We start from the raw sequence: 142,034 nt of genomic DNA on the forward strand, positions 1-142,034 counted from the left end.
GAAAGCTCAGAAAGTTTAATTTCAATACCTATAAACTCATATAAGTGTGAAAATATATTTGTTTATTTTAATTAACAGATATTATAAGTTGGAGAGACCTTAAAAGTTTGGGTCTTTGCAGAAAATGAAGACTCCAAACTCACTTGTAACTATTATCCTGCTCACATCAGGCTATACTGTGATCAGTATAAGACCTGTAGGCTCTTATGGAACTGTGGTGGAGCATGAGACCGCTGTTTGACTGGGCACTGGTTTTAAAATGAAAGCTACAAAGCAGGTTGAAATGAAAGTCAGGGTACTGACTTTGAACAATCTGCAAAAGACATGCAGGTTTTAACAAGGAGAGTCTGTGCTTATGTAAACGTTGAGCTGCTAGTATTTTTTGATTAAGTTATTGTTGCATTTAGTTCTTTACGTTATCTTAGAAATCTAAAGTGATTAACTTTATTGCAAGCTTTCATCCTGATACTTCAGTAACTCAGGTCTCGCCTGAGCTAAACTGTCAATTCAAGACTAACATCTCACCACTCAGGGAAGCTTCTGGACGTTACTCATTGATTAGCACTTGACCAAGGTTTCTCTATTTCCCTACCTGATTACCTTTTTTTTTTTCTTTTTTTTTCTTTTTTTTAATTTTAATTGGCTTGGTGGGGAGAACATGTCCACACATAAAGGCTCCACTCAACCCTGGCCTTTTTTGCACCACCATGTTGCTGTTCATCAAACCATCTATCCATCCATTTTTTTTCTAATGGCCGCCTAACCCAGGTACCTTAGGTAAGAGGCAGGGTACACCCTGAAGAGCTCTCCAGGTTGTCACAGGGCTGAACACAGAGAGACCTACAATCATTCATACTTAATTTTACACATATGGTCAATTTAAAATCACAAATTAACCCCACTAACTGCATTGATAAACACAAACTCCACACAGAAAAGCCCAGGAAGATGGTGAAGTTGAACCCAGGTCCGTCTTACTGTAAGGCAGTTACACAACCCACCAGACTGCCCTCTACTCCAATAAGTATTTTTAATTTCCTCTTAAATAAAACAACTCCTTTAAGCCTATGTGTTTGTAGCAATGAAAACATTTTCTTCTAAAAAGATAAGAAGATATAAATTAATAATGTCTGTGATATATTACAACTTATCTAATAGCATCCTACTAAAACACATCCTCATTATGGGATTGCTGTTATGGATGATAGATTATGGGTTTGTGCTTTTTATGAGCACCTAATGTCAAATTTAAAAAAGAAAAGAAAAAAGAAAGAAAGACTTCGGGTCTTCATGACTTTAATGTCGTACAGTACCACATCAATTAACATAAACTGGAACAGCCAGAGGTGTCGAGTCAGCTGTGTGGAGATGTTTTTCTCTTTTGCTGTATTTTGAGGTGTTGATAAAACTTTCCTTCAGTCATAGCTGGTGAGGATCTTGTGACTGGCACAGTTATTTTCTTGTGTTTGGCACATGACTTTAAGTTGTAGTCTGCCCCATCTGTGATGTCTGTAGCTACTGCTGTTGATGCAGTGACTCTCTAGCATCTTTGTATTATTATGCTTTATCTTCACCTCTGCAAGTAATCAATACAGTGCTGTTCGAAAAGATGCATGTGGCAAAACCTGCATTAAATCATTTTAAGGCACTTTGAGGTTAGCATTTTCCTTTTGTATTTGGTGTGTAAGTGTAAGTGGTTTATCAAAGAAATTATACTGATGAGAACAGTGGAAAGATACCAAAGTGTTAAAGCCAATATAAGCACATAAAAATGTTAAAATGCTCCATATATCTCTTGCATTTTAACCTTAAGTGATTCCATTCAATTTTGTTTCACACTTCCAAGGCATTAATGAACAACATTTCCCACCAGGATGGCTCTTTGATTTCATGTTTTTAAAGTCCTGCAACTAATTTTATTGGGCTTCAACCCTCCTGAAAGTTGAGCCCAACTTCCAGCTCTCCGGGAAGTTTCTTGAAATGCATTAAAAACTAATTGAGTTGCTAAAGGTATTATTATTACTATGGAGTTCCAATTAAATTTGCTTGTGATGAATATAACCCAAACAAACTCATCATATGCATATATGCAAATTGTCTGTTCTTGCCTGTGCATATTTTTCTGCATGAATGAGGAATCCGGTTTATTGAATTAATGCCCTACAATGTTATGATATTCTGCAAGCCCACATTTCCTTTACCACAGCTCACTTTACAGTCACACCGACTACATGAAAGTAAAATCATGAACTCTGAGTAGGAAATGTAGAGATAAAGGAAATGTGCTGTGGAAGAAGCAAAGCACAGATCCACAATCAAAAAGTTAACGATTGACTTTTGACAGATACAAATTGTTTCGGCTACATTTAATCCTGATAGCATAGTCAGAAATGTGCATAGATCAATCCTCAATATTCTTTTAAACAAACAGCAGACATGCACATATATAGCACACCCACAAGAGATGGATTCCCTTTTTGTCTTTTCTCACAATCCCTCTAATCCTTCCTGAGGCTCTCACTCACCCCCATCAGTATGATTCACCACCAGTTCCTCCTTACGCACACACACAATCAGAGTTAAATGTGTCACGTAAGAGAAGACGCATAATAACACCAAACTCAGACAATTTGTCTTGAAACCCTTGATGCTGTTTTTGATCTGTGGCAGGAATGCAGAGTGAGTCTGGGTCAACATTACAGAGGAGGTGTGGTGGAGAGCGACTCTGCGCAGCATGATCATGTTTTTATAATTCAGGCAGAACCATGAAAGATGTCATTTTCAAAATGAACCCGTGGAGCTGGATAGCTAGGGAAAAAAATCATCTGGAGCCAAACAAATGAATAGCAGCATAGATATACCTGATGATTATGCACTAAGTCGTGTTACTGAATGTTATTTCTCTTTTAGCTCAGTTGATGTCTAATAAGACCTGGGGAAGTAGCTGTTCAGTGCTTAAATTCTGTTTAGAAGCACAGATATTGCATATTGGATTTTTGGGAGCTTTTAATTTGAAAGCAGGTGCCTGCTACAACTGCTGAAAACCAAGTTGAGAAAGTTAGCCAGACAGCAAAACAATAAACCTAGTAAACGCACGATCTGATATCGTCGTGTTGGTGTTGTTCCCAGATCATCATACTAAATGTTGTTCCAGGATCAACATTGCAAGTGACCAATCAGAATGTTGTGACGTCATACTTTTGCGACTTCGGGAAAAACCGCCGTAAAACAAAAAACTGTACTTAAGCTGCGAGAAACCGCCTCTGGACCCTGACCCTAATCCTAACCCTAACCCTTTAATAAACGCTAAGCAGAATTGATATTCTCCTTGCAACATTGGAATTTCATAAATGCACGAATGGCTTGGCGCGCAAAAGAATAACGTCACAACAATGTGATTGGTCACTTGCAATGTTGAACCTGGAACAACATTTTCATGATGATCTGGGAACAACACCAACACGACGATCTCAGATCAGGCCTAGTGCACTGCTAAAAGCCAGGAGAAGGTCACATTCATCTTTCATAAAACTGTCAATCTGCATGATCAACTATGTCCATTTAACATCATGTGATACATAACATACTAAATGAACCTTAAAGTATGAGTGTTTGGCCATCTGCCCTTCCCAAGGTCAGTAGCATCATTTTCAATCACAGAGAGGTTTTAAGTACGTCCTATCCAAGATTTGTGTTCTTCACAGGAATATTCTGTATTTCTAATGATTTAATATTATTTCTTTTTACTATATGGTGAAGTACTTTACGTGTCTTAAGACATTAAAATAGAACTGAAGTATTGTAAGACCTTTTACTTAGTATGTATTAACTGTAACATCAATATCTCCTGGACTGGAGAGCATGAGTTTTAACGTACAGTTTAAAGTGTAGGAAGCTCTTGGGGTAATGCTGTTTCCTTCTCTAAAAATATTACTAACTCGATAGTGTGTGCTATTTATTTTAATTGGTGTGTGGTGTGCTGCTGAGCTGCAAGGAGCTCATTGTATCCAACAGCCAGTGGCAGAATTCTTGAGATGAATGTTGTTAGAGCCTGACGGCTCGTATGTAAAAGGAAATATGACCAAAGAACTGAAACATCTGTCGTCCAATCTATTGATCAGGTACTCCTACAGAGTGTTTGTGGTGAAGATGTTATGACCTTGCAAGCTAAATAATGTGAACTGAGTGGATATATTTACAAATGGCAAACGGCCATTAAAAATGGTAGACATTTGGAGCTGTGCTAAACCACTGAACTTTAGAAAACGTCAGGAATAAAGCAATAAAGTTATGCTTTGCGTAATGCATTATAATTTCAAACCTGAAATGGAAGAATAAAGACAAAAAGAGTAAGAAAAAAATTAACAAGAAAAATAAAGTGAACACAATTCTTACTGTATGCAGAACAGCACTGTGCTTTGAAGACAACCTTAATCTGCTTTTCACCATTGGTTTTTGGCTTGCCTTTCTCTTTAGTAACAAAATGTAAAAAGCCTTTTGTGAATGTGCTCACAAAAAGACAAATCCACTGTATCTACAGCTAAACAGACTGGACTTACTGAACGCTAATCCTGATGTTGGTATGTTTAATCGGAGCATCTTAAAGCAACACCTGCTCATCACTGACTGTGACTGAGGGGAAAAAAAGGTTCATTATTATCTCAGTGTTATTATAGTGTCGGCATCAGTGGTTTATGGATTTCTTGTTCATTAAACGAGTAGTCTTTGCAGACTTAAATGAACTTTCTTGATTGTGATGGGAATTAAAGTTATGATAACTATGGAAAGGGTCACAGTGTGTTAGTGAAAGGACTTCTGAGGATGAAAGTTATCAGGAGGGACATATCCCTTACTGACATTTATTTAGCTGTGACCTGTAATTATTAATCTATAGTTACTGCCTCTTGTTTCTGCTTATTTATTTGTTTGTTTTGTTATTTGTCTTTCATTAAGGCAATTAGAAACTTGGACATTAAAGACCTATTGGGTATCTGTACCTGATGTTCAATGTAAGCATTCATGTTTCCTTGTGAATGACACTGAGGGAAAAAGAAAAAAAACATCAGTGTAATGCAGATGAATGAAAGGTTACATGAAGGTCAGGGTGCTGAAAATAACAGAAACCAGAGAGAAAGCAGTAGAGTTGAGGAACAAAGTTCTGTGGATTCAACCAAAATTTTAAACCTCTATCTAAATGACAGAAAGAAGAAAGAGTAAGAAAAAAGGAACAACTCATGACCCAAAGCAACACCTCATCTGTCAAATATGGTGGTGCTTCTGTTACTGAGTGTGTATGGTTTGCTGGTGGAACCAGTACGCTGACATTTATTGATGATTTCAGTGCCGGTGGAAGAAACACAAATGCAGTGGTGCAGGAGGCTTCTGTGTGCTCAGACTGAGCCAAATGTGACAAAACTCAGTACATGATATCATCAGTAATGATTGCAAATACAAGCCCAGTGTAACCAAAGAGGTTTGTTAGGACAAGCAATGTCATCAAGTGATCTAGTCAGAAAACTAGATTAAATTTATAACAATCAGTAGATAACCATCATTTTACAATCTACTTTTACTGAACCGCTAACCCTGTAGAGCCACAACGGTCGAGGGATGAATATTTGTGGTGTGGACTGTAGTACCAGATGAGTTACCAAGTGCCAAGTAACACGGAAAAAAACTTTCATTCTTAGCTCGCTTTCACTGTCACCAGAGTTTCACCGTGACCTTTGAGTTAATATCATTTCCTGCTGTTCCTCCATCTAGACTCAGCCCAGAACCCGCAATCACTTTTCACTGAGCTCTTGACCATGCTGAGATTAAACTGAACCGCAGCTGGCCTTTAAAGCAACATAGTGGTCAGCGAAGTGGGTAATTATTGTATCATCCTTCCTCAGAGTTCTAAAACTATCATAGCGCTCCATAAGCCAAATCACTGCTGAATGAAATCAGATCATGCACGTGATAAACAGAGGTGAGTAAATGAAAGTAGCACTGGATTTTTATTCCTTTGAGAGTTGTATTTAACTCTTTATTAGCTAAAGTTAAAATTTTGCTATGTGTGTTGCCCTCATTTGTTAGTGTAGTCTCGTTAAGACTCAAGCTTTGCTCTTTAAGCTCATGGATAATGATATGGAGGAAACTTCTCAGTCAAAAGGTAGGCCTGCTCAAAAACATCCCCTATTTTATCCTCTTTTTTTTACTCTAATGTTGAACACAACAAAATGGAAATTACAAAATTACTTCTATGTTGTATTCAATAAAAATTCAAACTATGAAATCATATCAGGAAAGTATTTACTGAGGTCATAAAGCAAAGGATTCTATATAAATTGACCTCTATTTGAACCAGAGGAGTCAACCTCTCCAGGCCATTAGAAAGAATGCAGGTTTAAGGCAGTTCTGTATTGGGTTCATTTTTCAGACCCAGAAGCTATGTCCATCTTTTTTTCATACTGCCTATGGTTGAATGTATTTCATGTGTTTGTTGAAAACTGCTGTTCACTAAGTTTCTGCAGCTTTAAAAGTAGTGACAATCCTCTGTAGCCTTGTCACCTCTTTCAAAGTCTTTTGCATATGAATAATTTTACTTACTGGTCCAAAGTGAATGGAGATCTTATGAAAACAAAATTCAAAACTGTTTTTCAAATTTTCATTAAAAAAAAGTGATCCATTTACTGTCAGGATAACAAACTGAATCTAACTCAGTTTTTTATCCTTAGCAAACCCTAAGGATAAAAATGCTAAGTTTTTTTATCCTTAGCTTATTTTCTTTTATGGAAATGAAAGGGAATAGTTACTTTATTCAAGAGCTTTCAGAGCATTTATCTTGGATGATTTCTCACTCAGTCTTTTAATTTGAGTGGATTTTAATATTTGCTAATATTGTGGTTCACAGTATGTTTAGTGGATCTGTCCCATCTATCAGAAGAGCTACACAGCAGATCTTGTTTTATCTTCTGGCATTTCTGTTAACTTTGAAACTGTTGATATCGGTGTCTCTGGCTACTTAATGATTGCATGTGAGTCTATGCTTCCCTTGCTCACTTTATTATTCCAGCTGCTGTTACTCTCAAGTTTCTCCAGTGCCTTCAACAATCTAGCATAGATTCCACTTACACAAACACCTAGTATCTCATGACTCTCTTTAACATGTCTTGCTCCATTATAATCAACAACATAGCTCCACCTAAACAGCTGAATGAATCTATCTGTGCACTGTGTTGATTCTGACTCTTGTATTGTTAATGGTTACGCTCTACACTGATTTCTCTTACCTTAAAAAGACAGAACCTTTATTGTCCAAATAGGAAATCGCTCATCATCCTCAGCTTCTATTAACTGTGGCGACCCTCAAGGATCCATTTTAGATCCTTTTTTAATTTTCATTTTATATGCCGGTTATGCTCCAACCATGTACACCGGCTTCCTCTTCCTCCCACAGTCCAAAGACATGCAGTTAGTGAGGTTAGGTTAATTGGTGATTCTAAAATGCCTGTAGTTGTGAACGTGAGTGTAAATGTCAGCCTGTTTCTCTGTTAGTCTCGTGTCAGGTTGACGACCTGTTCACGGTGTACCCTGCCTCTCGCCCTATGTAGCTTCCATCAAGTTTCTCTGTTGCTAGAAAAATAGATGTGGTACTTTATGTCCTCCAATTGGGGGAATGTTCCTAGAAGGTACATAATATAACAGCAGTATAATAAATTGGACATGAATGTCAAGCTAGAAATACAGAATACAAATGAGTGAATTACTGAAAATATACATTGACTGTTTAGAAAGACTCATTTATCATAAGTATCTGCTGTCCCCCAAAGAGAAAAATAAATAATCTGACAACAGTTGGACACAGAACAAGCTGGCCCTCAAATCCCTGGATGATGCTGAAAGTACTGAATGCCCTGTACAAAATGTGCTTTTGTCAAAATGTTATATCTTTTCTTGAACACATACATTTGTGAGGAACAGTGTTTATTGACTGAGCGCTAATGAAGTGACAGGCTTCCTGAAAATAAATAAAGACAGACCAGCCTGGTTGTTCTCAACACTGTACAAACAGGTGGCTTACACAGCTGTGCAAAAATAACACTCCTGAATATGTACGTGAGCAGGGAGAACGCAGAGGTGAATTTTCACACTTAAATATATGTAATTGTGAGAGGTGAAAGATCACAATCACTACTGTGAAGGATGGTATTATTAAAGTAAAGGGCACTTAGATTCATTCGTTGGCATTAATCATTATGTCTGAATATAACCACTTAACCACATAATTGTGCAAAATAAGTAGTGATCTAAAGCCTCGGGGTGGGGATGTTGAGGGGCATTAAACTATGTCCTTGTTCTAATGAGGACAAATCCCTGAAGATGAAGTTATTTCACAGTGTGAGCCTATGGCACAAGAAAAAGCATCAACACAAAGACTACCTTGTTTGTTTTATGACATAGATTTAATATAGCCCAGTGGGTCTGCAGCTAATTTATTAAATGACAAAAATAATCATCACAAAAAATGCGGAATGACTAACAGCACCCTAATTTGGTTCCAAAATAAAGCTCTACTATAATGTAATAAATACAAAACACCAATTTGAAATTAGTACTTTAATTCCAAAAAACACTTGTTAAAATCTAAATCCCAAATTCAGAACTCATCACACTGTTCCTCCAGTTTCATTTTTTCACAGTTCATCCTAGGATGAAGATGTAGGGTTACTTGGATGCACACTTGGATGACACGTCACACGTTTCTATGCTGCCCTCTGCAGGACAGACACTTTAAGGCAACATGACTTTCTGTTAACAGAGCAGGCACAGCACTTCAGATGCATCATTTCACTGAACCAAAGTCACAGAACAGTAACTGGGATAAGACAAAAAACATTGGTAACCGGAACCACAAGCTCTGTAACTTTACTTTTAGAACATGCTTTGACATACAGCATGTGTTTCTAAGCAGCAGGTCAATCATAATGATTTTAACGGTCGTCTTATAAAACAGAGAAGCATCCTGAGACAAACTCTGACATCTAATTAGACCAAACACTAAGATTAAAGAAATACTACAGCAGTTCTTCACAGGCATCTTTATATATTTAAAAAGAATTTTAAGATATCAGGTGGTTATTGAAAAATTTACTACAGAAGCTGTGAGAAGCCAGTCAGACAGATAACAAGTGGTCTTTTTCGAGGCAAAAATTTATTTTTCGTCACTCCTGTGTTAATGCAACTCATTCTCATTCAAGGCTTCAAATGCAGTCATTTTAGATGATACACACAAAGTGTCCGTTGGCATTGATGCACTGACACACTGGATTATGGCATTAGTTAGTGGCTGTCGTTCCCAGTTTGTCACATAAGGATGACCATAAACTACTCCTTTCACATCTGAATGTACTTGGTAAGTTTTTTTTCTTGAATGTAGAGTGTTAATGTTGTGAAGGGGCATCTTGTAAAAAGTGTGATCTTTCCTAAGCAAGTAGTTTTTGATGGTTGGATGTAACCAGTGGGTGATAGCGTTTAGAAAAAATAAAAAGCTTAGAAATGTATTTTCTTTTGAAACGTGATAAAGGAAGTGGAAGCCACCAAGCTCTGAAATGTGGCACGAACTGCAGTCTCCTGGGTGACAAACTCATGACTTCTTTCACATCCCCTCTAACCTCCGAAAGCGTATTTTGTCGGCCTTTAAAAGAGGACCCATTATGTCTCAGCACCTAATATTGCCTCAGCCAGTGCATCAAGGGACAGACGCCAAAAGGACACTTCATGGCTATCTCTGCAGCACTGGCAGTATCTCACATAAATGCTTTATCTGTCACCTGTGAATGAGAATGAATTGATTTATGACGTAAGAACAGGCAGGACAAAGAAAAAAAAAATTCTATATTTAATATTATTCATATGGGAGAACAGATGAAAGAAAACAGACTGTTTAAGAGGGTAAAACTCTTTTTTTTCTTCTTCTTAAATCTGCCCAAAATTCACAATGTGTTTGTACAGTACAATTTTTGGTCAAGAGGTTGTCCCTGTGTTTTGAATGGAATATAAACTCTTATGTGAGAATGAGTGCAAAGGACAGTAACACTGATGACTATATGAGATAAGAAAAGGTGGTGATTTAGACACATTTTACTTCAAGTTAAACCCAACACACCCCTAACACGCTACGATACATTTCTATCCAAAAGAAATTCATAAAAGTAATGTTAAAAATGTGCCAACACACAATGTAAGTGCCTCATGTTTATACTAAATGCTGAAATTAACATTAGGGCATTTAGTTTTATTTATGATATGGAATAGAGATACCTCTAGTGGCCAAAATTAGTACTGCAAAAACACTTTTTCCCTGTAAAATAACAAATTTAGAAAGATTACTCTGGCGAAAGAAATTCCAATTAGTCAAATACAGGAGAGTTAAGACTGTAGATAATGTGCAGAAACCCTCACTTTGCCACCAGGGCTTCTACACAAAAGAGCCTCTTCATTAGGATTTTGACAGCCTCCTCCTCTGCTTCACAGTTTCTCCAATAATTTCCTTCTCACTTATAAAATGTAGCATTAGCAAGACTGGTCCTCATCTCCTCTAGATCTGAGAGTGAAATGCTAACAGAGGAAAGAAGTAAAATACAAAACATCTGATAAACTACAATGTAACTTTAACCTGCGGAAAGTTGATTTCCAGTTCTAAAATATGAATTAATCAACAAGGAAGATAACAAAAAAAATCAGTACCAAGACTACAGCCCACATGGTAAACGTTGGTTGGAATGGTTCTCCAAAAGTTGAATCTGTTCATCTGGACGCAGCGTTTTGTGGGAGAAACGTTTCGTCACTCATCCAAGTGACTTCTTCAGTCTCAGCTGACTGCAGGTTTCCCCTTCAGCCCATTGTTCCTTCAGTGGGCTGGTTTCAGTCATTATGCAAATGTACTGTTTATAAGATTGGGGAAACCTGCAGTCAGCTGGGACTGAAGAAGTCACTCCCACAAAACGCTACGTCCAGATGAACAGATTCAACTTTTGGAGATTTACTTTCCTGGATGATTGAGGATGCATCAAGACGTTGGAATGGTTATTATGGAATTATGTAACAGCTTGTTTAGTCATGCTTCAGTAATGGCTTTGGTATTTACTGTTACTGTCTATCAGAGTTACACTGAGGACAAGGTCATGCTGGGTTTGTTTATAAGCTTCATAAGTAGATTTTACAACTCTATAAATCCTAATCATGGTCTTGGTATAATATAAAAATCAAAGGTTAGAAAAGGACATATTTAAGCAACAATTGTTAATTAAATTATTACAATCACGTACCAATCTGTAGCTAAAATTATTATGGATATCTATCTATAATTTTATTATCCGTCATTCTAATAACCCATTACAGACCCTTTAGATTAAGTCATTTCTAACTAATATCATACCATTAGTATTTATGGTAATCAGAAGAGGATTAGCTCCTTACTAGAAGTTGGTGCTCCAAATATAAAAACAATTCGACTTCTAGTTGTAATGTAGAGGTAGAGCTAAAGGAGAGGGAAAGCATACACCAGCCATATCAAACTGTGCATGTCTTCCTTCCTTCCTTCCCTTCTTTCCTTTGATGAACAGCAGAGTGACTGTGGGTGTATTGATAGGCAGTGAGGGTGGCTGAAGAGTGGCTGGTCGGAGGGCAATCAGGAGATGATACGAATGCCAAAGTATTTCTTCAGCTGCTCAAGGAAGATGAAGGTGAGCACTGTGTGGGGAATCAAGCGGATTCCTGCAGGAACAAGTCCCTGTGAACAAAAGTTACCAAGAGATTACTATTTGCAAGTTTCCTCAAACAAATCTTCAATTCAATTAGAGCTGCTACATGAGATTAGGCAATAAACTAAACAATACTTTTAATATTTTATTTCTTATTTTTTTTATATGGGTATTTCTTTTGTCTTATTTTCATTTTGTGGAGGTAACAGGTACAGGTGTGAGGCTGTAGATGATAAATAGCTTCTTGGTGATCTCAGTCATTTGCAGCAATCTTTATTCATCTTTGCTGCCCTGTTGAATAAACTAATAAATAAAATGTTGCAGTTTGTGTTTATGCACAATGCCAAGGTCAGCAACAGTTATCTCCAGCAACAACAATAATAAGGAGTACTGTAAAAGATTATCTACCCCCTCATCCACCAGATCGTAGCAACATAATCAATACAGGCCTGAAAGTCTGTCATGTCTGTATTTCCTCTGGCAGCAACATTTGTTTACCTCAGTTGATGTAGGCAACAAAGCTATATTTGAAGTGGGTTTGTATTCAAGGCAGGCCTAAACAGAACGTCCCTCTGATGGTTTAAATAAGTAGTCATGTTCATGTTTTAAGTCTTTTGACTGGGTATATGACTGTAAACTGAATATCTCTGTATGATAACAAAATGTAAAGCTGAATATGTAACCTGAATCCACAAACTTGAAGTGGTTAATAAAATGTACCTGATTAGCTATTTTAAAGCCTATCTGCAATTTTAATGTTTACAGCAAATGATGAGTAAACATAATACTTACGCTTCTTAAAATTTTAAAATAATCCACAGGCGTCCTCTTTGTTATTAACAGTGCTCCAGCTTTTAACTGACTATTGCTTTATTTTCTGTGAGGAAGTAAGAGTATGTGTAGGTGTACAAGTGCTGAGTTTGAGGTAAAAAGTAGCCACATTTGTTGCTCTTCCCGCACCTGATTTTTAGTTTTGAAAGCATTGTGCTTAAAGTGTTTGTACAACAGTGTTTGACATTAAATAACTAAACTGAACCTTGTGGGCACATGCTAATATTTGTTCATTCAAATCACACATAAAGCAAACACTTCTGTTTCACTATTACACTAGGCGAAAGGTAATCTTCATTGTACTTGGAAGTTAATATCAGAGCTTGAACTTTAGAGATATTTATCGGTTTTTGATCAGATATTTCTGTGGTTGATAAAGTTTATTTCAGGTCATACAACCCCCCCTAAAATGTTTGTTTTAAAAGTGAGTAAAACAACTGAAATCATACATTTAGGTTTTAAATCTATTTTGTTTTGTGTGTCTTTTACCTTGTAAAATGCCAGTGGACCCAGTTTGGCCGTTTCTCGTAAGCAGTGTATCACCCCCTGTAGACAAAGAAGTATTAGTTAAAACTGAAGACCAACAAATGCAGAGGACTGAGGGATGAAAGTGTGAGAAATTAAAGTTATAAGGAATGATAAACTTACTGTATACTCTCCTTTTGAATTCATCAGCCTCGTCTTCAGTACATCTAGAGGCTGACACAGGAATGTAGCACAGCCTCCCTGCAAATGATGTAGATGCAGTTCATATGAGCGAAGATCAACTTGGTGCAAAAAGTCTGTGTAGTCAGTCATCCAGGGCATGGTAGTCTTGAGAGCTTGAAAAGAAAGCCACTGAACTTCTTTAACTTTGTGAAGGCATTTTGCATCTCAAGATAAAGGCCCGTTCAGTTCTAAAAACTGACAAAACCTAAAGAAGTCCACTTGCTTATTAAAGCTCTCAAGACTTTATACCAACTGAATCCGACCACCACTGCACCAAAATAAAACCAGATACTTACAGCAATGAAGCTGGAAAGAAAGTGTGTGAATATGTTATCTCCCATCATGCCTGTTCCTAACACCAGCTGCTTGGCTTGGTCATAACATGCCAACTACAGAAAAAGAAAATAAGAGGAAAAATATGAGTGTTAATGGTAAAAAGAAATAATGTTCTACAACTTTAAAATTAAATAGTTTGCTGCAATTTGGATCATTTAAAAAACTTCTTGCCCAAAAGATGGTCACATCCTAGAATTTAATCAGAACATTTTGAGTTTGGCTCCCCCTAGTGGTAGTACAGAAAAAAAAGATGTCAACAGGTGGGGGTGTTGAGTAAAACTATTAAGACAGCTGGCTGTAACAGTTACACAGCAATCAGTCATGCTTGGAGAAGTGATGTAACAAGCACAGCATGTTGTCAAAATATTCTTGCTTTCTTCATACACTCTAGAGCAGCGGTACCCAACCTTTTTTGTGCCACGGACCGGTTTATGTCTGACAATATTTTCATGGACCGGCCTTTAAGGTGTCGCGGATAAATACAACAAAATAAAACCAGTACCGGTACCAAAAAAAAGTAGATTTATTCATAACACACGGAAAAAGACCCAGGGAAACAGAGTTAACGATAAAAACGATTAAAAAAAAAAAAATAACGCTAAAACCCGATTTAAAAACCCTGAAAACCATCAATTTTTCCACCCGAGCCTCAACTCTTGCGGCCTGGTACCAAACGACTCACGGACCGGTACCCAGTTGAATGCACTAAAAATACATTTAAAATGCATTTTACATAATACACTCTTCAGATCATGAATTGACTAAATGATTTTAAAATACAAATGATGCCCTCTGTCAGAAAATATGCATATCACATCAATAACCCAACAATTTTAAAATAAAAAATGCAAATTGCCCATCATTGACCCAAGAACTATTAATGTCTCTAACATTCTCAGACATTATGATAATTGTTTAAAATTGGTATTGTTAAAAAAAAAAAAAAAAAATACACAGATAATGTTTCCTGTTAAGAAATTGTAGCCTGCGAGCAGATTTGGACTATCATAACTTGCCTGTCCCACAGTAACCATTGCTCCTCTGCTGGAGGCCATGGAGGCTCCTGAAAAGAGTTTCCTTATGCCCTCTGCATGACAGGATAGAAATCACAAGTCAGACATGATACCTGTGAGAGCTAAACATGAAGCTATAGTATATTCTATTTGGTTTTTACCTTCTCTGAAGACTCTAAAGAGCCCATCAATGGCATGTTTGTAGCTGGAAGAAAAGAAAAAAAAATAAAGCATTAAATTAATAAAAAACATTTAAGCCAAAATGTTTAGACTAGGAATTACAACACTCACTTTCTCCTCAGTTCTGGTGGTAGTTTCATGTCATTCTGCATCCTAGGGGAAAGCACATTTCATATGTTCCGATTTCAGTATTTAGTGATTGCAGTAATTTGGATACTGTAACCATACGTTACCTGACATTCACCATGTCTGCAGGGGTCCCAACAAACCCACCAGTGAAACCTGTTGGCACAGAAACCTTGTTGGAATGCATGTTTGTGAGAGCCTGAGTTACAGAAAAAAAAAGGCACAAAGAAGCAAAACATGTGTTTGTGTTCCAACCTCCAAAGGCTCCCAGCAGGACCTTCTGGTAAAAAGGCATGGGGCCCTGGTTCGTGCTGCCCAGCATGTCCCTCACTGTTTCATAGATGGCAAATCTGGTGAGGGAATATGACATCTGACAAGAGAAAGAAAAAGACAAGAACAGAAAGAATTCTTTATTTAATTATTGAAAATTTTGCATTCTGCCCCCCCTTTTCTTTAAAAAATAAAAATAAAAACAAATACTGTTCTAGAGAGCAAAGCAGTTTTGACAGCAGACTGTAGATTGGTGAACTTTCATACATTCTTCATTCATTATGTCCCAAGTAAAATATTTCAAGCCTTTTTAAAAAAAAAAAAAAAAAAATTCCAGGATTCATAAGCCTTATACTTGGTGCATGAAGATAAAAAAAACAAAAAAAAAAAAAAACACAGTAGCTCAAGTCACCAAAACATTTGCCAAGATCCATCAAAAGAGGATTTACAACACAAAAATTTTCAATACACTCATACACTTGGCTGGGCCTCCTTTACCATAACTGCCAATGCCCCACAGATGTGACACAGCACTCAGGTCAGGCGAGTTAGCCTGCCAGTCAATCAGTCACATGGTCGGACTACTGTTTAAGAGTTTTGACACTATAGACAGGTGCTAAGACCTGTGGGAAAATGATATTGGCCTCTCCATAAAGCTTGGCAGCAGAAGGAAGCATGAAGTCCTCTAAAATCTTCTGCTAAATGGTTGCTAATAAAACCACGAGCAACGATAGCTGATGACATAGCACCCCAAACCATCACAGACTGCAGAAACTACACACTAGACTTCAAACGCTTTAGATTCTGTCCCTCTTCACTTTCCTCCAGACTGTACGACCCTGACATAAAACAAGGAAATAAAATGAAAATCACTTTCATCTGTAAAGAGGACTTTGGACCATTAAACAGCAGTCCAGCTCTGTTTTCTTCAGCCCAAGTACGATGTTTCTGACACCGTCTCTGGTTCAGGATGAGCTGTAGCTCCATTCCTGAAGATATTTGTGCGTGGGGGCACTTGAAGCATTGACACCAGCCTCAGTCCACTCCTTCTGAAGCTTTTCCAAGTTCCTGAAATTACTTTTCCTGGCAATCCTCTCACAGTTGTGATTATTCAGGCTGAGTGTTGACCTTCTGATACCACACTTTCCCCTCCTAGTCAACTTTCTATTGACCTTGTATTGATCTATGCATCGACACAGCATTCTGCAGCCAGGCTTTGTCACCTTTGTCAACTGGACAACAATCAAGCCAGCAGGTTTCCCATGATTGTGGCCGAATGCGATAGAGTCCACAGTACTATTACTGTTTAAATTTACACAAAGTCTAAATAAAATACTCTAATAATTTGAGATCATTTGGATTTCTGATTTTTATGAGCCTGTAGCCATAAGAATTAAAGTTAAAACAAAAATATTGGAAATATTTGACTTTATTGGTAATGAAACAATATTATAGCTTTCTTTTTTAAATTAAATTACATAAAACCTTTTCAAAATAATCTTGAAATTGATGAATTCGTTTAAACGTTTGGATGTATTTGGTATGGCTTAGGTGCGTGTGCCTTTAATTACAGGGTGGTTGAGGGGAGAGTTTAGTTCATTTAAGGTCTAACAGGATCAAACTTGAACCCTTTATTGACAACTGTTCATTCTCACCGTGGTCACACCTCTGCAACATTTATAGACTTGCAATTCACCAGTGACTTATTTGATCATATTCTGCTGCCATAAACCAGTTATTTTATTCATCAACCAAAGGTAACTTCACATAATATTCAGCACTACAGTGTTTAAAGAGTAACATTTTAATCTCAGTGCTATGCATTTGCTACAGGAACTAAACATTCTGTACTGATTTAGATGCTTAAAGTAAATGTCTCACTCTGTTTTAGTAAGAGAAACAACCAATGAACAAAACAACACACACAAACTCAAGAAATCCTACAGTATGCACACAGGCACCCATACCTGTCTACACAGTGAAGCAGACAGACCACTGTATAGAGCCAGGACTCCGTCGTTCTTCACCACATGAACGGCCATTCCTATCATCCTCTTCTTCACCTCCTGCTGCGTCTGTAAGTGTACCTGGAAAGACAGTCATGTATATAACACAGTAAATATACAGTAAATAATGAAGGAACTGATATAATGTGTGATCCTATTGTGGCTGACACAGCAACCTCACAAACTTTTAGTTGTATGGAACAACTTGTACCGCAAGAGGGGACTCTTAAATGCCCTGAATTTTACTCTCTGGTATTAGTGAAGCTCTAAAACACTCACCAAGCTCTGATGAGACAGTCAAAGGAGGAGGAGTCATGATAATATGTGCAATTTAGGCAATCATACAGAAGTTTTCCAAATGTGTTACCAAGATGTACTTGTGTTTTATTTTTCTTATCAGAGAAGGTCAGCGGTCCACAATGTGGCTTTAATCCTACGTTATTACAAAGATTACAGCCTGAAGGTCACTGAGCCATCAAATCAAAATGTTGTCACTGTCTAATTATTACTCTGCAGTAAAAGAGCTGCACAACTAGTCATGATTCTTTGAGTTGGTTTTTTTGTGGGGGAAATTTAAGGGGAAATGTAATATTTATTTCCTAGTTTTACTTTGGAGCTCTCAGGATCTCCTTTGTCACAGGTCACTGTGTTTCAAAGTATCAGCAGTGACATGGAGAACTACTGACAGTCTGTACTGAATTATGTTGGGTTGGGCTTAGAACTCTGCAACAGCAAGACAGCCAAGTTCTTCCATCCCAAACTCATTCATCCATGTCTTTATGGACTTTGCTTTGTGCAGTCAAGTCTTGCTGTTCTAAACTCTTCCCACAAATTTGGGAGCATGAAATAGTCAGAATGGCTTGGTATAGTGAAGCATTAACAATTTCTTTCACTGGAACTAAGGGGCCGAGCCCCACTCCTGAAAAACAACACCACACAATAATCCCCCTTCCACCAAACTTTACACTTGACACAATGCAGTCAGACAAGTACTGTTCTTCTGGATTGAGTGATTAGTCTCTCCAGACAACATATCTCCACTGCTCTAGAGTCCAGTGGCAGCATGCTTTGCATCACTGCATCTAACACTTCGCATTGTGCTAAGTGATGAAAGGCTTGGATGCTGCTCGGCCATGGAAACCCATTCCACAAAGATCTCTACGCACTGTTCTTGAGCTAATCTGAGGGCCACATGAAGTTTGGAGGTCTGTAGCTATTGACTCTACAGAAAGTTAGGGACCTCTGTACACTATGCGCCTCAGTATCCACTGACCCCGCTCTGTGATTTTACATGATCTACCACTTTTTGGCCAAGTTGGTGTCACTCCCAGTAGCTTCCACTTTCTTACAATACCACTAAAAGTTGAATGTGAAATATTAAGCAGTGAGGAAATTTCATAACTGGACTTGTTCCACAGGTGGCATCTTATCACGGTACCACCCTGGAACTCACTGAGCTCCTGAGAGCGACCCATTCTTTCACAAATGTTTGTAGAAGCAGTGTGCATGACTGGGTGCTTGATTTTATACACCTGTGGCCATGGAAGTGATTGGAACACCTGAATTTAATGATTTGGATAAGTAAGTAAAAACTTTGGTAATAATTAGTATTGGGTGTTAACTGAACAATCACCACCCCAGCTTAAGCTGAGTTAAACTGGGCAACATTTTGGCATTTTACATGTTTCTGGAATCTTGTTTCAGTTACTTTAAGCATGGCTGCACTTGAGGAACATTTCCATTCTGTTCCTTGTTTATGCCAACACTGCTGTACGTGCTTTGTCCTCAGTGGTTACTATACTTAAGCTATCAGTGAACCAACACGAATTCACAAGCCAAGAAACACTTGTGCACACTCACTGTGTTGAAATATTACACCAGGATGAGGTGATAAGAGTCTGGCTAAATTATTGTCTTTCTAGGTGAGGTCAGAAAAATCTAGTTTAGCAACTCTCCAGTACAGGTTCAGAAAACAAAAAACACTTTATCTGATGGTGTAATAGATCTCCTGATTAACACAAAAAAGGTATGCTGATAGGGCATGACTAGGCAGTTTTCTTATTTGATGTGGGTTTGGTGATACTTACGCCCTAGCTTGAACAAAAATACAGGTCATTCCTAAATACAGATGTTAACATTTTATGGAAATGTGGTATTTTGGTATGTGTAGGCTTTGTAAGTAGCAAAGTCACAAACTGCCTTAATGTTGGGTTACAAACTACAGAATAAACCCTCAGTTCTTTTGTGTATTATATGCTGTCATTATAAGTTTATCCTTTCTTTTCTTTATCCAATGACAGCTCCCTACAAAACCAATAAAGTTGTTATTATGGTGTTTAACTCGTGGGTGACTGAACGTTATTACAGAGGAGTAAAAATGACATACTTAGGCTGCAGTGGAACACTGCTCAATGCTCAGACTGAATATTTTAAATCTGTTTTCATGCTAAAAGATAGCAAGACAAGCAGTGACAAGCAAAAATGGAATGCCATTCACTTCAACCGTATATCAAAAGTAAACAGATTCAAGAACGTCTGAAATTCACTTTTGTTAAGTAAACAAACAATTCTTTCGCATGGGATCCAATTCACTCTGACACAAAGAATGACAATGAGCAAAACAGCATTACCATTAGCTTTCAAAACAAACCCTTTCATTTTCACAACATGGAAATGAGCTTTCTTTACTTGCTCTCAGTTTATGGAAATAACCACAGTACTGTACACAACAGAATAAAAACTTGCACAGTCACTCTACTGTCTCACAATGAAATCACTTTCTAGTTTGCTAATCTTAGGCAAGAATAGCTTGTCAGTAATACATCTCAAAAACACCTTAAACTACTCTTTAAATTCAAGGGTTTTTTTGTTAGTAACCTGGAGGACAAATATTTTCCACTTTTTTATCATTTCCTGAAACCTAGTCCTCAAGGCCACATTTGTTTTGGTTTGGCACTATATAAATAATTTTGAACTGAACCAAACTGAATAGAAGCATCAATAATTTATGTTTTAAATGATACTTTTAGAGGTCAAAGGTTCATCACTGTCATGAACGTGGCCTTGATTTTTCTCTGCCATTAACTTATTTTTTAACCTTTCCTATAATTTTTGTGCCAACTCTGAAAATGAAGCTACACTTCAAAAACATCCCAAACCAGTTCACAAGCTAAGACACACATAAAGCACTTCAGGACATTTTCTGCAGTGGGGTAATTTCGAGCCTTAACTACATAATTACACACCACAGGATTTCCTGAGGACCAGTTGGCCTTATTAGGGTCACATGCTTCTGTTTTCTGTGCAATCAAATTGGAGTAACATAAAAAAAAAAAAAAAAAAAGTATTTGAGTAATCTGAGATGTAGAAATGTACTTCTCTATGCAGCAGTGTGACGAAATCAACATGAATGAACACGAATGGGCCTACAAACACTCTCAGATGTGTACTCTCAAGCAAGCAGAGTAAGTGACAAAAATATTTTTATTTCTCAGTGTGATTAATCTATTGATATCCATCTATACATTCTCTACCATGGAGCGAGAGGCAGGATATATTGCCAGCCTGTCACAGCACCACTTTCTATAATTTTACTCAAATAATAAACACGTTGCTAACTAGACCTGTATATCCTAGACTGGGAGTGCCCAACTCTTAATTCATAAGTCACATATGTGTCTTGAGTGGGCCAGATCAATAACGCCACTCTTCTAAAATTTGTCATATAACGGAAGGTATAACTTATCAATTTACACAACAGACAATGAGCAGCATGAGATAAGAACAATTTCAAAAATATATTTCAGTTTTCCACATTTAATGAGCCTACTGTCATTGCAGATCACAGGCACAGAACTGCACATGTAGTTTTACTAACTAAACATCTTTAGCACATCTTTATGATTTAAACAACTTGTCTAAATATAGAAATACTTTTTTATCCCATTTTACTACTGTAATTAAGGCCAACATCACTACCAAAAGATTAGTAATGCATTTAAGTGAAACATTGGGGTAATCGATGCCTTCACTGCAGGTTTCACACTTTGAAGACAAACAATCTGAAGGCCCAGTTCGGGCTCCCGGACCGGATGTTTAACACACCTGTCCTGGACCATGATACCTCAAAGGCATTCTTAAAAAAAAAGCTGAAGGAGTGCAGCTTTAGAAAGCACAGACTGATATCTGGAAACCACTCGATTATAAGTTATCCACGAATAACTGTAATCTGTCGTGTTCCCCAATACTGCCTCTGGGAACAGCTGTACCCATGTGTCAAGGCCTGCACGCCCGGCGGAAGGTTACTGTGGCACTTACGCCACTCACCTTAATGAGATCCAGAGGATGAGTGCAGCAGGCGGCTCCACATGATGCCAGCCCACCGAAATACCACCGCGACATTCGTTTTTCAGTCATGGCACTGAGCTCTGCTTGTCCCGAGCAGATACAGCGGTTACTTCCTTCCTGTCAGTCCGACTCCACACGCTGTCCGGCTGCTATGGTGGCTTCGTGGCCTGCTGGGAACAGCTGCTGTAGCTCTGGTGGTCTAGAGGACACGGTTAACCTCGTTAATCTTCAAACACTCCGATAAGTGCCTGCGCTAAGGACCGGGGACTTTGGGCTCCAGCAGCATCGCGCACACTCGCGCCACATCATTTCTGTGTTTTGGTTACAAGCTGAAGCGCAATTGGAAGCAGCAGTAATTAAGAGAAGAGGAGCACAGCCAATTGTCAGCGAGGACGGCGGATCTGCCTACTCTTCCCAGGGGCTGAGATCCAAAGGTCGACAGCGGTATGAAAATGCTACAGCCCCGGCACAGCAAAAACTCACATAGCTCACTTTCACGTCTATTAAGTGTCACGCGTTTTTAAAGCGACAGGCGTCCTCTGCGCAGCTGCAAACAAAACGAAGTGTCGCACTGTCCCTTTAAGAGACATTCTCACTCGAGCGGTAACGAGCCATGAAAAAAATGAGGAGTTTGGTAATGTAGTGGTACTGTGTATACGTCAGACAGCGTTTCTTCACGCGAGAGGACTGCAGGTGATTAAAAAGTGTAATTTCATCACGCAGGAGGGGCTAGCATGTCCAAGAATATGCTCCAAACAATATGAATTATCTGCGTGTTTCTTTCTTTTTAAGGCAATGAAATATTAATATTTAGAGAAAGAAAAAGTTTAAAGGACTTGGAAAAAAATAAATAAATATCAGCTTGGCGTAGTGTGGGTAATAGCAGGCCTTAACATAAATATTTTATGGGTATCCTTTGACAAATAAATATTACCTTTGGTTTTGCTAATTAACTAAAACCTAGTGATTAATTAAGTAAGGTTAACTGGTGATTCTAATCCGCTATATTTTTAATGACTAATTTTAAAGATTTTCTTCCATCTAGCGTGTTGTTGTCAGATCCACTGCTGAGAACACTCATAATGAATTCCCTGTCCAGAGGCCACCCTAGCTTTGCAGCTTGATGTTTAACTTTTTGTGCTGAAGCTCCTGAGCTGGCTCTGAGTTAGCAGAGAACTTGTTTTCTTTTCAGACTAAAAGAATAAGCATAAGAGGAGTCGAAGTTGAATTTATAGAGAAAAACTGCCTCTCCAAAAATATTACTACAAATTAGCTAGTGATGGTTTTAAAACTGCCTTTAACATATCTTAACTCCTTGTTCCCATGCTGTCCCAAGCTCTCCTATGGTTGCAGTAAGGCTGATAGTTTCTTACATGAGTTGTTTGCTTAGAGGGAGGATTATTAGAGGCACTGTAACTCATTTATGATACATAAATTTTTACAGTGTACATCAACACAAACAATAAAGTGCAATCAAACAAATTAGTGTAATTTGAGCCGAACTGAACTGAATTGCATTTTAAACATTTTTCTTTTGTATTTTTTCTTCTTCATTTATTCTTTAAGTTGTATCATATTGCAGCTGAGGGTGCCTGGAAATAATTATGCTGTGAATTATGTTGTGTCAATACAAAAGAGATGAGGGTGACTGAAAATAAACTCACTGTTTGTTCCTTTCCAAGAAGGAAGAACTCCTTGCACAGAGCGTAGGTTTTTACTTGCCAATATATTGCCCAGTTGCTCAAAACAGGCCTACCTTTCTTTCTTTTCTTTTCTTTTTTAACTGTAGTTTTACTGTAGGTTCCCCGTTTTGAGCAGAAGGGCAATATGTTGTTGTGAAGGGTTAAGAGGGCAGCATAAAGGAAGAACTACACACATCTTCTCATGTGCTATGTGCTTATTTTCTTTCTGATATAAAACTAATGTGATTTAAATTTTTATTTCCCAAACATAACTCATATCTTAAAAACTCAAAATTATAGTAGCTCAGTTCCATATATGGACATGCACTGGTGTGTTTAAAACTTGCAGACATTATACTTTACAACACAATTCCAAAAGTGATACTAAAAGAGCAGTGTATGTCCAAATGTATTGTTTTTATTAGGTCATATTTTAAATGTAAAACTATAACATTTGTCTGCTCTGTCATAAAACTGGTAATCAGCATGTAACCCCTATAGACATGGTTACTAGAATTTTTTGTTTTTTGCCTTGTATTATTATTTCCGACACCCCTTGAACACACTTTGATTTTCCGTAGTTCAGTGAATGCAACAAAAGCACGCCGTTGCATTAAACTAGAAAAAACGGAGCAAGACACCGAGAGCAATCAACAAGCTACACAGTGAGTCTTTTGATATAAAATAAGTGTTAAAAAGTACCTTTAACAGTATCTAACTTAAAGTTATGTACTTTTCAGAGCCGGTTATGTGTTTTGCTCTCGACCAAACCAGGTGGAGCGTGTGTTTGTTTCATGGGAACTCTGGTGAGTTACTAAAGATGATAAGTTAGCAGGAAAACCTATGCTGATTTTACATGTGGTAAATACTGCAACAGTGTGAATTCTGTAGTGTCTAAAAAGCTAAAACCAGTCGGAGTACTTATGTGAAATTGAGTGTTGTACTTTATTTTATTGTCTATTTGATTAAGCACTTTCACAAATGCACAACACTAATGCAAGATGCACTTTTCTTTTAGCTATAAATGTTATTCAGTGCTTTTTCTGCACTTTGTCATTCCAGTTATGGGTTGATTCATGTAAATAAGTTATTTAAAACTAGTTACATGACAAACATTTCATGATGTGATTACATATGCCTTAAAAAGGGGTATATAAATATATTTAATTGTAATGCTGTAAAGCAATACAAATTGAATTCATAGAAACAGAACAATGTTAAAACAACAGTGTACTTGATTTTGAAAACTTTATCAGATCTCATTTTATTTAGAAAAACTGTTAAGAACTATTTTGTTTATTGCTCTGTACTGTATGTGCAGACTGGTTTTTTGTGATCCTGGATCTGATCGCGAAGTGGTTCTGGATATGGATGGCGAGCCAGACCCTGTGAAAACTCTTTGCCGAATCCAAAAGCAGTGTGGCCAGCTGTTCTGGATGCAGGAGTAGATCTACAGATGTGAATTACTTCAAATCGCAGGATTTCAGATAAGCACGAGCAAAAACTACTTACTCCATACGGATCGTTTCTCTGAAAAACTATTGAACTCACAATATCCTGCTCATCAGGAGTCAGGTCTAAAGAGACTGCTCATTTTATTTTATTTTATTTTGGTTGTTATTTTCAAAAGAGCGCACTTCTCTGTTGATCTTCTGTTAATTTTCTATGTTGTTTACATTGGGTTATTGCACCATTGTAACATTGTAATAAATCTGCCAGCTGTTCAACACTGTTCTCTCAAATTTATTTTACTCCTCTCGAATCTAGTCTATAAGCCTAACCTTACTATACTAAGCAGGTGTTACAAGCACATGGCATGAGATCATGAAGTAAATTCAGCAAATAGAATGAGAACTCAATAATGACACCCAAACCGGTCCCAAAACCAATAGTTAAAGGTTCTTGTTGGAAGAGTGTATTGTTTCTGTACAGTTTACTGCCCCCTTGTGTTTTTTGTGTGTTGTTACTACTCAAAGTGCTTTAAGATCCAGCTGGGGTTGACTTACTGTTTATTTACAGCTTGGAAATGTTTTATTAGATTAATAAGTGTACAAAGTGTGTTAAAATCTTGAGAATAAGGAGCACTGGAAATAGTTATATTCAATACATGTTTACTCAGTTTCATTAGACATCAAATATGAACAGGATAACCAGTTGTTGTGATGGCAAACACATTTATTGTTGTGCATAGGTCATTACAATCCAAAGAAAACAATTAAAAACAATAGGAATAAAAAATTATTAGTAAAGTATATTGTATCGTATATAGTGTATTATATTCATTGCATTCACTGAAAACACTGCAGTATTAAAACACAATCAGAAAAAAACAAAAGTAAAAGTTGATTTATTTTATCTTACTAAACTAGAACTAACTATGTTCTTTATTGGAAAGAACATTTAGATCAATAATGATTACTAGTGGAAAAAGTCCCGAGTGTTATCAGGGTATAAAATGTATGTCTGATAATAGCAGAAAATGAAATTTAATAATTTTTTGTGTGTGTGTTAAAAGTAAATGGCATTGCTCCAACTGCCCACACATAATTTCAGTGCAAACACCAGCACACACAGGCTGCAATATGTACACTGGCCTTCTGTACACAGACAGCCCACACACACACGCACAAACACAAGCAGAGGCAGAGTGGAATCTGACAAATGTAAGTCACATGCATTAGTAAACATCTGCAATCCACCCACAACTCATTTCACTTTCTACTCTTTCAAAAAGTCCATTCATCCATTTCCTTAGTCTCTTGTCCAAATTAGGATGAATTAGTCCTTTAAAACCTGAACCATGAAATAACTGCCAGAAATCTTTAATTTTTTAAATGGTGTGTTTGTTGAACCTTTAGACAAAATATATATATATAAACAATATATAAATTTTAATGTGCATATATGAGTTTTAATTTGTATCACATTTGCTACATAAGCCATATATTTTGCAATTTAGTCATTAAAAATTTGTCATGCAATTTATATCATTTTTTAAGGTAAAAAAAAAATCATGCTGATGATGTAGAAGTCTCAAAAACTCACAAAAACACATGTATCAAATACAATACACTTGGCTTTAAAGGGTTAGGGTAACCTAACATGTCTTTAGACACTGTGCCCCTTGTTTTTAACTGGACCTTTCCTGCCATGAGACAATAGCATTAACCACTGCACCCATACCACCTGCCACCTTATTATACCACCTTATTAAATAAACACAATTCAACAAAACAAACTTAACTTTATAATACTATGAAACCTATTAGGTTCTGAATATCCTCTTGTAGATAATGACCTTGCAGTTTCCAGAAACTTAAATGATGAAGTTGTGACCTCTGTATCTTCATACAAAAGATTTCTCCTGTTGCTTCACCTCTCCTGTTGCTACTGTTTGTTGGCTGTCTTTTGCTGGTCTTCCGACAATGGGCATAGCTCTTGCTCCTGGTGGAGGAGAGCCGACGTGCAGCAGAGATCCCCCCACCAGGAGCATTATGCTGGCCCCCCAACCCAGGTACAATGCCGGCCCCAGTTCTCTTTTCAAAGGCGCAGCAATATTTGGATCATAGAAGTCCCTGATGATTGCATAGGCAGTCCCACAGATGGGTATTAAGTAGGCAAGGCCCGCCACAATGAAGAGTACCCCTGCTATCCTTCCCAGTCTTGCCTTGGTGTCCTGGTTATTGTCTCCCATGCAGTGAGTACACTTGGCTCCTGACACCCCGAGGATGATGGCCAGAAGACAGAGAAGTAAAGACAGAACTGTGAGGCTCCGGGCCGCTTGGGTAAACATAGGCAGTGCCAGGGTGGAGTCATAGGTCTTGCACTGGATCTGTCCTGTAGTTTGAGACAGACAGTTCATCCACAGTCCTTCCCACAACACCTGGGCAATGACTAGCTCTCCACCAACGAATGCAGATACGCGCCACAGAGGAGCAGCACACACCAGCGCCCCGCAAACCCAACCCAGCAGAGCCAGCACCAAGCCCATCAGCTGAAGACCTGTTGATGCCATTGTTGCTTATGAAACTTAAAACAAAATACCCGAAATGGATCTTTTCTTTGAAATACCCTGGTTCAGTTTTTTTTTTCTTTTCTTCTCCACTATATTCCAGTCATTTCAAGGGATTTTAAGCTGTTTGTATGGGTCCCTTCAATTCAGTTCAGTTCAATGAAATTTTATTTATACAGCTCTGAATAACAACAGCAGTTGCCTCAAAGGCACTTCTTCTCCTCAGTGTCCTTTCTTTTTCTTCCAATAGGTATGCTGCAAAGATGAAATCAACTTCAGGAAATTAACTTCATAGAGACACATTTCAAATTTGCTAAGACATAAAATAGTATCAGAAAATTTACACAGCAGTCAAAATGTAGTCCTTTCAAAACATATCTTACACAAATTTCTTCAACACTTACTTTAATCTGTTGTCCACAGACGATGTGATGGTTTGTTAATCATTTGTGTGTTTCTAGTGATGGAGAGTAGCCATATGATGCAAGTAGTTGATGTCTTTCTTCTGTTGTGACTGACCAGTTTGTCTCACTAGATCTCGTACACAGAGATGTAGGAGGGCAGCAGTGTAATAGTGCATACTAAATACACACCACACACACAGAGCTGGTTATGCAAAAAAATGAAATAACAGCACGAGGACACTAGGACACTTTGTTACAGACATTGTTGCTTGCTACTATGTTCTCATCTCTTTGAGTTTGAGTGGGCAAAATGAGGCGGAGGATGAAGTCAGGGAGGAGTAGTTTGAAGCTCATTAGCATATGCCAAACTAACTATAGTGGGATACTACAGAAATGGAAAAACTCTAATAAGAACTAAAAGTGACATATTAAACTATATATTATAAAATATATAATAAATTATATAATATATAAAATATTACATTATATGTTATATAATGTTTTAAGTTTTAAGCTGACAAAAAATGTTTGGTTTTTATAAGTTGTTCTGTGATCAGCCAGCCACTAGATGGCAGTAGAGACACTGCTAACACTGGCATAATGTCCGTTTTAGGGCCTACGTTCTCATTATTTCCGTGCTACACAGGCTTTCCTGATGGTGATATCCTGTTAACAGTTTTGAATAGCATCCTTTTCACACTGACTTATACTCCTTCTGACACAGCTGGTTTCATTGTTTCAACATGAGGCCCTGTGTTTGTTGTTGTCACTGCTTCTCCAGCCATCTTTTCGCTCAAAATAAACTTGCTAAATAACGCCACACTTAATGAGAGTAAAAACACTGTCTCTGAATTAATTACCTAAAAGTCGAGTCGGCTTCTAAACCTTTGGTCCAGTTATAACTCTACATAAATTAGTGTGAAAGTGGCAAAATGAGAGATAATGAAGGCAATTTAATAATCCATGTAACAGGTAATTTAATGGAGTTGTATTTGTTTAATTTTAATTTTAGTATGCACTTTTAAGAGTAATGCTGTGTCTGGTAATGTGTTGTTTGTTTATGAGCTGCCTGTTATGAGGGTAAAACAGGCACAAGATGTGAAAATCTGACTCCATATTCAGAACAGATTTCCACCTACCAGTTTACAGAAATTACTTATAAGAATTACCCATTCCCGCAGTTAATAATCACTGTTGGTGTAAAGGTTTTACAGGACACAATTGTCTTGTTCTGTTATTTGAGCTATTATTTACTTATGAAAGTGCCCTTTTGCATTTGGTTGGTTCATACTTAATTCCCACAATATCAGAAAAATGGTAAAAAGGGACACATTTAAGAGCAAATTGTTGACACCTAGACATAAAAATCTGAGTTTTTATAACATTTACTTTGTTATGTTCTCTTTTCCACATCTGTACCAAGTGTCATTAATATTGACAATGCAAGGTGTCCCACAGCCTGGGAAACAGTGTTTAGTACAGAACTGAAAGCCTTTGCTGTCATTGTATTCAGAATACAATGGGTTTAGGTGTGTTCCTCCTGCTTGGTGCAATTGAAGTTGTAAAGATATACTTAACTTATAATTAAAATATACTAAGAACACCATAAAACCACTTGCACACATTAAAAAAGAAGTAACTTTACCATGATGTGAAATGTAATGAAATAGCATAAAATTTAATAACATAGATTATAATACATGTTTTGCAATTCTCTGTTGCTGACCTTTCTTCAGATGTTTTTATGCTGTTTCCAGAACAGCTTATTACTTTGAGCTCCTGGACATGAAAAATTACAGTATTGTTTGAGTTTTAATTTCACTTCAATTCCTGTATCTGTTTTATTTACACATCCAGTGTATTTTTGCTTTTTATTTATTTTTTTTGTCTGCTGTAATTTTAACAGAATTTCATCTATGTGTCAATCAAAGACTGGATACATAAGTGAAAAAAACTTTCAAACTTCTCACAACAGGCTAATGGAAATTAGTTTCCAGATCTCCTTTAAACATGTTTGCCATAGCTGAGGTTACAGTGTCACCTGTTTATGTAAAGTCTATTTTTAAGCAAATTACAATGCTATTTTGAGCCTACTTATCAACATCTATTCAATTCAATTCAATTCAATTCAATTTTATTTATATAGCGCCAAATCACAACAAAAGTCGCCTCAAGGCGCTTTATATTGTACAGTAGATAGCACAATAATAAATACAGAGAAAAACCCAACAATCATATGACCCCTATGAGCAAGCACTTTGGCGACAGTGGGAAGGAAAAACTCCCTTTAACAGGAAGAAACCTCCGGCAGAACCAGGCTCAGGAGGCGGCCATCTGCTGCGACCGGTTGGGGTGAAAGAAGGAAAACAGGATGAAAGACATGCTGTGGAAGAGAGACAGAGATTAATAACAGATATGATTCGATGCAGAGAGGTCTATTAGCACATAGTGAGTGAGAAAGGTGACTGGAAGGAAAAACTCAATGCATCATGGGAATCCCCGGCAGCCTACGTCTATTGCAGCATAACTAAGGGAGGATTCAGGGTCACCTGGTCCAGCCCTAACTATATGCTTTAGCAAAAAGGAAAGTTTTAAGCCTAATCTTGAAAGTAGAGATAGTGTCTGTCTCCCGAATCCAAACTGGAAGTTGGTTCCACAGAAGAGGGGCCTGAAAACTGAAGGCTCTGCCTCCCATTCTACTTTTAAATACTCTAGGAACAACAAGTAGGCCTGCAGTGCAAGAGCGAAGTGCTCTAATAGGGTGATATGGTACTACAAGGTCATTAAGATAAGATGGGGCCTGATTATTTAAGACCTTGTATGTGAGGAGCAGGATTTTGAAATCAATTCTGGATTTAACAGGAAGCCAATGAAGGAAGCCAAAACAGGAGAAATATGCTCTCTCTTTCTAGTCCCTGTCAGTACTCTTGCTGCAGCATTTTGGATTAGCTGAAGGCTTCTCAGCGAGTTTTTAGGACTTCCTGATAATAGTGAATTACAGTAGTCCAGCCTGGAAGTAATAAATGCATGAACTAGTTTTCAGCATCACTCTGAGACAGGATATTTCTAATTTTAGAGATGTTGCGCAAAATGGAAGAAAGCAGTCTTACATATTTGTTTAATATGTGCATTGAAGGACATGTCCTGGTCAAAAATGACTCAAGGTTTCTCACAGTGTTACTGGAGGCCAAGGTAATGCCATCCAGAGTAAGAATCTGCTTAGATACCATATTTCTAAGATTTTCAGGGCCGAGTACAATAACCTCAGTTTTATCTGAATTAAGAAGCAGAAAGTTAGCGGCCATCCAGGTCTTTATGTCTTTAAGACATTCCTGCAGTTTAACTAATTGGTGTGTGTTACCTGGCTTCATGGATAGATAGAGCTGCGTGTCATCTGCATAGCAGTGAAAATTTATGCTATGTCTTCTAATGATGTTGCCTAGGGAAGCATGTATAATGTAAATAGAATTGGTCCTAGCACTGAACCCTGTGGAACACCATAATTGACCTTAGTGTCTGAAGAGGACTCTCCATTTACATGTACAAACTGGAGTCTATTAGATAGATATGATACAAACCACTGCAGTGCAGTACCTGTAATACCTACAGCATGTTCTAATCGCTCTAATAGGATATTATGGTCAACAGTATCGAACGCAGCACTGAGGTCTAGCAGGACAAGCACAGAGATGAGTCCACTGTCAGAGGCCATAAGAAGATCATTTGTAACCTTCACTAAAGCTGTTTCTGTGCTGTGATGAGCTCTGAAACCTGACTGAAACTCTTCAAATAAGCCATTCCTCTGCAGATGATCTGTTAGCTGTTTGACAACTACTCTTTCAAGGATTTTGATATGAAAGGAAGGTTGGAGATTGGCCTATAATTAGCTAAGACAGCTGGGTCTAGAGATGGCTTTTTAAGTAAAGGTTTAACTACAGCCAGCTTGAAGGCCTGTGGTACATAGCCGATTATTAGAGATAGGTTGATCATATTTAAGATCGAAGAATTAATTAATGGCAGGACTTCTTTGAGCAGTTTTGTAGGAATGGGGTCTAAAAGACACGTTGATGGTTTGGAGGAATTAATTATTGAAGTTAACTCAGAAAGATCAATTGGAGAAAAGAGTCTAACTTAACATCGATGGTACTAAGAGTAGCTGTAGATAATATTACATCTGTGGGATGATTATTGGTAATTTTTTCTCTAATGATAAAAATTTTATTTGTGAAGAAGTTCATGAAGTCATTACTAGTTAACGTTAAAGGGATGGTTGGCTCAGTAGAGCTCTGACTTTTTGTCAGCCTGGCTACAGTGCTGAAGAGAAACCTGGGGTCAGTAGCGGTTTTAGATACGGGCGACACGGGCGGTTGCCCGGGGCGGCATCGTGGTGGGGGCGGCATCACGGGCATCGGCAAAAAATAAAAATTGCTCGTACTCATGCTGCCCCGACATCATGCCAGCGCATATTGGGAATGTCATAGGCACCGATCGGTTTTCTATCGCCCATTTGCTGGGAGTAAGGGCGCCCTCCGTTTGCGAGGTGCGCCTGCTGCTTGCGGCACAGGGAGGAGAGGGCGGGGCGGCGGGGATTCACTGGCTGGCTGGAGCAGCATCTAATAACCAACTCGCAAAATAAAACAAAATAAAAACAAAACAACAACCACGAAAACACCAGACATTATGATACAGACTTATAATTTGCACCGATGTTTTTCTATATTTCCCTCGGGATGAATAAAGCATAATCAATCAATCAATCAATCAATACACGAAAAGTGAGCGAGAGCCCTCGGTGCGCCTGCTCGCTGCTGAAGTCAAAGTAAACTTTATTGTCATCTCTGCTACACACAGTGCAGTATATAGAGAGACGAGACGACGAGGCTCCAGTTACAGCAGTGCAAGTAAACAAACAATAAATAGTTAAGAGTAAAAACGTTAATGTACACTTTAGGACTCGGGGTAAAGGGCTCAATAACAATTTAAAATGTATATTTTATATTTTGTTGATTTAAAGTCTCACACACAACCCGTTTTTAAAGTTTAAAAAAAGAGAAAGAGGAGGAGTGTAGCGACTTCCACAGTCGCTAGAGGCCGGGGACTGAGCCTGCCTATTTGCCTGACGCGCTGTCAACTTTACGCAATAATGTGACAGGTGGAATTGCTTGCTTGTTTATTAAAGTGCTTGAAAAGTTTACAGAGCAATGTGATCGGCTCGCGATTCAAACTCTTAAAACATCACAGGCTCTAATGCAACAAGGGAAACTCGTTGTGCTGCGGTCAACAAAAATACAGCTACCCAGTCCTCATCTCTGTCAAAATCAAACCAGTGAAAGACAGACTGACTCTTAATGTCACCGCTAGCACCCACGTGACTCCAGTTACACATCACCATAGCAACCAAACAAATAAAAACCCAGTGATCATTAAAATTCAATACATTTAATTATGCCTCCTACAAGGAGAAACGAGCAAAAGATACAGGTCATTGGATAATGGCAGGTCATGTATCCTAAAACTTTCAGAATACTTTCTTAATTACGTGGGTTACAGCTCCTCCAAGAAGAAATGGTAAAATAGCTAAAGTAACAGACTAAACTCAAACAATATATACAATAATATAATATTAATATAATAGTAATTAGTCAGTGTCAATTGTTGATTTGTCCTGTTCTCATTGTATGTCTAATTATGATGTCTGTTTAGTAGCCGTTTGCATACTATATTTTCTCCGTCATCATACGTTTGTGTGTGTGTGTGGGGGGGGCGCCAGAGGGAGTGTTCGCCCAGGGCGCCAAATAGGCTAGGACCGCCACTGCCTGGGGTTGTTCTTATTTTCTTCAATCAGTGACGAATAGTAAGATGTTCTGGCTTTGCGGAGGGCTTTCTTATAAAGCAGCAAACTATTTCTCCAGGCTAAATGATGATCCTCTAAATTTGTGACACGCCATTTCCTCTCCAGCTTACGAGTTATCTGCTTTAGGCTACGTGTTTGAGAATTATACCACGGAGTCAGGTACTTCTGATTTGAGGCCTTAGTTTTCACAGGAGCTACAGTATCCAGAGTCGTACGTAGTGAGGAGGTAAAATTATTAACAAGATAATCGACCTCTGTTGGAGTAGCGTTCAGATAGCTGCTCTGCTCTATGTTGGTACAGGGCATTGAAGATGATAACAGTGGGTGGATTATATTCTTAAACTTACATCTTACCTAAAGTTTTAGTTTCACCTTTGAAACCTCTGTGCTGTGAATAGTTTCATTTCACTGAAACCCACTGTGGTGAGCAAGAGTTTCATTTCACTGGAAAACACTGTGTTGGAGAGAGCCAGAGACAAAGAACGACAGAGGGTGACTGGCACGCCTCAGTACGAACATACCTGCTGTAGAAGAAAACATTACAAGGAACAACAGACAGGTTTTGTGGTTTTTCCTGTTCCTATTTTCCCTACAGCAAGATGGGTTTAACCACAACTGAAGGTAGGTATTTTTACTTTTGTGCATGCACGTGTTTTCTAACATGCTTATGTAACCTGATCCAGAACCCATGAGTTGTTTTGCTTTTTAAAATGTATGCCCACAGACTCCTTCTCCCCAGTGATCCGTGACTTGAGGATTGTTCTGCTGGGGAAAACTGGCTCAGGAAAGAGTGCAACAGGGAATACTATCCTGGGTTACACAGCTTTTGACACAGGAATATCTCCATCTTCTGTAACAAACATATGTAAGAAAGAGACTGGACATTTTGATGAAAGAACTGTGAGTGTTGTTGACACCCCTGGAATCTTTGACACATCAATTAAAGAAGAGGAACTGAAAAAGGAAATAGAAAAATGTATAATGCTGTCTGTTCCAGGACCCCATATGTTTCTGCTAGTGATCAGATTGGATATGCGCTTCACAAAAGAAGAGAAGAGTTCTGTTAAATGGATCAAAGAAAACTTTGGGGATGAAGCCTCAAAGTATACAGCAGTGCTTTTCACAAGGGGTGATCAGCTCAAAGAAACATCCATTGAAAACTACTTAGAGCAAAGTCCTGATCTGAAGGAGCTCATCGCTGAGTGTAAAGCTGGGTATGTTGTATTTGACAACACATGCAAGAAAAATCGCACTCAGGTAGCTGATCTGTTTGAAAAGATAGACCAGACAGTGCAATTAAACGGGAACCATTACACCGGCAGCAAATACGAAGAGGCCCAGAAACAGATGAATTGGAACAAATGGTGGCGCAAATGTGGAGACACATTGAACTCTGCAGGTAATTATTTGCTTGTGGCAGGAGCGGCAGGAGCGGCAGCTGCTGCTCCTGCAGTTGGTGCTGCTGTAATGGCAGAGGAAGCAGCAGTCGCATCCGTCCGGCCTCTATTAATGTTTGTAGGAGCAGGGATTGTTAAAGGCATTGGGGGCTGGATCAGACCTAAAACAGAGAACAGCTAAGTAATACCAAGCCATGACCTTTATGAAGTCTCTTTATGAAGAAGAGGCTTTTTGTATACAAGGACAAATTCATGCTTGATATTATACCTGTTGTTTTAAACTTCATCAGGTTTAGTGTACGGTTTATTTCATTATGCTTTATTTATCATGCAATAGTTTGTTTCCATAGATAATCAAAAAAAAAAGAGAATATTTATTAAAAACATATAGTTATGTAGAGGTGAAGCGAAAAGAAAATGATTCAACATCACTTAATAATATTTTAATCTGCATTGTCACTACTCTCTCATCTTTGTATTGTATTACTACATTTACAGCACTTTTTAAGCAATATTACTTTTTCTATTTCTTTTTTCAATTTTTCTTTTCTTGTTGAAGGGTACGACTTATTCAAATCATCTGTTCTGTAATGATAGTCAAGCTGGACTATGTACCTGAAGTTATCTGATACTTACGGTTCATTATAGATATTTACTGTAAATCAGGATTGGGTTTTTTGTTTTTAAATTTAATGTATGATCTGATTTACAGTTTTATATTTAATTTGACTATAAAAGGGCATTTGAAAGTACATCTTCCACTAAAATCATTGCCTTTTCTTGTGCTAATGCCTGCTTTCATTGTTTTAAATAAAGTCATCCACTCTGTACCAGAATGTCATTAGTTCTTTTTTGCTCATGCCCCACCACCAAGATTGTGCAAAAACCTCCAAGTTGAAATTCATCAGTCTTGCTGATATACAACACTAATCATACACTGGCTGACAGCTAAATTACCATGTCATGATATCACATTCAAACAGCATTAAAATAATTTGATTTTACACTAAGTCTGGTTTAGGCTATATGAAAGGTCATGAGGTTTTCTTGGCATAAATGGATGGAAATACACACAAAACGCATAATAAATAAACAAACTGCACTTATGACAAATGAAACTGAAACAAGAAATGATTCTTGGTACAAGTTTTCCTGTAAGATTCATTAGCAAATAACACATAACACTCATTCCATTGCAGGTATTAGTCAAACAGATCAAAATAGACCAATCTAACCTATAATACAGGTTGTAGGTGTAGTTGGCATTTAAAATATAACCTGTACATTTTAAGCGCCACCTAAAACTCAGTTTACAACCTTTTCACATCTGAACACACCAGTTATTTGATACTAAGCCTCCTTGCTTTTTTTTCATTTGTAATTTTGAATAAATAATGTTCAGCTTCACTGTCTTCTGTTCTTAATTGCAGAACAAGTAGCAGTGTCCTTACTTTGATCATTTTGTGGCTGACAGAAACTGACTACCATTCATTTTAACATCTGTGCTGGTCATGTTTGTACTGATGGTATGCACTGACATTGTTGTAGTGGCAGGACAATGAGGACTTGCTCTGTTTCCGCAGACGTGATGGGTCAATGGACGTCTACCATTGTTTCCCATTTCCTTTGGGGAAATGAGCTCAGAATGCTACAAATAAAAAGTAAAGGAAGCAGTGTGTCAGTGTCTGCGTATTTTAACGGTTATAAGTTACCAAGGTGTAATCTATAGGTGAAAAATCTTTTTACATTTGGGTTTTAAAATCAATTATTTTGAATCCTACTAATGAGCCAAAAGAAGTGATACTCACATTCATATATAATATGTAAACGATAAAAAAGACAAACAAGTACATTTCATACCATTTGTTTACTATTAGCTTTAAATTCACATACTTGTTCTGAAACAGAAACAGAACCTAAACAAGTCACTTAGACCTAGTTCCAAACCATAATGTGTGGGATACTAATACTGTATACGGAATATTTCTGTTTTTTATTCAGTGTCACAAACTGTAGCCGAACAATATCCTTGCCACTACCCTCCATCTTGTTATACAGGCACGTTTGCTTTAGCCTTGCATTTTATGCCTTTCCAAATGAAAATGGCAGATAAACCGCATAAGATTCCCAGGACAAGTGCAGGGGCGCCTAGAGCCAGGGCCACTGTGGTGTTAGCTCCCACTGCAATGACCACCCCAGCAAACACCAAGACAACAGCAGAAGCTGCAGCCACGCGTATATTCTTTCTTTGAACCTTTTTCTTCCTGATTTTCTTTTCCTCCTGCTTCTGCCTCTCTGCATCCCATATTTTCCTTTCCTCCTCTTTCTTCTGTTCCTCCTCTTGTTTCCTCCGCTCCTCCTCCTCTCTCAGCTTCCTCTGGGCTTTCTCATACATTTCATTCGTGTAGTGCTTACCGCCGTTATCCTGTACCATTTCCTTGATCATGTTGATCAGCTCTTTTACCTGTACGCGGTCATCCATGTCAATGTTGTTGAAAGCATGATATCTGCGTCCAAATGTGATCGAGAGTCTCCGCAGCTCCTTGCACTCCTTCAGAGCATTGTCAGCTTTAGCTTGATCTTTACACGTAAACAGCATGATTGTGTACATGGAAGCATCGTCTCCAAAGTTATCTTGGATCCACTTAACAGCATTTCTTTCCTCTTCTGTGAACCTTACTCCAAGCCGGATTACCAGTAGGAAAGCATGAGGGCCAGGAACTGACATTTTGACACACTCCTCTATTCTGACTTTTAATTCTTCCTCTGAGATGCCTGTATCAAACAGACCCGGAGTGTCAATAACCTGCACCAAAGTCCCATCCACTTCCCCACTCTGCATCTCACAGTGTTTGGTCACAGACACAGGGCTGGGATCCTCTTTGAAGGAAATTCTTCCAAGTATAGTGTTTCCTGTTGCACTCTTCCCTGATCCAGTCTTTCCCACTAAGACTATCCTCAAACCTCCAGACAAATCCAGACCTGTGATAGAAACAACAGACACAGAATTACTGGCATCTACAAAAAAACCCGAATCCTTTCTTTTCTGCCTTGTTAGTCTTAAGTAAGTGTGTTTTTTTGTTGTTGTTTTTTTTTTAAATTTAATCTCTGGACTATCTGGGGAAAAAAAGCCTTTAGCACATTTTCCTTGAAATATACTATGTATTCATTTGTTGTTGTTGTTTTTTTAAATAATAATAGTAAATAAAACAACATTTATATATTGTTGTTAGTTACTGTTCTTACTGTCTTGGAGCTCCTGTGATCTGTGACCACATAATTTCCCCTGGGATTAGTAAAGTATTCTGATTCTGATACATAATTACTGAAATTAGAGTAGAACAGCTACTAGTAGAGTCGAGTGACTACACAGAAAGTGAAGGAGCATACCATCAAAGTTTTTCAGACCACACCCATCAGACCGAGGTAGAGTTTTCTGCTTCTTTTCTCGGAGTTGTATTTCTGTCACAAGTTTCACCATTGAGAGAAAAAAGGTAAGATTAGTCACTGACATCTTTAAGAAGGTCTGCATCTTTTTGACTGCCTCTTTTACCCTTTTCAGTGTATCAATATCACATCCTAGAGTACTTAAATAATTAGTGCATTTTTTAAACTAGTTCAGAAAGATGATCTTACCTTCAGCCATTACTTCAGATCTATGCTTTATATGTCCCAGTTGGCCAAGTGAGTTATTTCAGACCTGAGTTCTGAACTTAGACAAGACAAACGTAGACTGTGGCTCGACACATTTCACATTAGTTTTGTGGGAAACTTCTGGAAGCCTAGTCACTGGGGGCTTCCCATTTCCTTGTATTGTCTTTGGTTTGAAATGTGAAAACTGTCTGTGTAGGCTGTCCGCAGCCCTCTAAATATGGTTAACAGGTTTGTGTTTGGACATTGCTGAGAAGTTTTCATAGCAAACCAACAAAAATATTAAGGTTTCTCATTTAATCGCATAAGAATATTTTATTATTTATATACAATTTATATATTTTACAATAACTCTATAATGACTTAGCTCTCTTTTTAAAGGAGCGTGAGGGGGTCAAGAATATCACTCAAGTGCATCTTATTCTTTAAAAAAAATGTAAAGAAATTTAAAATAAAAGAAAAAGGATCTGTCTGAGCCTAGAGTTGTAGGTCAGTACAGATGAAAATGGTTTTACTTTGGTAGATGTTTGGTATTTGAAATAATAATAATGGACTGCATTTATATATAGCGCTTTTCAAGACCCTCAAAGCACTTTACAATTCATTCACTCACTGGTGGAGGCAAGTTACAGTTGTAGCCACAGCTGCCCTGGGGCAGACTGACAGAGGAGAGGCTGCCATATCGCGCCATCGGCCCCTCACCAGTAGGCGAAGTGTCTTGCCCAAGGACACAACGACCGAGACTGTCCGAGCCAAGGCTCGAACCGGCAACCTTCCAATTACAAGACAAACTGCCAACTCTTGAGCCACGATCGCCCACGATCAAAGTCTCTTTTTTGTTTCCCATTTTAATTGACAAAAAAAGCAAAACTATAAACAAACAGTCAATAGGTAAATAAGAATGGAAAACAAGGGTATTCAAAAATTCCTTTCATGCGGATGGATGGAATGCACAAACATTTTAAAAGTACATGTTATTGAAAGTTATTATTTGCCACATTCTTAGCCATTATTTTCACTTTTTTTCCATCATAGAACTCATACCTAAGGAAAAAGGTCCATTGGATTTAATTGAATGTGTCCAAGTGCTCCAACTAATGTCACCAGAACATATGAGGGGCAACATGCTTCTACACCAAAAGGTCCCTGGCAAGTCTTTCCTCTAGTCTTTGCTTCCCCCTGCACATTTACTCTAGGTTTCCTATCTTATTGATGTAGTAATACCATCCATTGAATATTACTATGTTCTCTGTTTAACCTAGAATTTCCCTGACTTGGATTCGATTCTAACTCGGGTCATTAAAGAGAGAATATCTTCTTGGAGTCACATATTAGTTTCTTTAAATTTTTGTTCTCTTTCACATAACCATCAAAGGATTTACCCTCAAGCAAAACAGCATCTGTAAGCAGGACTATGGTTTATGTGGAAGCATCTGCAACAACAGTATCCTGAATCCGCTTCACAGTGTCCTGCTCCTCTTGTCTGAACCTCAGTTCAGACTGATCACTATAAGGAAAGTATGGTGTCCAAGAACTGATTGCTCAATACACTCCTCAGTGTTTACTGTCACTTCATCTTCGCCAGTGAATGCTGTGCTACAGAATAATTCAGAAAATCTGCAACTCTGCTGTTGAACTGATACACTTACATCGTTTTCTGCTTGCCAATCCAATATAATCTAAATTAAATAGATATCATCACTTACAAGGAGTGTAAGTTTATGAATCATCTTAATAAAAAGTAGCTCAGTCTGCCCTAACTAGTACAAATGAGTGGTGGAGACATTAGAGGTCTTTCTGAAAGTGCTATAATTAAGTTCAAGGATATAAACCTCCACTGTTATCCTCTTTACTGCAACTCCAACTCCCAACCACCACTGTTTGTTTCACACAGCAAAAATCTACAGTAAAGCTAAAGACATTTTGTAGCATTATTTTTCAGATTTAATGTAAGATAATATAAAATAATATTATTTAATATGTATTCCTATTTCAAAATATACAAATAAAAGCTTATTTTTTCATTTTCTTTTACAGGCCAGTAAAAATGTACATGGGGCACTAAAACTCTGAAACATCAACCTCAGGCTGCTGGGTTAGACTCTGGTTTAATATTATCTTAATTAACATTAACACCATCAGAATGTTATTAAATGTGCAACCACCACGAGGTCCTTTCAAGGATTACAAAAACACATTCATTCATTCATTCTCAAGCACAATTAAACACTCAGATTAAGCACACACAAGATAGATAGAATTTTATTTCAAACATGCAAATATAACTGAAATAACAAGAGAAAAGAAACTTAAGACCTCTTCTCTGAGGAATTTGGGAGAGGGGGACAGAAGGTACAAAACTTTAAGGTTGACTCTCCTAGAGAAAAAACAGGGCCATAAATTCTTGTGTTAGGAAACGGTCCAACAGTCTGCTGGAGGTTTCTTGCTGTTAAAATTGAGTTTTCCTTTCGCACTGTAGCCAAAAAGCTTGCTTATGGGGGTCATCAGATTGTTGGTGTTGTCTCTGTTTTTTCTCCATTATTGTGGGGTCTGGGGTCGGGGACCGCTGCTCTAACAGTGAGTAACAGGCAGAACAATTACATTCTCTTCCACTAAAGGGCAGTAAAACTTCTTGCTCCAATTAAATGGGTTGCAACTTCCAGTAAAACTGAAGAAGACGAAGAAATTACATGCTGCAAGTGAGACAACGCAGCACGCAGTAGCAATAGATGAAAATTTGAAGGAAAAAAAAAAAAGTAGTCAATCTGACCTGGGTCCTGGAAAAAATTCCAAATCAGATGAAGGTCCTAGCATGAGTGGTCAGAAGAAAGCAAAAAAAAAAAAAAAAAAAAAAAGGTATATTGGGGACAAATCGAGCCAATTTCACTATGTCTGGTGTGCAGAGAAAAATTACATATTTGTTTGGTGGTGTGCCGTGTGATTTTTCTAATGTGAAATATGTGCAGTGGCTCCAAATGGTTGGGAAACACTGCCTTAAAATATACACCACCTGGAGGAAAATGTGGTTTTGAATTGGCACTATAAATCTGAACTGAACTAAATGAGGATGGTTCTACTGTGGTACATTGTTACGGTGCAATGAATTTAGAATATTAATATATCTACAAATCTGTTTCACAGTTGTTTCACATATTCTTAAATTGTCACATATAAGATTAGAAATAAATGTAACATAAAGTAAATATAAAGTGAATTGAAACATAATTTAAAACCACCTAATCCCAGATGACAAGGATTTGATGCCCAGTGTGTTACCCATTATATATTGGCCTTTTTGTTTTGTAAAGGTGTAAGGCCCAAGTAAGCATACTTATTATGCAATTAAAGCCATGTCCTGAAGCTACTGCCATGAGAAGAGGTGAGGTATAAAACAGCCCTGCACCCAAAAGTGCTGCAGAGGTATACAATATCATTTTACGCCTCTCGTTTAATTTAATCCTCTCCTCTTCTTCCCTTTTTCTTTGCACTTCCTCCTTCCTCCTCTTTTCCCTTTCTTCTTCAAGTCTCTTCTGGGCTGTCTCATACATCTCATTGGTGTAGTGACTTCCTCCATTAAATTCCACCACTTCCTCTATTTTATCTAGAAGATTTTTGACTTGTTTTCTGCTTTCTTTCTGCTTATTGATGAGTGAATGGTACCTTCCTCCACACTTGTTTATCAGTCTTTGTAGATGTTTACTTTCTTTTACATAGTCTTCCACTGATTTATCCTGCAGCAGGTCACCATGTGTAAACAGAACTATGCTGTATATGGAAGCCTCTGAACCAAAGTTATCTTCAATCCACCTCACAGCATCCTGTTCCTCTTGTGTGAACCTTGACTTCAGGCTGATGACTAAAAGGAAAGCATGGGGTCCAGGGACTGACTGTTCAATGCACTCCTCAATTTTTGCTTTCACTTCATCTTGTGTTTGGGTTGTGTCAAACAGCCCTGGAGTGTCAATCACAACAATTTTTCTTCCACTTTTTTCTACCTCTTTTCTGAGACAGCCGTCAGTAACAGACTCAGGTGACATGTCCTCTTTGAAAGCGTTTGAATCCCCCAGAATGGTGTTTCCAGACGCACTATTTCCTGATCCTGTTTTACCAACCAGGATGAGTCTTAGTTCTTTATGATATGCAGAGTCTGTGGAAAATTAATGGTAACATTTGAATCATGTGAAGGAGTGTGCATGTATGACATGACTTGACAGTGATTCTGTCAAACTGTAGAAGTTAATAACTGCACAAATAAGTGGCTGAAGCACTTGCCATTAAAGTGAGTTTGACTGTTCACCTTAAGAAACAACATTCAACTTTATTTGTTTTATATACATAAATATATGTTTTCAAATTCAGAAATATTAAACTGACTCCAGTACGAAACTAGGCTATTTGCTAATAACATGTTAAATAAAATATATGTTTATAACATGTTATAAACAAATTTTCTGCAAATGAAGTCATTTATACTGCAACATATGAGAACACTTGTTATGTTTATGTATTCATGACAAACCGGTGTTCTGGGAATCCATCCTACCTGGCAAACCATCCCACCCGTTGTTTCTGCGCATGCGCACAACACGAAATTCAGTGGCAAACCGTCCTACCTTTGTGAATGTCACCTACAAGCATACTTAAACTGCTAAAAGTTAGTGGCAAATCGTCCTACTTTTGTTAATCTGAGCTAGAAGCATACTTTAATAGCTACATTTAAGTGGTGAACCATCCTACCTTTGTGAATATGAGCTAGAAGCATACTTTAACAGCTAAAATTCAGTGGCAAATTATCCTACCTTTGTTAATAACAGCTACACACATACACTAACGGGTAAAATTAAGTGCCAAACCATGCTACCTTTGTGAATGTTACCTACAAGCATACTTTAACGGGTAAAATGAAGTGGCAAACCATCCTGGCTGTATGCATATGAGTAGGGCTACTCAATTAATCGAATTTTAATCTCGATTACAATCTGGGTTTTCAACGATCATTAAAAATGACTGAGCCGATTATTAGCACCTCCCTCGTGCTTTAATCTCGCGCTGCTCCGTGTGGCAAATCGAGCGCACCTCTCTGCGTTTCGAACATGCGTCACAACAATTAAGAGGACCCGAGGGAAGCTCGGAAAGCTAAGCAGAAGTTATTTGGAGAGGAGAGGATAATGGCTGCTGAAGAAAGAATGCCGTTGGTTGAAAAGAGAGGTAAAACGACTTCAGTGGTGTGGAAACTAGAGATGGCACGATACCACTTTTTTATGTCCGATACCGATACCGATATCATAAATTTGGATATCTGCCGATACCGATATGAATCCGATATTGTGTGTTTTTTAATCAATAAAACTGTTTTTTTTAATATCTCGCTGCATTTTGTATAAGTTCATACTCAAGTTTAAATAAACAACAACACTAAAGCTATTCTGTTATACCTGTGTGTAAAAATATACTGCACCCAAAATTCATAGTTCAGCAACACTGATCAATCTAATAAACCTTACCTAACTTAAAACCTAACTTAAACCTACTCCATCCTCCCTATTCTGGTATTTTAAAGAGTACTTAGCAGAAATATTAAGCAACCTAACTAATAGGGTTGCAAACGCCCAGCAAAAAAAAAAAAAATAGGAACCACCCCCACCCTCCACCTCATGATGCTTAATCGATGTAATCAACTTTAATTTGATGCAGGGTGAAAAAAATGCACAGAAACAAATTATTTTTCAAGAATAATGAAATAGATTCAACATCTTTCTTCAACAGAATTGCAGAATTCACAGACGGTACCTTCCCAAAGGAAAAAGTACTATAGCTTACTACACTCTAAAAAGTGTATTTCAGCAGTAGTTGAAGTTACGTAAAGTTCGGAGTTAGTTTCATTAAGATTTCTGCTTTAGTGGAGCCAGTCTACATTTGTGGAGTATATCAACTTGTTATTACGTGTTGTTCCCCTCAGTACACATAACCTGCTATTCTCATTAGAGTCAACCTGCATCAATTAGGTTTCTCGTGACGCTTGTGCGTCTGATGTCATGACGCTCTCCGCCTTCTCCAGAATTTTCTACCTGCGGTTGAGACCACCATTTTGAGAGGCACTTGGCTGCAGGCAGGACCTCGTGAACAATTTGGTCAATAAGGTAACAAAGATATTACTTTTTCCATAGTCCTTGAAGGTAAGTCAAATGTAGAACACATATTTTAATATATTAGATATAAAAATATTCCAACTGTATTGTTTGTTAAGTGTTTAGTAAACTGACCTGACCAAACCGCTATCATTCAGCCCTGCTAACATTAGCGAAATGTCAGACCTGTTGGTAGTTTGTGCTTGGACATGTAGGTTAAGTTAGTAGTTTGCGGCGGTACTCTCTTGTTTTAATATCGTAACGCTAGCTTAAAGTTGTGTATTCATGCAGTGTGTCGGTGTTGGCTTACTGTTAGTTATTCATTAGCATTAGCACATTATGGCGGCAAGCTGGGCATGGTTCTCTTCAGACTACGTTACTTTGGGCGCGCATTTATACACGCAGTGGTTGTTCGCAGTATGCCTGTCGGCGCGAATAGTTCATGCGGTCACGCCACGGGTGATGTAGGAGGTAAAGTTTAGCTGTGGTGGCTCCAGGAAGCATGCATTTACTGCCGCTTGCATTGCTTTCAATGTACATGACGTTAAGAAGGCGAGGAGAAAGGGTGCGTGCAGCGTCAGACACGCACGGATCAGCCGTGTGAGAGGGAGATGGTGTGCGGCAGAAAATCAAAATTAGAAATCATAGAAGAAAGTATTACGCTATTGAACACAGAAAATACAGCCATCAGATTTCTTGTAGACCTAGCACACTTCTGGTCTGTGTCTGAATACATATATAAGTACATAGATGCAGATGAACACTGTAAACATGATGAAAGATCGACAGACTAACTCGAACATATCTTTAATCTTTAGGACTTTGGGTAGCGCTTCCTTTCCTTCCTGTCAACCTCTCCAGAGGGGTGTCTGCTGATGGCAGAAAGATTACATCACCTCTGGTTGGAACCCTGGACAGTGCCACAACCTTTGGCTTGGTGTCCAATGTGATGCCCCATCGCCACCTTCTGACCTAACTTCTTCTCAGCTCTGTGACTACTTCAAGAGGGGCATTCCTGTGTGGAGGCGTGCCAGGCAGCTCGTTTTACCTGTGAACTTATGTACTTTCACTTCATCAACAACAAAGGTATGCAAGTTCAAAATAGTAATGTCTCATTTAAACTTAATTCAGTTTTACACTGAACAGGAATCGGCTTTATATATAAAACAATTGCAAAAAAAAAAAATGTACCTATGGGCATTTGGGTTTTGTTTTTAAACTTTTGTTTTGAACTTATCCCTTTAAAATCTAATTAGAGAGGGCTGGCTACATTTGATGAATACATTTTGTGTTTAAATGATTCGCTTTTGTGTTGGGCAATGTGGCAAAAGCTGAGATGAGATCTAGTCTCATATCACCATATTGATATATTGTAATATTGCCCAACTCTCCTCTGTGTTTTTCTCAAATTATTTATATACACCCAGTAAAGCGTGTCTCTTTGTTTCTCCAGTGCTATGCTTCATGTGGAGATGCAAGGACTGTGGGACAACATTAACAAAAAGATCTGAATTGCTCAAACACTACAAACTGATTCATAGGCATTACGGACGAGGCCACTCATATCCATGCACTTATTTAAATTGTGCATGTAGGTTCAAGACTTGGAACGCCCTACTGAGCCATCTATCAAGAAATCACCCTGCCCAACAAGCAGTCTCCAAAGCTGCGTCCACATTCATTTGCCATATTTGTGGCCATAATCAACTCTCCACAGAAAGAGAATATTTTCAACATATCTATCAGCATCTTAAAAATAAGGAGACTGTAACATGTGCGTTCCCAAAACTGTGAATATAAAACCAATGTCTATGAGAACTTCAAAAGTCATAAATACAGAAAACACTCTGGTACAGTGAACACATTTAAGCCTGGAATAAGTTCTGTTGATGAATCTTCTGCCAGTGTTGCCAGTGATATTTCAGATGTGGAAATTATAGAGAGTGATGTAAATTTAAATTCTGCTTTTGACAATGGGTATTCTGAAAACTTAGAGAAGGATATTGAGCTTAAAATTGCTTCAGTGCTCCTTAAGTTGGAACACATCTTTCTTGTGTCTAATGCAGCTGTAGATGAGCTTTTGCAGGAGTTAAACTATTTGATTGGTTCTGTTTCTGTGGCGATTACCCAAAAGACTATTAGCCAAATATTACAAGACAATGGATGCCAATTTGACCAGTCAGTTGTTGAAAAGCTAGCCAGTGTACTCTGTGAGACAAACCCTGTAAAAAAGCAATTGAGATAACGGTCCACTTTCCAGTCCTTGGAGACGAAAAGCATACTATAAGAGCCACTTTAAAGTAGTGGAACCAGTGGAATATATACTTGACCGAAAAAAATAACAAGTCATTCCAATATATTTCAATTTTAAAGTCTTTGCAGCATATTCTTGACTGCCAGACAATCTTGGATCAGGCTGTTAATTTGAATACTGTAGATAATCAGCCTCAAAAAAACTTCTGTGCACTACAAAACTATCTTCGATGGTGACTTCTTCCATGAAAATGGACTGTTGTCCAAGCAGGAAAGCATTTCATTGATATTATACATTGATGAATTCGAAATATGTAATCCCTTGGTACATCACGGAGGAAGCATAAAATTTGTGGATTGTACTGGGTTTTGGGTAATTTGCCACCAGGCTGTAATTCTGCTTTAACCTCAATCTATTTGGCTGCTTTAATCAAAAGTAATGATCTGAAGTGCTATGGGTATGAGAAAGTGTTAAAACCTGTAATTAATGATCTTGTAATTTTGGAACAGAGTGGGATATTTCTGTCAAAGTTGGGCAGAACAGTAAAAGGCACTGTTCAGTGTGTTGTTGCCGACAACCTTGGTGCACACAGTATTGCTGGATTCTTTGAAAATTTCTCAGGGACATACGTATGTAGATTTTGCACTGCAGAAACATCAGAGTTCCAGACTATTGAAGTCAGAAGTGAAGTCTTTACTTTAAGAACAAAAGACATTCATGCAGATCATTTACGAATTATTGAGGAAAACAAATTGCCCAGTTATTATGGTGTGAAATCAAAGTGTATTTTGTCAAAGCACCTCTCACATTTTGATGTTACCACTGGGTTTCCACCTGATGTTGTACATGATCTTTTGAGGGAATTGTTCCTTTTGAACTTGCGCTTTGCCTCAATTTGTTAATCAAAAAAAGTATTTCACATTATGTACATTGAATGAAGCAATATCATCTTTCAACTTTAAGTGGGCTGACAAAACAAATCGACCTCATCCTGTGGCTCTCAGTTTTGCATCCAAAAAAAGTGTAGGAGGGAATGCACACGAGAACTGGAGTCTTACCAGATTTTTGCCTTTGTTCGTTGGGCAGAGTGTACCGTGTGAGGAGCCTGCTTGGCACATCTTAACAGACTTGAAGGACATTGTTGATCTTGTTGTCAGTCCTGTTCATACTGAGGACTCCATTGCATATCTTGGTTTTAAGATCTCCGAGCACAGAATCAAGTTTCAAGAGGTTTTCCCAGATGTTAATCTTAAACCAAAGCACCACTACTTGGAACATTATCCATACTTGATCCGTAAGTTTGGGCCACTGGTTGCACTATGGACTATGCGATTCAAGCAAAGCATAGTTTTTTAAAAGAGTTGCAAGGAACATCAGATGCTTCAAAATGTACTTCTTTCCCTTTCACAGAGACATCAGTATCAGATTGCATATCATTTGCATGCAATTAGCTTTGCCAAACCCCACTGGAAGTAACAGATGTTTCCACTGTTCACATTGATGTTCTTAACAAGGACATCTCAAATGCACTGAGACAGAAGTCTCCAGATATGGACAATGTGTGCTTGGCTAAAAGTGTAGCATATAATGGACTAATCTACAAGTGTGGGATGATCTTGATCCACGGCTCACTGGGAGGACTGCCAGAGTTTGGTGAAATCATCCAAATGGTGATACTGCAGGACAAACTAATCTTCATTCTGAAAAGCTTAGCGGATGGTATATGGAACACTACAGAGCTTATGATCTCAAAACATCACCAAGCAAAGAAGTGGAACTTGTTGAGCCACAAGAACTGCATGATACCTACCCACTGGCAGACTACAAAATTAGAGGGATGCGTCTTGTCACCTTGAAAAGATATGTCCATGTTTAAAGGGTGAGGCCTCAAAATATGATAAAGTATTTTCTTAAGTGGGAAAACAAAACCCAGACCCATACAATACTAATGTGTTCTCAGAACATATTTATTTTATACTGCAAGCCAAAGTGGTGTGATGATGTCATTGGCAATTCATCAGTTATGTCATTTTTTTAATGCAGGTTGCTGGATTCCAGTCAGTGAATGCTAATCCTATGCTCTCCCCTTCTGCTTCTCTTCTCTTTTCTTCTTTCCTCTCCTTGTTGTCTCCTATATTCTCCTCACCTCCTCCTTCTCTCTTCTCTTCAATGTCTCCCATATTCTCGCCATCTCTTCTCCTCCCTCTCCTCTTCGGTTTGCCTTCTCTCCTCGCTGCCTCAGCTGATCTCCACCTCTCCTCTTCATTTTCTCCTCCCTTTCCTCCTCTCTTTGCCTTCTCTCTTTTCCTCTAGTTTGACATTAAATTCTCCTAATTGGAAATGTCAGTGGTTTACATGTTGATCCTCACTAACTGTGCTTGTGCTTTGTTCTCAGACCACCATGGCTGGTTCAACACCTGCAAGACTGAAGGTGATTTTAGGAGAGAACAACATTGAAAAGCTGACTCTTCCAAATGGCATCCCAGAGTCACTTGAAGACCTTCTCAGCACGATAAAGACTACCTTTGGGTTAAAAGGTAACTTCAGACTGCAATACATGGACCAAGACTTTGGCAACGACTTCTTCAATCTGAATTCTACCACCGAACTTGAATTTGGGGACAATCAAAGTGATCCACCAGCAAACAAATCCACCTTTGATCAGTGCCGATCAGTCCACTTCATCTCTGTCTCTTTCATTTGAGTCTGATGACGGTATTTCGGTGGCATCAAATGACACAATTATCCTCTCATCCCCTGAATCTATGTCATCTCGAACACAACAGTGGCCAGAAGACTTTGCAATTCCCCAATTTTCATATGACACAGAGCTACAGCTAGAGAGGGGAATACTGAGTACTGTGTGAGCCAAAAATGTTGACTTTAAGCGCCCGAATGCTGTCTGATATCCTGAAAAGAGTTGCAGAAGAAATTTACCGTTACAAGGCCTATCCAGAGGATGCACATTTCTCTTGCAGCTGCAGAGGCCCTTATCAAAAGCACCCATGTTTGAAAGAACCTGGATCATTCAATGGCTGCTACGGTTGGAAACAACGACTGAAGTACAAAATGGCAAACTACAGGACCCAGCTGAAATTACAGGGGTGTCCAGAGCTGTGTGTAAACTCACTGAAATCTAAAGCTACTACAGATGCTTTCCTGCTAAAAAATTGAAGAAGCCAAAACGTTCTGAAGCTAACTTTTATCCATCCTTTCCTACTGGTGAGACTCTGGACAGCATGGAAAAAGTGAGACTAGAACTTCTGACAGAGATCGGGATAAGGGACAATGAAAGGGTCATCGCAGACAAAATGGCTAACACGTTTGCCTACAGACGACATGAGGTGGTAAACCAAGAACCAAGCATTCAGGAACTGAAGGACAGATGGCCTGCACTCTTCACACAAAAGAGGTAAGAATGGAACTGAAGTGATCAAGTCTGTATGCTTCAGGATTTATTGCAGTTAACTTTAATGAATCGGTCATAACTTGATGTGGTTGAGATTTTATAACACTGAACTTAATGAAAGAATTTACATTTTGAATTTCCATATATGTTATACTTTTTGGGATATAGACATTTTGGCATACAATCAGTTTCAGCATTTTGTTCCATAATACAATATCTACTGTCATTTGTGTTTTGTTTTTAGATAAATACGGAGTTCCAGAGGCTCATGGCTGTTCCTCTTGAGTGGAAGTTCATGGCCCAGTTAGACATGCACTCAAGTCAGCTGATCAAAGTCATACGTGCCAAAGGAGGAGCAACACGCCAAAAGGTTGCGAACATCATGGACACATTGGACCAGGTAAATCTGTACCATCAAACAAGATACTTCAGAACTAAGAGGGCTGTCAAAATATATCTGAATCCTTCATAAAGACAGTATGGGCAGGCCAATGCTAATCATGGCTTTCATATGCATGAATGTTTTAGCGACTCAAAAATACACCACTGAACTCATCCCCTTTTCTTTCTGTAATGAATCTCTGGGCTTGTGAATTACTGTTTTTAAATAAAGTACATGTAAGTTAAGCAATAAGAGTAAGGATGTCTGTCTTATGAAATTTAGAGTTTAAAATTAATCAACATTTGTTGTTCTAGACTGTGGACATTAATCATCGGAGGGAATGTGTGCTGAAAGCCCTCACCATCTTCCTGGGAGAAGATGCAGATGGCCTGATCAAGGAATACCTTGTAAGTTTCAACAGTTTGTCAGCACATCTTGTCAAAGGGACACAAAAAAAAAGTTAACTGTTAGAACAAACATAACACGTGAACCATAGTTGGATTGCTGACATGTATTTATTATCATGACCATATTGGACATTATGTAATTCCCAGCAACAACACATTACATATTGGATTGACTTTGTTTTAAGTAAGAAGGGCTTACTTGATTATTTAAGTTCAAAGGAATAGTTTGACATGTTGGGAAATCTTATCTTTCTTGCTTACAATTTGATTAGAGTCAGATTGATACACCTCTCTCTGCTGTTTCTGGTGTGTGATGACACCCAGCCAAGAAATAGCCCAGCACATAACACATATTGGTACATCACCCAAACACTTAATCACTGTAAGAAGTGAGGCTAATGATGATTTGTGTTTGTGTCTTGTACCCTCTGTAGGACTGTGGAGCAGATGATGTTCAGAGGGACCTGGAGGAGGTCACCATGGCAGTGTATGTGATTCGGAAGGAGGGGAGGGACTGCAGGAGCCACCTGAAGACATTGGCATTGTCATTGAGGGTGTGGAAGTGTTGCATGAACTAACTTCGGTTGCCTCAGCTTGTGCCCTGCTTCTAGGTTTGATCTATGCACTCAACCTAGCTTATCCAAAACCCTTTCGCTTCACTTTTGAAGTGCTCCAAAAATCTTCATGCAGCTTGATCAGCACAAGATGTCCCCAAAGTCCAAAATCTGTATTTCAAACTTCAAAGCTCCCAGTAATGGCACAGAACAATGACCAACAAATGGCCTTGTGCCATAATGCGAAGGAACAACTGTGTTTGGACATATAGCATGTAAAATATGTAGTCTCTTTTGGATGTTGGGCCTTTTTATGCTCCAAGAGACCCTCAAACCACAATTTAATGTGCTTTTATACATACTTTGTATGGTATTTTTATTTATTTTTAATTTTTTTTCAGACATATTTGCCTTCGCTTCAAGGGAAAGGTTGCATTTCAGGTTTGATGTGCTCAGTTATACAACAAACTGTTGTGACATTCTAAAACTCTAAAGGAGTGTTTATATTTTTCATCCCCATTGGTCAGCTACACTGTTCAGATATTTATTCATTGGCTATAGCTGAAGAGAAGTTTCTGTATACTCTTGGGGCACTTTTTCATAGTTGACACTATATGTGTTGAGATTGATATTTGTGTAATACTGTGTTGCACTTTACACTTTGATGACAACTTTGTGGTCCTACTAAGCGCTACTTGCATTTTGTGCATATGTGTTTTAAAAGGACAAATGTGTAATGTGTTTGACCAAAAGCTGTGTTGGTTGCCATAAAGGTAATACTTTATTACATTTATACAATAAAGTATTTAAAAAAAAAAAAAACATTGGATTTTGAATATTTGAAAAATATTTTCAGCCAACTTAAAATTTTGATTTAAGCTTTATTAAACAAACTAAAATTTCATTTTAGAGTCACTACAAAAAATAATTTACACTAAACCACATTATTAGGTTAGCAAAGAGCAATATTTTACTTTTGGGTTATGCAAATTATTGGGTTGGAAAACTGAAAACTTTAAGTTGAAATGTCTTAATTTTAAGTTGGATTAATGCAAAATGTTTATTTGACAACAATTAATTTATTAAGTACATGTAACTTAAATCAGTTGTGTTAATCTAATGTATTAACTTCATTTCAAAGAACTTAATTAAATTAGGTGTTACCAATTGAAATAATTCAATTAAGTTGGTTCAACTATTTTCTTTTTTCAGTGTAGGGTATATTAGACTTAACAGTTACTATATGCAGTAATGGACTTCTATACATTTTACATCAGATTAAAACTTTGGGTGTAAGATTCAGATAATTATTTATTAAAAGCTAGACATTTTAAATGAGAATAAGAAAGAAAAGTATGTCTTTGTGCCCCTTTTCCCTGTTCATGCCCTATCGGCCCCTTGCTAAACTTTGCTAGATCCGCCCCTGCACAGATACCAGCCGTCAGCTACGTAGAAAAGGATCCTGGTGTAGAAAGTAATATTAAATAAATTCTAACAACAGCTTATCAAGGTTAAAGGTGCTGCTGTTGTTCAGCCGCTGGTTTCCTCTTTCTGGCGCCAAGTGGACCAAAACAAAGAAGAGAGACGGACTCCCGACAGAAAAGCCGATCAGCTGATCGTTAAGCAGTTTCACGATTGAAGTAGCGGCAGGAGAGGGAGAGAGAGAGGCAGTCGCTCCATATATCGGTTGTTAAGCTTAACATGGGTATGCTTTACAAACATTCAGAGATGAACTTACACACTTGCTTTACTTCTCTCTGGGATAACTTCCTCAGAGATGAAATGCTGGTTTGGTAGCGAGGCTACAAATACACACAGCCGCTCTATCATGTGAGCACACTGCTGCAACGTGCTACGGTTATGAGCCGAGTTACGCGGTGTTGCAAGTTTTGTGAGGTGTTTTTTTTTTATATTTAATGGATCGGATTACATTTTTTATTTTTCGCCGATATCCGATCCAGTAATTTAGGTCAGTATCGGACCGATACCGATACGTAATATCGGATCGGTCCATCTCTAGTGGAAACCAATGTTCCCTCTAAGCTGCGCACGTGTGCAATTGCGCACTGCTGGCACGGTCTCTCAAGACAGAAAATCTGCGTTGCGCACAAAAAAAATCTAACCTGAATTGAAATTAAAATTAAAACTTTAACAATTCTGTTTTGCAGTGTTAGTCAGTAAGTGACTGGCTGCTCCTGTATGGGATTAGAACGATGCCACCTTATCCTATAGTCCAGCCAATAATGCGATTCACATTCAGTGATATACGCAGCTAATCAACGTGGTTGACAGGCTATGACAGCGCCCTTATGTGCCGACACCGGTGTTTTAGCTAGCAAAGCGGCGTGGCTGATGTGCAGTGAAGCCACATTAATGACAACGTGTACAACCATTGGAGATGTGAGCAGGACAGACGGAGCAATTGACGGGAAAAGTGTGGACTTTATACCAGTTTTTAAATTGTGTTGATAGGCCACGTAAAACCAGAGTTATGATAAAAATATGCAATGTTTGGTTTTCTTCCCGAATACTATCGTTGTTTATATTTACTGCAGGAAGAAACGGTAAAAACGGCGTTTAATAAGGAAAGCACTCTCCGCCTGTGAGCAGAGACGAAACCATAACACCCCCCACCCTTTCCTATTGGTCGAAAAAAGTACCGTGTCAACCAATCAAAAAATGATATGGCAACGTGGCATCTAGTTGTTAAGAAACGGGGGGAAGTTTTAGGAGTGACAGCGGTGTTCTGAGATGTGAGAGATTTGAGACGTTTAGCGCAAATCTGGTGTAGTTAGTGTGTAGTTAGTGTGTAGTTAGTGTGTGGTGTAGTCAATAGTTTTGTTGTGTGTGTCAGAACAATGAGGCGGCTGCTGAATGTTACAGGTGTTACAGCAGTGATACATCTCCTGTTGTCAGGCCTGCAGGTATCAGGCTGTTGTTCTCCTTTATCTCATAGTGGACAGAAATTATTTTTTGGAGTGGCACAAATAATTTGTGTGGCATCAGATTTGATGCAGAACAGCTGATTGTTCTGTAAATAGTTTGAAATGTTTATTTTAAAAAACACCTTGGCTGCATTAAAAAAAATAAATAGCTGCAAAAAACTTTGTTTGCCAAACTCAGTTACTTTTTTGAAGTAGTAACTATATAATTAATTGCCCAGCATTGGTCATTATATACTGTATTTTGCAGACAGAGTTACAGGACTCTCTCCCAGACCACAGACTCATACTCATAATACAAGTCAGAGCTTTATGAAAAAAAAAAAAAAGAAAGAAAGAAAGTTGTGTTTTCAAAATTGGAGTTCAAGTTATTTTTACTTCCAATAGTGTTAACATACTACACAGGTCATGAACAGGATTTTTTAAATTTTCATTGTAAGTGGGCTAAAGCAGTTAATTAAAAGTAGTCTAACATAAATGTAAATGCTGTAATTTGATTATTTTAATAAACCATGTAACTTGGATGGATTAGATGCTGGCGTGACCACAGTGCACACGTCTGATGTCGCTCACAGTGGTCCAAGGGATCGCTCAGGGAGTTTGTGTGTTCGCTCAGACACATGAAATATTTGAGGGAACATTGGTGGAAACATTATGGGTTCGCGGAGTCAGACGTGGATTAAATATTGTGCAGTATTTTGAAGTTCACTAAACATAGATGTTTACATTTTTCATTTATTTTTTATATTGCAAACATTTGCACTGTAATCAGTATTTGCACACTATTTTATATTATTTTTTGAAGCCATTATTCAATACATTGTTATTGTTAAATAAATATCGTCAAATAATCGAGATCTCAATTTCAGTGAAAATAATCGTGATTATCATTTTTGCCATAATCGAGCAGCCCTACATATGAGCTACAAGCATACTCTGATGGGCAAAGTTAAGTGGCAAACCGTCATACCTACTTAAATTGGTGCTGGAATTACTCTGTGACAGCAGAAATGTGCATAAACTACTTACGGTAGGACGTTTTGCCAAAGTAGGATGGTTTGTCAGAACACCGGCTGTACAAGTTCTTATTCTACTTACCTTTGTGTTGATTATGCCAGTGAGCAGTTTGTCCACATAACGTGAGTAACACCAGCAGGATGCATCCTTGGATCCAAGCTTTTGCTGCCAACATTTCAGTAAACGCTCAAAAACTTGACCAAGAAAAAAAAAAAAAAAAAAGGGAAAACGTTAAAGGAAAGTCTTTCAAAGCAGATAGCAAGTAAAAGTTTATGAACATACACTGGCGTACAACATGATCCACAGGCGTAAACTGAGATTTGTACGCCTGTGGATTGATCAAATGTGTACAGTCATTTGTGTGCAACTTCTGAGGACTCACAATTGCATGCACCCATCCACATACACAAATATGAAGCAATTTGACAATACGTTAAATTATTCAACAAATGCTTCCCTCTGAACCTAAATTAATAGTGATTATTAAATTTATTAAGGTGCGCTTCACGGATCGGATAAATGTTTGAAAAAAACAAGTAACGCCCCCTTCGCTCACTTACAGAACTTTAAATGCGCGTGCACCAATCACCCAATGTACAAAGCTGGCAGTTTGAACTGTTGTTAAATTGATATTCTACTAATACTATTACTGCTATCAGTTGACAAAACATTAAACACCTTGTTCCTCCCCTAATGGAGATTGCGCACAGGGCACACAAGCTAATGAACTAAGTAGAGCTAAGTGATCCGGGCTAAATGCTACGCCAAGGTGAACGGTGTTACCACTAAAGACGCTGTACATCTATTTCTAAGAGCTGTGCAACACAGCCATGCCTTACGAACATAACACCTGGCCCTTTTAACTCACTAATGGTGAAGAAACGTTATAAAACAAGTGTTTCGGTAGGTTGCCACATACCTCTGTTAATTTCCACCACGTTTGCAAAAGTTCCTAACGAGTTCTGTCCGCACTTCACAAAAAAAGCCTCCAGCTTGTTTGGCGCTGTGAAGCTTTTAATATAAAGCAGCAGCAGCAGCAGGAAGGTGATAGGTTTGTATCAGCGCTAGCTTCACCAGTTTTGAATCAACTGTTGAATTCCGTTGCAGTGCAGGAATGGTTCATCTATTAAAATATTTAAATGTTTTATTTTGAAAGTATCTGTCCAAGTGCTTCCTCGGGTGTGCAGTAAGCTGTTAGGTCACCAGCTTCTTTCACGACACACATTCATTTCACTGAAAAACAATTGTTGGAGCTATTTGTTCTTATTTTTTATTATTTTGAAATTAGTTAAAGTTTGTTGTTAGTTTACTTATATTTTGGGGTTTATTTTCAAGTTTATTTGTAGGTTAATATTTTGCAAAGAAAAGCGTCTGGACTTTCTTTGCAAATTCCTTTGACTACGATGACCTGGATGACTGAGAACCTTCACAGACAGGTTAATATTTTGTTTCAATGTTTTGTTTGTTTGATGTTACTTTGTTAAATTAGTCAGTAAGAGCTGTAGGGCCATTTTGTTTCTATAAATAGAGAGACTGGTATAGGACCAGCATGCACTGGGGTGGGCCTATGTTTTTTTTACCAGAGCAGGAGAAGCAGCAGGAAGTAACAAAAAATGGATCCTATTATTGCTTGCCAAACTGGATAAATAAACCATAAAAACGCAACTTTCAAGTTTGGACGGTGGACTTCTTTTGCCTGCGTACGAAATATTATCTCAGTGCAGTATACTGCTTGAGATAATATTAGTGGCTTGTGGACTTTTAATTGTGGGATTTTTGGTCTGTCAAACAAAAGGAATTGCCACTACAACAATACTTAAACCTATGAGGAATGACTGACTGAGCAGGCTAAGTATGAAAATGAAAACCAGCCATTATAATTTAAACTTTTATTTTATTGTTGCAAAATTATACACTGAGAAACCTTAGAATAAACAAACCCGTGCCCCTAACAGAGGAAGCATGCAAATTTTTAAATTTATTTTAAAATTAACAAAATAGTAATTCAAATAGTGATTACTGAAAACTATTTCTAAACTCATTCCTGGATCTTTTTTTAAAAATTCCTCTGTCTATATGACAGAAGATGATAGAAGTTGAGTCATACTAAGGATCATATAAATGACTCAGTAGAGTAAAATAAATATCCTATATGAACAGACTATAAATTATTTGTTTATTAAGTAGTCAGTTTTATGTAACACAAAACCCTGTCAAGTGATTGATCAGAAACCGCACCATAGTATTATATAATTAAAAACTACAACCATCACTGGATGCATGACTTATTTTTTTGTTTGTTTTTTCTTTGCTGGACGAGTGGGGTAGGTTTAGTGGTCCTATCTCATACACTTATGTAAACATTGCCATTGTGCAATTTAACTGAGAATATCCAAGTGCTCCACCCAATGCCATGAGAGAATATGATGAAAAGTATGCTCCTGCACTAAATAATCCCGCAGAAGCGAAAGCAATCATTTTACACCACTCCTTTAAGTTGATCCTCTCCTCTTCAAGTCTCTTCTGGGCTGTCTCATACATCTCATTGGTGTAGTGACTTCCTCCATTAAATTCCACCATTTTCTCTATTTTATCTAGAAGACTTTTGACTTGTTTTCTGCTTTCTTTCTGATTATTGATGAGTGAATGGTACCTTCCTCCACACTGATTTATCAGTGTTTTAAGATGTATGCTTTCTTTTACATAGTCTTCCACTGATTTATCCTGCAGCAGGTCACCATGTGTAAACAGAACTATGGTGTATAAGGAAGCCTCTGAACCAAAGTTATCTTGAATCCACTTGACAGCATCCTGTTCCTCTTGTGTGAACCTTGACTTCAGGCTGATGACTAAAAGGAAAGCATGGGGTCCAGGAACTGACTGTTCAATGCACTCCTCAATTTTTGCTTTCACTTCATCTTGTGTTTTGCTTGTGTCAAACAGCCCTGGAGTGTCAATCACAACAATTTTTCTTCCACCTTTTTCTACCTCTTTTCTGAGACAGCCGTCAGTAACAGACTCAGGTGAAATGTCCTCTTTGAAAGTGTTTGAATCCCCCAGAATGGTGTTTCCAGACGCACTCTTTCCTGATCCTGTTTTACCAACCAGGATGAGTCTCAGTTCTTCATGATTTACAGAGCCTGTGGAAAATAATGGTAACATCTGAAATATTTGAAGGAGTGTGCATGTATGACATGACTTTTTAAAACCTTTTTTTTAAGGTAAAGTGAGGAATTTTTCTGATACAGCTGAAGCAGGTGATTTTCCAGGTAGGTTCACTGACACTAGTGATTCTGTAGTCGCATACTTGCAGCTTTTATATGCTGGTGACCACTTAAATTAAAGGTATTGTAGATGTTGATTGAAAAAAACCTGACTCCAAAAACAGATATGTTGTCTGAACAAGGCAAAGTCCAACACTGGGTTAGTTGCTCATATGTGTTGATTAAAAATATATTTAAATGAACACAATGAAATATATTATAAAGAAATCCTCTTTAAATTAAGTCATTCATACTACAACAAAGGTGAACACTTGTTATGTTTATGAATTCATGACAAACCGGCTGTACAAGTTCTTATTCTGCTTACCTTTGTATTGATTTTGGCAGTGAGCAGTTTGTCCACATAATGTGAGTAACACGAGCAGGATGCATCCTTGGATCCAAGCTTTTGCTGCCAACATTTTAGTAAACTCAAAAACTTTACATAGAAAAGAAAAAAGGGAAATCATTCAAGGAAAATGTTTCTAATCAGATCGCAAGTAAATGTTGAACTACACTGAAAATATATGTTGAATAAATCATGCCCCAAATTGGTTGTTTATACAATTAAGCACTGTAGTCTTTTTATAGAAACTCTATTGATAAAATCCGTCTTCTATTGAAATATTTAAAGGTTCTATTTTGAACGTACCTGTGCAAGGACTTACTCTTCTGTACAGTAAACTGCTGGGTCACTAGAAACTTTCAAAGCAGACAGGACACGCCCACTTTGCATTTCCATGGAAAACGATACTTAAACCAATGCCGAATGGTCGGCTGAGCAGCACCAGCCAGTGGTGACAAGAGGAATAGCATCATGTTCAAGTGAAAAATGTGTTAGTCTGACGGTAGGTCTGCTTTCTCCAGAAAATGAATGCACTGAAACAAAAATAGTTTTGCATATGAAATAAAAAAAAATATACAGTCATTTAAAGAAAAAGATACGTTGACCTCTATAACTTGATTAATACAGATGTGAAGAGCAGGTTTGTGGGTAAGTACAATTTTTTTTTTCACAAATACCCTTTTATAACCTAGTTTGTCTCACATAATTGATAGTGACTATACAACACCTACAAAATAGGCAAGAATTCAGTAGGTAAGTAAATATATAAATTATATTAGAACAAGAAGTCATTCGAAGTAAAATGAAAATCAGCCTTTATTATTTAAACAATGATTTTATTTTTTGCACAATTACACACAGAGAAACTGTTGAATCAAATAAACCCCTGCCCCTAACAGAGAAAATACGCACATTTTTATTTTATTTTAACATTAACACAATAGTAATTCAAGTAGTGATTACTGAAAACTTTTTCTTAATTTATTCTTAGATGTTCTTTTGAAATTTCCTTCCAAGTTCCTCTGTCTATATGACAAAAGATGATAGAAGTTGAGTCATATTAAAGATCATATAAATGACTCCTCAGAGCAAAACAAATATGCTCTATGAACAAATATGAACATACTATTTATTTATCAACTAATCATTTTTATGTAATATAAAGCCCTGTCAAGTGACTGGACAGTTTTCTCACCATAGTATTACGTAAAAATGTGCAAAGATCACTGGATGCCTCACATATCTGCTTGTTTTGTTTTTTTCTTTGTTGGAGAAGTGGGGTAGGTTTATTGGTTCAATCTCTTAAGTCTAAGAAAACAGTGTCGGTGTGCAATTTGACTGAGAATAATATCCAAGTGCTCCCCCTAGTCCCATGAGAACAGATGATGAAATATATGCTCATGTGCCAAATAATGCCAGGGAAGTGAGACCAAAGAGTTTACACCACCCTATTTTGTTATTGTTCTCTTCATGTTTCTTCTAGGCTGTCTCATACTCATTGGTGTAATGACTTCCTCCACTGAATTTCACCATTTTCACCATTTTATCTAGTGCATTTTTGACTCTTTTTTTGCTTTCTTTCTGGTTTTTGATGAGTGAATGGTACCTTCCTCCACACTGGTTTATCGGTGTGCTATATGAACAGATATGAAGATACTATTTATTTATCAAGTACTGTCAAGTGATAGGTCAAAAATCTCACCATAGTATTAAATAATAAAAAAGTACAAAGATCACTGGATGCCTCACATATCTGCTTGTTTTGTTTTTTTCTTTGTTGGAGAAGTGGGGTAGGTTTATTGGTTCAATCTCTTAAGTCTAAGAAAACAGTGTCGGTGTGCAATTTGACTGAGAATAATATCCAAGTGCTCCCCCTAGTCCCATGAGAACAGATGATGAAATATATGCTCATGTGCCAAATAATGCCAGGGAAGTGAGACCAAAGAGTTTACACCACCCTATTTTGTTATTGTTCTCTTCATGTTTCTTCTAGGCTGTCTCATACTCATTGGTGTAATGACTTCCTCCACTGAATTTCACCATTTTCACCATTTTATCTAGTGCATTTTTGACTCTTTTTTTGCTTTCTTTCTGGTTTTTGATGAGTGAATGGTACCTTCCTCCACACTGGTTTATCGGTGTGCTATATGAACAGATATGAAGATACTATTTATTTATCAAGTACTGTCAAGTGATAGGTCAAAAATCTCACCATAGTATTAAATAATAAAAAAGTACAAAGATCACTGGATGCCTAACGTATTTTTTTCTTTGTTGGACGAGTGGCATAGGTTTAATGGTACTATCTCCTACACTTACGTAAGCAGTAGCTACCAATGTGCAATTTAACTGAGAATATCCAAGTGCTCCACCTACTGCCATGAGAGAATATGATGAAAAGTATGCTCCTGCACTAAATAATCCCACAGAAGCGAGAGCAATCATTTTACACCACTCCTTTAAGTTGATCCTCTCCTCTTCAAGTCTCTTCTGGGCTGTCTCATACATCTCATTGGTGTAGTGACTTCCTCCATTAAATTCCACCATTTCCTCTATTTTATCTAGAAGACTTTTGACTTGTTTTCTGCTTTCTTTCTGATTATTGACGAGTGAATGGTACCTTCCTCCACACTGGTTTATCGGTGTGCTATATGAACAGATATGAAGATACTATTTATTTATCAAGTAATCGTGGAAAAACGATACTTTAACCAATCGTCGGCTGAGCAGCACCAGCCAGTGGTGACAAGAGGAATAGCATCATGTTCAAGTGAAAAATGTGTTAGTCTGACGGTAGGTCTGCTTTCTCCAGAAAATGAATGCATTGAAACAAAAATAGTTTTGCATATGAAATAAAAATTATACAGTCATTTAAAGAAAAAGATACGTTGACCTCTATAACTTGATTAATACAGATGTGAAGAGCAGGTTTGTGGGTCAACAGATTATTTTATAGTGGGCAGAACATATCCACTGGTACACTGAAAACAATACTTAAACCAATGAGGAATCACCAGCTGAGCAGCCTAAGTAATGAAGAAGCCAGCCAGTGATGAGAATAATAATAATGTTTAAGTGAACACTGTTTTAGTGTGTTTGTATGTGTGCTTTATCCAGAAAACATCAGAAATTCATTAAAACAAAAATAATTTTGCTTATTAAATGTAATAAAACAATAGTTTAAAGAAAAAAATAGGTTGACCTTTTTTAATCTGACTCCTATGGATGTGACAAGCAGGTTGGTGAGTATCTACAAGTTGCTTTTAAACATAACAGTTGGTCTTATTTTCTTTCTGCAGGCTTTACAAAAAGATAATAGGGATATAACAATTTTTAGAAACAATAATTCATATATATTCTTATATATAATATAATGTACAAAGTACCCTTTGCCATGTCTTTCCTATGTACAAGAAAATCTGAGAAAGCAAAACTCTCTTTCCCAGAATGCCCTGGGCTCTTCTTGTTTTCCAAGGCGGCCAACTGGGAAAGTAGAATGGAGGGGGACAGAACTCAGCCCATGCAGATCAGATGCACCTGTGTCTCCCTCATCAAACAAAGAAAGAGGTTGGCTGTGGGAGAGTGCTTGTACTGTTCTCCTGGACCATTTTATTAACACTTGCCCCATGTGGCCAAAAGAGACTGCTTGTCAGTAACGGTGGGGATACTGACAGGCAATGAAAAAGATCCTCTCTAAACTGATCCCCTCTAAGCTTGATTCCCTTCACCCTCCAAGCACTTATTGATTATGTTTCTGAGTAAAACTTCTTTTATTAAACCCTGGCACAATCGCGCAAAATTCCTCCCAAACCCCTTCCCAAGGTTCTGCAATTCACTGCCTTGGATGTAAATAGACTGCCGGATATCACACACAAAGTTCAAACTAGTCTCACTCGCACTCTCAGGAAACACACTGAAAAAATATGATTTGTGTTTAAGCTCCAATTACTCCAGTTATACTCTGTCACCCCGGCTACAAACTCACACCCTATACCTCGACTGGTAAAAGAATTTTGTGTCAGGGTGAACTGTTTAAGATCCGCGGCCCCAACTTACCTTCCTGTACCTTCACTGTACAAGCCCCACCCACCTAATGTCTCATCCATGCCCCCTGTGTACCAGGATTTAGCGGAAGTTTTTCATAAGGATCTTGCCTTGTCTTTCCCTCCACACCGACCCTATGACTGTGCTATTGACCTGTTACCCAGCGCACCACTTCCTACATGTAAGCGGTAGAGTTTGTCAAAGCCCAAACATGAGATGATGAAAAAATACATAACAGACTCTCTGGCCACAGGTATCTTTTAGCCGTCTTCCTCTCATCTCTGTGCTGTTTTTTTCTTTGTGGAAAAGAAAGATAAGTCCCTTCAGCGCTGCATAGATTTTTGAGGATTAAACATGATTACTGTGAAAAATAACTACCCTTTGCCATGTCTTTCCTATGCTTGAGAGCCGTTACAGGGCGCAACCATTTTCAGCAAATTGGATCTCTGCAATACCTACCACCTGGTAAGGTACAGAGGGGGACGAGTGAAAGATAGCCTTCAACCCTCACCTTGGACACTTTGAGTATCTGGTAATGCCCTTTGGACTAACTAATGCACCCGCTGTTTTTCAGGTCCTGGTAACAAAGTCCTGCGAGATTTCATAAATCATTTTGTGGTCGTGTATCTGGATGACATCCTGATCCTCTCCCGGTCCCTTAGTCATCATGAAGATCATGTAAGGTTGGTTACTAGAGAACAAGCTGTTCGTGAAGGTTGATAAATGCGAGTTTCATGCAGAGAAGGTCTACTTTCTTGGCGAAAAGGGACATTTCCGTTCCAACTAGTCTTAAGTACAAGCAGTAATGAACTGGCCTATTCCAGAAAACCGCAAACACTTGTAATGGTTCCTTGGCTTTGTTATCTTTTAACACAGATTTATCTGTGACTTCAGTAGAATTGCTTGCCCCTAACCCAACTTATCTCACCCTAGCTTCGGTTCCAGTGCACCACCATGGCACAAGATGCCTATGATAATCTCAAACACCACTTCTCTCAGCTCCCATTTTGTCTTTACCGGAACTCTCCAAGCAATTCTTCATGGAGATGGATGCAACAATCTGAAGGTTAAATGCACCCTTGTACTTTCTTTTCTCATCGTCTCTCATCCACAGAACAGAACAATGATGTTGGGTATCGACCAAGTCCATGCACAAAAATCTTATGAGCTTAAACTATCTAAAAATGGCATGGATTATAGTGAGACACTTCAGGTTTAAGCAGATGTCACATTAAACTCACTACATGTCACGTGTTTTTTACACCAAGTACTAAGATCTTCTCTTCTCCTTCTGATCATCATCAGCCTTTGTGATCTCATCTTCAATTTTCTTCTGATCTCTTGTAGTCTATTGTCATGCAGCACTTTTCTTTGCAGTCTTCTTTCATTACTTTCTCTCTGGACCATTGGAAATGTATTTTGGCCCCTTGTTGTAAAACATAACAAAGGTAGCTCATCTGTGTGTTTTTGGCTGGTTAAAAAGCTAGCTATTTCTCCTGATTTTGATTCCATTAAAAGCTGACCTTTAAAAAAGAATGCAACTATGTGCACAGCCCTCCCTCTAGTGAGCATTAGAAAGCATTGCAACATATATAGTTCCAGGGGTCTAGGTGTCATTTGAAAACTGAGTTGGAGACAAAGCATGGGGGTGGAGATGCCTCATCCAGATTTTTTTTTATTGTTCTACATTATTACATCTGTGTGTGTGTGTGTGTGTGTGTGTGTGTGTGTGTGTGTGTGTGTGTGTGTGTGTGTTTGTGTGTGTGTGTGTGTGTGTCCTGAAAGACCAAGAGAGTGAGAGAGAGAGATTTTGTTGGCAACAGCTGCTGAATAACTTTCAGAGCACAATAATCTGTCTAATAACTGAAAATTTTTAAAACAGAAAAATTAACGTCTAATAATGCGGCTGAGTTGAGAAGTTGAGAAGCTAAACCAGAAGAACTGAACAGAGAAGAGAGGCAATGATTGTCTGTGTGAATGTTTTAGCTTGTTTCAGTGTTAACATTATGTTTCTCTTGCGTGACAAGCTGCCAGGCTGTCTCCATCCTTATCTCCACGACATGATCTTGCTTTAGCTGCTGTGAATTAACAGCTGATTAGACTGTTGACAAACACAGTCCCCCATGCATAAGGTGTAGACAGCCTTACATTTCCATCTCATGTCTGATAATAGTGGTTCTTAAGGTCCAAACCTATATAGTTCGTTGTAAATGTAAAATACAATAAAGGACTATTCTATTCTATTCTATTCTATTCTATTCTATTCTATTCTATTCTATTCTATTCTAAGGAGAGCAGAAATCATACTAGAAGAGACCTTTAATAACTAAATTACACGAATATATATGTAAGCTATAAAAGCATAAATGGGCTTTGCCTGCATATATTCCTATTCACGCAAAACACCTTAAAACATCAGTGAAATAGAAAAAGATGATTAAAAATACATTTATAATGTGTTATGCTGCAAAACTGAACAAAGGGGAGTATCAGCCCATTTTCCCCATGAGCTACTAACTCAGAGCTTCTCAATTCCAGTTTTAAATGAACTTAAATGGCCTCTATGCTAATAAAACAACGCCTCTCCTTTACTGAGTTACATTCAGTTCTTTTTTTCAATTTCAATTCAATTCAATTTTATTTATACAGCACCAAATCAACACAACGGTCACATCGAGGCACTTTATATTGTAAGGTAGACCCTAAAATAATACATGCAATAATAATACATTTCCTGCATGGCTTTTTGGGGGGAATGTAAAAATGTGAGAATAACAAAATGGATCCACATTGTAGAAATGGGGACTTGTGATTGTGAGCTGCCCTGAGTAGAATAACAATTGTGGAGGACAAGGCTGAGTAGAAAAACAGCATCACGTTTCAGTAGTCCATGCACTTAAGCAAGCCGTTAACTTATGTGTGTGTGTGCCCATTTGTGTGTCTATGTGTGTGTCAGAGAACAGAGAGAACAACAGGAACATATGTCAATCCTCCTCACGTGTAGGGACAGGAGCATCTGTTCAGATAAGTGTTTGTGTGTGTGCATGTCTTTATGTGTGTAATGATGGCTATACAACAACAAAAAAGTATCACTCCACGTGCAGTAAAGTCACTGGGACCCAAGCAGGAGTGAAAATTGCCAGAGTTTCTTGCAATATGAAGTTCACAGCACGTGACTGCTTCACTGCAAAAACACAACCTGACATTAGAGGCAATCAATCAATGTTAATGAAAGATTATTTTAAACATTTCTGTATAATACATTTCTTTTCACAAAATGTTTATTTCACTGATTCACTGGCATTACATGCTCTCAAAGATATTGTTGCCAAAGTAAAAGACAAGATTTTTATTATCAGTATATCAGTCTATCTTTGAAATGCCCATGTGGTTTAGCATATGCAGAGAAACTGACATTTAAAATTTCTGAACATAAAAGTAATTTCATTTGAGTTGATCATGATGTGGGTTGTCTTTCAAGGCACATATATTTTACCAACTCCAGCAGACCAACAGACTAGAGTTTTTCCCCTATTATATATATGATGTAATTTTATGTAAACATTAGGCTTACAGTATTTTCTATCTTATCTTGTGCAGAAATACTAGTGATATTTTGAATTGTGTGTTAAATAGTGTAATGTTGAGTTTGTGATCAATGTATCTTTTCACTGATGATTCACTTTTTTGATAACTTCTTGATGTTGATGTTGTCATTTCCTATAGTGTAGTATATTTTGTGTGTGTGTGTGTGTGTGTGTGTGTGTGTGTGTGTGTGTGTGTGTGTGTGTGTGTGTGTGTGTGTGTGTGTGTGTGTGTGTGTGTGTGTGTAGATAGATAACCATGGCTTAATCCAGGTGAATTAACATGTGGAGCTATTGGATTATCTTGTCCTGCAGTCATAATACATAATCTACAGTGACTACTTATCAGTTCAGCAGTAAAGGAGTATAGGAGCAGTGATGGCAAAGAACATGTTTGTGTCCACTTAGATCAGAGGTCAGAGAAATGTCATTAAAAAATATAATGAGAATTTCAAGTAGTAAATGGTTACCTCTGAAAAAAGTACAAAATAAATAAAATGAAAGGTGGACTGCAGTTTTAGACTACAACCTGCATTCACCCAGTCACACAGCGCTTTATCCTACGCTTTTTACCTGTCATCTTGCCCAAGGACACTTTGACACGTGGGCTGGAAAAGCGGGGGCTCCAACCATTCAGTGCAATACAACCAGGAGTCAGGTCTTAAGCAAACAGTCATTTGTAAATATACATAATTTTTTTAAATATAGGTGATGAAAATGATAAACTATTCTCTGGTGGTAGTTGTGAATGAATACCTTTCAACAAGCAATTAAAGAATTTAACTTGCAGCTTTATAAGCTATGAAAATGACGACTTGCAGATCTCATAAACCTAAATTTTACACACAATAAAACATACTAAATGATTAAACTGAGACATTTTACTATTGCCTGAAAACATTAGCTCATTTTGGACATTTTGGACAAAAAATTGGGAGGGTCAACAAAAGGTTGGAGACTGAAGAGGCAGAGCTTTACAGAAGTAAAGATGAGTAGAGGTTCATCAATTTGTGTTTATAAATTGTGAAACAATTTCCTTCGTGTAAAATTGTGATATCTTTCCTTCAGTATTTAATCATCTACAACACATGATGTCATCAAAAGATTCTGAGAGTCTGGAGAAATCTCTGTGCGCTAAGGACAAGACCATAAATCGATGTTGGATGCCCGTGATCTTCACTCCCTCGGTTAAAACTGTAGTAAAAACAGGTATGATTCTGTCATGGTAATCGCTGCATAGTCTCAGCAGCACTTTCATCATCTGTGAAGACAGTTTGACGTGCCACCCACAAATATAGGGTAAAGCTTTAATTGTGAAAAGAAGAAGCAACATGTGAACATGATTCAGAATGCCACAGTCTCTCACAGCCAAAGCTAATTTAAAATGGACTGAGGCAAAGTGGAAGATGAGGTAAATTGGTCATATGCATTAAAATTTGAAATTCATCTCTAAATTTATGGGGGTGCATTAATGTCTATGAGATTGGTAGTTCGTACATCTAGAGTGAAAAGTGCTGAAAGGTATTTGCAGGTTTTAGAGCAACATATGCTCACATCTAGATAACATCTTTTTCAGGAAAGGCCGTTCATATTTTAGCAAGACAGCGCTAAACCACATACTGCCTCTATTACAACAGTATGGGTTCGTATTAGAAGAGTCCGGGTTCTGAACTGGCCTGCCTGCAGACCATAACATTCACCAGCTGGAAACATTTGATCTGTTTTCTATGCGCTGTTGTGAATAAAATGTGGGTTTATGAGATTTTTAAATCATTGTGTTCTGTTTTAATGTAAATTTTACGGAGCATCCTGACCTTTTTTTAAATTGGGATTTTAATTTCATGCTTGAATACATTGCAAGAAAACTTTTTGTCACTTGATTATGCATTTCATTAACCCACTGAATCAACATTTTAGTCCATAATAACCTGATTCTTTTCATCTGTTCTATATGTGCTTCTCCCAGATGTCTCTGAGCGTCTGTTGTACTTTAGTTCGGACATTGTTCTGAGGCTTTCAGGCATCATGACTCACACACTCACAAAACGAATTTTAAAATGGTGCCCAATTTTCTTTTCTTTTTTTTTTTTTTTTTGAGAAAACTGCATACAGAACATTAGTGTGATTATCAAGATTAAAAGAAGTTTGAGAGTTCACATTTCCATCACTATTTTTAGGTGATGTTGTTGGAAGGGTGTTATTAATGCTTTTATCAATGGACATGAAAAGCAGTATTTTATGTTGCCTGTTACAAATGAGCACACAGGAAAATAAACCCCTGCAAGGTTAGGATCACCTGAATGTAAAACCTGAGTGGTCTGTTAGCTGCAGCTCAATGAACTCAAAAGCAGTGCCCATGGAAACACATATTTCCAGCATGAGAAGTGAAAAGCCTTCTCCGAGTGCACACAGAAAACACCCAGAGATAAATCTATGCATGGATTCTTTCTTATTGGCATCAAGCTAGCAAAATATATCATGTATCACTTCTTTAAAAAAAAACACCCCAGTAGCTTTGGAATCTGTGACTCAAAGCCTGTTGTTTAAATAGAGACTTCTTCAGCTTCAAAAAAATCAAAAATGAAGAACAACCATGCAAGTGAAAGTTAAATAGTTGAGTTCATAGAAGCTCTTGAGTGGCAGGCTTATATTAGAAATAATTTATAGAGTATGATGTAGGATGAGGAAGGTGTATGCCAACTGGAAAACGTTAAGCTGGTTGTTTGGGATGTGTGGGATTCAGACTGTGGACTGCTGGCAATCACGAATCCAGTATTACACACATAGAGACTCACAGGAAGCAAAAACAAGCGTGGGTGAGGAAAAAGAGTTGCCATCTAATAGATTTCTGAATATAGGTTATGCAATAGTCATACAATAATCAAATAGTCAAGGTACTGACTCAACCTCCTCCTACTTTGTCCATACACTCAGAAAGAAAGGAAGAAAGAAAGAAAACATTATAATATTAAAAATATTTTATTTCAAAAACATTTCAAGTACATGTAAACGCACAATAAGGCATTATGTTATTTTTAAATAAATATCGGTGCTTTATGAACTGTGTTATTCGCTCTGTGTTTTCTCTCATAGTTTGTGTGTCTCTCACTGAATATAACATTTCTCCAGTCCTTTGCCGGGCTTTCTTGTCGTATGTGGTCCAACAACTTGACGAAGGTCGGTGGTAAAACTCGGTCGCCGGGCCAGTGGGTACAGTGTGCCGCAGGGAACATCTCTATCGGAGACCTGCTTCCCCCTCCCCGCTACACGGCCGCTCCGCATTGCCTGATACGAGCGGAGAGAGACTTTGCGGTGTTGCGACGGGCCAGTTTCGGTCGGAAGCCCACCTCGCTTTGCCAAACTCTCGAATACTTTTTCGAGATTAGTGCTCTCTTTTGCAGACGTTTCAAAATAGGCGCAGTCATCCCCGAGGGCTTGGATAACCTCTGCCTTAGTTATCGCTCTCTCGGATTCCTGGAGATCCACCTTGTTGGCGCAGACCACCAGAGGAACCTGTGGCTGTGCGCAATGCTCTGGCACAGTGGATCTGATGAGCTTGGATTTAGCAGCCAGAATTTCCTTTCGCAGTGCGCACACCTCTTCGAAAGAGCTCCGATCATCTAAACTGAATACTAGAAGAAAAATGTCCCCTATAGAAGAAAAACACAACATAGGTGTTAGTTTTACACATTGCGCATACACTTTCACATCCCAAATCTTTATTCTTATTTAACAAACGCATACAAGCAGCTTTTAAGTGTTCATTTTTAGCAGGACAGAGATTTTAACCGAGGAAATACGCACCAGTGAGGATAGACAGCCGCCGCTTGGCTGGGAAGTCCCGTTCCCTGGATGCATCCAGGATGTCAATTTGGTAGGTCTCCCCGCGGATGCGAAACAGTTTCCTTAGGAAATCCTCGGAGGTGGGCTTGTACTCCTCCACAAATCCGTCTCGCAGGTATCTTCTTAAGATTGAGGTCTTTCCGACCCGCGGAGCACCAAGAACTACGATGCGCTTAGAGTTCTGTGGCTTGGTGAAGTAAAGAGGATCTTGTGGGTGCCCCTGACTAATCTGGCGATGCCGGGTTTGACCATGGAGAACCAGAGCTGCCAGCTGATCCAGTGGGGATCTCTTGCAAGGGTGGCTGTTGTTGGGAGCGGACATTTGCCTTGCGGCTGCTCCTGAAAGAGTCTTTTTTTCCTGCTTCCATTGGGAGGTAGCGACTTTAAGTATGCCCAAGCCCGCTTTGATTCCAGACGAATTCAAGTGCTGCGATGCGTTTTTGTAAGCCAGTAAAACTTTGGATGAACCCGCGCACTGCCCTTCCATATTACCACGAAACTGAGGATGATCTGTTGTAGCGCGTTTGATCTGGTGGGAAACTGTGACGGGGGTGGTCGGTGTGCCGGTAGAGATGCTACCCATTTCCATCTTTTTAGGTGGCCGCTGACTCCGCGCTGTTGCAGCTTTGATAGAATCAATGATCTGCCGTTTTATGGGGCTGCTCAAGCGTGTGTTTGCTTGGGTGGCTGATGTCACTTGTCTTTATATAGATTTCAACAGCCCCGGGGTTTGATGACGTCATGCTGATTGACAGGAACGCTCGTTGTGTTCTCCAAGAGAACACCTTGTTTAGAAAGCAGAAGATGAAATAGGATGTGCAACCAAGCAGAAAAGTCGGCCTACTTAGTCTTTTCTACATGATATAGGAGACTACCAAGAAAAAAGAAAAGAAAAGAATCATTAAGTGCAGCAACAATATGCCGACAGTATAAACCTTTATATAGTTTGAATCTGTATTTATTTACTGCTTTATTTATTTGACTTTGTATTGAGTTCCTTATTTATTACGTTTCTAATTATTTTTTGTTGCATTTAATTTACTCATTTATTCATTTAAGAATTAACTAGCCTAAATACCGATTTGAAATGCTTTAGCAGCTAATTTTCGTTGTTTACTTCTAATACAGGAGTGCAGTGATTTGATTTTAATTAATTAAAATTTTAATTAAATCAATTAATATTTTAATTAATTAAACTACAAAATATAGCTAAATAAAATAAGGAATGGGAATACAATAAAAGGTTTAGAGGAAATTAAAAACAATATGTTGGTTAAACATTTTTAGAAAATAAAACTGAATAGATTAGTAAATAATATAGTAAGTTAAGGGGAAAAAAACATTTTATTTACTCAACTAATATTAAATATCACTCTAAGAGTTTGCTTTCTCGTGTCTGTGTAGCGACTCATTGCGCCACGTAAATTAAGGCGTATGTTGCCATGGTTACTGTACACCAAACTGAAGCGTTAGCTTTGCTAATGCTACATTGCCTCTCTAGTACTACTGTATAAAAGGGGAAATGAGCTGCGGTAAGTAACCGAAGAAAGAGTTAAAAACTTGAAGTCATTCGGGTCACCTACAACCCCTCTGTATCAGTCATTCGCCTCTGTCTGCTTCTTCCTCTTTTCTATTATGTCATGCTAAATGTGTGTCGCTGTGTGACTTCTCCACCTGTCAGTGGTTTCACTGGTGATTGTGGATAGTTTATATGTGTGTAGCTACGTGTACCTTTCTGTACTGTGGTGGAGGAAATACGTTGAGGTTTTACTTTTATAAAAAAAAAAAAAAGAATACAGATAAACAAAGTCAAGGAAATAGTTTACTATTGTTCTCGCATACGGTACATCACCATAGCAACCAAACAAATAAATCGCCCATTTGCTCTCCTGGGCACAGGAGGAAGGGCGGGGCGGCGGGGATGCAGCATCTAATAACCAACTCGCAAAATAAAACAAAATTCCTGTGCAGTTCTGTAAAATCTACAAAGAACCTACCTTCAACACATAGAGAGCAGAGCCAAACTAAATTAGGATTAGAATTAAGTACACAGGAATAATTCTCAGCTTCGGTCTGTTAACTGTTTTTATTCCTTTTGTTGGTAAGGTTGTGATTTACCAGTCAGATTTTTGCCAGTATAAACATAAACAATAGTATTTCTTTATTATGTCTTATATTTGTGTACTTGATTTTAATTGGATCTAGACTATTGAGAGCTCAAGATATGCATTTGAAATACAAAGGAGCAATATGAAGTCATGTAAAGCTTTAAATGAGAGAGATAAAAACACAAAATCTCAGTCAGAATATGTGTCAATATCAGTGACTTTTTTTTTGCAAACGTGTAAAAGCACTGCAGCAGATTCTTTCCTCAAAGGACAAGGACATCTATCAAAAGCAGTTTGAAAATTGTATTGAACCTGTGATCAGAAGAATTGAAAAAAGGAAGAAAACACTTACAAAAGCCAGAAACGAATCATTTTTGTGGCCATGGAAACTATAATCACGAACTGTTGGATAAAGACAAATTAGTAGTATTGCATAACCATGTCAGTGTTCCAAGGCGCTCTTTGTATCAGCATGTGTGTCTGTGTATATCTGAGCACTGGGCTTTATGTACAATGAAGTGCAATCTGTTTTTACATTTTAAAGCCTTCAATTGTGGAATCACAATAAAACATTGCACATTTTAATTTGACTGTTAAATTAGACAGAAAACACAGTGTCGTAACACCTCGTTTCTAATTTCCTCTTCTCAGGGACCAAGAAGCTACAACGGGGCTCTTACCATGTATCCACAGAAGCTCAATAAAGTAAATTTACTTCATCCACATAGACAGTATTAACAGTTCATAAGCAAAGCTTTTGTTCTGCAAATTTAATCTAAATTCTCCTTGATGCCACTTAAATGTTTAACTTGGTATATTATGACTGCAGCTTTGTATGCCAAAGATACCAAAGAGCCATCAGAAACAAGAGCTTATGGCACATGTAAGTAAAACATCAGCAGGTGATGAAGTGAGAACTAGGAAGCAAGAGAATTTGGATTCTGACTGCCAGCTTCTGGACTTCAGAGGTCAGTTGTTTTCCTTTGCCGTCATGGACAAATGGAAAATTATGTTGCATATTAGAGTAAGCTAAATATATCCTGTTTGTGATTTACAACTTTTCTTTTTTTGTCCCTTTGTCCTTTCCACTCAGGACCAATGGGGGTTCGGTTTGATGAGCATGGGATGATTCTTTCATACACCATCCTGGGTAGCTTAGAGGATTACAGAACTTATCTAGAGGCTAAAGGGGAGACAGAGGTATTTTTTTTAATGTCCCAATTTCTGTAGATGAACAAATACAACTGGAATTCTTTGACTTCGCTGTGTTACTAACCTTTCTTATCGCCAACCAGTTGGTGAAGCGAATACCAAATTCCCTAGGAGATCCTCTATGTGAGGCCAAAGAAAGGAGTCCCCCAGATGCTGTAGAAACAGAAACGCTGTCAAGCCAAAGAAACATCCAGGGTACTGCCTTACAGAATTGGGACAAACACGTGAGACATCGGAGACAACAGCAGGACTTCTTATCTGGTGAGCTGATTAGAGACTACAACAGCCTGCACCAAAAAGAGATAAACTGTGCATCATTATTACAGCATTACCCACAATCCCAAATTTCTCATTAGAAGAAAATGCAAATTTCCTAAGTCTGCATTAATGTCTTGTCTCTCTTTCAATGGTGTCAAGATTTGCTCCATAGGCCAGTCGAAAACTTGCTGATGAATCAAGCCAACCATTATAGAGAAACTCAGGAGCAGAGGGAATTTCTAAACCGAGTCATGCCACTCATCCACTCAGGATATGTATGACACATATTTGCTTTTGCCGGTCTACTCTGTCTTTAGTCATCCATCAGATTGCTGGGTTTGTTTGTTTTTTTGGGTAGTTCTCCAGTGACTAAAATCTCTAAAGCTGTTCTTTAACTTCTCTAGGGTTATCGTGTGGGCAGTGAGTTTTGGAGTCTCCCACAGCGTTATGGAGATGAAATGAGCGGTATTACAGCCACTCTGACTCAGACAGAGCGGGGCAGACGAAAACCTATCACACAGATGGGACAACCACAGAGGATATGCCAGGAATCAGGTGCACACAGACACCTATGCTATATTCCAATTTTTACCGTTGTTTTGATGCAGTTTTTCTCATTGTTTATTCACCTGAAATAATAAAAAAATTGCATTTTCCCAAGCCAAAAAAAAAGATTTATGAAAGGACAGTTTTCTTGTAATAATTACAATTGGGATAAGAGAAAGAAAGCGCTCACATCATAAAATGGATGTTAAGTGGTTGCATACAAACAAACAAAGAAAACAAGCATGTAAATGCAGAATGAGCGTTCAGTTGGGAGAGCTGGAAACATTAAATATAAACTCCTACACATGAGCAAATTCAGTCTGTAAAACTGAAATTCATTTTTTTGTTCCAGGAATCATTTGTGCTGAGACTCTACGGCCAGCTTCACAAACTTGGAGCCAGAGCGCATACCTGCAGCATCAGCGCCAGCTGCTTAAGGAGGTTTTACAGGACATGGACATAAACAAGCCAGTAATGAAACATAATGATTAAATCTTTTAACTAATAAGACAAGACACTCCATAGGATAAGGTGGAAGAGGACTTCCCCAGCTATGGGGAAAAGGCTGTTCCTCGGTCATTTAGTGTATGTCCTGATGATCCTGTATCTTTGCCTGATGGGAGGAGGACAATCTGTGTCCAGGGTGCACTGAGTCTTTGATAATGTTGCTAACAGTGCAGCAGTGCTGTCTCTGCAGTGCAGCTGCTGTACCACACTGCGACACAGTAGTGCAGAGTGCTCTCTATTGTGTACCTGTAGAAATTCCCTAATATATGAGATGGGAGTTTGGCTTTTTAAGCTTTCTCGATAAGAAAAGCCTCTGCTGAGATTTCTTTGCTAGAAGGGAGGTGTTAATGGTCCCCGCCAGATCCTTTGTGATGTTGTGACCCAGGCATTTGATGTCACTAAAACTCTCTACCCCCCCACCGTTTATATAGAGTGGGGAGAAGTCATTTTCCTGGTTCTCCTGAAGGCAGCAACTACCTCATTCACTGTAGGTGGATTAAGGACCAGTTATTTTCCAAACACAACCCAAATGGTTGTTGAACTAATTTCTCTATAAATATTTCTTCAAAATTCCAGTAGTCTTAATATTTTTTTCCACATTTCCACATTAAAATGTTTTATGACAAATCATTCTGCCATCAGCTTATAGCTTTCTCTATCAAATCAAACAGTTCTTTAATGATAGTAGTATAGTATATAGTATATGTAGTATATAGGATCTTGTGCAGCACTCTTAGTTGCCTCCAACACATTTTCCAGTATAATATTGTGCACCAATACTGATGTTGTAGAACCCACTCCTGAAAACCTCTGATTATATCTAAAATCTAAACCACAATCCAAGTCCCAGTAAACACTGTGTTAAAAACAGCTGAAAACTTGGACTTGGACAGTAATATCTCCATGCGCTGTGTAGGAAACTAATTTGATATGCATAGTACAGTTTATCATTGCATTTAGTTTTTTTTTTTTTGTAAGAAAGCTTCATTATTGGACAACTCTATCCACAGAAAAGCTGCTTACTCCCCCAGGACATTCTGTCTCAAGCTACAGGAGCTGCTAGCTCATCATAATCAGTCTCTATCTTCACAAACAGCTTGTGATCATCCAGCATTGGGCACACTGTCCTAGGTTTTCTGAACAAGGAACAAACTGCAGTATGTGGACTAGGCTGACAAGCACATGTACTCATACATCCACTCAAATCCACACAAGCCTGCAGCTTCGAGGGCATAAGCACACCTACACGCAAAAACTGTTCTCATATTGCAAATATACAGTCATACATTTTATTGCCTGTGAAGTATATATTCAGTGCACTCGTGTAAAAAGATTAATTAAGCTGGGTGGCCCTTCCATAAACCCTAACAGTTGTTCACATATATGGAAACACAGAAAAGGTACGATTATGAAATCTGGAGCGTGTCCTGTCATAGGGTAGAACTATTGAGACCTGTGAACTAACAGAACCCAAGAAAAGGGACTGAACATGCCTTACCTCTCTCTCTGCATTATAATTACTTCATCAGTGCAGGCTGGAGGTTCTGGGGTAAACACCTAAATAAAAATGTGCTTCTCTTCACAGCCAGTTCCCATTTAATCTTATTAGCTTAAAGTAGCAGGTGCTGAATATTGGAAGGTTTATTCAAATGACATCTTTTTAATTATTTATTTATTTATTTATTGGTGGTCTCAGCTGGTACATTCCCCCTATGTTTTATTGTCCTCCCCCATCTTTCACACGCACACCAATTGTGCAATGGTAAAATTAGAGAAAATGGTTGCACTGTGTTCTATCAGGCTGGTGGCTAATGTGATGCTCAGGTGATTTAGGGTCTGGAGTACCTTGTGGCAAACAGAAACGGCTTGTTCTGATAGCATGAAAAAAATGAGACGTGGGTAAGAGAGTGAAAGAAACGCCAAGCCTATACAGGGAGTGCAGAATTATTAGGCAAGTTGTATTTTTGAGGAATAATTTTATTATTGAACAACAACCATGTTCTCAATGAACCCAAAAAACTCATTAATATCAAAGCTGAATGTTTTTGAAGTAGTTTTAGTTTGTTTTTAGTTTTAGCTATTTTAGGGGATATCTGTGTGTGCAGGTGACTATTACTGTGCATAATTATTAGGCAACTTAACAAAAACAAATATATACCCATTTCAATTATTTATTTTTACCAGTGAAACCAATATAACATCTCCACATTCACAAATATACATTTCTGACATTCAAAAACAAAACAAAAACAAATCAGTGACCAATATAGCCACCTTTCTTTGCAAGGACACTCAAAAGCCTGCCATCCATGGATTCTGTCAGTGTTTTGATCTGTTCACCATCAACATTGCGTGCAGCAGCAACCACAGCCTCCCAGACACTGTTCAGAGAGGTGTACTGTTTTCCCTCCTTGTAAATCTCACATTTGATGATGGACCACAGGTTCTCAATGGGGTTCAGATCAGGTGAACAAGGAGGCCATGTCATTGGTTTTTCTTCTTTTATACCCTTTCTTGCCAGCCACGCTGTGGAGTACTTGGACGCGGCGTGTGATGGAGCATTGTCCTGCATGAAAATCATGTTTTTCTTGAAGGATGCAGACTTCTTCCTGTACCACTGCTTGAAGAAGGTGTCTTCCAGAAACTGGCAGTAGGACTGGGAGTTGAGCTTGACTCCATCCTCAACCCAAAAAGGCCCCACAAGCTCATCTTTGATGATACCAGCCCAAACCAGTACTCCACCTCCACCTTGCTGGCGTCTGAGTCGGACTGGAGCTCTGTGCCCTTTACCAATCCAGCCACGGGCCCATCCATCTGGCCCATCAAGACTCACTCTCATTTCATCAGTCCATAAAACCTTAGAAAAATCAGTCTTGAGATATTTCTTGGCCCAGTCTTGACGTTTCAGCTTGTGTGTCTTGTTCAGTGGTGGTCGCCTTTCAGCCTTTCTTACCTTGGCCATGTCTCTGAGTATTGCACACCTTGTGCTTTTGGGCACTCCAGTGATGTTGCAGCTCTGAAATATGGCCAAACTGGTGGCAAGTGGCATCTTGGCAGCTGCACGCTTGACTTTTCTCAGTTCATGGGCAGTTATTTTGCGCCTTGGTTTTTCCACACGCTTCTTGCGACCCTGTTGACTATTTTGAATGAAACGCTTGATTGTTCGATGATCACGCTTCAGAAGCTTTGCAATTTTAAGACTGCTGCATCCCTCTGCAAGATATCTCACTATTTTTGACTTTTCTGAGCCTGTCAAGTCCTTCTTTTGACCCATTTTTCCAAAGGAAAGGAAGTTGCCTAATAATTATGCACACCTGATATAGGGTGTTGATGTCATTAGACCACACCCCTTCTCATTACAGAGATGCACATCACCTAATATGCTTAATTGGTAGTAGGCTTTCGAGCCTATACAGCTTGGAGTAAGACAACATGCATGAAGAGGATGATGTGGACAAAATACTCATTTGCCTAATAATTCTGCACTCCCTGTAGAAAAAAATTAACCAGGATGAAAAAAATACATTAGCAATTTTTGTTTGTCCTCTGCCCTTTCCGTGTGCATCAGAAAGTAGCAGACCAGTAGTAAAATAATTATATATCCTTTAGTATGGTCAATGAGAACGGACATTGTGCTCCACAAAACCTGATACTCTAAAGCTGAAGGTTTTGTCACCACCTGACTGTCACCTCTCTGCCTGACAGGACATAATTGCCCATACCTGTTGGAGTGAAACAAACTTAGTGTGTCAGTAACAAGAGCCACATTGTTAGTTCTCACATGAAATTAACCCCTACCTTCCATAGTACCACTCTGTTGTCTGTCTGTCTATTACAGGACATCAGTGAACTGGTAGTGATTGGCTCTGGCAAACCATCCTACAGTCCTTTATTAGAGAACGAAGAAGAAGAGATGGAGAGCAAGCAGAACCTGTAAGAAATAACTGCTTTTTGGTGCTTGATGATTAATTAAATGTTTTCCATACTTAGGAAACAAAGGCCAGATTTTTCTACTGTTAATATCAAAATGAGGCAAAAATGCTGCCATTTGCAGAGTACTAAGAAGTCATTGTTTTTAACATGTAATTCAGTCACTGTTAAATGAAGTGTTGAACCTTGATATAAATAATGGAACCACTTCATTATTAGAACCTTCATTAGAACCATGGTTGGTTCTTGGATACTTGATATCAGCCTGGGTATTTGTTAATGTTGCAGTGTTGCAGAGAAGCAATGATACAGTACTGTAACATGACTCATTTGTCCAGAGTGTGTTGAAGTTACATAACATGTATTGCAAACTCACATTGTGTAATTGGCTTTTCAATACTGTATGTTGTCAGATTTTTTGCTGCAAAGCTACATTTCATGATTGAGAAGAAGATTATGAATGTGGCTTCATAGGGAATGACCCCTATAGTTTACACGGGGACTGAGAGTATATCCTTTCATAAGCTGCCCACTGAAGGTCAGCGCTGTGTCGCTGAAGGTGCATCACATTATTTGAAGTTATTAAGAAACCCAACTCAGGTGGTGTCAGCCAGACTACATTTACACAGAACAGTTGTCATAAATATGTAATTATGTTGCATATTGTTTTCAGTTGTTGGTCGTGATGCAATTTCCTGTTTGCTAGCTGGACAAAAACGAAGAGGTCATGTTGTTTAGATCCTAGAGACACAGTTCTCCACTCACTAGAACCTAGGACCAGGTGACATATCACACAGATATGCACAAAAACGACTCATGTTTTTTTCCCCACAAAAAAAAGTGTTTATGAAATAAGAATCTATTGTGAGAGTATGCATAGCTAATGCATAAATCAGACTATGCATGTACACAGTTTTTAGTCAGTCTTCATAATGTGAAGTGAGGTGACTATTAAGGCAAGACAGAACTGAACATAAAACAGTGTTTCACAAAGGTTGTATTTTGTATCATCACTATTTTATATTTACAAGTTCACAAACATTAAAAAGTACGTTGTATAATTTAAAAAAACTGCCCTTTAAATAATTTAGTGTACTAAATTTTATGAGGCCCATTATGATTGATTTGTATTTTATAATTATGTAATTATGGCTGCATTAAATAGCTCCCGCAGGCCTCCTTTCATTATGTGAACAGAGGAGCTTTTTTTGCATCTCGCTTCGGATCCAACCATTCTTTTCTTTTCTCTGTTTAATCTCTGCCAGCGTCTTTTACAGAATTACAGTGTTTATAACATCTGCTACAGTTCCTATTTTGTCAAAGTGTAATTCTTCTTTGCTCTGTCTAAAAATAATGCAAACAGAGATTTTAGAGTATAGCCAAACAATGTAAGGAGGAAATATCTTCACCTTTTAATGGCTAATGGTGGGACTGAATATCAAGTGCATATGCACATAATGCTGGTCTGGAATTAAGTTGTCCTCACACAAAATATTTTTTAGCAATAACTGACTTAAATTAAATGTAGTCTTAGTTATTCTGCTTTGTGATTGTCTCCTACAGTGATTCACTGGCACAGCATGAAGATGTTCACTTAGATGTGCCTACCTTGAGATTCTGCGGTCAGGTTGCTACCTGGACTGGAAACTCTCTCTCAAAGCAGGTACAGCATGAATTCCTTACCTTAGAGAGAGGGGGAGAGAGAGAGAGAGAGAGAGAGGGGAACAGGTGCTTATTCAGTCTTTTCTGACAACTGTATATATTGTATTGATAAATTCACCAGAATAAGCCACTTTTCTTGCTTTTCCAAATAATGATATAATGAAAACAGTTTATGTAGAGTATTTGCATTAAGGGTCTTGTAGTCCTTCCTGTACGGTTAGACTTTAATGAGAAAAACAGCAGTTTTGTTGACAATTGTCCCTTAATGACCACTTTTTTTTAATCTGGTTGTTACATGAGTTTTGACTTTTAAAACCCATGTTTAATTAATAATGCTGTTTATATGATAATGCATGGGTTGCAGGTAGCCAAATACACATGTACACCCTGTGTTTTAAACATGACTTTGGCCCAAATCTGATTGTGTCTTCAGCACACACATAACACATGTGCAGATATATAAAAACACGCAACATAATGACATATTCTGTTTGCTACCTTTGACAATTAACACATAATTGCTTTTCTTTCTCCAACGCTCACTTATCAGGGAGAAGTAGGAATTAGTGCTACAATATTCTTTGAAGCCCTGACTGGAGAAATAGTCACATCCCACCTGGACCTACATAATGAGGGCAGCACCGTCATCTTCTACAGCTGGCAGCAGCTTCCCAAGCCATACAGTTTTCCTAATCTGGGTTCGCAAACACAGAAAGTGCACTTCTACTTTAATGCCTCCTCTGGTAACCACACAAACATGATCGAAACACCTGCCACCAACATTTGTACGTCATACACCGCTTGTCTATTGAACCATCACTCAACCGAGCTTTCTGTTTTCCCTGTTGCTTTCTGTTCCCTGTAGGTGTGATTCTTCCAGGTGAGACCCAGCGAGTGGAGTTTCTATTTAAGTCAGAGAAGCCAGTCATCAAAACAGAAATTTGGCAGCTCAGCACACATCCTGTGCTGCTGCAAGGAGCCTCCATGCAAGTTGTCTTAAGGGGAATATCTCTGTACCAAGACAGATCTGCAGATGAGAGGCTTTTCATAGAGGTAGTGTTGCTATTCAGCTGAGTCCACGAAAGTGAGATAAAAACACAAATAAACAGATAGCACTGATATTTCTCTTAACAGAAATAATCTTTCCTCTTTTTTTTGTTTTTGTTTGTGGACAAGCAGACAAAACTGGAAAAGGTAGTTTGGGAAAAGATCTGCCGGTCGATTGTCTATGAGGCGCTCTACCAGGTCCACAGTCCAGAAAGACCAAGCTCACCTGCAGAGCTCTACATCACTACAGAGCAACTGTTTCTGAGCAGAAACCCCAAGGTGGAACATATGCACAGAAAGAAGCAATATTCTTAGAGTATCTCAGTTAAACTTTTTTAGTGTATCAATTTCTTTGTTCACATCAATATTAGGACTTCAGCACATAAAGAATAGATGACTTTGAAATTTGTAACTCTTTCCTTTTTTTCATACATAGTGTGAAACACGTTGCTCATTGTGCAGCAGGGTGGCCCAGTTTCGTGTAGCACTAATGCATCACACATTTTTCTTTTAGAGTGTTTTTGTTCGTATTGATTTCAGTCTCAATCTTAGTCACGCCACCTGATTCAGTGTGAGCTGACCCGCTAATGTGTTCTTCTATTTGAAAATTCACTGTGTGCGCAACAGTATGATTAGTTTGTTATGACTTCCCCTCCTCATCCTATATTCTGTCTTTGTCCCTATTCATTCAACACCAAGTAATTGCATTATTGCCATCGAAATTCATGGAAGGTCATTAACTAGTAATATATCATAAAAACTAAAATATAGAACCAGCCACTGTTGCCGCTGTACTATACAACATAGTTTGTGTTCCCTGAGAACTACGATAGACACCAAGCTTTAAATGGGTTAATTAGAAGGCTGATTAGACTACTTTCCAGTACATATAGAGCAAAATAATAACATGGGACATTATGTTTAATAACAGACAGAAAGGTGTAGGCAGTCATTTGGATAAAACTGTTTACTTTTAAAGATGATTCTAATTCGAAATATTAAGTCATGTCAGTTATTACCAGATGATGATTACTGTTCTTAGGGCCTTTCACATGGTCATTATATACATGGTATATTGATCTCTTTCTTTTTCCATAAGAATAAATAAAAATGATGACATCCATCATTTTGAGGGTAACTGTTTATGGTGATAACCTTAAGGTTTTGTGGCAGTAATTTCTGTTTTTTGAGCCTTGTGTGCACAGGCGCATACACCTCACATAAACTGCTTCAGACTGGTGAACACCTTCTATGGTTTTAGTTGCAGTACCGGGATGAGCCAGTGGAGGGCCTGAAGGCACTGTGGCAAAAACTGGATCAAGGAAGCACCTGGGACTACTCTGTTGATACTCTCCGGCAGGTATACATATTATCTAGTAGTGACATGAAACCTGACACTACAATGAAAAGCAGTAAACTTAGTCTTTTTATAATATATATAGGTGAGCTTTCATATGGTGTTGATGATAAAAGACATCTTATTACTATGTTTGTTTTTCTTACCACACATTTAAGGCTGTGTTGTCTCTACCTGATGAAGAGTCATCTCAGGACTCCCTCAAAAGAGAAGAGGGTCTGGCCCAACTCAACTCTCTGTATTTGCAGCTTTCTGAACCTTCTGGACTGAAACATCCCCTAACAGCTGGCACCTTAGGGTGAATTCATTAACTTCTGAGTAGTAATGTAGGACTAGTTTCTCAATGTGTTTCTCTGTTGTACACATACCAATGTTCTATACTCTGCCTCAGTGCAACAACCCTTCAGCTTATGTTGGTGTGTGGTGCCCCCTGCAGGCGGCAGCTGTGGAGAAAACTGCTGGACAGAATGACTGCTGAGGCCATGTGGCTACGGAACCTGCTGGGCCTTCCAGAGAAAGAAGCATGGACTGATAAGGAGGATAAACCTGTAATCACTGATGCTGGGGAAATACAAGCACTTTGGCAGGACCACAGACATATATATGTATATATTTCTTTTTGTGTTGCTTACTAGTGTGCTATTAAGTATAATTCTGTCTGAAAATATGAACATAGAAGTCAAAAGTGATATAAAGGTCAGTGAAGCTGGTATTAAGGAAAAGAATGGAGCAAGATCCAAAATTTAAAAAGACAAGGTACCAACAACTAAAAAAAAAGTAGAGGTGAGAAAAAATTGTATTTCAGCAGGAGAATGCAAAAGTGAGAGGTATAGTGCAGGAGTGTGTGTGTGTGTGTGTGTGTGTGTGTGTGTGTGTGTGTGTGTGTGTGTGTGTGTGTGTGTGTGTGTGTGTGTGTGGCTGAATGACCTTCATTCAAAGGTTTTTGTTTGTGATCATGAATAAAGTGTCATTTTGTAAGATATGACACGTTACTTGAGCTGATACAAACATGAGTCACCTTCACCACTTCAGGCAAGCTGTCAGCTCTTCATTCATTCATCAGTCATTCAACAGATGCCTGTTTTGTTGTTACTACTGACTGCCTCGTTGTCAGTAATACAGACACCTGCAGTTTTCTGTTCTATAGGCTAATTTTCTGAAATACTTTTTTATATGTGTCATGGTATGTGTGCTTGGTTTACAGGGCTTTATTTTAAGTAAGGAAAACATTTTAACCATTTCTATAGTTGCCTGCTGGAAGCATCTTTATGGTACATTCATTTTGTCTCCCTCCACATTCTGTCTTACCACTAAAAAAGTAGTAATACAGAATGTGAAATGGCTCTATTTAGTGTTTTGCTCCCTAGAGAGATTATTATAATGGATAGCAAAACATGGTACTGGCCATTCATGCTTTGGCAGATTGGTTGAGATATTCAGCAAAGATTTTATTCAGTACTAATTTTAATGCATTTGATTGCTTTGTTTTGTTGTTGTTGTTTTTGCATCTATCCACAATGCATCCTACCTCATTATAACCAGTCCTATTCACAAATTGTGAGCTTGAGTGATTGAGAAACTTGAATTGACTGTGTTGTTCGAAGATGATGAACTGCTGTGTCAGTTCTGGCCTTGAACCTGTCACAGCTCTCCTCTAATGGTTCACCCCTCCATTTTCCTGCTTCAAAGATTTTCAAGTATTAGATTAGAAGCACGGCTTTGTCTGTATGACTACATATTTTGCTGAGTGATTTTCTGCTCTGTATGACGGTTGAGTCATAGGTAAGGTGCAGCCTATTACTCGCAGGGTACCATGGTAACAGAACACTGTGTGAAAATGTGCACCTGCTCACCAACTGTGTGCCCAGGGTGTGAGTCCAAGCCATCTGTGGCAGCTATACATTAACTCAAAAAGGACAGGGCATCCAGTGTACAACATGACATGAAATAGGTGGTCGTCCTGAACTGGACAAGCCGCTTCAACTCATTGCATGGCCTCGTTTCCACAGGTCTGCAAAAAAGAATGCAGTGACTCTCGAGCCATTTAAATACTCTGTTAAAAGTACTTCAAAGACAACATGTTGGATTCTGAAATTGAGCAATATGACCTAAATATATATATGAAAATGTACTGTCTTTTATTATGTCACTTTTTAATATATATGTACAATTCATAAAAGTAGGGCGTGGCTGTTTTTACTGCAGCATTCAGAAACAAAATAGATAAGCCACTGTGTTTGTCAAGTGTTTTCCCATTGTTGCTTGATACAGGAGTTTAGCTGCTCAAAAGTCATTGAGGCACTTTTTGTTTCATGTTGTTCTAGACTCTTCTACTTGCCTTGCAGCACTTTCCTGTATAAAATATGCATTTTTGGTTCAGCATAAGTGGAGCCTGCATGAACATCCCATGAAATAGCAGATTGTATTTTTTTAATTGTGTGCCACATGTATGTTTGTGGATGTAGAAACAGGATGACGAGTATTCACTGACAATAGTTTGATGTCCCCGAACCCATGCAGAGATTTTCACAACAGAATTGTATTTGGTTTTAATACAGTGCTTCCTTGAAGAACATGCCCATGAAGTGCTGGTTTTAAGCCTTGTGTACAAAGATTTATTTTGATAGCTGCCTAGATAATTATGATGCTTAGATAGGAAAATTCCTCGTACATTTATGTCCAGAAACATTATTTTTAAATTGTTAAATTATTTGCTAACAATATTATTTCTCTGTAAGCAATACTGATATCTTTCTCTCATTAATTTTAACTCTATCTTTCTGCAGGACACACAAAAGAAGGGGGGAAGAGAAAAGGAAACAGGAAAAGGGCATCAGGGAAAAACAACAAAGATAAAGAGAACTTTGGAAAACCAAGAAGATGAGTCAGAGAGCATCCTTCAACCGCCTCCTAAACAAAAAAATGTAGTGAAGATGATGCCCGTTTACACAAGGCTTCTGCACAGCAAGGCACGTAAATTAATTGACTTCAAATACTCCACACTGATGTTTAAATTCGGTACTTGACAAGACTTTCCAGAGTTTGAGAAAATTACCTTGATGATGACATTATCGTATATCTGAGGCCAGGCTGGAACACTTTGGGAGTTTTAGAAGGCATTACAAACTGCCTGTGTTTATGAATAGTGGGAATTTCTATACAAAGTGGAATCTGCTGAAAAGACTAAACTGTTGTGTCATTAAAAATTGTGTCTGCATTTTTAAGCACTCTTGAGTCATACCCAGGAAATGTAGTTAGAATTTATGTCATTGGTTTAATCCGTTTGGTCTTCCTCATACCAAATATATGTCTCTACCTATCTGACAGGTTTATGCTCTGATGGAGGATCTAGTGGACAACCTGTGTGACCTGATGGATGAGCTTAATACGGAAGATGTGAAAGACACACATTATTAATAAGACATGAGAGGGGAGTCACAGCATTCTGGAGAATATTTGCAAACATATATAATAAAACCTGTTGTAAAGGATGTATGCTATATTTTGTTGTGGAATTAATTAACTTTATTCCTCTGACACAGTGGATTTGGAGTATTTTTGTGTATGTATTGTATGTATTTACCTGCCTCATTCACTCTTTGTAACTCCCATCAGTGGATGATAGTAAGGTAACCGTACCACTGAGTATGCAAACGAGGCGCCCCCGTCCCCGCCTCTTTTTTTACGCTCACCCATGTGACCGCTGTGTGTGCTATGCGTCCCTGGCCTTGCCGGTGCTGTATGAGTGTGTGGACGAGGCTGCCTGAAGTGAGAGAGGCTGTGAGAGAGCCGTGTGCTGTGGCTTATCCTTGTCCTATGCGGATTTTACCACTGACTGTCAGGCCGAGCGGCTCGCATCATCCAGGGCAGGCCCCCCGTTCAGACATCCCCGTTCAAAGATTCCTCAAAACGCGCACCGCTGGAGGGTAATTGGGGTTGTCCTGCTTAGTCAGTTTTATTTCGGGGGAATATTATCGACGCTGAGGACTTGGGAGAGGAGAAAAGCGGAGAGGCGAGGATGCTCAGTGGGCAAGGCGAGAGATGAGCAGTGGGCATGGTAAGCTGCATGCTGTAGGGGTGATGATGGAGAGGGATATAGTTTCCCGAGGTTCTTGGAAAATTACTTTCCTCTTAAGTGAGTCCAAAAATTATGCTATAGCAGTTGCGTTTCTGATGGAAGACAACTCCAGCAGCAGTTGGCTTTCCTCAGGAATCTGCTTCACATGGCAACCCGCACAGGGTTTCCACCGCAAGAGGGGGTGTGTTTGAGAGTGTGTGTGTGTGTGTGTGGAGGGGGTGGGGGGGTGCATCATGCAGACCCACCATGGGCTCCTTGCCCCCTCTCCTTTGCCCCTTTAAAAAATATGTTGATTGCAGTACTCGGGAGTATTCTGGGGGAAATGATGCCTGTTTCCGCTTACATTAATCTGAAGCTGTCTTTATCCCTAATCCACGCGATGATGCTTAATCTGACCTCCAATCTCAGCCTTGATTTAAGGAGTTTTCGCCGTTTATTCCCAAACCCTGGGCTCTAATATTCAGCCACAAAAACACAGACGTTTTCACCTGTTTAAACAGCACGCATGCGCATCTACAGACGTGGCCGACGGAGTGACGTTCGTGTCTGAGCAATTTGACGCGTCAGATGGTCAAAGTTAATCACCCTAACTTGATTTTCTTTCTCCACAGGATAATTGTTCATTTTAATTGACATTTTAAAAATCGCTGATACATTCAGCTCTCACCTCGAGGAGCTGAACATCACAAATTCACTTTATGATGTAACCAAGTGACTCCTCTGGGTACTGGTTCCAATTTAATGACTGAGAGGCTCAGGGAACTTTTGTTTGAGTTGTACCTGCAGATGAGTCATTTGGATATAGTGCATACTGTATGGATATGGATCTAATAATGGACCAATACACCAGCCAAACCTCCGAAGTGCTGTTATTCATAGATGCGCTGTCCCTGTGCTGAGACTTAATCAGATACACACATTAGAAGTGAGCTGTGCAGACTTATCTGGGAAATACTAAACTATACAAACCCCCTGCTCTTTGAAAATTGGGATTCATATATAAATCAAATAGTGTATGTTATAGCAGAGTTAGAAATGGGTAAATGTATTTGTTAGACTCATGAAAGCTCCTCTCACCCAGCTCATCCTTTTGTCCAGGCTTTCCTTCCACTTACACGCGCTGAGAATACACACAGAGATATAATATTACTTCGACAATGTGAAGTTTCTGCTGTCAAATCTCCAGATAAGTTGATTTAAAGAACTGTGGTCTAAAACATCTCATGTAAGTAGAAAGCACCAGGCTGCAATAACCTGTGCTTGTTGGCGCATATGTGTGTTTGAGGATCTGAGCTGAAGATGATTGTGCAGAAAGATGATACTGGTAAAGTTGCTGAGCATCACTTTCTTCTTTGTGCCCTTCGTTCTCGCTCACTCCCTCTCTCCCTCTTGCACGGACCCTCTCAGACTCATCATCCTCTCAGAGTTTTGCTCTCTGTGTCCCTGCTGTGTGCATCTCATGTCCTCTGTGCTTCTGCTGATGTGGCTTTTCAGCAGGAAAAGGCGTCCTGTGACTTGTTTCAGTCTTTGTGTACTGCTGTGCTACAGCAGAAGTTCAAATTAAACACAGCAGATTTGTGGATGGATTACTGAATGGTACTTACAGGTACATGTCAAGTAGGTCAGTGTTCATATCAGAGTCCTTGTACTGGGAGTTCCAACTTACTATGTAGTCTTTTTTTTTATTTAATAAAATTATTAAATATAGGAATATGTTGGATGGAAGTACATTTCTACTTAAGGAATACATAATCTGAATGACATAATCTTGTTTCATTTTCAAATTATAAATTTAAAGTGCTGCACCAAATTTAAAAAATATTTTTACGCAGCAAAATGATACAGAAAGAAATATTTTACTAAAAATATTTAATAGCACCCAACTATTATTACAAATGTCTCAGTATCTGTATATGTTGTTTGATGTTCATTTTAATATACCCTAACATACCGAATATTTATATGTAAAGGATATAGGCAAATATATTATCCTAAAAGCCCTAATTGCAAGCAGGGCGACAGCTTTATGGCTTTAAGGAAACTCTTTTGTTTCCTAACATAACTATAGCATAAATTAATAAATAAATAACCTATCTCAGAAGATATAAAAGCTTTGATTTGGCAGAGTTGTACAGTTTTTCACTGGATACCCTTACTGTCGCAACCCCAAAAGGGATTTGTGTCTTCACCTGGAAGCAATCCAGTTATCTTTGGCGTGCCAAGCAAATGTGTTAACCACTCCATCATTTTCCTTGTGTGCTATTGCTCACTATCATTATCACAGAATCAAATAATACAATATCCAGGTGTGTTTATATTTATATAAACAGTGTTTTACTTATATAACACCTTGTTATTGCATTGCTCAGCAATCTGTTATAAAAAAAATAGTTTTCCATCAAAGTATTAGAAGAAAATGTGTGTGCTTTGTCTAGTGTGTTACATTATAGTCTGATAATTGTTTTTCTGAATCACTTTTTACCCGTATTTCTTTATTAAAATTTTATGTAACTTTTATGTCAGAAGATGCATTTCAGTTGGGTCTAAAATCTCTTTTGTAAGAGTGACCACGTCAAAATATTATAAATAAATTACAATATTATGAAGCCTGAATATTAGTCTTTAAATATTTGCCACAAGAGGGATAATGACCTTGGAGGCATACGCTTTTTCAATACACTTTATATTGGCTTTATATTGTAAGGTGAAGACCTCACTGTATTCAGGAGAAAACCCCAACAATCAGATGAGCCCCTATGAGCAAGCAGTTTGCAACAGTGGGAAGAAAAAACTCCCTTTTAACAGAAAGAAACCTTCAGCAGAACCAGGCTCAGGGAGGGTAGTCCTCTGCTGTGACCGGTTGGAGGATGACGGCAAAGAGAAAAGTAAAAGTGAGCATAGTGAGACAGAACAAAATACAGAATAAATGAGAGAAGAGACAAACACTTAATGACATGTCTCAGTGGTATGTAAACATAATGAAAAGTGGTGAGTGGAGAAAAGCACTCAGTGCATCCACTCAAGTCCTACAGCAGTCAAAACCTTTAGCATGGTTCCTGGTCACCTGCTCAAGCCCTAGCTGTAATCTTGGTCCAAAATCAAAGTTTTAAGTCTAGTCTTAAAAACAGAGAGGGGCCTGAAAGCTGAAGGCTCTGCCTCCTATTTTTAGAAACTGTAGGAACTCCAGTAGCCTACAGTCTGAGAGCATTAGGATAACATGATACTATGAGGTCTTTAAAATACCCTCTGGTGATCTTCTTACCAGCAGACACTGAACTGGGATGGACACTCATCTGTATTGTGGAGAGTTTTCGTCTCTCTCTCTGCCAGTTATGGATCTTGGATCAGCACGTTTCTTTATGGTACAAAGACACAGGATACATATTTGATTGCCACATCTGGCCAATGTATTCAAACACTAAGAAACTCAAAGACTTACCTTGTCATGAGAAGGATTTTTTTATTTTAAGTATATATTTAAGTATATTTTCTGTCATCTGACATTTTAGTGAGTTGAAGACAGATGAAAAGAGATTTAATTTAGGGGGGTCACCCTAGCTCAGCTTTGGTTTAGTAGGTTAATTACGTTCTGTGTCAGTGGAAGCTTATAGTCGCTGGCAGAGGGAAATGTATCACAGGAAACCTTAATGATCAATTCCCTAATGTCCTTTGTGAAATACGAATTTGGAAGAGAAAATTGGGTTGCAAGTGTTTGTCTACGTGCACACAGACTGTGCACGGTGGCCTGAATAATATAAGCTACCAAGTAGCTTCATCAAACACCTGAGTGCCAGAGTTTTAGTATGACCTACTTCTGTATAATGGGGCACAAACTAGAAACCGCTCAGTCAGTCATTGTTTATATTGTCATTTCACTGTTCTCCAATTGATGCAGACAACAAAGAAATCAAAGCTTTTAAGTTAGCTTGTTGTATTTAGTGGTGATGGTCAAGTTAGAGGGCAGCGTCAGTCTGTTGATGGTTTTCTTGATACATTACTGGTGATTTCTGATTGAGTCAGCACATATAAAACTGTAATCAATGACTATGGAAGTACAGTGGAAACAGCACACAAATGCAACAACAGCAGCAACTGCCACACTACCTTTTCAAATGTCGAGCCACTGTGTGCAACATATAAAACTGGATCTGGTCTGGTAATCACTCACAGTCGTCATCTATCATCGTGACAGCACACCACCAGGAGAGTGGGTAGCGCCACTATACACACAATACAGCAGGCATCAGTGACAACAAACAGAGCAGCAAGTAAATTAGAGACAGCATCAAGGGAGGAGCTTGGCAGGTTGCAAAGCAGCTTGCATATCTGGAAAAGCAGCTAAAATAACATACCGTATTTGAGATTTGATGATTGGATGTGTACAAGCCCAAGACGAGGGCTGCATTATGTTTCTGCATCAACCAGGGCAGATCGAGAAAGACATAAAAGTACTTCTAGAGTCATACCGTTCATACTTTTTATATATCATCTTCATTTCTTTCTCTACAGGGGCATCTTACAACTCCCGACAGAAAAGAGGAGCCTTCACTGGCATAGCTACCTCCCCACTCCTCCCCTCCTCCCATCCACATTTCCCTCTTCTCCCCCATTCTTAACCAGTTGACCGTTTGTTTATCGCCTTCTCTCCCTCCATATTTCCCCATCATCTGTCACCATGACAACCTCAGCCCTGCGCAGGCAGGTGAAGAATATTGTACACAACTATTCAGAAGCAGAGATCAAGGTATTGTATTAAATGTGCTAACTTCTTTGAGTGTCACTGTTTATTAGTCATGTTAGATTAAAAACAAAAAGTCTGTGCTTCTTTCACTGCTGACCATCATACAGATAAGCACTCGAAATCTATCAGACATATAACATAAATGGATGTTATTCCTGTGTTGCCAACATGCAGGTTCGCGAGGCCACCTCAAACGATCCATGGGGGCCATCCTCGTCTCTCATGTCAGAGATTGCTGACTTAACCTTCAATGTGGTGGCGTTTGCTGAGGTCATGGGTATGGTGTGGAAGCGCCTCAATGACAGCGGCAAGAACTGGAGACATGTCTACAAGGTGATTTCATGAAAAGACATGAGTGTTGAGTCTCGTGTTTAATCTGACTTTGTGAACTGTAGCTTCTCTCTACTTGTTGGCCATCCACCGACACTCAGTCACTCCACTGAACAACAGTCACGCATCTTTAAATTTTGTTCTTTTGTATCAAAAGTTCAGTTGTAATGTGCAGAATATGTTGACTACAAAAATATTTGGGAATAAATGTGCTAATCGTGATTTGACTCCAGGCCCTGACACTGTTGGATTACTTGCTGAAGACAGGATCAGAAAGGGTGGCCCAGCAGTGCCGTGAGAACGCGTTCACTATTCAGGTATTGGAGTGCAACTAAAAGAGCTGATTGATCATTGTTTATTGATCACATCATGTTAACTACAACCCCGCGTCTGCTCAGCTAGCTAAGTTTTATACTAACTGTGATGTCTTTTGTGTGCGGTTCAGACCCTGCGCGACTTTCAGTATGTGGATCGTGATGGCAGAGACCAGGGGGCCAACGTAAGGGAAAAAGCACGCCAACTGGTCTGCCTCCTTCGGGACGAAGAGCGGCTCCGCCAGGAGAGGAGTCAAGCCCTTAAGACCAAGGAGCGAATGGCTGGTGGAGGCAGTGGAGGGGGTGGGGGTGTTTATGGAGGTATACCCCCAGCGTACCACCCAGGCAGACGCACAAGTCAGCCCAGCATGGCTGTGCTATACGGGGAGGAATTCAGCCGCTCCAGAGGCTCTCCGTCTTCCTTTAACTGTGAGTATTGTGAGTAAACTGTGAGTAAACTTATCTGGAACACTGACCACCTTCTATTGTATGATAGCAAGTTGTGAATAAATAGATCAAGAGTTAAAAATACACATTTAAATTCAGGATCATTGCTGCATCCCTAATTAAATGTTTTTTGCGCTGTCACCCAGCACTTTGGACAACCACATGGATTATCAATACTGCAGCGTAGGCATGAAAATATTCAAATGAGCCCCATACTTTGTGTGCTTCTTGTCTTTCTGGAACTGCTCGTGCATCCCCACATAAACTGTTTCTCCTAACTCAGTCTTATTCCATTCTCCCCAAATCCCTCCGTAGCCTCGTCCTCGTCTCCTCGAGCCGCCTCAGACCTGGAGCAGGCTCGACCTCAGACCAGCGGGGAAGAGGAGTTACAGCTCCAGCTGGCTTTAGCCATGAGCAGGGAGGAGAGTCAGAAGGTAAAACAACACACAACAATACACACACACACACACACACACGGTATGATAATGTGAATGCCTTCAGGTGTAGCTCCTGTCCACATATACACACAAACAAGTCCTCTGTATTCAGTCCACACTTGTTTCAGCGCCTCTTGATGATTCCAGTAATGAAAATGAAAATGTTGCAAACATTTTGAACATTCGCCCACCTTCAGCTAGCCCTTCCTTCCCCTGTTACCATAGAGACGGATGGAGACACAGAACTACAGATTGCTTAAAGCCTTAGCCTAACTGAGCATGTGCAGTTACACACAGAAACACACCTCAGAGCTTAAAGTAAGCAGTTATTAAATATTGTGTGTCTTTTTGTGTATTTGACGACATGGCTCATATGCTTTTACTAAGATTTTCCTGGTATTTTTAAAATGTAACATTAATTTGATATTTCTTTTGTCATTTGCATTTTTTTAGTTATTCATCTTTGTTCTAATTTATACATTTTCTTGGTCATTAAAGGTACAAACTGAGAGCATGATTTTCAGCTACATTAGCTAAGCACCTCCAGTCCTGTTGGTGCACCTGGTGCCAGTGAACCAACAGGCACAAACTTTACATTTTACATGACAGCTCCCTCATTTGGAGAATAAAGAAGAAGCACATTATCAAAAAATAAAACACAGAAAATTAAGTGGAATGTAATTGACTTGACAAGATGCAGGGAATGAAATTAATACATAATACATAAATCTAAAAGAATAAATTAATAATTCAAATGGAAAATTTTAAAGGGAAAGTAGAGTTAGGACGCATTATTGTGATGTAAATAAATATGGAAGCAAATTTAAACAGAAATACAATTATGTTGCATTTTGTAAATTGATTAACACTTACATTTATTTTTAACACTGTTTTGGCACATTTAGTGGCTTGTTGAATTGTATTTTGAGTCATTCATTCATTAGTGTGTTTCTTTATTTTGGATTTTGGCAGTTACAGTCCTGAATAATGGCAGTCTTACTAACCCTTTTCTTCCTTTTCTCCAGCTTTTACCACCTGTCTCCTTATTGGGATCTCTGTTGTGCAGATTTCCCATACGATTTTTCGATTTTTCATACAAGTACTTCTTCAACTCTCATGTGTAATTTTGTAAGATTTTCTCTCTGCTTTGTGCTTACCCAGCTTCTGCTCTTTGTAAACTAAATATTTCAACAGTACAAAACAGCCACCAGTGCCGCGTTCGGTCTTCTGGGCCAAGCAGTAGAAAAGTGTTTTACCAATGCCAGTTTTTGTGTGCGGGTCTGCACTCATTGCCACGATGGTAATGCTGATGATGTCACAATACCGCCCCTGCAGGAGCAGCGCTGTCGCCAAGGAGACGAGTCACTGTTACAGAAGGCCCTGGATGAGAGCCGGAGAGAGAGTCAGTCAGGGACGCACGAGGTGAGTTCAAAAATGTGTGTGTATGCGATGGATGCTATGTGTGTGGGTACATGCATGGAACATGAGTGTGTATTTGTATGAAAAGGTGGGCGGATGCATTTGTAGGTGGTTGCTGGCAGGCATTTGGAGAAAGAAGTTGAATATAGGCTGCAGACTACGAGGCAGGGATGGAAAACAAGCCAAAAAAATAAAAATAAAATAAAATAAACAACAAAACAGCCTAATGATCGAGTGTTGAGAGAGAGACAATAGAAAGCTGAGAGAAGAGAAAGAGGTGCTTGCTGAATGATAATGACTCTGTCGTGTCTAACCTTGAGCTCAGCATGACATTTCCCTGAAAGCGTACTTCTTATCTTGTAGCACATCAGCTCCTTTACTCATTGGCCTGTCAACAAGCCAATCAGAGTCAGCGGCAGTCTTATGTAAAGGTTCCCAAGCCTTGTAACTGGTCGTGTAATGCCAAAATCATTGTTATGCCATCACATAAAGCCAGATAAAACATGAAAAATAGAGGGAAAAGGGAAAAGTTAATCTCTAAATGGTTCTTTCACTGAGGTTGTTTTAACTACCTCCTTAAAAAAGTTAAAACTTACAGCTTTCTCTTAATCCTGTTTTCAGTGTAATTGCACTGGGGACCTGTCTGCACTTTGTGACCGATGAATATTGAACTCTAACTGGCTTTGACATTAGCTGTAATGACACAAATCCTGCTCTTACATACTTGTTTCAAATTAATATGAAAGATGCTCTCAGGAAACCTTTCTCTTTTAACAGATTCACGTGAAAGCAGCTCCCTAGTGTCACATTGGAATTTACAAAAAGCAAAACCCTTCTTTGTGTGGAGCAGAAATTTAAATACATAAAACGGACATTTCTGCCCGCTACCGTTTAATTTTCACATGCAACAATCTGATATGAACATATTTGAAAAAATTAAAACTGAAAACTGGTAAAGCAAACTAAGAGCACTGAGAAAATAAGCTTGACTGAATTACAAAGTCAGGTATCATAGTTCAAGTTGTAGATCATATGTCATCATAGTTGTGTGAAATGTCAGTGGTGACTTGTGTTTTTTTTATGCCATTTCAATTTTTAATACATGAAAACAAAATTAGGTGTTTGTTTCCATGTGCTAACTCACACTTCCACTTAACATGTCATTACAATGCAGATTCAGCCCAGTATTACCACATGGGTATGCTCTGAAAGATAACATATAAGCTTCATGTGATGCTTTATAAGCAAAAGCCAAGAGTGATATTTCTATGAGCAGAAATAGACATTTCTCTGTAGTTAGATATCTTCCTGTTTACTCTCCTATAGGATTCTCTTCTGCACCTGCTGTGCTGCAGAGTGGTCTCTAAACAGTACAACCTGAGAAATTTATGAAACGATGACACCGTTTCTGAATGACCTCAAGCAATTTTCATTTCATTATATAATGTATGCTCATTACAACATGCATACAGCACAAACACCAGATGCAAGATGCAGATGCTGTGGCGTTCTTATTAATAAATTATACTCTACAGTAATAGAGCAATGGACTGTGTAAGAAGGATGCCAGAAATTATTGGAGAAATTGTAAATGTGTGTTTTCAGCAGCAGCAGCAGTGAAACATAACTGCAAAGAAGCAAAACATTTTCAAGTGAGCTACAGTAAGCTCTTTATTGGTAAGGGAATAAACAGAGCAGCAGATTCAGTCTGACTTTAGAAAGTCACCATTGTTCTGTGAATACCATGGATGTTTTCTTTTCATGAGTTAATACCAAAAAGCAGATCTGTGTTTGTCTTTTTTTGGAACACTGAATAGATTTCTCTTCCCAGAAAGAAACATTATATTTCAGTAGAGCTGAAAATTGTAACAGATCAATAACTCTTAACTGGAACACCATCAAGTGCACATTTCAGTACTTTCAGTGTACAACAGTTTCTTATTCAGTTTGACTCTCAGATATTTACATAACACATTTTTCCTCAGACAATTCATTTAACTTCATTTAAATACAAAGTGAAATCATTAGTGTTAATACAGTTGTCAGTGGATTTTACAGTAACACTGACTCTGTGAATTCTCCGGCTGTCCTCAGTAGGATTGGGTGCTTTGAATGTTTCTCATTAAGTTACACAAACTTGGAATCAAATAAGGCAATGTCTGATCCTGAGACGTTTTCCTTTGTTTGTAGTCTGCCATGTTGGACCTAGTTGACATATTTGGATCCTCATCTGAGCCCCCTCTGCCACCTAGTGACCCTTGGAACTCTGCTCAGCCCACCAGTAATGTCTCTTCTGACCCATGGGACTCTGTAGGTAGGTGGATCATCACAGACGCATCACATGAACATCAATGTGATGCAAGAGTGCATTCAAAACAGCATCTTCAAAGTGAATCTTATCTCTCCTAACAGCAGTCCACTCAAGCACTCCTGTGATTGGTAGCCCCTGGACAGCCCCTCCCTCCTCCAACAACACATCCAATCCTTGGGCTCCTTGTACCAACTCACGCAAAGACCCATGGGAAGCAGCGCCTGGTTCCTGCAGTCCTGTCAATCATGCGTGGGACAGCCCAACAGATGGAGGTGCTTTCATTAGGACATCTCATATCTTTGTGGGGACATCTAACTGACATAATGCTTTCCCTAGCCGCTTACCCTAACCATCAAAAATGAACTAACCCTAACCGTAACCTAATTGTAACCCTGACACTAAAACCACATTTTCACTCTCACAAATGCCTTCAAACTCGTGAGGATGGGGATTTTGTCCCCATAAGGGCTGTTGGTCCCCACAAGTATAGTAAAGTTCCAAGTTTTGGTCCCCATAAAGATATGTAAACCTAGTACACACACGCACACACACACACATATATATATTGATTGTTTTAATCCAAAAACACAAGCACTTGTGCTGTTTTCATCAATTCTCATTTTTCCGTGTAGATGCTGATGGGACGGATCCATTCGCTGCACATGAAGAAGAGAAACCTAAACAGGAGATTCCCGCAGTGTCCTCACCTCAACCTTCAAGTCCCACAGGTACTATTGTACATAAAAGAGAGAACTGTGGGCTTTACTGTAAGATTTAATCCTGACAGAAGCATGTACCACGGGTGGCTGCAGTAACAATAACATCATACAACATGATCTTTGTTATACCTGTGGTACCTGTGATACTTATTGTACTTTTAGAGGTACTATGGCTTGTCACTGGGGTGATACCGTTCAAAGTAATGGCATGGCACTTATTTCTGCTCTTGTATTTTATTACCTACAAGAGACGAGTTTTGAACTTCTCGTGACAATTTTGTAGCTCTGAAAGTTTAAATCTCACTGAAACTCTTCATTTTGTTTTTGTTTTTTCATTTGTACAGCATTTAACATTATGTTATATTATCTTTCATCAAAATCTAATTTTAAAATCCTTTTTTCTGCCTCGTGTAGATGCAGAGTTGTTTGGGACAAAACCAGAGTCTGACCCATTTTCTGGTCTAGACTCCAAGCAGGACCCATTTGGAACGGAGCCACCGGTGAAACCCCAGGTAAACGGACGAGATTCAGCCAGCCCGGAGATGTTTGACCTGTCACGGCTAGCACCCCCGCTCAGTGCCCCGGCAACACGTGTATGTCGGACTCCAGAGGCTTTTCTGGGACCTACGGGGGCCTCGCTGGTGAATTTAGACACTCTGATACCCCCCAACCCCCCTACAAAGACGCACAATAACCCTTTCCTCTCAGGTAAAACACAATTGTTAAACTTACATACATACAGAAATATTACTGTGATATTGTTAGTTTTCAGTTTTTCAGTGGCACAATTCTCTCTTCACAGGTCTGAGTGCACCATCTCCTACCAACCCTTTTCACTGCGACCAGCCTCGCCTCACCCTCAACCAAATGCGACCGTCCTCCACGTCCCCACTGCCCCCCCACATGCTGTCCTACAGCCCGTCGCTGCCCCTTCCACTGCTCCACCAGCCTCCCATCCTCCCCTCTTCTTTCACACAACCTCCTGCTGGACTCCTGGACCTTCCCTCTAACCTCCCACAGCCCCTGCTTCCCCTTTCTCCACGACCAGCACCCCGCACTCAGTCACAAACACACAGTCACAACCCTTTCCTCTGAGACTCTAACATCTTGCAAGCTCTGGTCTGCAGAGGGAGACAGAACTGACTCTTTTTGGGTTAATCTATGCTAACTGCAATGAGACTAGTTTAAACGAGCCTGAACTGGGTCCTGGTCTGATGTCATTGTGCACACTTGAAGTGGACTCGGATGGGATGTATTTGTGTCTTTGTAAGGACACAACAGCTGCTACTTAACCTGAACTCTTGAAGAAAAGCTCGCTCACGCACACACACACACCTATACATGCACTCAGGCGCACTTTAGGGTGCACAGACACAAACATGTTCACTGCACCAAACTAACAGGGTGTATCTCAACAGTCCCTCTAATGCCTTTTCCCCATCAAAAGAGACAACTCCAAGTATCTTTTCACTCCTGAACTTTTCCTTTAAAAGCCTGGGATGAAGCCACACTCTTTGATTGTCTACGAAGCTTCACCAGGATCCTTACCGCTGCTGCTTCACCGACGAAAGCATGAATGCCTTCCCCACCCAGGATTCCAAACTACGCTACTCTCCTGAGCACCTGAGATGAGCTCTTCAAATAGATGCTCTTTTTTCAACAAGTCGACATCTTGAGCTTTCTGTCATTTGAGAAAGTCCAAAAGTGTGGTACTGTAAGATTTAAGAAAGCATAGGCAAGAACTAATCAATTCCCTCCTACCTTTACATTATAATATATATTTTGCATTGTCTTGCTACCTTGCAATCTCAATAGCATCTGATCCTAAGTTAGCTTGGTTATTTATATTTCAAGATAAGAAGCCTCAACATGATGCTGGTGGATTCAAAACTGGACTAGCCTAGCCTAAGTTCAACATTACAATTTGGATCTAAAGTGATTACTGATCACTTATTTAAACCCCACCCCCCGTGCCTGTCTCTACATCTTACCCACCATGCATTCCCAGCCAGTGCATGTTAGCACCAGTTAGGGGAGGGGTGTGCAACTAATTTTCCCCACAGGCCACATGAGAAACTGAGACTGTTTGGAGGGCTGTACCGATAAGCCGAATTCAGTTCTGCTGGGAAATAATGTCAACTCTGTATATGCTTATGGGGCACAGCCTTTCACAACAGTCCCAGTTACTCATGTGGCCCTTTGGGAAAATGAATTGGCCACCCCTGAATTAGGAGGACCTCAGGGAGACTGTCCCTCTTTCAATGCGATTCAACCTCACTAAATAGAAAAGTATTTGACTTTAAAAATAAACAGGAGAATAGGGTATTTTATTTTTTTCTGATTAAAAACGATGGGACGATGAGAACATATACAAGGAAGAAAGGAGACGTAAAGGAACAGATATAAAATGAAATTATTAGAGATTATAAAATAATTTATTGAGCTGTAGCTCCTCTTCTCCTCTGCTCCTTGTTCAAGTCAGTGTTAGGAACAAGAGAATCTGAGATGAATCAGAGATGTTTGGTCATTACTGCACTGAACCTGGACTTGAATGTGAAATGCCTGCCTATAGATACACACAGGCTTAGTACATATGTATTTAACAGAATGATATTGTTGTATTATTAAGTATTATGCCAATAAATTGATGGTGTTTGCATTATAATTTCGGAAGTATTGTCTTTTTTTTATAACCCTTCTTTTAAACTATGACCACTAGATGGCAGTGCTGTGTAAGACGGTTTTAATGCCCTGCATGTTTTGCAGCAATGCAGTCTGGGCAACATCACCCCTGGGATATAAGACAGATAAGGTTACTTGTCTGGTAGTCAGCACACTTGAAGTTCCAAGAAGCAGTTCAACCATTTCACGGTAATCACCGTGTTGATTGTTGCACCATAGCAGCTGATCTCCAGCCATGTGCAAACAAGCTTTTAATCCAACCAAACATCTTACTTGTTGCACATAAATTTATGTAAGGAACTGATTAACTCTATTAATCATCTAGCTTTCAGAAGATGTTTGCAAAGATCTTTTCAGATGTACAATTTAATATACACATGCATCAAGAAGAAACTGCAAAGAAATTCGATTCCTCACACTGTGGTTTGTTAACATTTTTAAAACAAGACATCAGAACCCTGAAAATTAGACTTTTAGTTTCACAGACAGGTCTTTGGACTGCCTTTGCTCAGAGAAAAATCTGAAGGGTGTTATGAAATGAGAGGGAAAGTTATATTTCCATGTTAAGGTTCTGCTATCATTAGATATTTTCCATTTATTACCCATTTATAATGGTATTTGTCAGCTTCCCATCTGCATGGGGTCCTGCACAAGATCAATTAAAACAACTAAAAAGGCTTTCTTGCAAACTCTCAAAAGGTCAAATATCTGGGTTTCCAAAAGTGAAACTAAATGAATCGAGAAAATCCAATCATGCCTGTACACCCAGAAACACTCGCACACTTCCCTTTCTCTTTAATGTCTGGCATTTCTGTCCAAACAAAATCAAGTGCAGTCTGATCGCAGATCTAAACAGCTGCAGTCTCAACCTTCTGATACAGTAAATCAACTGGTGTGCACATTTGATATGCAACATTGCCATGTGGTGTTGATTTGGCGAAGGCAGGGGTGGGGGTAAACAAGCAGCAGTGAGTGATTGTGGGAACAGTTGCGAGTGTGAGTGAAGACTGTGTTCTAATGCAAAAGTACCGATTAGGTTGTTAGAGACCTTGTGGGCCTGCATTGCAAGGAAATAGATAATCTTCACTTCCAGTCAGTACATAACCTCTGCTTGAACCTCTAAGACTGAAATGTCTAAGTATTATAATTGTGTTTTAGTTAATCGTGCATGGCTCACTGCGACTATCTATCTCTATCAGTCAGAAATTAATATCTGCCTTGCTTCAAAACCTCCAGCGCAACAGTCTAGTGAAGATAAATTGATAGTTTGTAATTGAAGGACTCGTGTTTCAAAACAATAGATTAAATAAGACTGCTGTTTGCAGAGAGAAATAAGAGACTGATTACACATACAGGCACACATCCATAAGAGCATAAGAGCAAACAGTCATTGTAGCAGGTGTGGGCCAATGAATCTGTGCATTGAGTCTAAATATTATCTAAATTCTACTTATCATACATTAAAAAATAATTCCTGGTTTGAACCTCATCTGATGATGCTAGCTGTTGTTCCTGGCCTGCAGTGAGGCAGCTGTCCAATTTAAAGGACCATTCAGAGTTATAGATTAAGCTAAGCCTGACTGAGATGTTACAGTAACATGGGAACAATTAGTCTCAGCAAGTACACATAAACACAGTGTGTATTCACTTAAAGCAGTTTTTTAAACGACATCCTGTCCATGCAATGCCCTGATTAGGGAGGACCGTGTGTGTGCAATAAAATTCAGAACTTCATTAAAGATTATCTCAGGACATTAACCAGAAGAGGAAGGCAGTTTATGTCTTCATAAAGTGGATAATACACAAGTTAAGCAGCTTGTGTTCCTCCAGGCTTTTCTCTTTTTATTGCTCATGAATGGTTTTATCAGTGCACAAAAAGAACAAATGAGGATTAATTTGAGAATAACAAGGGGGTTTAGCAATCTATACAGTGGAAGTGAAGCTAATGTGTAACAGAGTTTAGATATCATGACTTCAGCATCACTAATTCCTACACATACAGACAATCTTCCCTTGTGATTCTGTTACTTTTGAAAATAAAAACTATGATATAAAACAATGGCCCATCCTGTTTTTCTGTCTGCTCACCAAGACAAACATCCCATGCTATGGCTGCCAACATTAACATGAAAAACACACTGATCTGGTCCCTATTCAACATGAGAGCTAAGAGCTGCACTGTTGTATGTCATCAGTGCTGAGTCTGACCAAACAAAACAAAGAAGCCAGAACGACACACCCAGCTGTTTACTTTAGTGAGTTTTTGGATAAATCTTCTTCCATTTACTTGAAAATAAAATTTAAAGATACTAAGATACTACAAACAACGCATCGGTGACATTAGCAGAGTGTATGACTTAGTCTTTTATTGTGCCAAGAACAAGTCAAGCACGAGGCACTGTTGTGCTTATGGAAGGACGTATTAAAACAATGATGAAATGTGTTTTGTAAACATTAAAAATTTTTTGTAATTACATGTTAATGTATCTACAACTATTAGTCTATTAAAAATATTAGATAGATAGATCGATCGATGGATCGATGGATGGATCGATCGATCGATCGATAGATAGATAGATAGATAATAGATATTGATAGAAGGACTCAATTGAATTATAGATAGATAGATAGATACTTAGTTTGAATTAAGCAGAGAAGATCTAAAACGTAGCAAGTGCACCTCTGAACTAGATTAAAAACTGAAATTTTTATTTATTTATATTTTTTACTAATATTTAAATTCAAAAAGAAAAGGGGCGAATACATTTTCACACCACTGTAGATAGATAGGTCGATAGATTAAAATAAGTAAATAAGACAGTAAACATAAATAACTATAATAACTATAAATAAACTTATTGCACGAGTCACTTATTTATTTATCCATTGTGATTTATTTTACTGTAGAAGCTTAAGTAGGAGATTAGGCTTCTCTTTTGTAAATTTGCGCAATGGATTAATAACAATAATAAATAGTAATAAAAATCCCAATATCTTGAATTCGACAGTTTATTTTAATATTTAAGTCTCATCTTACATGTTACCGGTGCCATGTTTTCAGAAAGGCGGTATCTTCAAACAAACAGCAGCGCATACGCTTTGTCTACGTCACCGCTTTCGATGATTGACAGTGAACCGCAGCGAATCCGGTGTCTGTCCGTGTTTTGCAGGAGCCAATGAGCGCATGGGAGTCATTATTTGCGGAAGTTATTAAACTGCTAGCAACACTGTGGGTTTGAGCTACATCTGTAGGATAAATTGTCACGATGTCCGCTGTCAAAATTCACAGGACACCTTTTAGGTGATGTTTGTAGTAGAAATGGGTCCACTTCATGTTGAGAAGTGTCCTAAAATGGCTTTGCTTTAATCCACGTGGATTCCGCGTGTCTGCCTGCCTTTCTGTCCATGTACACACATTATTATTTGCAGCCATTTCTTATAGCTTATATTCGATACCCTCAAGTTAGCGGTCGCTTGGCTGCTTTTTTGTTGGCCCCATGAGTAATAGTGAGGACAGAGGGCAGCAGGTCAGGGAGTCAGAGGTCGACATGAACCCGCCGAAGCGGCTCCGCACCACGGAAACGCTGACAGGAGGCAAAGATCAGGAGGAGGAGAAGAGCACTGTGGATGTGGTGGGTGATGATGACTCAATTTAATGTCGATACTGACATTAAAGAGAGTAAAAGTTATAAAAAGTAATATGGCCAGTATTACCACCCTAAATAGTTTGTTTACGAAGCATACAGGCTTATCCTCGTCTCTATTTTGGTGTTGTGGCATTTACACACGGTTTCAAATTGTTAAGAGCAAACTAATAGAGCAGCAGGCTTGACTTCTAGAGATACAGGGCTTGTGTAAACCATTACAGATACTAATAATGAAAGTGTCATCTGTTGAGCCACACCAGTCAGCCAACATCAACGGCTTCCAATTCAGCACAGGGCACTTAATGACAAGATGGAAAAAACAAAACAAAACTGTTCCATTAAAAATGAAAAAGTCCCTGAATTATTGCCCCAGTTTCTTACCCGATGAAGGACTGACATGAAGTCTATAAAACAAGCCTGACTGATGGAGATCCCACACCAGAAATCCAGAACCCACTGCTAAATTATCAGCACCAAGTACCACTGGATACCCCCACATGTCCCAAGTCTATACCTTAGTTGTGTCACTTATTTTGGCAGCTGTAACAGGTTCAGTACAATATTAGACAGCTACTTGATTGGTCTGAACCAAGTTGTGCCTAATATACTGGAAATGTTGTACATATAGACACTGGCAATTTCAACTTACTATGTAGGAGTTTGACTTTTGTTATTTCCATGCCCTTTTGATTTAAGAAGTGCTACAGTTGCAATTTTACTCATTTTCAAGATCACTTCCCTCCTGCACTTCCAGTTTATACCATCCTGCTTGATTGTTGTTTTTGTGGTTGCCAAAGCAGCAGTTGAACTGAGTGTAAACTTTCTATTTGTGTCTTCTTTGCTCAGAGTATTGTCATGCCAGTGTATAATGCATCATGCTGGCTGGATGATTGTCTGCAGGCCATATTGGTCCAAGACTTCACTGGATCCATGGAGCTGTCGGTGTTTGACGACGCAAGCACCGTAGGTTTTGTAGGCATATTTACACGAGTGAAAGAATAAATTGTCTCATAGTTTGAGACATCACTTAACTCTTATGCATGTGTGTGTCTTTTAGGATGACTCGAAAAAAGTGGTGGAAGGTTGGAGGGAGAGGCTAGAGGCAAAGGGCATCTCAGTGGTGATCTCTGGTCACAACTCTGAACAACCTAAAGGAGGTCAGTAACTTTTGGGATATGATCAGCAGTCAGTCCACGCTCCCAATCAAATTATGTGACCTTTATTTTGTATTTGAACGTGAAGGCCTTAATGCTAGTGGATACTCATAATTCCCGTAACATCTTCCCAGTAGTTCCTATCACCATTTGTGGCAGCTAACGATATCAAATGAAAGCCATTGTTACGTTCCCCAGAATAAACTATGTTTCAGGTGAGTACTGACAAGTTTCTGGGGAGAAATGGAAAGTATGTAGAAGAAGGGGGATTTACTTACATGTAAAATCGATTTATATGAACATGGTCGACATAAAAACCAGCCATGCAGCAGCCCTTATACTGAAACAACCAAAAACAAAGGCAAAAGTTCAACCAAACACAATCTCTCCAAAGAACAGTGAAAGCTACTGAGCTCATTAACAAGAAGGCAGCGTGAATGCTGCCAAATTGGCCTACTGGCAGTAAATGAGCCATTTCTAACAGTCTTTATACTCTGAGCCCAGCTGATCAGTAGTGGGATCAGCTGCACTGAATCTGCACATTCACCATTTCATGAGGGTTACTGGGTTGAACAAAATGTTTCATTGAAATGGTGTCCAACAGGCTTTAAAGTACTTTTACTTTGTTTGGTGACTGTCAGAAGCGTTACACAGTTAGTAGCGAGGTGTGTATACAGCCCATTGTATTAAAACAAGCAGTGCAGACAATAAGTCAGTTTCCATTGGTGCAACAGCACCAATTTAAGATCTGGTCCTTAAATTCTTCCACTCTGTGATGAGTGTTGGAGTTATTCTTGTGAATGCTCAATTAAGGAGAAGTGCAGAAATACAGTGCAAACTTTTTTTTTTCTGTGACTGAAACAGGAACTGGTACTCTGCAGCAATTTATACTGATTTCAGATGGATGTGTTAAGTTCATGTCTCTTACCTATTTCTAGAATGTGCATCATAACGTATTGCAACACATTTCAATGGGCTACAATCTGCAGTACATTTTAAAGCCCTCAAGCTAGCAGAAATATAATAAATGAGCCTTTACTTAAGCGCTTACACACCGGCAGCACTTTTTCACGTTGTCGGATTTGATGGTTGATTAAGAATCCAAGCACACATTTAACTGTCTCATAAAGACATATTTAAAACCGTAAGAACAGATAAGCATGAAATGTTCTTTTGTCTTTCAGTGGGATATGCAAAGAATAAGGCCATATGTCAGAGTCGTGGACAATACTTGTGCTTTCAGGATGCGGTGGGTGTGACTAAGCGTGCTTCATATCTTTCATAACACATACAATAGTGTGTCCAAAATAATGAAATCATATCGGGGTGTTCAGTTATCCAGAAAATACATGCAAACACAGATCTCAGCAGTCGAGTTACCGACTGATGGGCTAAATGAGCTGCGAACATGAAAGAGAAATTCAAGTTGGATGAGAATAGCTCTGTTTTTGACACAGTGCTTTGTAGCTGCTTATCTGAAACACTCATCTGACACAGCCAAAAATGAAAGCTCCAAACATCTGACAATCTTCGAACCTCTGATCGCCTCTGGCTATATTTGCTCTTATCTTTCTGAGTCGCATCATATCAACTCAGCTGTTTTCTGCTAACTTTTCACAGAAAACACCCAGTGCCTATAAGATTGCTTTATCTGAAAGCAGTCAGCTCCTTATGTTTATTCTCATGACTCTTTTTCTGGTATTGCTGATATACTGATATATTTTACCCTCTTAAACTTTAAATTTAGCCTTTATCTCAACCACGCTATGAAGATAAACTCTTGTTCTGTGTACATCACGTTTTTTCCCTATTTTCTATCTATCATTGCAGTTAGACAGTCCCCTCCAAGATTATAAAAAATCATTTTTTATGTTAAAATGCTATAATTGTAAAAACTAACAATAGAAAATCCAACCTAAACCATTTTGACCAAGCTCTAATATAGTTCATTAAGTGCAAATGAAAAAGGATTGTGTGTATTGTGCATTTGTTGTCACATGTTATTGGCATAAACATTTAAAATGATTATTTTCTTAACTTTAGGATGACATTATGTTGCCCCAAAGAATTCGTCTGCAGTATGATGCGTCCGTCTTGCACAAAAACTCTGTAAGTTCTCTCTTAAGCTTTTGCTTAATCACTTCCTTCCCTGTCTTTTCTTCTCACTTCTCTTCCTCCTCCTCTCTACCTTTCCCTCTGACAATCGCACTGTTAAAATGAAAACAACAACAACCCCAAAAAAAAAGATATTGATGTGAGAGTGAGCATGTGCATGCGTGTGCATGCTGCTGTACAGTTGGCATGTAGAACAGACTGAGTATCTGGTGTTGATGCTTTCTTTGACCCAGCAGGTCAGGGGTTATAGGTCATGTGTGTGTGGAAAATAAGGGCGACAGCATGGAGACAGCAGGCTTGCTGTCCTCCATAAACAACCTGCCTGGTTTGTTCCAACTGTAATTTTTTTATAGTTGTAGGCAAAAAAATGGGACCCGTATTTTGTTTTTCAGTTTTCTATAACCTCTCTCTTTATGTAAGACCTCCTCTGATTCTGATGTAATTCTTTCTTTACTTTTTTTGCTTGAATATGTCTCAAAGGAAACACGATATGAGGCAGTAGTTTGCATTATTTGGGTGAACTGTATTAGAACTTTTCGATGAATTATTAGTTATTCTGCCAATAATATCTTAGTTTTTTATTATGTGAAATAAAAAAATATGTTAAAAAATTCTATTAAACTTCAAAATCAAGTTAATATTTCAAACTCAGCCTTTAGTCTGAGGGTAATTACTCAAATCGTTGGAAATTTGTGCAGCTCGATTTACAAAAAAAACAAACACAGAAGCTCTTTCTGATACAGAATTTTGTCTAAAATGACTGAAAATGTTTTGGGTGGTTCTTGGAGTGAAAATATTTATTTTACTCACAAAGTTGGTAATGTGTGTTTCCATGATAGCTGATTGGCTGCAGAGTCCAGCGGGTACCAGAGGGATCTACAGAGCGTTACACTCGCTGGATCAACACACTCAGTCAGGACCAGCTCATCACACAGGTAAATGAATGCAGCTTAGCGGAGCATGTTTTGATTGTCGACAAATGTGTGTTTTCGGGTGCATATGTGAATGTGTGAGGTCACGTGACAGGCAGCTACTAGGTCAGTTTGAAACAGGATACATACCTGCTGTACGCAGTTTCCACGGAAATGTGTTTGTGGAGTGGAGAGAGGACGCTGCATCACTCCTGACCTCTCTGTCTATCACAATCCCAGCAGAGGAAACAGGCCCCAGTGCCAGCTGTCTGCTGAGGGCAGCCTGTAGTGGAAGCTGGTAACTGTGGAAAAACCTTTGAGCTTTGTGTAGAAAGCCTTGTGCAGCTACCAAATCATCATACACAAGCACTTTTGTTTTATTATACTGTAAAGCTGTCTGAAAAATTGAGTGTATTACTATTACATCATTAAAAAAAATAAGAAAACAGGTAGCTCACTACTCAATAAATCTACATGCTTCAAACTGTTTCTGTGCTCCTTGTTATATTTCATACATTGATGGCATCTGCAGTCATGTCAAGGACTCGTTATACTATGAAGTACTGTGAAAACTAAGTAAACCCTGTTATTCAGTAGCTTATAGAGCCACCTTTTTAAGCAACAACTTGAAGTAATTGGTTTCTGTATGACTTCATCGTTTTCTCACATCATTGTGGAGGAGTTTTGGTCCACTTGTCATTACAGCGTTGCTTCAGTTCATTGAGGTTTGTGGGCATTTGCTTATGCACAGCTCTCTTGAGGTCTTGCCACAGCATTTCAATCAAACTGAGGTTGGGACTTTGACTGCACCATTGCAGCACGTTGGTTCTTCTTTGCTGCTGTGTTTGGGATCATTGTCCTGCTGCATGACCCAGTTTGGGCCAAGCTTTAGCTGTTGGATAGTCTTACATTTAGCTCTAGAATACTTTGGTATACAAAGAGTTTATGGTCTACTCAAGGTGCCTGCGCCATGTGGTTGCAAAACAAGCCCAGATCATCATCCCTCCACCAGCATGCATGTCAGTAGGTATGAGATGCTCTTTTTAGAGGGATATAAGCCAAATAAGCCATGTTTGTTCAGTCTTTTTCTAATTGTCCTATGATGAACTGTAACATATAAGTTGCTGTGTGCTGTGAAAACTTTCTTTTTCACATGACTTTAGGAAATTAATTGGTAAAGAGCTCCATAAAGACATAAAAGGTCATGTTAAAGATTCTTGACCTAAGTGCTGACTACATTAATGGAATTATGATTTCTGTCATAGATGTGAAGCCATAAGGTAACCAGTGAATACACCCTGATAGATGCATAACAGATGCACAAGCTGTTGAACTGGCAGGAGGAACTATGAACTAGTCATGAACCTTACTAATCACTCAAAGCCATGGAAGATAGCACGGTGCATTTGGTCACTTGGCCAGCTTGGCCACGTTTTTGCTGTAATTTATGACTTTATGCTTGTACTCATAATCAAATTGAGTGGGCAAGTTTTGAGAGTTGTGTCCTCTGGTGTTTGCATACAGGCGCTCTAAATGGGCAAAATCAGTGTTGGCTGCATAAAGTAATAGTATTATTTATTCACACTATAAGTATTTAGAAATTTTACTTTTGGAACATTTTTTTAGGATTTCTTTGACGGTGTGAACAAGTGAAAATATTTCCATAAAACTTTGCATTTGAATACTTTACCCATTTTTAAAAAGTTACATTATTCATAAAGTGATAAGAGAACCAGTGATATAAAAGTAAAACCCCTGGAAGTATGTCTGTTTTTGTAAAGATGGAAGTCTGCTGTTTCTGACTTAACAAAACACGCTGTCACTAAGGATACAAGACAACCTGGACTGGCTCACTCTCCCTAACACACACACACAAGGTCTGCATAACTCCTTAGCAGACATTCCAGGATATTTATATGATATTAAGTTTCATGGAGCATGAGAATGAGATCATACATTGATTCTGCAGGCTTAAAAGCCGCTCCTTTTCCTTCCCCTTCTCTTTCTTGACTCTATCTGCCTTTGCTTTTACTTTCTTGACAAAGAAACTGGACTTAAGCGAGTTAAACTTTGAGATTTACATTGAGCACTGCTTCTTTTACTCTAACGTTCATCTGTAGGGCATTAGATATGGTTGTCTAAAATGTTCTCTACCCCTCTGATTACTCACATTCACCCTAATGCTCTCAGTCTTTCCCAGAACTTGGTCTTATTCCTCTTATTCATGCTTTTGGCCACAGCTTACATCTGCAAAATGTTGCAATATTACTACAGAAAGGCAAAGAGATGAACGTAGGCGGACACACACACACACACACACACGTACACATACTCATACGCTCTAGATTCTGTCCAGCTGTTCGACTGCCTGAGTCCAGATGTTTTGCACAATTATTTTCATCTGTGATGCATTTCTGTTACGCAGTAGTATTTCCACTTCAACCATGAACAATTACACAAATACAAATGCATATGCACACAGTGTGTAAGACAGAGTGATGTAGCTGGAGAGGGAAGTAGGACCACCTGAAATGACCTTTAGATTCAATATGCAAAAATATTGCTGTTACAAAATACACACAAAGAGGAGGAACATGCAGGGGTGGGGAACTGAGAGGGGGCTGGGCACTGGTGTAACAAATGAGTTGGGGGGCTGCATCTGTAAAAAGAGAAAGAAATATAGAGGACATAATGCGATCCTGATGTATTAAAAGAGTTTTGCGGTCAGAGAAACGAGGAGAAGCCAAAACAAACTCATTAGTCAAAGAATCATATGCGAGAGGATGGAAATGTGTATCCTTCCCCTGCACACTTCAGGAAGCACACATACTGCTTTAAGAAAGCACATGTGGCTGCACTCTAACCTATTTTGTTTTCAGGAATAGAACTAAACTTCTCCTGAGTGCAGCTTGTTGCTTAAATACTATTGCGAAATTTTTCAGAGCCAGTAACTTCAAAATCCATCCAGTAAAGTTCGCACAATGTGAAATAACAGAAATAGTATAAGAAAATAAAAACATAGTAATTAAATATCTTTATTAACTGAAAGTGGCACAAGAAAAAACGTTTTTTTAAATGTGTTGACGTTGCCTGTGCTCCACCCGGCACCCTGTGAGCTAAAGGTAAAAACGTGTAAAAACAGATGCATTAGATACATTAATTCTTGAATAAAAATGTGCATGAAACCTTTTTCAAATGAATCTCAAGCACAGCAACTCTTAATTTAAGTTGGACAGTGTGTAGCTAATATGACACTGTATACTGTCTCTTTATTAGGTTTTTGAACAGAATATACTCCTACAAATCTGCCACAAACTGAAAATTTATGAGGTTTATGAAATTTTAACTGTTTGTCGGTTTCAGGTGTACACCTCCCATGGGCCCAGTGTTGTCATGCCAACATGGTTCTGCTCACGGGAATGGTATCAGAAAGTTGGGCCGTTTGATGAGGGAGGCAAGGTAAGTGTTCCTATTACTCAAACTGACTCTCTGAGGTGTTCACAAACCCACTTTGTTGCTCTTGTAGACTCACCAAATGTCAGAAATAATAGTGATTGGTCACCTCCACACGCTTAAACAGTCACTTCTTGAATGTGTGAATTTGTTGTGAATGTCAGAAAGAATTACCCAGACGGAAAGGTGTGGAAAGGGAGGAATTTTCAGACCCTGTTCGAACAGCTGATAAGAACATCCTTTAAAGCATTCGACTTCTCACCCTTACTCACATGAGCTGTTTTCACACATGAAAACTAGGAAATTCTGTGAAAATCCAACTGAAACCTTGCCTGAAATTTTCCTTTCTCACATCTAGCACACTGCTGAAAAATAATTTTGAAATGTTCTCACTACCAAAAATACATTTGATATCTGATATACAGTGGCTTGCAAAAGTATTCGGCCCCCTTGAACTTTTCCACATTTTGTCACATTACAGCCACAAACATAAATCAATTTTATTGGAATTCCAGGTGAAAGACCAATACAAAGTGGTGTACACGTGAGAAGTGGAACGAAAATCATACATGATTCCAAACATTTTTACAAATAAATAACTGCAAAAGTGGGGTGTGCGTAATTATTCAGCCCCTGAGTCAATACTTTGTAGAACCACCTTTTGCTGCAATTACAGCTGCCAGTCTTTTAGGGTATGTCTCTACCAGCTTTGCACATCTACAGACTGAAATTCTTGCCCATTCTTCTTTGCAAAACAGCTCCACAACTGCCCTGTGATGGCCTCAGAGGTTGTCTCAGAGAATATTGGGAGCAACAACACCATGAAGTCCAAAGAACACACCAGACAGGTCAGGGATAAAGTTACTGAGAAATTTAAAGCAGGCTTAGGCTACAAAAGATTTCCCAAGCCTTGAACATCCCACAGAGCACTGTTCAAGCGATCATTCAGAAATGGAAGGAGTATGGCACAACTGTAAACCTACCAAGACAAGGCCGTCCACCTAAACTCACAGGCCGAACAAGGAGAGCGCTGATCAGAAATGCAGCCAAGAGGCCCATGGTGACTCTGGACGAGCTGCAGAGATCTACAGCTCAGGTGGGGAATCTGTCCATAGGACAACTATTAGTCGTGCACTGCACAAAGTCGGCCTTTATGGAAGAGTGGCAAGAAGAAAGCCATTGTTAACAGAAAACCATAAGAAGTCCCGTTTGCAGTTTGCCACAAGCCATGTGGGGACACAGCAAACATGTGGAAGAAGGTGCTCTGGTCAGATGAGACCAAAATGGAAATTTTTGGCCAAAATGCAAAACACTATGTGTGGCGGAAAACTAACACTGCACATCACTCTGAACACACCATCCCCACTGTCAAATATGGTGGTGGCAGCATCATGCTCTGGGGTGCTTCTCTTCAGCAGGGACAGGGAAGCTGGTCAGAGTTGATGGGAAGATGGATGGAGCCAAATACAGGGCAATCTTGGAACAAAACCTCTTGGAGTCTGCAAAGACTTGAGACTGGGGCGGAGGTTCACCTTCCAGCAGGACAACGACCCTAAACATAAAGCCAGGGCAACAATGGAATGGTTTAAAACAAAACATATCCATGTGTTAGAATGGCCCAGTCAAAGTCCAGATCTAAATCCAATCGAGAATCTGTGGCAAGATCTAAAAACTGCTGTTCACAAACACTGTCCATCTAATCTGACTGAGCTGGAGCTGTTCTGCAAAGAAGAATGGGCAAGGATTTCAGTCTCTAGATGTGCAAAGCTGGTAGAGACATACCCTAAAAGACTGGCAGCTGTAATTGCAGCAAAAGGTGGTTCTACAAAGTATTGACTCAGGGGCTGAATAATTACGCACACCCCACTTTTCAGTTATTTATTTGTAAAAATGTTTGGAATCATGTATGATTTTCTTTCTCACGCACACCACTTTGTATTGGTCTTTCACGTGGAATTCCAATAAAATTGATTCATGTTTGTGGCTGTAATGTGATAAAATGTGGAAAAGTTCAAGGGGGCCGAATACTTTTGCAAGCCACTGCATAAGCCTAAATCCAAGAAAGCTGGGACGCTGTGGAAAATGCTAATAAAAACAGAAGGTAATGATTTGCAAATCCTGTAAATCCACATTTTATTCATTATAGAACACTTAAAATATATCAAGTCATTTTACTGTTCCATGAAAATGTGAGCACAGCAACACAAAAAGTTAGGACAAGGTTTACGAAATGCTTGAAAAGTAAGTGTTGCTAAAAATCATGAAACTACAAACAGGACAGACAACACCCAGGACTGTTAACCAGCTGGAGTCCTATATCAGATAAGAGTGCAACACGTTAATCTCCCAAACTTCCAGCAGCGGGTCTACTCCTTATTTGTGGACTGTTGTTAAGAAGAAATGAACCCTTAATGTTAGCATTTAAATGTTGCTATATTGGATTTTTGGAATCAGAATTTACAATATTTAGACTAGAAGGTAGTGTGCCAAGTTATCAGCTAGCACTTCCAACCTGGACTAGCAAATTGCATCTATACGCTGTATGGTTGGGATACACAGACATGCATAAACAGACTAATGAAACAATTTTACTCACCAAAGCTCAAACACAGAGTTCTCAGATGGTCTTTATTTAGCCACATACCAAGTCATCTTATTTGACAGACAATTCAGTTTAAAAAGCACCAAATACTCAAGAGGTTCAGTTCAGTGACTCAGATTAGTGGAGGTAAGGCCTAGCTGCAGCTCTCTGTGTTTGGGCATGTGTCATATCATACCGTAATTCTTCTTCTCTGTCTCCAGGGAGTCCCAGAGGATCTTCTCTTTTTTTACCAGAGTCTTCGTCACGGAGGGGGTCTGTGCCGGGTTGACCAGTGCCTCCTGATATATCGTTATCATGAGAAAGCAGCCACTCACTCCGTAACTGAGTCAGTCCAACCATCGTTCCTCTTCAGCTGCATTCACACACACATACTTGGACATGGTGTTGATCCTCCACCTACTCACAGCTGCCCACTGGCATCCCAGATTTTCTCAGAGCTCAGTCCTCTTACACACTGATATGCGCACACACACATACACAGACACATGTTTTAGTAAGCTTGAGATTTTCAGGCTGTGTTTGTGGAATTTCAGTCACTTTCCCAGCGTATGAATCAGGAATTTCTATGCGTTTTCTTCTCTCTGTGGAATGTTCAGTATCTGTCCAGTGGTGCTGGGAGGGAATCGGATCTTGTTGTGAACCGAAATGTTTGACATATTGCATAGCGTTTTGTGTGTGCACGTGGACGCGTGTGTGTGGGTGCGCACGTGTGCGTTCCTGCTGTTGCCTGTGCATCAGCATGCAGTCTCTGCAGGTGTGTGGGTCTGCCTCTAAATCTAAAACACACCAAAGAAAAAGGTCTTTCCTGCCTTCTCTCCACTCACACCGCCTAACCTTTCATCCCTTCTTTCCTGTTATCCCATCTTCCTTCCCTCTTTCCTTCCTTTCTCCCTTGCGTCTAAGTGCTCGTATATCTGCCCGTGTTGACGCACTCCTTCACCAATCATCCTCCTCTGTCTTCATCTATCATCTATTTTTGGAGATCTATTTCAAGCTAGACTGCCTTCCACTCTCCCCTACTTCTTATTACCCCTTCCCATGTACTGCCTACTTACTTCCTCTCTTTAGTGAAATGAAACCATTATCTTATTTTTGTCTATTTACATCCATCTTGCTCATGCATGTAATTGTAGATGTGCTAAATGTGAGGTGTGAAGTCTTTTAAAAGATACTGCCAAACAGTAACTGAGTTGGGAGGCTTACTTACACAGAAATGCAGTGTTTGTAAATGAGATGAAAAGGTTTGTGTGTAGTTAATCTCTACCATATTGCTGCCCTGCCTTAGAATCAAAGCCTGTATAGAGAATGCATAATAACCAAGGAATCTGGAGACCACCCGAGCTCCACGATGGTGGTGGAATCGGGTTTGCTTGCCATATGAGGCCCAGTACTTAAAAAAGTAAGAAGTTCACATCAAGAGATGAGAGTGAAGTACTTTCTGAGAATGTCTGCTTGATTTCTCATTATTAGTGTCTTTGTTTTAAAATGTGAGTAGAAGGGAGTTAAGCTTGTAAACATAGACAGATTTAATCTTGAGGGTGTGTGTATGTGTGAGAGAGAGAACCTTGTACACAGTTGTGCAGAGGTTACAGGAAGTCAAGCTAATTTACATACATAAAATTTTCCATCTACTTAAAACAGCAGATCATGACTTAATAAATGTAGTACTTGCTGCTTTGTGGAGGTATGACACCGAAAGGATGGTTTAAATTTGTAGTTTTAGCTTTCATTTGTATTTACTGATAATTTACAATAGAGCACAACTGAGTTAGGCTGTCTCAATCAGACCGGTTGTAAACAAACTGACCAACATTTCATTGACTTCATTCAGCGTAGCTGCTGTTTTTCGATTGGTCATTGCAAGGTCTGTTTTGTACCCTTACACTTGCTCCTTCTTCAATCCCGGAGCTTTTGCAGTTAGTGTAAATGACGACTGCTCAACTTAAATCTAAATCTAATTGAGAAAGTGGATGAAGGGATTCATTTCTGGTGAGATAGGTAGGTGATAAGAGAAGAGAAAAAAAAGTGGTTTTGATGTATTTTGACTACAGCACATGTAACATGTCACCAATGGTAAATATTCTTCCTCAGCCACTTTAAGAAGTTACAGTAGTACAGTTTTTTTTTATAGGAGATGAATTAACTCTTGGAAAGTCAAATACACAACAAACATACTTGTAGAGTCTTTTACTGAAAGCTGTTGTTTAGTCCCTAGCTCATAGCCAAAGAGCCAGCTCATGTCACTAGTAGTGACTCATAAAGTGAAAGTTTGCTCATTTTGACTCAGTAGGTGATACTTGCTCTTTGAGCCCCAGTGTGAAATCCCAAGCACAAGTGGTCAGAATGGGACTTCCAGAGAGAAATCTTAGAAAAACAAAGAAAAAAAACCCTGCAGGTGTTAAACGGGTTCAGAGGTGAGCTTCTCCCAAGACCTTCAGCTTCTTTGAAAGTGTTCAACCTGCTGCCTAAATTCAGCTGCTTTTTTCCCATAATAAATAAAAAGAATCTTAGAGTTGTAACTGTGACAGTCTGATTAATTTAGACTTCTCTGGCCTCTCTGTTCACAGAGAGACTATTTGGAAGCTGCGAGTAGACTTCCTGCAGGAGAGAGTTCTTAGCCAATGGGAGAGCTTCACCATATGGAACGCTGGTAAACAAGGCCGAAAGCTGTACCGATCGCTTAGCCCAGCCAATCAGAAGAAAGTATGTTGCCTTCAGATGGAAATAACCAGCCAAATCAACCTGCTTCCTGTGTCTCAGTAGATACAGATAATGAAAAATGTTGTGAAATGCGTGTTTGAAATTAGTGTCATTCTGTCATTTAGGTCAAAGCTTTCTGTGATGTGGATGAGAACAAGATCCAGAAAGGCTTCTATACATACGAGGAGTCCAAGGTGAGATCATATTTGTTACACTAAACAGGGCTCCAAGATGGCTTTATTCCACTGATTTATTTTTTCTAAAAATATGACCAACTTTTTATAAACGTCTCTCGTGTTCCTGTATTTTTCTAGGAAAGGCCTAAGCCAAAGATTCCAGTTCTGCATTACAAAAACGCCTCTGCCCCTTTCATCATCTGTGTCAAACTGGTGAGCAAAAAACATGTTTGTGTGTTGTATGTTTGCTGTTTCTGACCATCTGTTCCTCAGGTCTGTAATCTATGTTAACAACATAATGATCAAGGGCGTGTGCCCACTACACGACATAACACACACAAACACAGGAGAGGCTGTCAGGAAATGGGTAGAGACAGCAGCCTGATCTTTGATCGCATGATGCTTGTACAAACATTACATGTTTTTGCCACTATTGTGTTTGCATATATCACATATCATGGTTTGCATTTTATGCTCCAGATCTTGGCAGTACACATAGGCTTTACCTACAATGGCATTGTTTTTTTTATTCATTGCTTTTCAGTATGTAATGACATACACATCCATTGTGGCAGTTAAATCACTTAATATCTATTTATCACACAGCCAAATTCAGATTCAAATCTATGGTGACCCACACCCCACCCCACCTCAGGGGTCTACTAATTGCTCAATTATGGGAATTGGGAGAAGTAATCAGAGTCGGAGGAGATGGAGACCTGGACCCAATCATGCTCTCTTTTGCTCTCTATGACATCCACATAAACAAACACCTGGACTCAATCACACTGGGTTTACACCCAGGTGTCAAATATTTATTATCAGCAAATATATTGATTTCAACCTTTCTCAAAGACTCTGGTTCAACCTAAATTCCTTTAGTTTAGTCAAACATTTATTGTTGTATTACTTTTGGCTTAAAGCCGAGGGAGTCTGTCATGTTTTTCTATCATCGGGCAAATTCCATAAGAACCTTTTAGCATTTTGTAATTCAAGTAGCCTCAAAAACAAGACTTCTGCAACTCCTCTTGGATCTGTTCAGGATTTTGAAAATTTGGCCCTTGACAGGAGAGTTTGGAATTCACAAGAGACGGGATGTTCCAACAAACTGTTGTTCAAATCAGGCATTCCTTCATATAAAGGAATGCCTGATTGAGTGGCAGAAAATCCTGCAGGAAAATTAGATATTCCAACATTAGCAACAGCTGCCTGCACTGGAAAACAAAAGAAAAAAGGGGGCAAATTTATCAAAACCAGAGTGTCAAAGATGGTCTGATAAGTTTCTATTGTACGTTTGTATTGTATCAGCCTCAAAATGCACATCGAGCATGTCGTTCTTTTCTTGCATAGTTAGTCTGTTAAGCTTACTTTCAGATGCAATCAAAGGTAACAGCTAGCTATGTAAAAAGCTCGAAGACACAGTGACACAGTTTGTGTTGCACATCAGTAACACAAACTAACATAAACATGTGCATCTACCTGTGCCAATCAGGTGGCAGAAGCTTAAAGACAAAGCTGCAGGAAAAGGTTGTTTTCTCACTATTTATTTCCTTTTCCTTCTTGCTTGTTGCTGCTTTAAGTAAGAAATACCAAGTCAAAATTCTGAAGACCACAAACCCTGATGGCTGATTTCAGCCTTGAAAGAAAATGATGATCTTTGTTACATAAGTTGTGTTGTAGAAATTTTGGCCTGCCATGATGTTTTCGGTTAATGTTCTTTCTCTCATGGCATCTTTTCATTCGTAGGACATGACTGGAGGCGACCTGGAGGAAAATCTAAATTCTTTGCAGCTGAAGGAAGGAATAGATTATTACCACTTCAACTGACTGTTCAGGGAGACGGGGACGACTGGAGGAGGTTTGCAGGTTAACAGGCAGTGGAATGCAGAGGAATACGTCACTTTCACATATATGCAAACTGAGAAGTAGGCAGGTAATAACAGGAAAAGAGTGAACACTGGAAATAAGTGCACATTTAAAAAGATGAGGGTGGGAGAAGGCTGTCGTGTATTTTAAGTCTTAAAATGGGTTAAATGCCATTTTTTGTAGTTTCACTTTGATATATCGGCTAACAAAGTCACAACAGGATATCCCAGCTCTGACTTTTTCTGACCCTCTCCTTAAGCACAGCACAAAGGTTTGTAAGGTTAATTCCACATTTCTTGCTGAGTGATGAGTAAAGGTTGATACCAGGCTATATATATTACATCAAAGAAAATATAAAACCAAGTGAAATGTAACATAACAAAATGTAACATAACAAAATGTAACATAACAAAATGTAACGATAATTACAGCCTAACACCTTTGAGTCTCCTTATCTTTAATACATACAAAAATGTACATAACAGATCAAATGGAAACAAAACAATTTAGTGTCTTACAAAGGTGCACGTTATGTCTCACTTTTTGTACAGATTAAATTAAATAAATATAATTTTTCTGTAGTGTGTGTTTTTTAACCTATGACAGAGTCAGGCCAGCTCTTCCTCAAAGACTGTATATAAAACATGGAAGTGAAGTCAGAGCTTAAGTTCCTTTAACCTGCATTTTTTCTAATAGTCAGCAAAGTGTGACAACTTTGCTTGAAAAAATGAGTTCTGTTATATTGCAAAGTTAAAAAAAGATGCTTTCTCTCTAACACCACAGGATGGTGATAGCTGTGGTTGCAAAAACAGTTGGAGAAAAAGGCTTGACCGTTAGGGTTAGGGTTAACACTTTCCTATTGACTTTATTGCCTCAGCCACTTGTTTTCGATCATATTGAAATAAAATTGTATGTGTTTTGTAAATCTTGGTAATAGTGTTTTTCAGAATAGAGGGTTATCTTTTGTATGAATCCCATTCTATGCTCATTGATTAACAAGTTGTCAGTCATAAGTCATTAGCCAATGAGCTTACGATTTCACATTAAGTCCCGCCTTTCACAGTACATCCCCTTTTTTAAACCCTTTCCAACAATGACGGAAATGTGAGGCCTTAAAACAGAACTTCAGAAACCAACGGGGGACACCGCGGTAGCAACGTTTATACAGTTTGTGGTTTTTGGGGCCATATTTGCTAAACAGGCCAAGGTGTGGTTATTTTATTGGTGATTTACAAAAAACACACTGTTTTCTAAACACTGGTGCACTAAGTTCAATTCAATATCAAGCGCAAAAAATAAGACCTGATTTTCTTCTGAATTAAATAGCTTCGCAATTAGCAGCTACTGACATGTCGTAAACATCACTAAAATAGTTTGGATGCTTGATTTAAATATTCTCCTCCCTATATTTTGCACCTTGAGAAAGGAACTCAGCTGTGATAATACACTAAGCTAAGCTGACTGACTGCTGACACATGTATTTTTTTTTTTAAATTAAAAGTGTGTGTATTTCCCAAAATGTTAAGCTGACACTTTTAAAAGCGAAAAGTAACGATGAACTGAACCACAGTTGAAAGAGGCAGCACAAGGGAAGATATGAAATGATAGAAACAATAACTGAATCACAAATGTGAAGATCTGAAACCACAGATGACTGTTGTATATCATGCAAGAGGACATTGCCAGTGTTCATTACTGAAGGAATAAAATGTTACGGTTTTCTAAGTCTGTGAAGCCAGTTCGATAATTGCCAACCTGTATTCTTGAACTTGTAACTGAAGTTAAAGGGAAGTGCAGTCATGACAGAAAGTACAATTTATAAAGGGTGGGATGTTTTATGACCACATTTCTTAACAATTGTTCCCTGATGCAACTGTGTAAAATCAGATGCACGCACACATCTGCAAAGAATGTGCAAACACAGATTCAACTCACATTTGTTTCTCTTTCCCTGGGTCTCTTATGAAATCTAAAGAACAATAACCTCTTTAAGAGGGCACAATTTTGATACGTAAACACATAAAAAAAACGTTTATGTTACCTCACAGAGTGAGGAGTTTTTCTGCCCAAAGGTAAACAGACCTATCCACACAAAATATCCCCCAATGTTTGCTGGTTTGGCGACGTGGTTTGCATTACTGTAAATTTGGCCACAACAGTTTGAAGGGCAGCGATGGTTAAAAAAACGGTCGTCATCCCTACCAAAGTTTTATTTTCGCTACCTTTGTTATCATAGGCACAAAGTGACACATAATCACTCCACCACATTAGTAGGTAGGATTGGATTTAGTGTTGGATAAATAGCAGGAATGAGTCAGGTTTGAGGTGAAAGCCCCTTGCCTCTGCCACCCACACCGCACAGTGCTTTGTTTGGGCAGAGAAAAAAAGAATCACATCCACTTAGCCACTAGCTTCTATCTACACCCCCTCTTCCCTCTCTCCTTTAAACTCAAAAACTTAAAGGAACAGTACAACCAAAATCAGATTTACCCATTTTCCGCCTCCACCCTGGAGTGTGTTTTATCCATCTAGATTGTTGTTTTGATGTGAGTTGCCCCGTTTTGAAAAACAGGCTGTTTAAATGTCTGTCTTTGATATAATAGAGCTAAATTAATGGAGCTAAATGGCACATTTTAGTGTGCTGGGCAGATTGTTTCCACACCAGTGACCTAGGTGATTAAAAAAATCCCATAACATTGAATGATTTTTTTGTAGGACTTATTTTCTTTCTACTGTCCATGTCCACCGAAAAAGGAGGGTGCAGCTAGCTAATATTACATCTCAGCTGAGTGTGGAACACCATTAATGCTTATGTCCTGCCGAGCTGTCGCCTACTTTTTGTCACAGGTCGATGCTTTGTTCTGCAGATCGATAAACTCAGCCGGTATAGTTTTTACAGTGCCATTTAGTTCTTTTATATTCAAGAGAGGGGTTAATACTTCTGTAGCTAATTTCTCCAAAACAGAGTGACTCACACCAAAGTAATGTAAAAAAAACCCAACAACAACAACAACAACGATTTGGAGGTGAATTTTCCCTTTAATCAACGAGGCCTTTTCCAGAGAGAGACTTTACATGTGATTTGGGGGTTTTTACATAAATGATTTGCTGTTTTGCTTAAGGTGGGGTATATTCGAAACATAACTTTTCTTTGCTTCCGAATGCAACCCGTCATTCAAAGTGTGTGCAGTCATAAAACTGTAATATTCTTTGGATGAATGAACACAAAATATTTGAGAACAAGCTGTTTAAGTAAGACCGCATCCTGTCTAAATAACGCACTGTCCTTTTTAGCCACTCTGCCCTCATGATGAAGCACTTGGTGGATGATCAGAGTGAGCTCTAATGGAGGATCTATGAAAGAGAGTAAACAGAGCTTTACTCAGTGTATACACTCTGGTGCTCTGCAGACATCAGACCTCATAATGCACACACACAAGCGGACCGAATGACCCTGACCCTGGAGCCTGCTTGCCCTCGCTGGTCAAATAAATCTACGCGTGTGTAGAAGAAATATACACACGCATTCTTACGCAGCTGCATGAGCTCTGGCAGTGCAGCTGATAAGAAAAAGAGATAAGTGAGTGGAGTGTTTGAATGAAGGGGGGTCACGGGTCAGAGACTGAGGGCTTTTTCATTCACCTGGAATGATACAGCATTCCTTTGTTTCAACATCTCCCTCCAGAAGAGGTTTTTGTGTCTGAAAAGGAGATGCACATGCATGCTGTATAAAATGCTGCACTATAAAGAGAAAGCATGCTTACTATTTGCAATAATTACCATCTGTTTTACCATTTGAAGTGTTATGCAATAGCAGTTTTTAATCAAATTAAAAGCAACTAACTGGGCGGTTCGATTTTTGATTGAATCTCTACGGAGCCACAAAACATCTTTGAACCTTATGATGAAGGCAAAGCAGCCTGTTTAACTATAAATACTTTAGTTCTGGATTTTCATTATTACAGTGTCATGTTTTGTTGCAATTATAGGCCTAAAATAACAAAAACTGATACCTCTGTTAATTTTATCACCAAGTAGACTGGTCCTTTTCTACGATTATTGAGCACCCACAGCACTTAATACAACATGCTTTATTCACCAATGCACCTTTTTTTTCTATGTCTAAATCCTCTTTAACTCGAATGAACACTTCGGAGAGCAGCGTGGGATTGAGTATCTTGCCCACTGATAGTTTGGCATGCAGACTGGAGCAGTCACGGATAAAACCACCATCCTTCTGATCATTAAACACCATTGCTGTACCTCCTGAGCTACAACCACCAGCAAAACAACTACTGTGAAGTGGAAGAAAAAGTATCTATTTGCATGTACTTGCCTACTTTGAAATAGTAACTACAAAGCTGGTTGGGCTGGTCTGATTGGCCACACACAAGCCCTTCCTTATGAAGTTTGCACGTTCTCTCTGTAGGTGTGTGGGGTTACATCAGGTACTCCAGCTTCCTCCCAGAGTCAAAAGACATGTTGGGTTAACTGATCATTCTAAATTGGCCACTGATGTGAGGTATATGAAATGTATAAGTGTACAGAGTAAACCCCTTAACAAATGTATGGTCAAATGATCAACAAGGCCAGAAAATTGCTAGACATTACAAGTCCCTAAAGCTAATAGCTGAAATTTAATTTTTCGTCTGACATGTACCATGAAGCTCTCAGCATCATTAGCAATGAAATAAAAAATCAGGCCACAAACTGATTTCCCTCATGATGTCTTTGGGATATGAAATCTATAGTCATGCAGTCTTGGACATGACTATCCAGAAATGGATAATCTTGTGCAAGACTATGCATTTCTGTGTATACATCCACAGTAGCTACTGCCATTAAGACACTGCAAAATTAAGAGGATCGGGCACCAGGTGATAGGTGTAAACTAAGACAATTATATACAGTTGCTGAAGCATTTTTTTGAAATTCTAGAATTTCAGTGTATACGCTACACATTTTTACAATTAGAAAATGAAGAGAATCATTTACACACTCCTGTTGAATGTAAGCATTCAGAGTACCCCAGGTTACTGGCTGGTAATTAAACATTTACATTGCACTGAATGACTCTAGAAAGAAGAAAATTGTGTTTGTAGAAACTGTGTTTATTTATTTTTGATCTGTTGTAGTGATGACAATTCTGCTCAACATATAAACAGTATAAGAAAACGAATCATTACAGTCTAAAGTGAAGTAGATGCTCAGCCCAAAAACATATTACTCACTTTCACTGTCTTCCTTTGTAAGGAAGCATGAACTGGTGTTTCATTGGCGTGTGCTCAGTGTTCCTTCCTTTTATTCAACAACTACTGTCAAGCTGCCACACTCAGCTAGCTCGTACGTAAATTAGGATTTCTTAATAACAAAAATAAACCAAAAAAGACAGAGAGAAAGGAAGTAAAGGCCACAAAGGTTGTAATGGGAGATAGAGCAATTGTGTGTTTGGCTCAGTGAGGAAGAAAAGTGTAGACAGACGTGGCGTTCCTCCTGTCAGTCTGCTTGAGAAGAGCCAGGTGACTGCAGGGGAGAAGGTCAGAGGTTCTGCTGTTCTGTAAATACTTCACATGGTGCAGGAGCATCTGAGGTCAAACAGCACATCAGCAAGAGTCCTCTGTGGTGGTGACAGGATTAAACTCAAGAGTCCCTGTGTAGGCAGTGTCTACCCCTATGTCAAACCTAAGGGGAGATGCATTTTAAGGATAAGCACTTGTTTTCTGATTCATTACCAACGATAACTATATTGTACTACTTTGTATAAGCCCTTTCTGAGAGTGTTTATTCACGCAGTTGTTCACAAATCAATTCAAATACGAGTTCCAAAATCATAATATATAAGAAAAATATTTGTGAAGGCTTATAAGCAAACATCATGCATATATAAATCCCCAAATACATTACCATGGTTACCTAAATCATTAAAGATCCCAACATTACCCTGGGAATCCCAACATAGAAATAACAGTAAACACTGCATCGAGACAGTGGCACATGGAAATTATAGTATGAACCTCTTTTATATATACGCTTATTCTAAATTTGTGGTTTTCATAATGTCCAAATTATTTTTTTCACAGCCTGGTATTCCAAAATATTCATATTACACGGGGGGGGGGGTATTCTTTACTGTAATTTTTATTTTATTTAATGCCAGAAATCCAAGGAAATGCATTTTTATTTATCAGTTTCACAGGGAGGCATTATGGAATGCGTGTGGGGGGGAGGTAGGGGGGGGCAGAGGAGTTGTTGCAGCATTTCTCGAAATGCGTCAGATTGCTCTGGCTGTCCGGGGGAATGTGACGAGTCAGTAACATGCTTGCCTTCTGACTGTTTTCTCACGGGAAAAACACCAAAGAGACAAACAGACGCTTAGAGCACGTATGTGACTTTTTTTCATGTCATTTTTTTCTACAGGTTTGTATTTAGACTGAGGAAACCAAGCAGCAGGACTGTAATAGCAGCGGCGCAGGGACATTAGCCGCAGCTACTGCAAAAAGTGTTACAAAGAATAAAGTCACTCGTCCTTGAATCGGGTTAAACGTCCTAAAACATGACAATAGAGGAAAAGCGCTAAAAGGCAAAGCATTGACTATTTCACATGTTTTAGGGGGAACGTTTGAGGGAGCTGCAAAACTCAGGCTGCTGTTCCAGACCTGCATGCTGATCTAATTTTCACGCTGATAATATGATCCATGTGTTTATAAAGCCGGCATGCACACAAACACTCACATAAGCAGTTTGAATAGGGGAAGCGTAAGGGACCTGTTGGACTTAAAGGAAGAGCAAAGGTGCTTACCATGGTAGAAAAAAATATATAAATATATATATATATATAGGCACATTAAACTTGTGTTTGCATATATATGAAAACACATGCAAACACAAGTTTAATGTCCCTCATATTCAACTTTTAATTCTGCCTAATAAATGTCAGTGTCTGCTGTGTTTTTATCTTTCACTGCTTCCGTGTCATACAAACTAACACGAGTGCTCATTCCCAGTTAGTGGGTTCAGTTTTGTGTGTAGCTGGCCAGTATGTTCAGTGTTCCGCTTGGAGCTCTGTCTCATACACATATCTTTCCGGTGTATCTGTGGGAGTGGTTTGGAGTCAGCGCTCGCGTGTCACTCAAGCGGAGTCAGCTGCTGGCACGCGCCCCCGTTGCCGTGAAGCGGTGCTCACAGAGCGAAAGTTTTTTTTTTTGGTTTTTTTTCAATAGGCTCTGTTGTCTTGCTGTGGGCGCACTACTCCTTTTACAGACTTCTTGTCCTGATGCTTTCCAACCTCAGTCGCAACTTTTACCTCGGTTGATCCAGCAATGTAGCCCGCAGGCTTGCAGAGGAGTATTTTTGTGAAATATTTTAACTGGATACTTTTGTTTCGGGGGCTACAGAGCGCGCAGCTGGTTGGGCTTGTCTGGTGTTGTGTGGTTGTGCGGGATCCGGTGACCGCTGGGGCAGACAGGCCACCATGCTCCGGCCGTGGGCTGCGCACTGGGTCGCAGCTGTGCTGCTGTGTCGGGCGGTGGCACAGTACTCCAGCGATCAGTGTAGCTGGCGAGGAAGGTGAGGATGGAGACGAACAAAGGATTTGTGGTCTTATCAGTTCAGGAGCAGATAGCTTTTCATTTGTGAATGTCAGGCTGATAATCTTGAAGCATTGCACCGTTTTAAGTGATGGCACGGACAACACATGGTTCATTCATATAGGCATAGATTATTAAGATTTTGTTAAAACAATCTTGTGACTTAATGTACTGTTTACTTACCCCGTGTTTTTTCACAAGTGATGAAAGAAAGAAAATTCAACCGTGTGTTAAAAGGATAGGTGTTTCTTTGAGCCAGTTCTGTTGTTACGCATGGTTTCGGCGTTAGATGAGTGGTTACATGTTTTAGTAAGATTTAACTTTATGTTCAAGAGGAGCCCTCATGGCTCAGAGTAAAATAAGTGAAAGAAATGTCAGTGAAAACTGGAGATGTTTTGGAAGTGCTTGTGGTTATTGCTGAGAAATGTAATGACGTCACATTTCATTATTAATCCTTAATTCATTTACCGGATTTTCTTTTTTTCTTTTCTTTTTTTTTCCAGCTCAGTCAATACTCTCGAAAAGGAAAGTGTCAATATCAATATGGCAAACAGATCATAAGAGTGATTTTCGTTGGTTTATTTTGACAGTGTTCCTCTCTATAGTTTCTCTAAAAATGCTTCCTTTAAGATTTTATGTATGCATGATCACAGGAATGTCTCTAATCTAGGTCCTATCTTAAGTAAATACAGCCACATGGCGCCTTTGATCACTCCTCCAAGTCCCCAAGTCATAAAAAATGAAAGCCTGTTCTTTACACTCTGTGTTGTAAAGTTTATCCGCCTTAAACTTCTAACAACTTAATTAGTCCCTGATGCTGAGGTGGCTTATCAGCACAAGAGACAAGTGAGAGATTTGCTGGCAGACAGCTGCAGGAGTTCTCCTCATCGGCGTCTTAATCCCTTCTATATGTTTCTTTAACTTTGTTTGTCCAGCATGTTACAGAAGTTTCTACATCCACAAAAATGTTGTCTAGGTTCTGTAGCCTAGGAGTACAATCTCTTTATTACTGGTTAAAGGTTGATTTGATGATGTAGTACTATTATAGTCCTTTTATGCAGCTATATGTGATGAAAAAAATCATCGTCTTTTTCTCTACAGCGGTTTGAGCCATGAGTCCCATCGCAGAGATGTGGAGCAGGTCTACCTTCGCTGCTCTCAGGGATCTCTGGAGTGGCTCTACCCCACAGGGGCCATCATTGTCAACCTGAGACCAAACATAGAGCCTTCACCAGGTCATATGTCAGGTCTCCATGTGTGCATTAAACCTCAAGTTTACTCCCAGGTAGAGTATGAGACCAACGATGAGAAACAGGCCTTAGTGTATAATCAGGAGTTCTGAATGTGTCTTCTTGGCCCACCTTGTTCAGGGTTCTCATGTGTACCTGGAGCAAGCAGGGGATCTGAGGCTGCTCCTGGCAGAAAAGGACCAGGCTCAGGGAACAGTGCATTGTTTCAGCCTGGCAGAGGGGGTACTATTTGTGGAGGCAATCCCACAGGCAGACATCAGCCGGAGGATCACAGCTTTCCAGTATGAGCTGGTGTACAGTCAGGGGCCAGCGACACACATGTACCCATACCTGCAACCTGGTTTAGGTAACAGCCTGCATTTTTTCGTTTTCATTATTTTGTGTTAAGCTCTTGTGTGACTGGTGAAATTCATTTTCTGGTAACTCGATGTAATACTGAGTAATTTCCTCTTGATGCATGCTACTTTTTTTTAGCTCTCGGTATTCAGTACTCAGTCCCAGTATTCAGTGTTACTGTTCATAACACTCATTAAAGATCAAATACTGAAACGTATTTCTCTATTTGCTCAAATATCAAGCTATACAATCCAGAATATTTTAGATTGATTTCACATAATATTAAAAATGAATTGACTCAAAATTATGTTGTAAGCAGGGACTATATAAAGAACAGTTTATTAATGATGCAATAATAACCTGATGTGTCAACATGAATTCTGGTAAGCTCAGAATCCATGTTGAGCAATCTTGTGAGAAATGATATCTAAAATGTAAATAATGAGCAGACAGTGGTGACAATTTCCTGAATGCAATGTCCTAATTTCAAATGATACTTAAACACTGAAAAAGGTCAAATATTCATTGTATTATGTAAACTCAAATAAATTCGAAGTGATTGCAGCTCAATTTTTGCACAGTTTTGGAAACTGTCCACAACCTTTTGGTAATTTGCTAAAATGCTACTTATAGCTGGCAGTTTAGTAACGTGAACTGAGGCTGACAGACCAGAGTTGGATAAACAAAAAGGTTTGGTAAGCATGAGGCCTCATTACTGTTTCACCCTTGTTTCTTCATCTCACCTTGAAGTAGCCCCTTTTCTGACACCCCACCCCCCTCACACACTTCCTCACTCCCACTCTTCCCCGTATCAGCCAGACATATAAAAACAAGCAAGCCAATCGAAAGGTCTCACTAGGGTCAAGCACAAGGGTCAGTCAATCGTCTCCCAGCTGTCAATCAAGAGCAGATTGTTGCCACCCCCATTAGAACAGGAAAATTTGAGTAGCCCACCCATATGAGGGAAGTGGTGTTGAGAGGAACTGTGGTGGGTGGAGAGTCGCACTGGACTATCTTTATGAGAGCGAAGAAAGCCTTCCCAGTGAAACTTCCTGTCTGAGTGTGTGTGTCGGTGTGCCTTGGTGTTTTATAGCTGTTTTTATAGCTGGCAGGGTCAAGGGGTAATTCTCCAGCTATATCTCTTCCCTCACCTGCTGTATTCATTCACATGCTCTCTATACCTCTTTTGATGTCTGATGTGTAAGAAAAACCCACCAAGACTTAGAGCGTGAAATAGATTAATGGTAAACTAGATTAGATAAATATACACAAACTAAGGAAAAATGTTTTTTTTTTATAGTAGCTCTTTAATAAAGTTTTTTTTCCCCTTTTTTGTCATGTTCTCAATTTCAGTTGCCTGCAAGCCTTGTTCAGATGAAGAGGTCCTTATGGCTGTGTGTACGAGTGACTTTGGTAAATATCCACATGCTTACACATTAAAGGAATGATTTCACATTTTGTAAAATATACTATGCTTATTACCATTAAAAGGTTTGGAATTTAAGCCTTGCATTAGATTATGGGCAGCACGGTGGCACGGTGGTTAGCACGGTTGCCGCACAGCAAGAAGGTCCTGAGTTCAATTCCAACATCAGGCCGGGGTCTTTCTGTGTGGAGTTTGCATGTTCTCCCCGTGTTTGCGTGGGTTCCCTCCGGGTACTCTGGCTTCCTTCCACTGTCCAAAGACATGCAGCTTGTGGGGATAGGTTAATTGGATAATCCAAATTACCACTAGGTGTGAATGTGAGTGTAATGGTTGTCTGTCTCTGTGTGTTGGCCCTGCGACAGACTGGCGACCTGTCCAGGGTGTACCCCACTTTTCGCCCTATGACAGCTGGGATAGGCTCCAGCGCCCCCCGTGACCCTGACAAGGATAAGCGGAAGCGAATGGATGGATGGATAGATAGTGCAGTGTTCTTATATTAAATTTTCTAGTACTGTCTTTAAATGACTCCATAGCTGTAGCATAAAACTATCTATCTATCTATCTATTTATACATATAGATATATATATATATATATATATATATATATATATGATGTGTATATATATATACAGATAGATAGATAGATAGATAGATAGATAGATAGATAGATAGATATGTATATATATATAAAACCAACACTGCAAGCTGATCTGTACTTTCCCAGAAATATAACCACATGCAGCCCAGACTGCGACAACTGTGATTAGTTTCCTAATCACATTAATTTGCTGCGTAAACAAATCATATCAATTAGCACAAATGTACTCACACATTAAGCAAAAAGTAATGGGATATAATTGTATCTGATCACAGTGCTAATTAATGCATTAGCCTGTTCTGCTAAGCAGGCTTGAGGAATTTTCTTGCTTTTATAAATCTGACAATCATGTATAGATTTAGTCTAAATGTTCTCTTCATTCTTCTTCTTTTCATTTGAACATTTAGATATAGTTTACAAAGTCAACAGAAAGACTCAGACTTGCACAGTAATATAACTCTGATATTAGCAGTACACCCGGGTAGGGAGGTTATGACAGCAGTTTTTGTTTTTTTTTAAAAAGCTTTCATTGCTTTCTGAAGTTTATTTAATTTTAACCTGTTGATTTAATTTTCTTTTATTAAACCTGTTCCTTCTCTGTAGCTGGCAGTGGTGTCTTCCAAGGCGTCGCACCAGGTACTAACAAGCACTCCCTGGCGACAGTGACTCTGAGACGACTGTTTCGCCAAAAGAGCGGGGTGTTTTCTTGGGGTGGAGCCAGAGGACGGAGTTGGAGTGGTCGTATCAATGTTCCTGCACAGTGCAGTGTGCGTCCTGGAGGGGATGAATATCTTTTGACTGGGTCTGTCCATTTTGGAGAAGCCTGGCTTGGCTGTGCACCACGCTACAAAGACTTTCTAAAGCTGTACATCCAAGCACAAAATGCAGGAACAAACCCATGTCAAGTAGACACAAACTGAGAGATCTGTTCTCAGCTATGATTTTAAACAAGGAGTGCTTCAGTCAGTGAAGAAAACGCGCAAAGGTTACAGTTTGGAAGATGGGTCAATACGGGACTGGAAGGAATCTGACTTACAGATTTATTGTTTTCGTTACAGGCTACGTCTTCAGAATCTTATCAGTTTTATGACATTTTAATAGCCAATGTGCTACTTAAACCGAAATGTCCCTTTGGCTTTAATTTGCTACTGCATATGTAAATATGATTGTAAATCTGTGCATGAGTGACTGTGAGTGAAAGAAGGAACGAGAGGCTTAAATTTAAACTTGTGCCTAACTGGTTAACATTTTTATTCTCTTGATGATACTGCTCATTCTTGAAATGAAAGTTTGCTTTGTAAAAAGCTTTCTGTAAAATTTAGGAGTCTTCTGACAGAAGTGTATAGTACGCAGCTCTGTGAGTCTTTGTGTGTGTGTGCTGCTAATGAGTTCAAAGGGACTGTACATATTTACAGAAAATAAAGATATGTGTCGTTATCTCACCAAAAAGGTACACACTTGGCGTGTTTTTCAGGTTGTGAATGTGTTAGTATGACCTCTATCTAGGGCCCTGCTTTACAATTTATTAACAAATCTGTCACTATTTGTCAGATACTGCACGGCACAAAGGGGCTTAGTGTGGTTGGCATGCAGATAATTGAAAACAACTGACAAGTGAAGTTTGTAGTAGGAACAGAAAGTGAAGGACCAAAAGTTACCAGGCTTTCTGTCCACCCACATGGATGCAAACAAAGACTTATTATCCACCTAACTAACCAAAAGAAAAAACTATTATGAGTGCTCAGTGACCATTAGCTGGCAGGAGAGCAGCAGTGCGTCAGTGCTGGCGTTGCTGCCCCTGTGGAGCTTTGATGAGCCACTGTTCTGTTTGGCATCTGCTTTCCCTGCACATGTATATGTGTGTGTGTGTGTGTGTGTGTGTGTGTGTTCACTACTGAGTGAGAGAAGTGGAAGCAATTATATTTTCCACCATAATAATCCGGGTAACTCAGATACTAATGTGCTAATGTTTTTCTCTCAAATTTTCAAGTTTAAACTACACAAAACCTCTACAGTGTACAGTCCTAAAGGTACAGGATATTCATTGTATACTTAATGTAGGAGTAGTTTTGAATTGTAGACTAATGGCAGGGAAAGCATGTCTGCCAAAATAAAAATGGACTGCCAGATGGATTGATGGCTAAAACTACTAGGACTTGATGGGCGGAGAGCTGAAAGACGAGGCGGATGTGTGAATGACCTTAGAGGCGTGTATGTGCACCTTTCCTGCTGCCTGCTGTCAACAGTCTGTGTGTGTGTGTGTGTGTCAGTTTGTGTGTGTGATGTTTTTGCTTTTTCCTCAGGAAGACCAAGAATGGATGGAATGTTCCCCTTTCACACACACACGTTTGTTTAACTATTGTTGTGAGGACACTTGTTAAAATAATGATTCCCCAGGCCCTTACCTCAGCTCATCACAACAGAATGCCTAAACATATTTCTAACCTTTATTATAAAACTGCGTGTGCACCTTCAAACATCTCTTTGAAGATGTGTCTTAAATTGATTACAGGCCAAAATGTCCTCAGTCTGAAATTTTCAGTCAGCTCATAAAAATGGTTAGCCAAGCAAACAAATACCTCAGTCTGCAGAGACAATCAATGTGTCTTGTAACACAACACTAAATAAACCATTCTTTATTCTTTTGGTTAACCTTTTCCAAACTGGAATAGAAAAAAAACATAAGGTTGGATTCTACTTTTATTTTTTAAATTGCGATGGTGCCTGCGATGGTTTCTTTTTCTTTATTAGTGTCTTTTAAGCCTATATGCTGGGCATATTGCTTAATGCATGACACAATAATAGAATTAATTCATCCTCATTATCTTGGCCATAATACTGACATACTATATACTGAGTGCTTTTTTGTTTTGTTTTTTGTTTGTGTTACTTCTATTGTGATATTGCTGTACAAAAGAAATCAACAAAGCATTTAAACCTGTTGCTGAGCACTTCCAAAAACACTTCAGCTACTTAATACTGCAGTTTTAGAAAGTTAGATGACTCACAAGAGCTACATGAAATAAAGAATGTTCAACACAGAAGGCTGAGATAATCTGACCTTTGATGGTGTGTACAGATAGAAAACAAACCCAGTTTTAAGGACTGGATTATTCAGGTTTAATGGAAAACGAGTGTGGGTTAAAACTTATACAGTGTGACCTTTACATATTCCAGTCTTTATGCATGTGTTCAACAACTGCTGAGAAACTATAAGAAAAGCACGAACAGAACTGGACTTCTTTATTGATCAACAACTAAACACAAGGACACAAGGTTAAAGTTGCCATCGATGGCTTGCTTAAAATGCAGCTAATATGCAATGTGTGCAGTAAGTGCTATTTGTCATAAGTGAGGATGGATCTGACTGAAAAACTATGAGGAACTGAATACTAATATCATTTTTAAAATAATGGGATACTTTCATAAGATGTTGTACATTCCATCTGGAAAGTACTCACAGCGTTTCCCTTGTTCCACATTCTGTCATGTTACAGCAAAATAATTTTACCTCCAAAATTGCAACAACAGTCAACTCAAGGCACTTTATAGTGTAAGGTAAAGACAAGTTATTTCATTATTATTTATTACTGGGTAGGGTGTCCCAACTTTTTCCTCTGTACGAATGCTATTTTTTTCATCTTTTTGTTTAATCTATAAAACAAGGTTAATTTCTGTTATTTACTTGCAGTTAACATATAGAGACATATAGAGAGGCAACAACACATACCATTAAAGCTAAAGATAGAGCCCATAGACCTGAGAGGGTCAGTACAGTGTAGAACATGTTAACATACTAAGGTTCTGTGTGTGTTACATAGGTGTGCTTGTCTTGGGTTGTAGTCTGAGAAGACCACAACACACGCGCCCTGCACACTGCCAACATGCACAGAAACCCAACCCACAATAGCAAACACCCAATACCACCTGACAACCCATCTTGGCAACGGTCCAGCTTGCCTTGGCATCCTCGCTAATTCGGGACACACTTATCCTTCTGCATGGGGGTCTTAATGCTAACCTTTAACTGTGAGAGTGTGTGAGATATGGAAACAGTTTGTGCTGCAGTATGCAAGGGGCACAGCTGAGCGGTCAGCTGGAGTCCAGGGAATGGCTGAGCTCAGGGAAAATACACATGCATGCTTCCACCCACATACTGTATACTACCAGTGGTATTTTATAATGCACTGGTCAGGGTGGGGTCAGTGCTTTTCACATGGTGGCACAATATTTTAGGTTGTAAGTATGTCTGGTTTCTGAAGAAGAAGGCTGTTTGTGTGTATGTGGTGTTTGTGTGTGTGTGTGTGTGTGTGTGTGTGTGTGTGTGTGTGTGTGTGTGTGTGTGTGTGTGTGTGTGTGTGTGGTGGGGGCATATAGGGGTGTGATGGGGTATGTTTATAACACTCTTGAGTCTTTAGAGACTGATGCACTTAATCTTTAAATATAGAATGGAAAAAACAACTTTAGTAGTAAACAGAAGTAGATGCAGCGTGCCATTTCCTGAAATTCTTTTTTTGTGTTTCTGTGACTGTGTTCCACAGTGATCTTGACGAAAATATTGAGAAAAGGATGATCTAATGATTAACTTCTAACTATTACTATTATTAACTATTAACATTTTGACTGATATTTGTTAAAAGAAAGACAAAAAAGAAATGAAGAAGGAAAGAAGGAATACTTTTGGAAAAAGAACTGTTTTTGATTAATATCAGTTAAAAATGACTTTTTATCATCTAATTATCAAGATGTTTGAGAATGATAATAAATAATAAATAAATATTCTTATACCATAAGGTTAGAGTGTTCATGATGATGATCCAAATTGATTTGCACTGGAAATCACAAAAATGAAAAACTATTCAAAGCCTTGTAAACAAATCCTGCAAACAATATAAATCCAGAGCTATTTTAACACAATGTAAAATTATTAATCAGTGTTAATCAGGGAATATTAATCAGTCATGGTCCTGCTGTACATGAACCTTCTCATTATGATATTAGGTTGTAGTGCCCCTCAGTGGCAGGAAAATAAAGTGCTATTCTAAATGTTAAATTTGCCAGCTGTCTGTTTTAGTTTAAAGGAACAATGTTCCTGCAATTCATCAGATAGAACTAATTTTTTAGTATCAGTCTAATCACTTTGAATTACATTAAAGAATGTCGAAAAATTCCTATATTTAAAAAAATGCAAATGAGCACGAGTTGAAAAACATTTGGATCTCAATGCAGAAGTGAAAGCTTCAGTACTGCCAATGACACGTAGTAGCTCAAACTGTGGGTGTCACATTTTCAGTACGTTTCCTGTCAGGTTTCTGTTTCTACGAAACAAAGCAATGATGTGGATCCTTCACAACCTGCTGTTCACCATCTGCAGTAAGTTCTCTAAATAGCTACAAAATTAAACAGATGAAGAGTACAAATTTAAGATTTAGATTTAGATTTAAATGCATTAAATCTTTTTGCTTTTGTAGTTAAGGTCAGAAAAACAGCTTTCATTAGGCTCAGGAATGTTATACATGAATCTTGCTCTGACAAAATAAACAATTATATGTATTTTTTTTAATATATTTTCATGATTTTACAGTTGCTCTGAGGTGTGTGATCAGTGCTGTGGGGGTGATCCATGTGACTGGATATGTGGGGAGAGAGGTTAACGTTTCCTGCTCCTATGATGAGGGTTACGAGTCTTATGAGAAGTATCTGTGTAAGAACAACTGTGGTAACAGTGATGTTCTTATTACAACATCAAATCCAGTGAAAAACAAATACAGGATCCATGATGACAAAACAGCACGAATCTTCACAACAACCATCTCTGATCTTCATTCTGTGGATGCTGGGAAATACTGGTGTGGGTGACCAGAACTGGAACAGATATCTACACTGAAGTCAAGCTTAAATTAGTACAAGGTAAATAATCACTCGACTAATTTTAGTCTGTCTGTCTGTCTGTCTGTGTCTAATCTAATGTATCAGGACCTAACGCTTTTAATCAACAAATAATACATTAACATGTATTAACACATGTTAATACATGTTAACATAATATATTAATGATACATTAACATTAAAATGATTTTAAATGTTATTAATCAAATATATATATAAATATAATATAATTTTATATTATATTTATATTATATATTATTTATATATTTTTATATGTCACCACATGATGGTGAAAAAAAAGAGAGCAGCCTTGATCATTTATTTCCACTGAAAATTATTGTGGTAATCTCAACCATGTGGGCGGTGAACTCTCAATAGAGATCAATGCCTATCTGAAAGCACAAATGCATGTGAAGCAAGAAAAACCCCACAAGAACCTGAATATAAAAATGTCATGCTGCTCTTCTGCGACTCTAACATGTCATTTGACACTGTTTATATTTTTGACAGACAGCTGCTGTGACACTGTGACCAAAGTTCAAAGTTATGAGGGATACTCTGAGTCTGTCAGTTGTACGTATGAGTCTCAGTACCAGAACAACCTGAAGTACATCTGCAGAGGAAACCAGCCCTCCACATGTCTGCAGCAGGCACTAATCACCTCTGACACCAAACAAAATGGGCGATTCAAACTTGATGATGACAAAGTGTTAGGAAAATTCACAGTGAACATTAACAGCTTGGTCAAAAGTGATTCAGGGTCATACCTCTGTGGTGTCCAAAGAAACTCTGACCTGGATGTTTTCTCTGCTGTTGAGCTGAAAGTCAAAGGTGAGAGGTCATAGTACTATCACTTTACAGCTGAAAGACAGCTTACTGTACAGTTTTCAGCAAAACACCTTTTAGGAAAGCTGAATAGTTTGTGATTTCTCAATTTTCTCTTTCCATGTGACAGAGTGGTGCTGTGTCAAGTCAACTCAAATAAATGGTACTGTAGGACATCCACTAACTTTGCAGTGTCCTTATCCTCCACAACATCGGGATAACAGGAAGTTTCTCTGTAAGGGAGACCACCGCAACAAATGCACAGACATGGTGACGAGTCAAAGTAGATTCGTAATAGAAGATAATGCATCTTCCAGCTCTTTCTCAGTGATGATCACAAAGATGCAAGCAGATGATGCTGGGACATACTGGTGTAGGTCAGACTCTCAGTGGAGCCCTGGAAACTACACCAAGATTCAGCTTTCAGTTGGTGAGACGAATACTTGTGTACATGAAAATAAAATGGTTAGAGCTGTAAGTTACACATTTTTCTCAGACTATTGTGTCAGTGTGTCATGTCAACGTGTCATTTGTAGCGTGATGACTGAGTACACAGGTGTAAAACTAGCACTACTGAAAACCTCATTTACCACTGCTTACTTACACTTTTTGGTGGCTTCAATATAGACACAGCCTCTTCCAGCCTCGCAGGAGTATTTCTGATTCTGTACTTAGTTCTCCGAGCTAAAAGCTAAAACATGTTAAAGGAAAGAATCATACAACAATGAACTAATTATTATTATTCTAACTAATTATTCTATTCTCTCATGAAATATTACCGAAAATGAAATATATATATACATACAGATAGATAGATAGATAGATAGATAGATAGATAGATAGATAGATGATTCAATTCATTCAGTTTTCAAATGAGAAAACAGGCACCTATAACAGGTATATAACAGGGTGTTTTACTGTATAAATTAATTAAAGTCTAATTTCAGCTCAGTGAATACTTTCAGAATGACTTAACTGACTGTTAGAGTTCTACTCCCTCCTGGGGGTTAACCTTTATTTTTAAAAAAATTTGCTAAGCATCTTGTTTCTCCAACAGTCTTTCAGCAGCACACCGGCAATGGATCTTCAACAGTGAAAACACCAGCACAAATTTCAGGTAAACTTATGAAGGGTACAGTATATACAGTATGCATCTTTTAGTCTATAGTGCTGTTGATCAGTGTTGTGAGATCAAATATTTTACCTCTCCATAAGCTATGGATACTCATGGCGAAACAGAGAGTGTGTGCGCCCGTAGCCAACAGTAAATATCAATAAAAAGAAACATTATCACAAAGGGTAATGTTTGAGGATGTTTGTTTACTGTTTCTGTTTTGGTTTCTGTTTTTCAGATGCAGGACAATATGTGGTTTACACTGTGCCCGCTGTGCTGCTGGTACTTATATGTGTCCTTGTGCTTATAGTTTATAAGTGCAAACATCAGAAAGCAAAAGGTATATTTTGGATTCATAGACGTGCACAAATGTACTGAAATGTACATGCAAAAAGAGCATAACCATGTTTTATGCTGTGTGTTTTCAGGTAACAAAGCGCTCATGAACAGAAATACATCAAAGACAGGAGGTTTACAGGAAGTAATGGGTGCAGCAGAAAATGGCGTAAGACAACAACAGACAACAAGTCTCACTATACCACAACTAACTGATTTTATTCTTAGCTGTGTTCAATACAGTACTTTGCAAAAGAATTTTTTTAAAGTTCTCCTGGCTTTCTGAAACGTCATTCAAAGTTTTTCTTTGGACATTGGTTCACACTCTCATTTTTGTTTGTTTTTTTGCAATAAAAATAAAAGTAATGTTCGTATCTCCACTTCTCCAAAGCTGTACAGCCCTACCATATCCTCCTCCTGCATATGAACTGAAATCAGCTGATTGTAGCACGAGTGAGCAGAAAGAGCAAAGCATGTTTGTTTTGATGGGTTTTATTCTATCAACCTGGAGCACATATAACTGAAGAACCTTTGTAACGCAAGTAACAACATAATTGTAACTGTAGGGGAATTACAAGGCGTCCCACATCATAAACATTTCATCATTTATGAGTTTTTATTATTTAAAAGAGCAGAATTATGGCAAAGTGACGTTTGACACCAGATGAAAGCACTGCTACTGCTATGCACAGCATCATAGAGCCTATAGCACGGCTTTAGTCTTGTCATGTGACAGTGTTGGCGTTTAGTAAAGGTCACCAAAATTGCAATTCAGATTCTTTTAAGCAATTTCACTTGGAGAACAAGAGGTTTGGAGGCATTGATAACTATGCCTTATAACCTTTACTGTTCTGAGCATGATATCACTGAGAGCCCCTGAGAAAGATTCTACAAAACAAGTGTTTGAACTTAAGGATGAACATAAGCATTAATTTAGGATTTGATCAAAAAATTAAACTTAAATGTCTGTGTGACCACAAAAAAACGTTTTTACATTTAACTCAAGAATTCACACACTAATTATATCAGTGTTCAACACTAATATAGGATCAAATGATTAAGTAATCACATTTAAAATCACCATAATTGCAACAGGTGTGACAGTGATTTGATGACACAAAACTTGATGCTCATCTTGAAATTGTGGGGATTTTATAGGATTAAAACTGATTTGAATTAGTCATCACAACAACTAGCATGGTTTAAGGAAGATATAATCAGTTAAAATTTTAAAACATAAGAGAAAAAAGAGAAGTAATCCCTTGTCTGGTTTTGCAGTTCTACAGTGTGAAATTAACCACTGACTAAAGAAATTTATAGTAGTGGATTGTCTCATTGAGGTATTTGGGGGTAGCACGAAATGTTTTTGATGACAGACACTGGTCCACAGGCTACACTTGAGAGAGCTGCAGCTTTATACTTTCTATGATGTTGAGCTGAGAACTTGTGAGAACAGTTTTAGACTTTTTAACTTCTTTTCACACTAAAACTTAGATAAACTATGGAATTTATCTGCAGCAATATTTGAAGTATTATTTAATTTAAATTGTTGTCCAAATATAAAGTATTTTATACGTATCTCTTATTATAACTCTTCATATTGTGAGTCTGGGTAGATGTGGTTGAACTCATTGGTGGTGAAATTAGATAATAAGACAATCTTAGTTTGAAAGTGGTGCTATTGTCAGAAAAAAATATTTTTTTAAAAAATATTTGCTTTATAAAATGTTTCCATAACACCATCATGTGTTTTCCATTGGTCTCTGAATAGATTTATGGAAACGATGAAGTTGTGAGGTATTCAGAGAAGCAGACCTCCAAGACTGCCTGTAACGACTATCATGATGCAGGTGAAGATGAACCAGACTATGAAAACGTCACACAATCTGAAGAAATCTACTGTAATGAAGATTGTCATAAAGCCAATAGAAGATGAGATTAATTACATCTGTGCATACATTCAAAAACAGATTCAAAGTGTTTTATTCACCAGGGCTTGCACTTAATAAATGTTCCTTTGTTTTCTTTTCTTTTGCTATTTTCACTGCCTTAGCACACTAAACCTGTTCAGGTTAAGGTATTGCTTGCTGCTGACAGCATGATGTGGACTGTTTTTTCTGAAACTGTGAGAAACCAGCCAAAAACTAAATGTAATCATTGCATTTTTCATTTTATGATACTTTTATTCTATTGGTTGCAATTGAAGATTTCTGACACAAGCAGTAACTGGATTCAATTTTACAGACAAAAGTAAACAGTATTCATCAACATGTGTCACGTAACCATCTAATATCTGCACAAATGTGGCAGGTTTCCCCCACGGAGTGCTTCTATTAACCGACGCATATTTTTGGTAATGCTTGGTTTAATTTTGGTAGTACATCCACTGTACTGAGTAAGATAACCGCAGTATTGTATTGCTTAAATTTATAATGATGTATTTATATTATTGTTGTCTTGTTTTTCATATTTTTCTATGTAGGAAACTTTTTTCTAACTTCTAGAGAGTTTGGTGCCACTTGAATGAAACCCTCAATTTTAATTTTCTTCTGAGGAGATAAAAAAAAAACTTCCTTCAAAAAGTCTCATTTTCATTGTCACTGGTTAGTGTGTCACAGTGACGCTGTGGTTACACCACCAGTAATTTTACTGCAGTATTTTACAAGAGTGCAGATTGCATCACTTGTTAATGGGTATAAAGATTGGATTCAGGTATGTTTGTTGCAAAACTTTAGTTCTAACTTTTGGTTTTATTGTAATTTTTAAAAAATAAATGCTATATTTAACATTATAAGTCACTTTTACTTTTCACTTATGATGTGGCACCAAAACATTGGTTATAGGCATAAAGGGAACAATTTTGATGGTATTTGAAATGATTAGATTTCCTTTTCCTGGGGGACCATTTTGGACTTTCCAGACAGACAGAAATAAAGGCGACAGAAAAACATGACTGTTGTTCCTCTTTTGTGATGAATCTTTCCATGAAAATTAGAAGTGACTGTAGTGGTAAGCATATTGCAAAGGAAACTTTTAAATATAAAAATAACAGCACACTTCTCACGCTAGATCTGGATGTGTCATGAAGTTGCTTAAAGAGAAAATCAGCTAAAAGTTTTCTATGAACAAATCTGTTGTGATTTGTGCTCATTGCATCAAAACAGAAGGTAAATATAATTCCAAAGCACAATATGACAAGGGAACAAG

At 38.6% G+C, this 142,034-nt stretch overlaps 12 protein-coding genes and 1 long non-coding RNA gene across 17 annotated transcripts; 7 read left to right on the forward strand and 6 right to left on the reverse strand.

The window, feature by feature from the left end:
* Positions 1 to 10,923: 10,923 nt before the first annotated feature.
* On the reverse strand, positions 10,924 to 22,040 carry LOC116317085 (solute carrier family 25 member 10). Its single transcript, XM_031735749.2, has 11 exons — positions 21,544 to 22,040; positions 17,179 to 17,298; positions 15,197 to 15,311; positions 15,049 to 15,097; positions 14,927 to 14,968; positions 14,797 to 14,840; positions 14,639 to 14,709; positions 13,583 to 13,675; positions 13,227 to 13,304; positions 13,068 to 13,124; positions 10,924 to 11,776 (listed from the first exon to the last, which is right to left on the reverse strand). The coding sequence occupies exons 1-11, from the start codon at positions 21,631 to 21,633 to the stop codon at positions 11,675 to 11,677; spliced, it is 861 nt and encodes a 286-aa protein (XP_031591609.1). The 5' UTR covers positions 21,634 to 22,040; the 3' UTR covers positions 10,924 to 11,674.
* LOC116317086 lies at positions 20,611 to 24,973 on the forward strand. The gene is made up of 4 exons (XR_004199227.2): positions 20,611 to 20,681; positions 23,828 to 23,911; positions 23,987 to 24,052; positions 24,568 to 24,973. It is a non-coding gene; the product is annotated as an uncharacterized LOC116317086 (long non-coding RNA).
* A 1,218-nt stretch (positions 24,974 to 26,191) lies between these two features.
* On the reverse strand, positions 26,192 to 27,991 carry LOC116317087 (claudin-9-like). Its single transcript, XM_031735751.2, has 2 exons — positions 27,663 to 27,991; positions 26,192 to 27,513 (listed from the first exon to the last, which is right to left on the reverse strand). Exon 2 carries the CDS (start codon positions 27,259 to 27,261, stop codon positions 26,593 to 26,595), a length of 669 nt encoding a protein of 222 aa, XP_031591611.2. The 5' UTR covers positions 27,262 to 27,513; positions 27,663 to 27,991; the 3' UTR covers positions 26,192 to 26,592.
* Positions 27,992 to 33,740: 5,749 nt separating this feature from the next.
* Positions 33,741 to 35,749, forward strand: LOC116320634 (GTPase IMAP family member 4-like). Its single transcript, XM_031740294.2, has 2 exons — positions 33,741 to 34,137; positions 34,241 to 35,749. The coding sequence occupies exons 1-2, from the start codon at positions 34,116 to 34,118 to the stop codon at positions 35,092 to 35,094; spliced, it is 876 nt and encodes a 291-aa protein (XP_031596154.2). The 5' UTR covers positions 33,741 to 34,115; the 3' UTR covers positions 35,095 to 35,749.
* LOC116320633 (GTPase IMAP family member 7-like) lies at positions 35,646 to 39,166 on the reverse strand. 2 transcript variants are annotated; one of them, XM_031740293.2, is made up of 3 exons: positions 38,550 to 39,165; positions 38,304 to 38,375; positions 35,646 to 37,895 (listed from the first exon to the last, which is right to left on the reverse strand). In XM_031740293.2, exons 1-3 carry the CDS (start codon positions 38,557 to 38,559, stop codon positions 36,964 to 36,966), a joined length of 1,014 nt encoding a protein of 337 aa, XP_031596153.1. In that variant the 5' UTR covers positions 38,560 to 39,165; the 3' UTR covers positions 35,646 to 36,963. The 2 variants fall into 2 exon arrangements, with proteins under 2 accessions (XP_031596153.1, XP_039469983.1); XM_039614049.1 differs by having other exon boundaries at positions 38,304 to 39,166.
* A 1,644-nt stretch (positions 39,167 to 40,810) lies between these two features.
* On the reverse strand, positions 40,811 to 57,380 carry LOC116323904 (GTPase IMAP family member 9-like). 2 transcript variants are annotated; one of them, XM_031744378.2, is made up of 3 exons: positions 56,577 to 57,380; positions 55,739 to 55,851; positions 40,811 to 42,711 (listed from the first exon to the last, which is right to left on the reverse strand). In XM_031744378.2, the coding sequence occupies exons 2-3, from the start codon at positions 55,830 to 55,832 to the stop codon at positions 41,837 to 41,839; spliced, it is 969 nt and encodes a 322-aa protein (XP_031600238.2). In that variant the 5' UTR covers positions 55,833 to 55,851; positions 56,577 to 57,380; the 3' UTR covers positions 40,811 to 41,836. The 2 variants fall into 2 exon arrangements, with proteins under 2 accessions (XP_031600238.2, XP_039469670.1); XM_039613736.1 differs by having other exon boundaries at positions 56,526 to 57,380.
* Positions 57,381 to 57,534: 154 nt separating this feature from the next.
* LOC116323909 (GTPase IMAP family member 9-like) lies at positions 57,535 to 59,646 on the reverse strand. The gene is made up of 3 exons (XM_031744385.2): positions 59,573 to 59,646; positions 59,249 to 59,359; positions 57,535 to 58,797 (listed from the first exon to the last, which is right to left on the reverse strand). The coding sequence occupies exons 2-3, from the start codon at positions 59,340 to 59,342 to the stop codon at positions 58,010 to 58,012; spliced, it is 882 nt and encodes a 293-aa protein (XP_031600245.1). The 5' UTR covers positions 59,343 to 59,359; positions 59,573 to 59,646; the 3' UTR covers positions 57,535 to 58,009.
* Positions 59,647 to 69,928: 10,282 nt separating this feature from the next.
* si:dkey-27j5.5 (GTP-binding protein Rhes) lies at positions 69,929 to 71,429 on the reverse strand. Its single transcript, XM_031744387.2, has 2 exons — positions 70,699 to 71,429; positions 69,929 to 70,544 (listed from the first exon to the last, which is right to left on the reverse strand). Exons 1-2 carry the CDS (start codon positions 71,324 to 71,326, stop codon positions 70,000 to 70,002), a joined length of 1,173 nt encoding a protein of 390 aa, XP_031600247.2. The 5' UTR covers positions 71,327 to 71,429; the 3' UTR covers positions 69,929 to 69,999.
* A 738-nt stretch (positions 71,430 to 72,167) lies between these two features.
* On the forward strand, positions 72,168 to 86,855 carry LOC116323910 (mycbp associated protein). Its single transcript, XM_031744386.2, has 18 exons — positions 72,168 to 72,269; positions 73,497 to 73,550; positions 73,675 to 73,813; positions 73,939 to 74,045; positions 74,141 to 74,318; positions 74,475 to 74,590; positions 74,720 to 74,870; positions 75,214 to 75,332; positions 79,207 to 79,301; positions 80,862 to 80,961; positions 81,511 to 81,703; positions 81,826 to 82,013; positions 82,140 to 82,286; positions 83,269 to 83,367; positions 83,523 to 83,662; positions 83,801 to 83,969; positions 86,151 to 86,333; positions 86,692 to 86,855. Exons 2-18 carry the CDS (start codon positions 73,527 to 73,529, stop codon positions 86,779 to 86,781), a joined length of 2,238 nt encoding a protein of 745 aa, XP_031600246.1. The 5' UTR covers positions 72,168 to 72,269; positions 73,497 to 73,526; the 3' UTR covers positions 86,782 to 86,855.
* A 271-nt stretch (positions 86,856 to 87,126) lies between these two features.
* Positions 87,127 to 100,738, forward strand: epn3b (epsin 3b). The gene is made up of 12 exons (XM_031744380.2): positions 87,127 to 87,421; positions 91,952 to 92,186; positions 92,358 to 92,516; positions 92,747 to 92,830; positions 92,959 to 93,256; positions 93,590 to 93,708; positions 95,047 to 95,133; positions 97,321 to 97,444; positions 97,543 to 97,713; positions 98,074 to 98,169; positions 98,575 to 98,868; positions 98,963 to 100,738. Exons 2-12 carry the CDS (start codon positions 92,118 to 92,120, stop codon positions 99,253 to 99,255), a joined length of 1,794 nt encoding a protein of 597 aa, XP_031600240.1. The 5' UTR covers positions 87,127 to 87,421; positions 91,952 to 92,117; the 3' UTR covers positions 99,256 to 100,738.
* A 3,315-nt stretch (positions 100,739 to 104,053) lies between these two features.
* b3gntl1 (UDP-GlcNAc:betaGal beta-1,3-N-acetylglucosaminyltransferase-like 1) lies at positions 104,054 to 120,047 on the forward strand. 3 transcript variants are annotated; one of them, XM_031744388.2, is made up of 12 exons: positions 104,054 to 104,474; positions 105,336 to 105,452; positions 105,547 to 105,646; positions 106,828 to 106,892; positions 107,687 to 107,752; positions 108,598 to 108,693; positions 112,033 to 112,128; positions 114,925 to 115,049; positions 117,292 to 117,427; positions 117,550 to 117,618; positions 117,739 to 117,813; positions 119,347 to 120,047. In XM_031744388.2, exons 1-12 carry the CDS (start codon positions 104,340 to 104,342, stop codon positions 119,425 to 119,427), a joined length of 1,161 nt encoding a protein of 386 aa, XP_031600248.2. In that variant the 5' UTR covers positions 104,054 to 104,339; the 3' UTR covers positions 119,428 to 120,047. The 3 variants fall into 3 exon arrangements, with proteins under 3 accessions (XP_031600248.2, XP_039469625.1, XP_031600249.1); XM_039613691.1 differs by lacking the exon at positions 117,292 to 117,427; XM_031744389.2 differs by lacking the exons at positions 104,054 to 104,474; positions 105,336 to 105,452; positions 106,828 to 106,892.
* A 6,501-nt stretch (positions 120,048 to 126,548) lies between these two features.
* metrnlb (meteorin like, glial cell differentiation regulator b) lies at positions 126,549 to 132,116 on the forward strand. Its single transcript, XM_031744384.2, has 5 exons — positions 126,549 to 127,032; positions 128,154 to 128,337; positions 128,423 to 128,648; positions 129,992 to 130,051; positions 131,267 to 132,116. The coding sequence occupies exons 1-5, from the start codon at positions 126,938 to 126,940 to the stop codon at positions 131,581 to 131,583; spliced, it is 882 nt and encodes a 293-aa protein (XP_031600244.1). The 5' UTR covers positions 126,549 to 126,937; the 3' UTR covers positions 131,584 to 132,116.
* Positions 132,117 to 135,954: 3,838 nt separating this feature from the next.
* LOC116323906 (polymeric immunoglobulin receptor-like) lies at positions 135,955 to 141,764 on the forward strand. Its single transcript, XM_039613512.1, has 8 exons — positions 135,955 to 136,036; positions 136,248 to 136,518; positions 137,067 to 137,383; positions 137,508 to 137,807; positions 138,435 to 138,494; positions 138,730 to 138,831; positions 138,920 to 138,996; positions 140,599 to 141,764. Exons 1-8 carry the CDS (start codon positions 135,997 to 135,999, stop codon positions 140,761 to 140,763), a joined length of 1,332 nt encoding a protein of 443 aa, XP_039469446.1. The 5' UTR covers positions 135,955 to 135,996; the 3' UTR covers positions 140,764 to 141,764.
* Positions 141,765 to 142,034: the final 270 nt, after the last annotated feature.

Source organism: Oreochromis aureus, linkage group 6, assembly GCF_013358895.1.
Source record: "Oreochromis aureus strain Israel breed Guangdong linkage group 6, ZZ_aureus, whole genome shotgun sequence".
NCBI lineage: Eukaryota > Metazoa > Chordata > Actinopteri > Cichliformes > Cichlidae > Oreochromis > Oreochromis aureus.

Coding starts and splice junctions, on each gene's coding strand:
- si:dkey-27j5.5 (XM_031744387.2), bottom strand. CDS start 71,326: ATGGAAATGGGTAGCATCTCTACCGGCACACCGACCACCCCCGTCACA. Junction 70,545..70,698: donor GCGGCTGTCTATCCTCACTG/GTGCGTATTTCC, acceptor TTTCTTCTATAG/GGGACATTTTTCTTCTAGTA.
- epn3b (XM_031744380.2), top strand. CDS start 92,118: ATGACAACCTCAGCCCTGCGCAGGCAGGTGAAGAATATTGTACACAAC. Junction 97,445..97,542: donor TGACCCATGGGACTCTGTAG/GTAGGTGGATCA, acceptor CTCTCCTAACAG/CAGTCCACTCAAGCACTCCT. Junction 98,869..98,962: donor CAATAACCCTTTCCTCTCAG/GTAAAACACAAT, acceptor CTCTCTTCACAG/GTCTGAGTGCACCATCTCCT.
- LOC116323909 (XM_031744385.2), bottom strand. CDS start 59,342: ATGTTGGCAGCAAAAGCTTGGATCCAAGGATGCATCCTGCTCGTGTTA. Junction 58,798..59,248: donor CTGCCAAAATCAATACAAAG/GTAAGCAGAATA, acceptor TATTTTCCACAG/GCTCTGTAAATCATGAAGAA.
- LOC116323910 (XM_031744386.2), top strand. CDS start 73,527: ATGTATCCACAGAAGCTCAATAAA. Junction 74,871..75,213: donor GAGGATATGCCAGGAATCAG/GTGCACACAGAC, acceptor TTTTTGTTCCAG/GAATCATTTGTGCTGAGACT. Junction 79,302..80,861: donor ATGGAGAGCAAGCAGAACCT/GTAAGAAATAAC, acceptor TGTCTCCTACAG/TGATTCACTGGCACAGCATG.
- metrnlb (XM_031744384.2), top strand. CDS start 126,938: ATGCTCCGGCCGTGGGCTGCGCACTGGGTCGCAGCTGTGCTGCTGTGT. Junction 127,033..128,153: donor CAGTGTAGCTGGCGAGGAAG/GTGAGGATGGAG, acceptor TTTTCTCTACAG/CGGTTTGAGCCATGAGTCCC. Junction 130,052..131,266: donor TGTGTGTACGAGTGACTTTG/GTAAATATCCAC, acceptor CCTTCTCTGTAG/CTGGCAGTGGTGTCTTCCAA.
- LOC116317085 (XM_031735749.2), bottom strand. CDS start 21,633: ATGACTGAAAAACGAATGTCGCGGTGGTATTTCGGTGGGCTGGCATCA. Junction 17,299..21,543: donor ATCCTCTGGATCTCATTAAG/GTGAGTGGCGTA, acceptor CTGTCTTTCCAG/GTACACTTACAGACGCAGCA. Junction 13,305..13,582: donor TTCTTTCCAGCTTCATTGCT/GTAAGTATCTGG, acceptor CATCATTTGCAG/GGAGGCTGTGCTACATTCCT.
- LOC116323906 (XM_039613512.1), top strand. CDS start 135,997: ATGATGTGGATCCTTCACAACCTGCTGTTCACCATCTGCA. Junction 136,037..136,247: donor CCTGCTGTTCACCATCTGCA/GTAAGTTCTCTA, acceptor ATGATTTTACAG/TTGCTCTGAGGTGTGTGATC. Junction 138,495..138,729: donor AACACCAGCACAAATTTCAG/GTAAACTTATGA, acceptor TCTGTTTTTCAG/ATGCAGGACAATATGTGGTT.
- LOC116320634 (XM_031740294.2), top strand. CDS start 34,116: ATGGGTTTAACCACAACTGAAG. Junction 34,138..34,240: donor GGGTTTAACCACAACTGAAG/GTAGGTATTTTT, acceptor GTATGCCCACAG/ACTCCTTCTCCCCAGTGATC.
- LOC116320633 (XM_039614049.1), bottom strand. CDS start 38,445: ATGCAGACCTTCTTAAAGATGTCAGTGACTAATCTTACCTTTTTTCTC. Junction 37,896..38,303: donor TGGTCTGAAAAACTTTGATG/GTATGCTCCTTC, acceptor TTTCTATCACAG/GTCTGGATTTGTCTGGAGGT.
- LOC116317087 (XM_031735751.2), bottom strand. CDS start 27,261: ATGGCATCAACAGGTCTTCAGCTGATGGGCTTGGTGCTGGCTCTGCTG.
- LOC116323904 (XM_031744378.2), bottom strand. CDS start 55,832: ATGTTGGCAGCAAAAGCTTGGATCCAAGGATGCATCCTGCTGGTGTTA. Junction 42,712..55,738: donor CTGGCATAATCAACACAAAG/GTAAGTAGAATA, acceptor AATTTTCCACAG/ACTCTGCATATCATAAAGAA.
- b3gntl1 (XM_031744388.2), top strand. CDS start 104,340: ATGAGTAATAGTGAGGACAGAGGGCAGCAGGTCAGGGAGTCAGAGGTC. Junction 108,694..112,032: donor AGGACCAGCTCATCACACAG/GTAAATGAATGC, acceptor TGTCGGTTTCAG/GTGTACACCTCCCATGGGCC. Junction 117,814..119,346: donor TCATCATCTGTGTCAAACTG/GTGAGCAAAAAA, acceptor TTTCATTCGTAG/GACATGACTGGAGGCGACCT.